At 32.8% G+C, this 144,179-nt stretch overlaps 8 protein-coding genes, 1 long non-coding RNA gene and 1 other non-coding gene across 14 annotated transcripts; 4 read left to right on the plus strand and 6 right to left on the minus strand.

Moving 5' to 3' along the window:
* Positions 1 to 24,114: 24,114 nt before the first annotated feature.
* LOC108463934 (zeaxanthin epoxidase, chloroplastic) lies at positions 24,115 to 28,552 on the minus strand. Of its 2 annotated transcripts, XM_053021932.1 has the most exons (16): positions 28,410 to 28,552; positions 27,740 to 28,261; positions 27,378 to 27,540; positions 27,196 to 27,270; positions 26,901 to 27,001; positions 26,650 to 26,762; positions 26,245 to 26,456; positions 25,943 to 26,034; positions 25,481 to 25,595; positions 25,285 to 25,388; positions 25,167 to 25,212; positions 25,023 to 25,087; positions 24,840 to 24,926; positions 24,602 to 24,742; positions 24,440 to 24,527; positions 24,115 to 24,362 (listed from the first exon to the last, which is right to left on the minus strand). In XM_053021932.1, exons 2-16 carry the CDS (start codon positions 28,258 to 28,260, stop codon positions 24,282 to 24,284), a joined length of 2,004 nt encoding a protein of 667 aa, XP_052877892.1. In that variant the 5' UTR covers position 28,261; positions 28,410 to 28,552; the 3' UTR covers positions 24,115 to 24,281. The 2 variants fall into 2 exon arrangements, with proteins under 2 accessions (XP_052877892.1, XP_017619435.1); XM_017763946.2 differs by having other exon boundaries at positions 27,740 to 28,550.
* A 1,498-nt stretch (positions 28,553 to 30,050) lies between these two features.
* LOC108463935 (heterogeneous nuclear ribonucleoprotein 1-like) lies at positions 30,051 to 34,539 on the minus strand. Of its 3 annotated transcripts, none has more exons than XM_017763948.2 (14): positions 34,243 to 34,539; positions 33,916 to 34,061; positions 33,736 to 33,825; positions 32,916 to 32,981; positions 32,745 to 32,810; positions 32,542 to 32,627; positions 32,366 to 32,411; positions 32,205 to 32,259; positions 31,852 to 31,928; positions 31,504 to 31,639; positions 31,296 to 31,423; positions 31,112 to 31,216; positions 30,429 to 30,563; positions 30,051 to 30,333 (listed from the first exon to the last, which is right to left on the minus strand). In XM_017763948.2, exons 2-14 carry the CDS (start codon positions 33,931 to 33,933, stop codon positions 30,271 to 30,273), a joined length of 1,071 nt encoding a protein of 356 aa, XP_017619437.1. In that variant the 5' UTR covers positions 33,934 to 34,061; positions 34,243 to 34,539; the 3' UTR covers positions 30,051 to 30,270. The 3 variants fall into 3 exon arrangements, 2 of the variants coding, with proteins under 2 accessions (XP_017619437.1, XP_017619436.1); XM_017763947.2 differs by having other exon boundaries at positions 34,238 to 34,531; XR_008274529.1 differs by lacking the exons at positions 30,051 to 30,333; positions 30,429 to 30,563; positions 31,112 to 31,216; ... (6 more) ...; positions 32,745 to 32,810; positions 32,916 to 32,981 and adding an exon at positions 32,989 to 33,244 and having other exon boundaries at positions 33,916 to 34,507.
* Positions 34,540 to 49,353: 14,814 nt separating this feature from the next.
* LOC108462075 (triacylglycerol lipase OBL1) lies at positions 49,354 to 52,625 on the minus strand. Its single transcript, XM_053021152.1, has 5 exons — positions 52,274 to 52,625; positions 50,543 to 50,736; positions 50,421 to 50,454; positions 49,697 to 50,316; positions 49,354 to 49,626 (listed from the first exon to the last, which is right to left on the minus strand). Exons 1-5 carry the CDS (start codon positions 52,578 to 52,580, stop codon positions 49,465 to 49,467), a joined length of 1,317 nt encoding a protein of 438 aa, XP_052877112.1. The 5' UTR covers positions 52,581 to 52,625; the 3' UTR covers positions 49,354 to 49,464.
* Positions 52,626 to 64,798: 12,173 nt separating this feature from the next.
* LOC108463365 (transcription factor HEC2) lies at positions 64,799 to 65,874 on the minus strand. Its single transcript, XM_017763309.2, has one exon. The coding sequence runs from the start codon at positions 65,719 to 65,721 to the stop codon at positions 64,918 to 64,920; it is 804 nt and encodes a 267-aa protein (XP_017618798.1). The 5' UTR covers positions 65,722 to 65,874; the 3' UTR covers positions 64,799 to 64,917.
* Positions 65,875 to 70,202: 4,328 nt separating this feature from the next.
* On the plus strand, positions 70,203 to 71,604 carry LOC108461586 (uncharacterized). Its single transcript, XR_001867787.2, has 2 exons — positions 70,203 to 70,612; positions 70,691 to 71,604. It is a non-coding gene; the product is annotated as an uncharacterized LOC108461586 (long non-coding RNA).
* Positions 71,605 to 76,617: 5,013 nt separating this feature from the next.
* On the plus strand, positions 76,618 to 76,690 carry TRNAR-UCU (transfer RNA arginine (anticodon UCU)). The gene has a single exon. It is a non-coding gene; the product is annotated as a tRNA-Arg (tRNA).
* Positions 76,691 to 76,791: 101 nt separating this feature from the next.
* On the plus strand, positions 76,792 to 77,650 carry LOC108462951 (protein RALF-like 34). Its single transcript, XM_017762869.2, has one exon. The coding sequence runs from the start codon at positions 76,908 to 76,910 to the stop codon at positions 77,310 to 77,312; it is 405 nt and encodes a 134-aa protein (XP_017618358.1). The 5' UTR covers positions 76,792 to 76,907; the 3' UTR covers positions 77,313 to 77,650.
* Positions 77,651 to 103,504: 25,854 nt separating this feature from the next.
* LOC108463329 (mitogen-activated protein kinase kinase kinase 20-like) lies at positions 103,505 to 104,922 on the plus strand. Its single transcript, XM_017763280.2, has one exon. The coding sequence runs from the start codon at positions 103,615 to 103,617 to the stop codon at positions 104,692 to 104,694; it is 1,080 nt and encodes a 359-aa protein (XP_017618769.1). The 5' UTR covers positions 103,505 to 103,614; the 3' UTR covers positions 104,695 to 104,922.
* Positions 104,923 to 108,242: 3,320 nt separating this feature from the next.
* Positions 108,243 to 109,921, minus strand: LOC108461812 (uncharacterized). 2 transcript variants are annotated; one of them, XM_017761756.2, is made up of 4 exons: positions 109,794 to 109,921; positions 109,154 to 109,654; positions 108,901 to 109,086; positions 108,243 to 108,773 (listed from the first exon to the last, which is right to left on the minus strand). In XM_017761756.2, the coding sequence occupies exons 2-4, from the start codon at positions 109,637 to 109,639 to the stop codon at positions 108,489 to 108,491; spliced, it is 957 nt and encodes a 318-aa protein (XP_017617245.1). In that variant the 5' UTR covers positions 109,640 to 109,654; positions 109,794 to 109,921; the 3' UTR covers positions 108,243 to 108,488. The 2 variants fall into 2 exon arrangements, with proteins under 2 accessions (XP_017617245.1, XP_017617244.1); XM_017761755.2 differs by having other exon boundaries at positions 109,154 to 109,884.
* Positions 109,922 to 110,730: 809 nt separating this feature from the next.
* Positions 110,731 to 115,486, minus strand: LOC108462076 (subtilisin-like protease SBT1.9). Its single transcript, XM_017762075.1, has 3 exons — positions 115,372 to 115,486; positions 114,459 to 114,950; positions 110,731 to 113,039 (listed from the first exon to the last, which is right to left on the minus strand). The coding sequence occupies exons 1-3, from the start codon at positions 115,484 to 115,486 to the stop codon at positions 110,731 to 110,733; spliced, it is 2,916 nt and encodes a 971-aa protein (XP_017617564.1).
* Positions 115,487 to 144,179: the final 28,693 nt, after the last annotated feature.

Here is a 144,179-nt window from a genome sequence, read left to right on the forward strand (position 1 = left end):
TAGAAATTAATTATTAGTTTAATCAAGCCTCCTTTGGGTACGATTCTCAGAATACTTACGTATTCTACTGTAACTTATATATTACAACCTGACCTGTATACTTGCAGACACCGTCTAATTCTATACTTTTTGTAGCAATATTTTTCACTCTCGACATTAACATGTTAGGAAGAGGTAATGTATCTAAATCCATTTACTAGGGTTCATCAAGTGAAACAATTTATATGAAATGAGAAATTGAAATAAGATATAATGATATTGATGTTCATATGGAGAAATATTGAATTGAGCTTGAACAATGTATTGTTATATTGACTTTGACATGTATGCAATTGTATCATCCATTGATTGGATAAGTTTTGAGCTTTTTTAATTAAAATACCTTGTTGATGTTTTTATTTGCAATGTTTATCCAAACCAGGCCAAGTTATGATAGCTTATTGTATTTAGATAAAAGATAAGGTATGTAACAGCCCGTTTTCAGTGAAGTCGGAACAGTGGTTTCGGGACCACAAATCTGATACCAAAAAAAATTATTTTAATATTATTTTATGGTCTACTGTATGATAGAAATATCGTATAAAAATTTTGTTAAGAGAATTTTACTGATTACATGATTAATTGAGAAAAGGACCAAATTGAATAAAATGCAAAAGTTGAATTCTAATAGCTAAAGGGATCAAATAACTATGGAATTCAAAATTGGAGGACCTTATATCTCTGATGATCCATCCATGGAAAATTAATTAAAGAAAAGGACTAAATTGGAAAGTAAAAATAATAAATGATGATAAGTAATTAAATAATGAAAATATCATCTTATTCCATTTTAGTAATTTTATATTTCTAATATTGTAATAGCTTAATCTAGCTATCTTGGGGATTAATTTGTAAAGTTATCAAAGTATTAAAGTTTTTCCATGGATGAATATCGTGAATTATGAAATTTATTGTAGAAAATGAAAGGTTGTTGATAGATAAACAACTTTTGTACAGTAAATTTTGATGAAATTGTGATTTAGAGACTAAATTGTAAAGATGTAAAATTTATGAAAAATTTTGAATTTTATGAATTACATGAGCTGCAAATGTTACATGCAAAAATCGGTTAGGCTTGGAATAAGGGTTAAATTGCATGAATTTCATTTTTCCAAACCTAGGGACGAATTCATAATTAAATAAAAGTACAGGGGGAAATTGTAATTTTTCCTAAGATGTGAATTGGATTGAATTGAATATGAATTGTATTAAATTGAGTTAAATTTACTCTTATAGATCTGGTAGACAAAATACGGAATGAGATCGAGGAAAAAGAGAAAGTGTCGGACTAGTAGACAACAAATGAGCGAACATTTGACAAGGTAAGTTTGTGTAACTAAATTATGTATATTGATATGTTTGAATTAAATATTGTATATGTGAATTGTGTAATTTTTATTTATATGAAATTAATTACATAGCCGACAAAGCTCGATAAATGTTAAGTTCCGATTGAATAAATGAAATTTGATGGATACAAGATTCTAGAATTGGTTGTGGTCCTGCATATGTTGCAGACACACTATAGCTCAAAAGAGCATCCCGATATATGTCCTTTTGAGCTTCCTGTTATATGGTTCTTGTGAGCTTCCCGTTAATAGCTCTTCGAAGCATTCCGATTGGTTGTGATCCTACATGTGTTGTGGACACACCGCAGCCCTTATGAGCATCCCGTTATATGGTTCTTCGTAAGCTTCCCGATTAAGGACTCTTTGTGAGCTCTTTAATTAATGGCTCTCCGGAGCTTTCCAATATGGCTCGCTTGAACTTCCCAATATATGGCTATCCGAAGCTTTCTGTTAATGGCTCTTCGAAGCTACCCGTTATTGGCTCACATGAGCTTGCCGATTGTAGCTCTTATGAACTTCTTGTTATACAGCCCGAATAAGTTTCTAGTTACATGGCTCATATGAGCTTCCCGTTATATGGCTCGAGAGAGGGCTTCCCTTTTATGTGCTTTAATGAGCACCCTCAAATATAAATTGGCGAATTTTAGATTCATACACTTCAAATGTACTACCCTTGTATCCAACGATGTTTTAAATAATTCAACGGGTAAAGTTCTGACATGAGATTATATGACTTCGAGATGAATTACTATGAGAAATACTTGAAATACAAAGATATGATATGTATATGTACATGTTCATGGATATTTAAAATGATAAATACATATATGTTGAAATTGAATATTGATGAGCTCATATATGTTTCTTGATATTCATGTAAATTACATGACTAACATGCCTGATAAGGATATGTGTTTAGGCAAGTGGCCAATTTTCTTTGGATGTATTTAGTGTGCTTACCTTAAATGTAAATGAATGGTAAGTTAAATTCCCGTTATACGAACTTACTAAGCTTTAAAGTTTACTCTGTTTTATTTCCTCCATTTTATAGAACTCCGGAAGCTCGTTGGGTTGGAGGCATGGCAGAGATATTTCACATTATCCATCAGCACATTTTGGTATAAATAGTAAATTAAATTTAGGTTTTAAAGGCATGTATAGGCTAAAAGTGGTCATGAATGACATATATGTGTTTGGTCGAAATTAGTCATTGGTATGGCTTGTAATTGGTATGTTTTGGTATCTAAATAATGGCCTTAATATGATGATGTGTGTTTGAAATGGATAAATGATGGAAATCATATAAGCATGTTGAAGATTGGTTTTAAGATAGTATAAATTTGATAAAATATGCCTATATATATGTATGGTGGTTTTGGTAAGTTTGGATAATTGAACATATGAGTTGATATGTCAAGTATAAGACTTGGTTTTAGTTTGATTCAAATGTTTTATATTGGATTGGGAATATGTTTAAGTGTTAATGTAGGTGAAAGACATGTTTGGGTGAGAAATATTGCTTGGAAATAGCCTTATTTTGTCCACACGGGCAGGACACCGGAGTGTGTCTCAACCGTGTGTTACCGTGTATGACACGCGGCCTAGCACACGGCCTAGCACATGGGTGTGTGTTTCGGCCGTGTATCCCTTGCATCTTTAAACTTCAAAATAGAATACTCAAGATTTTTCACATGGCCTAGCACATGGGCGTGTGGCTTTCCCGTGTGACCCCTGCACCTACACATGGCCTAGTACACGGGCGTGTGACTTGGCCGTATGACCTAAGTTAGAGAGTTACACGGGTGTGGACATGGGATAGGACACAGCCGTGTGCCCTATTTTGGATGCCCCCACGGCCTGTGACACGGGTATATCTCTTCGCCAAGTGAACCACACGGTCTATCCACACGGGCGTGTGTATCCTGCATCTAGGAAAATTTTGAACTTTCGTTAAAAATTCTCTGAGTACCCAGTTTAGTCCCTACTTGTTTCTAATGCATATTTTGGGCCTCAAGGGCTAATTTAAGGGATAATATAATTCATTATGAATGAGTTCTGATATGAATGTTAAATGTTATGAAATATCTGTATTTGATTTGTAAATTTTGGTAATGCTCCGTAACCCTGTTCCGGCGACGAATACGGATTAGGGGTGTTACAAAGTAAGTTTTGTTTAATACATATGAACTTACTAAGCATCTTATATGCTTACCTAGTTTATTTTACATTTTCCTTGTAGATTGTCATCTTATGGAACTCATCCAGCCAGATCATTTCAAAGCTCACACTATCCCCAAATCGATAGTTATAAGATCATTTTGAGTTTAGGATTGTGGCATGTATATAAGTGTCTTGTTGTGTATCTTAATGTATAAAAGTATTGGGGAGTTGAAGGTTTATAATGAATATAGCATTTGATGATGGTTGTAAATGTTCGCCATAACATGAAACTTACCTAATGCATGATTTGGTAATGGTTAATGCCTAGTTGAAAAATGATCTATTTGTTGTTATGTTTGGAATATAAGTTGGTGTATGGATGGTTTGGTTCACCTATAAGGTCATGAATCTTTTGATGGTTGAATTGTATATGTGTATGCAAATGTTGAGTTTGAGTAAAATTAGTTGAGATAGTTGGATGGATATTTTGGATCAAATAGGCTTAATTGGTTAATGGTTGAAAAATGTGACTTGTTCTTGATTATTGATATTTTTGTTCAAGGTTTATAATCATTAAGGTTTATGATGTCCATATATGCATGAAATTGGAGTGAAATGGCATGTTTCTTTGTGGTATGGAATAGGTTAAGATTGGTATACGAATGGTTTGAATTTTAAGTTCTAATGACATTGAAAAGTTTATGCTTAATTGATGTTTAAGTGGTGAATGTCTTTATAAGAGGCTGAACATGAAGGTTGAACTTATTTGGTTTGTTTTTGACATTTTTTGAATAAATTAAAGTTATTACTTAATACATATAATGAATGGTTGGTTAGAAACAATTGAAATATGTACCATAATGGTTTATTTTTTCCAAAAATACGGTCTACGTCCCGACGACCATCCTCCCTCATCGCAACGTCGGCTAATAGTAAGTGACATCGCAACGTCGAGTGCCCTAAGGTCTTGATGTGACACACTATTTGGTTGTCACCACGACGTGAAAAAGATGATGTCATGACATCTACCTTAAACTTTTCAAACTTTATAATTTGGTCCTATTTCATGCTCGGGTTGACAAAAGGGCTTTCATAAGCTCATATAAGACCTGATTATGATTGTTTAACAGAATTTGAATAAGATTAACCATTGATTACATGATGAATGTTTTTATACTGCAAAATTAACTATAGTTACTCCGAAAACGAATGTAGTATCTTATAGCTTGAACTTGAGGATTGGGTCGAGTGAGGTGTGTTATAGGACTACATAAATAGTTTATGCTCTTTTATAAAAAAATACAACCAACAAAGGGGTAAAATGAGGTAGCCTAAAAATGGTAAATGTGGCATCAAGGCAAAACGATGCAACCTCTTTAGTAGCTGAGCCTAGAGGTCACCTAAATAGAGCATAGAAAAGGTAAGTAAGGCGTGAGCAAGATAGGGTAGGAATGACTATAGTCTGCTATTCTCTCAAATGACAAAGCAGGCATTGAAGAGAGAAATACACCTTTTGGAAGTATTGGTAAAGTAAGGAGAGGCTTTATTAGTCTAATATGACGATGATCCATTACCTTCCTAAGCTTCTCGAAGCTAGTCTTAGTTTTCTTTAAACCATCAGGAGACATACAAGGGAGCAAAAGATCTAAGGGACAATCTATATTAATATAATAGTTACATGAGGATTATAGGTACCTTTGACACCCTAAAATGCAAGTTGTTTCCCTTGACACTGCTCGAGCATGCTAGAAATTAGTATTTAATAATTCGTGCAAGGTTTATAAGAAACTTTGTTGGACTAGCCCACTAGTTTATATGACAATACTAGGAAAACATCATCATGGCAAAAAAAATGTTGGATTTGGTGTCCTAGGTGTAGTATAATAGTTTTGTATACTTATATTTTTCAAACAAATTGGTTCAACAAAATATTCACTAATTACATTAATACCTCTTGTATATTATCCTCAATGCTTTTGCACGCAAAACAAAATGGAAACAAATATTGGCTCACTAGTTATCTAATGTTTAACTAATACTAAGCGGCACTATGTGGTCGGATCGTAATACGAAAAGATAGCTTGTATTAGTAGATGAACCTAAACATGTCATTAGTTTAAATCAGAAACAAGCAAACCAATTGAAAGTCTAATATGCCGTCCATCAAGTCCAATTAGGGAGATGCTTTCTTGAGCATTAGAGTGGATGACTCCTAGAAGATAGAGACATAGATGTGACTAACTAGAATGACAATACATCAGAAAGACCCAAATAGAATAGATCTTGATCCGATTATGAGTTTATTTACTTGTGACGTTCATAGTGTGACATACCTTAATCCTGAGTGGATGATGGACTATGTATAGGTGACTTGTATACTTTAATGTAAGTAAAAGCATAAGTAAAAATAGATAAGGAGTCGAAAGTTGGTGCGTTAGATATACAACTTTTGCAGTATGTAGCATCATTTAAAATTGTGGAATTCATAAACTAACTAATGGGTAAATGGAATCTTCTCATCTACATTACATGATAAATGAAAAGTAAACATCGTCATGAGTCGTTTGTCTTTGTGATAAACGACTTGATTACTATTTGATAGTAAATGACTTTTCATGATGGAAGATATAATGGGTACCATAAGATAAAATAAGATCATATTGGGAAAAATGATTTTTCCCGAAAAGATAAAGGATATCCTATTAGGGAAATACATTTATGATAAGGTCATTAGACGACCACTTATTAAGTAACTTTCGTAATGGTATGTAATTAGAGAGAGTTTAGTCACGATACTATAGTGGAATGATTTCATGACTAAATAAGCTTATAATTAATAGGCGAAAAGCTAAAACTTAATTATAAAGTATTTAAGCCTTGATTACATATGTCCAATCGGTCCCTCCGCTAGCTTGTTGAAACCAGAATTGAATTGCATGTAAAACCAAATGAACATAAATGAATGTAAATAATAAACTTAGAGAAATGAGTTACGTTCACAGATGAATGTGTTTTCTCATAAGTATAGAAATGACTTGAGAATTAATTTAAGGTTTTCAAATTATTATATAATTAATCATAATTAAATAATTGAAGTTCAAAATGGAATTAAATTAATTAGTTATTATAAACTGTTGAATATGGAAATTAAATATATTTATTGATATATTCATTTACGGTAAAGTCGTCATGACTTTGATGGAATTATAATTAGAATTAGGTTGAGAAAATTATTTAATTAGGAAATTAATTTAGCTAATTTGATTAATTAAATAAAATAATATTTATTTTGAAAAATAGAAAACAAATATTAGTTGGATTAAATTATAAAGTGTTGGGTCAATAATCTAAGAAGCACATGTAATTGGACCCAATATAGAAGAAGCCCAAATCCCCTTAGTTATATGAGAGGGGCGACAACCCTAGCGTTATTATCTAGGGTGTTTTACCCCCTCTCCTAGTTGGACTAGATGAGTGTTTTCTATTAAATAAATATTGTTTGTGTTATTCTTATTCAACTACGATTCTCCAATTTCTCCTTATACAAGGATGAAACTGGTAGATCCATTTAAACACAAGTTTCATATATTGTTATTCTGTCAGAAAGTAGTGAGAATTTATTTACTAAGAATAAATTCTATTTTTTGGGAATTACAATTTCTACTGGTTTCTATTGAGAGAATTACTTCCATTTCCTAATGGAAGTAATAAACTCATTTCTTGTTCTGTGTTTGGTTCGTGCTACTCGAGACCACATTCGACACAATTTGGGGTAGAAGGATAGCGAAAAAGGTCATTCAAGTGAAAGTCGAAAGCGATACAGATTCGTCTCTCACAAAGCACAAGTACTTTTCAGGAAAATTTTTATTGATATAATAAATATCACAAACCGACTTGAATTGTAACACCCCAAACCTAGCCCAGACGTTATGGCCGAATCTGGCGGCGTCACATAAGAGTGCTTTAATAAAAGCTTAGTAAGTCAAAATCATTCAGATTATTACCTTTATTTAAATTGAGAAATCTTTATTCCATTAATTATTTGAAAACAGTTCCTTTACGCGGAAGCTAAAATATCATTAATTCATATAACGATAATTTAACAATTTAAAATCCCAAAATATCTAAATAAAAAAATAGTTCAAGTCCAAAGACATAATGATAATCCCAAAATTTAATATTTAGAATAAAACAGATAAAATAAATGTTACTCAAAATCCATAAAGTGTCCAACAGTGGTCACCATCGAGCCCTCCGTCGCACCGATCCATCTACTGCTGAGGATTACCTGACATAAAATAAATAAAAGGGGTAAGTTTTCGCAAAATCAGTGTGTACATCCCCCCAAACAACATGCATACAAGCAGATAACAGATTACAGATATTCAGCCTTAGCCATACAGATATCGATGCAAATCAGATCAGGTATCAGAGAACAGAAATCAGGCAGATATACATGCTTATTGTAACATGCTTTACATACAACACAGTAATCATTCATAGTATAGGGTCTAAATAACGCTTACCGACCCTACAGACATGTCACAGTCGACTTAGATGACCCGTGCAACCTTACAGAACATTTAAGGAAAATTAGGCTCACACGCCCGTGACCCCTGCCCGTGTGGCCCACATAGCCCAAATTAGCCTTGCCTATGTCGATCACATAGTCTGGCCCAAGACCCACACGCCCGCGCGCCTTATACATCCCAAATGTTCCAACCCATGCCTCGCACACAGCCTCACTAGCCTCACACGCTCGTGTCCGTCGCGCCCGTATAGTGCGCACATAGCCTGGCTCGTCTGTCACACGCCCTTATTTCGCGACGCAAGCTACTACACGGGCAGACTATACGCTCGTGTAGCATCGACAAACTGGTTTTTTGGCTTTCACTGAAACTCAATTTCTATGCAATCGGAGTACACACCTGATTCGTTTTCACTTCTATTCCAACCAAGAGCACTCCAAAGCCCAAGTTTGACAAAACTGAGCCCAAATCAATCACTTAAATCATTTTACCTAAGAATGAACAAATTTCAAAACACAAGATCTACTTACCTTTGACGAAGAACGGTATTTCCTCGTTTTCTAATAACTCGATTACTGATCTACCGAGCCTTGATTAATCCCTAAAAAGAAAGCAAAGACACTCTTAACAATCTCCAATAGAAAACACTTAACTTAATTTAAACACTACTTACCGAATCAACAGAATCGCTTGAACACGCCTAAACTTATCGAAAAAGAAAAGCAAAACGAAGGAGAAGGGAAAGGAAGCAGAAAATTTTTGGCACAAGGGAAATTGGGGAAAAAAGAGAAAAATGGCAGAGAAAGCAACTATTGACAGAAAAGAGGAAAAGAAGAAAACCTTAGGTTTTCCCTTAAGCCCATAACTTAGAATTTACTAAAGCCAATCTCTTGCTGGAACTTGCAGCAAAAATAATCCTATCGCTACTACAGGGAATCGAACCCTTAACCCTAAGGATAATCCCTTGCCACTTAACCACTAAACCAACAGGCCCATTCTGTTAAGTCTTTACCAACAACTCCTTAAAAGACCACTAATCTCAAGTCAGGCTTTATTCCAATAAAACCCAAATTTATCCCAAATTACACCTTGAACTTAGGACCTCCCAAACACACCCTAGAGCTCAAAATTACTTAACTCAACACATATTTAAGCCAGAAATAACATTAACCACCAATTCAAACACTTTCCAAGCCCAAAAATCACAAAAAGCCGAAAATTAAAAATTTGGAGCGTTACAACTCTACCCCCTTAAAGAAAATTTATCCTCGAATTTTACTTGATCAGAAAAGGTGAGGATATTGCTAATGATCGAATCCTCTGGCTCCCAACCTCACGCTATGATTCCGCCACAGCACATTCACTAAGGGAATAGACTTCCTACGCAATACCTTAACGTCGCGATCCAAAATCTGAACCGGCTCCTCCTCAAATGTCAGATCTAGTCTAACCTCAATCTCCTCCACAGGCACAATGTGAGTAGGATCAAAGCGATACTTTATCAACATCGAGATGTGAAACACGTCATGTATACGATCTAACTCTAGAGGTAGCTTCAACTGATATGTGATTGGCCCCACTCGCTTCAGAATCCGATACGGCCCAATAAATCGAGGACTCAGCTTGCCCTTACGACTGAACCTTAGAACCTTCTTCTATGGCGAGACCCTAAGAAAGACCATGTCTCCCACAGAATACTCGATGTCCTTCCTTTTCAAATCCGCATAGGACTTTTGTCTATCAGAAGCCGCTTTCAGTCGATCACGAATCAACTGAACCTTATCAGTCTCTGATACTAACTCTGGACCTAGAACACGTCGCTCACCTAACTCAGTCTAGCATAAGAGAGCGCGACACCTACGACCATAAAGTACCTCATAAGGTGCCATCTGGAAACTAGACTGATAGCTGCTATTGTAAGCGAACTCTGCCAACGGCAAGTACTCCTCCCAACTACCTCAGAAATTCATGACACAACCCCTCAACATATCCTCCAATATCCGAATCACCCTCTCTGACTGACCATCTGTCTAAGGATGAAAAGTAGTACTGAAGTCAAGTCGTGAACCCAAAGCCTCATGAAGCTTCTGCCAAAACTGAGATGTAAAACGAGGATCCCTATCGGAGGTGATCGAAACAGGAACCCCATGCAATCTCATTATCTCAGAAATGTAGAGCTTAACCAACTTTTACAAGGAGAAGCCCGTCCTAACAGGAATGAAGTGTGCAGACTTGGTCAATCGATCCACGACGACCCAAACAGAATCCTTCTTAGTGGGTGTTAGAGGCAACCCATTAACGAAGTCCATCGTTACACGCTCTCATTTCCACATCGGTATCTTTACTGGCTGCAACAAACCTGAAGGTAACTGATGCTCAGCCTTAACCTGCTGACAAGTCAAACAACGAGAAACAAAGTCGGTCACCTCATGTTTCAATCCTGGCCACCAATATAACTCTCGAAGATCATTCTACATTTTGTTCCCACCAGGATGCATAGCATAAGGACTACTATGCGCCTCCCTCAGAATCGACAACCTCAAATCCTCATCATTAGGTACACAGATTCTATCTCGAAAATGTAATATCCCATCACCATCAATCCTAAAATCTATAGTAGTACCAGCCTCAACCTAATGAAATTACAACTCAAGAGACTTATCTCCCAACTGCTTATCCTTAATCTGATCCAACCACGTCGGTCTAACCTGTAACTTGGCCAGAAGACTCTCATCGTCATAAAGACTCAGTCTAGCAAACAACGCCCTCAAATCGATCATAACCCTATGACTTAACGTATCAGCCACCATATTGGCTTTTCCTGGAAGATACTCAATCACACAGTCATAATCCTTAATCAGCTCAACCTGTAACGTCCCCTAACCCTACAAATCACCGAAGCAGGTTACGAGACATTACCAACAAGATGACCCAATTTCGGTCATTAATTAAAATAAATATTCACACATATCCTAGTTTTAAGATGTCGTCCCTTTAATGGGCCCTCGCGGTCCAATATGAACAGTAAATTCAATTCAGGACTAATTTAGAATCACTAAGAATTTTTAGTAAATTTCAAAATTCATACTACACACCGTTGCCAACCATAATTTACTCATTTCATCAATACTTTTACAACCTAAATGACTCTCATTAAACATCTTGGGTACATGCCATTATCAATACTCAACATACTTTACCTTAATGAATTCGGGATCGTCTTGGGATGCTGATTCAACGTACTATCTTTACTTAACTCGCGACGAAACAAACCGACAATGAATATGGTATACTCAATGGTATTTCTATAATCCGAACAATTAATAATATAACAAATACTTAAGATCATAATAACAATTACAATTATTCAATTATTTATTCATAGATAAATTTCAACTACTTACCATATAAATTTTATACAAATCATTTAATAAACACAATAACATAATTGTTCAATTCTTAACTAAATCCATTATTATTTACTCCATTCTTTCACTTACTACTCGGTATAGCTTTCCTTAATTTACTCACAATTCAATATCATTAAACTATATTCAACTATACACTTATCAATCATATTCCATTTTAATTCATTTCAATAACATCAATTTCATTTATATCATATCAACTTACTATCCTCGATAGCTTTCAAGATATACATACGATTCATATATCTCAAATCACATTTCAATTCATCAAGTGGCATCATATATCATCAATTCGAACTCCAATCATTTCATGAACCTTTGGTTCATATTTTCAATTTCATATCTAAATTTTCAATTCTCAATTCAATTTCTCATTTCATTTCAATAGCTTGATCAATCAAATTTATTCGATTTATCTTTCACTTATTTACCCCTATTAACAAACCCGGACTTTGACGGATACACGGATTCCAACCCAAACACACCAGTACGGCATATTGTGCCTAAAACGGTACATAGTACCTAATCAGTATACGACACATAAAGTGCCTAAAATGACACACGAGGTGCCTGATACGACACACGAGGTGCCTAAAATACGACACATAAAGTGCCTGATCGATAAAGCCGGCAAATCCCGTACACTTCCAGATCCTATGGCATGCCAATTATATCCGACTCAAATTTGACTAGTTAATAGGTATTTTATCCACTTTCTCAATTTAATAATTCTTTCATCAATATACCATTCGATAATCACATATATTCACCTATTTTCACAATTCATACAATTTCATTCAATTCAAAAATATATTTCAATTATTCACATTAATTCATAATTCAATACAATTCAATTCACTTTTCAATATCAAATATTCAAATATCACAATCTCATATATTCATATCAATTTCCTCATATTTCTAATCAATATATTTTTCAATATAATATTCATTCAATATTCAAATTTCTACATAAATCATATATATTATATAATTCAATCAATATAAATTCAATCAAAATAATTTCAATCAATATAAATTCAATAAATTCATCGCATACCAAAATCAATCCATTCCAATTGTAAAACATCATAATTCTAACACTAACAATTGCCATATGTATATAAATATAACAAATAATAACTAAGTTCGGATTATAGAAATACAAACCGTAATTTTCGAGCTAACTCCGTTGACTTTGTCTTGTCCTTTCTTAGCCGAGATTTAGGTACCACATTGACTACTGAAATTAATACAATTCATAATCATTAATACATTACTAATTCATATCTTGAGTTACAGAATTCTAAATTAAGATCCGCTAATTTTTCCTGAAAACTAGACTCACAAATCTTCTTACAATAAAATTTTCAGAATTTTTGGTTTAGCCATTAAGTACAGTTTATTCTTTAAATTCACCCCTATTCTGCTTTCTGACAATTTCGTCCCTTCTTCACTAAAAATTAATTATCTCACAGTACAGAACTCGGATAATATTCCCGTTGATTTTTCCTGAAAACAGACTCATTAGGGATTCTAAAAATATAACTTTAAGCCTCTAATTATTTTTCTTCAGTTTTTGGTGATTTTCCAAAGTCAAAATAGGGGAACCCGAATTCATTCTGACCTTGTCTGACAAAATTCATTATATCTCATAATTTACAATTCAATTGCTTATATCGTTTCTTCTATAAGAAACTAGACTCAATAATATTTAATTTCATATTTTATTCATCCTATAATTCAATTTATACAATTTTTGTGATTTTTCAAACTTAGACTGCTCTTTGTCTTTGTCCAAAATAGTCTTAGTACAAAATGTTGATTTACTTTAATTTCAATTTAATTCTAACTAAATTCACTTACTTTTCTATCTTAATTCATACTTTATTTCTACTCAATTTTAACCAAACTTAGACATAATTATCTATTTTTCATCATAAAACCATAATTTCGAAATTCTTTCAATTTAGTCCTTAAAGCATAAAACTTATGAATCACTTTACAATTCAATCCTTGTATCATTTTTAACTTGAATTTCTATCAATTTAGCCCTTAATTCATCATTTTATTTAACATGGACAATATCTAGAAATCTAATAACTATCAAAATATCAACTTAATTTCATCAAAACTTTGTTCTAAAACTTCTAAAACATCAAAATTAAGTAAAAAGGGCTTGATTGACTTAGCTATTAAAGCTTAAAGCTTCAAACCTTCAATTTTCCCTTTTCTCCCCTTCTTTTGTTCTTTTTCTCCCCTGCTCTCTGTTTAGTTTCATTCTGTTTCTATTTCCTTTCATTTGCTTCTTTAGTTTATATATATAATATAATATAATATAATATAATATAATATAATATAATATAATACAATACAATTAAAACATAAAGTATCTTTATTATATAATAATATAATAATATACTAAACATAAAAAAATCTTAGATTTTCTTCACGGTAAACCGCCTCAATTTATACTTTTTGTATAATTGCCCTTTTAGTCCTTTTTATTTTCTTTTAATCTATAATTCAACTTTCACGCTTTATTCAATTTGGTCCTTTTACTTAATTACTCTTAATTAAATTTAAATTCACTTAATTAAACTCTAATTAACCACTCATTTTACTTCGTAAATATTTTTAATAAATATTTACGAATCCATTTTTCAGAAACGGAGACCCGAAAATACACTTTTTCGGTAACGGTAAAATTCGGGTCATTACACAACCCAACGACGCTACCTAAGATTTAACTCCTTCTGAGTGAGGAGATACTTGAGGCTCTTGTGATCAGTGTAGATGATACACTTCTCACTATACAGATAATGCCTATCTTAAGAGCAAAAACCACCGCTGCTAACCCCAAATCGTGCGTCGGATAATTAGCCCCGTGAGTCTTGAGCTGACGAGATGCATATACAACCATTTTAGCATCTTGCATCAAGACGCAACCCAAACCCACATGTGAAGCATCACTGTAAACCATGAAATCCTTGCCAAACTCAGGTTGTATCAGAACTAGAGCCTAAGTCAAGACTGTCTTGAGCTTCTCAAAGCTCTCCTACTGTGAGTCTTTCCAAACAAAGAGAACTCCCTTACGCAGTAACTTACTCAACGGCGCTGTGATCATCGAGAATCCTTCTACAAAACGTCAGTAATATCTTGCCAATCTCAAAAAACTGCAAACCTCTGACATACTCTTAGGCTGTTTCCAATCCAACACAGCCTCAACCTTACGAGAGTCCACTCTAATCCCCTCTGCAGAAACTACATGTCCAAGAAATGTCACTTCTCGAAGCCAGAATTCACACTTACTGAACTTCGCATATAGCTGTTTCTTATGAAGAATCTGCAGAACCACTCGCAGATGCATATCGTGCTCATCCTCAGTCCTAGAGTATACCAAGATGTCGTTAATGAACACTACCACAAACTGATCCAAGTAGGGCTGAAACACACGGTTCATCAGATCCATGAATACCGCTACTACATTAGTCAACCCAAAAGGCATAACTAGGAACTCGTAATGTCCATAACGAGTCCTAAATGCTGTCTCATGCACATCGTCCTCCTTTACTCTTAACTGAAGGTAACCTGACCGCAGATCAATCTTAGAAAACACTGAAGCCCCTCTGAATTGATCGAATAAGTCGTCAATCCTCGGAAGTGGGTACTTATTCTTAATCATCAACTTGCTCAATTGACGGTAGTCGATACACATCCTCATTGTAGCATTCTTCTTCTTTACGAACAGAACAGGTGCTCCCCACGGAGACACACTAGGACGAATAAACCCACGATCCAACAGCTCTTGAATCTGAGCTTTCAGTTCTACCAGCTCCTTCAATGCTATTTGATAATGAGCTATAGACACTGGATTTGTACCAGGAATCAACTCGATCCCAAATTTTACCTCACGGCTCAAAGGCAATCCTGGAAATTCCTCTGGGAAAACATCTAGAAAGTCCCTCACCGTTCGGATGTCCTTAACCGAAGAGTTTCTAGAATCCGAGACACTGATGTAGGCCAAAAATGCCTCACATCCTTTTCTCACTAGCTTCTCTACTACCATCGTAGATATCACATTACTTAGATAATTTCATCATTCTCCAATCACGACTATCTTATTATCCTCCTCGGTTCCTAAAAACACTCTCTTTTCAGCATAATCCAAACTTACACGATGCTTCACCAGCCAGTCCATACCCAGAATTAAATCGAACTCCCCAAACGGAAGTTCCATCAGATCAGCCAGAAATACCATTCCTCGGACTTTCAACGGAAGGTCTCTGAACAGTTTACTAACCCTAACAGACTGCCCTAACGGACTCACCATAGAAATTTCACTAGAAGTGCTCTCGTACTATATTCCCAAAGTCTCAAATACCGAACAAGCAATGTAGGAATGTGTAAAGCCTATGTTTATCAGTGCAACATAAGGTACATTAAGAATTAAGAACATACCCGTGATGACATTCGGAGCATATCCATCCTCACGACGATGTGCAGCATAAGCAAGTGCAGGCTGCCTTGCCTCAGTCGACCCAGCACCTCGGCCCGGTGCTCTCTGTCCTCGACTCATACCGTTACCACCTTTAGCCTGGCCTCAGCCCCTAGGTAGCTGCTGAACTACCCTCGGTAGCTGTGCAATCTTAGTAGCTGGAGCTTGTATCTGGTTACCCCTCAGTGGACAATCCTTAACTCGATGCTCAGTTGACCCACACCTCAAACAAGCTCCAATAAACCTCCAACACTCGCCCAGATGGTGTCTGTTGCAAAGCTGACAAATCGCCACCCCAGCAAGTGCAACAGTAGGCCCAACTCTCACGGGCTCATTAGATCTGGCCTTTTTTCTAGGCCTCATCCCAGTACTAGTAGACTCAGAATCCCTCTTAACCTTTCCTTTCTCATGCTTTTGGCGCTCAGCGCGCTTGACCTCCTCAGCAATCTTGGCCTTCTCAACCAACATGGCAAACTCATATTTCCTCTGCGAAGCTATCAGGACCCTCAAGTTACCCCTAAGGTCGTCCTCAAAACAAACACAGCGCTCATACTCAGTCTCCACCATGCCTCGTGCATAACGGCTCAACCTTAGAAAGTCGCATCATACTCGGCCACTGAACGATCTCCTTGAGTAAGATTTAGAAACTTATGCCTCCTAGCATCGATATAACTAGCCCTCACATACTTGCTCTAGAAGGCAGTCTTAAACAAATCCCATGTCAGACTGTCATGTTGAGTGTCATCCCTGACCATCAGCCACCACTAATACACTTCATTGCGAAGCAACGAAACAGCCCCATTGAGCTTCTGCTCAGCAATAAAATCCAGATCATCCATAATACACTCCGTGGCCTTCATCCAGTACTCAGCCACATTAGGAGCAACTCCAGCGATGCCCCTAAATACCTCAGCCCCATTGGACCAAAGTCGTTCCGTAACCGACCCAAGGCCTTCAGATCCAGCATTAGCCCCAGCAACCCTCTCCAGGATTCGCAACATGGCCTAGGACAATGAATCGTCCCCAGCTGCACGGTCTTGAGACTCAACACCAGTCTCACGAACAGGTGACACCGGTGTCTCGCTAGTGTCCAAATTAGGGATCGTATCAGAAGCGAAGGACTCAACTTGAATCTCTCTACGGCTTCTACCTCGGCCTCTAATACCCCGTCCACGAGTACCAGGTGTGCTCATCATAATTATCGAATTAATTTGTATTTATAAGTTTTATGTACATTAGTTTACAGCTTCGATAATTATTAGCAGATATTTTATGCAAAACAGTATCAGAGTTTCAGAGTCAGTTATCGCGAATAGCAAGTCTCACTATGGTTTCAGGTTACACTACCTAAGGTGTCTCAATAAAATACTACCTACAGTAGTCTCAATATACATGCATAGCATATCAGACAGATACATATAAAACTCAATTTAGGCATGCTTCCAAATAATATACATCAGAGTTTCAGAGAACTTACAAGATCAGCGACAGAGACTCGGTGAACCACTTATTTATCAAAAATAATTTCTAATTATTTTTATTACTGATTTCCAAAACCATTTCTTTTTACCTCCCAGAACCACAGTCAAGTTTTTGTACCCTCGCTTTGATACCACTAAATGTAACACCCCAAACTCGGCCCAGACGTTATGGCTGAATTTGGTGGCGTCACATGAGAGTGCTTTCATAAAAGCTTAGTAAGTCAAAATCATTCAAATTATTACCTTTACTTAAATCGTGAAATCTTTATTCCATTAATTATTTAAAAATAGTTCTTTTACACTTAAGCTAAAACATAATTAATTCATATAACGATAATTTAACAGTTTAAAATCCCAAAATATCTATAAAAAAATAGTTTAAGTCCAAAGACATAATGATAATCCCAAAATTTAATATTTAGAATAAAACATATAAAATAAATGTTACTCAAAATCTATAAAGTATCCAACGGTGGTCACCATCGAGCCCTCCGTTGCACCTATCCATCTACTACTGAGGATTACCTGACATAAAATAAATAAAAGGGGTGAGCTTTCGCAAACTCAGTGTGTACATCTCCCCAAACAGCATGCATACAAGCAGATAACAGATTACAGATATTCGACGTTAGCCATACAAATATCGCATACAGATCAGATTAGGTATCAGAGAATAGAAATCATGCCCACCAACCCTATACGCCATCTCCGTCCAACCCAACACACCATGTAAGGATAAAATTGACCCACCCAGCCCTACACACTAAGTATGGGGATAAAATCGACTCATCTAGCCCTACACACCAAGTGGTACTATAAAACAGTACATAACATATATATGCAGCGTAGCTGCCCGATAATAGGCTATTCGCCTCTCAGAATTCCTTCTCTTCACAACAACCCAACCCAATGCAATGCATCATAAATATCGTGGCATGCTTATATGCAAAAATCAGATCATATCATAGTAGAACAAATATATGAAATTAGGCAGATATACATGCTTATTGTGACATGCTTTACATACAACACAGTTATCGTTCATAGTATGGGGTCTAAATAATGCTTACTGACCCTACAGGTAGGTCACAGTCGACTTAGGTGACCTGTGCAACCTTACAGAATATTTTAATAAAATTTGGCTCACACGTTCGTGTGTCTTGCCTGTGTGGGCCCACACACTCGTGTGGCCAACATATCCCAAATTAGCCTTGCCCGTGTGGGCCCACCGCTCGTGTGGCCTACATAGCTCAAATTAACCTTGCCCGTATAGATCACACGGCCTGGCCCAAGGCCCACATGCCTGTGTGGTTCACTCGTATGACCCACACGACCGTGCGGCCTACACGGCCCAAATGGTCAAGCCCGTGCCTCGCACACGGCCTCACCAGCCTCACACGCCCGTGTTCTTCGCGCCCATGTGGTACGCGCACAGCCTGGCTCATCTGTCACACGTCCGTGTCTCGCGATACAAGCTACCACACGGGCAAACCACACTCTCGTGTGGCATCGATATACTGGTTTTTTAGCTTTCACCAAAACTCGTTTTCTGTTCAATTGGAGTACACACCTGATTCGTTTTCACTACTAATCCAACCACGAGCACTCTAAAGCCTAAGATTGATAAAATCGAGCCCAAATCAATCACTTAAATCATTTTACCTAAGAATGAACAAATCTCAAAACGCGAGATCTACTTACCTTCGACGAAGAACGGTATTTCCTCGTTTGCTAAGAACTCGATTGCTGATCTACTGAGCCTTGATTAATCCCTAAACAACAACCAAAGTCACTCTTAACAATCTCCAACAGAAAACACTTAACTTAATTTAAACGCTACTTACCGAATCGACAGAACCGCTTGAACACGCCTAAGCTTATCGAAAAAGAAAAGCAAAACGAAGGAGAAGGGAAAGAAAGCAAAAAATTTTCGGTACAAGATAAATTGGGAAAAAAAAAGAGAAAAACAACAGAAAAAGCAACTGTTGATAGAAAAGAGGAAAAGAAGAAAACCCTAGGTTTTCCCTTAAGCCCACAACTCAAAATTTACTAAAGCCCATCGTTTACTGGAACTTGCAGCAAAAATAATCCCATCACTACTACAAGGAATCGAACCCCTAACCCTAAGCATAATCCCTTGCCACTTAACCACTAGACCAACAGGCCCATTCTATTAAGTCTTTACTAACAACACCTTAAAAGCCCACTGATCTCAAGTCAGGCTTTATTCCAATAAAACCCAAATTTAGCCTAAATTACAGCTTGAACTTAGGACCTCCCACACACACCCCAGAGCTTAAAATTACTTAACCCAACACATATTTAAGCCAGAAATAACATTAACCACCAATTCAGACACTTTCCAAGCCTAAAAATCGTAAAAAGTCGAAAATCAAAAATTTGGGGCGTTAAATTTTCATTGTGACTAAAACTATTTTCTAAACTAGATTTTTCTAACAAAAACCCTATCATTTTGTTCGATATAAGGTAAAAGAAAGGTTGAATTTTGTGAGAGTATGTTCAATGATTTAACACTGTTACAAAAGGGAATCGATGGCTTAATAGATGAAGGGGCAATCTAGGCCTTCATGGCTAGAATAAACCATGAGCATTTGAGGTACACATTAATAAAAACATCAATGAGAAAAGTTTTATACCTTAAATGAAAATAAACATCGATATGTAGAAACTAAATATTTGAGTGACTTTAGCCAATGATTTACAGTAATGACAAAAAAAAAGGGATCCAGAGTCGATAATAAGGGGAATAGATATATCTCAAAAGGTTCACTTAAAAGGTCAAAGAAGGAACCTTAACCTTAAATTCAATTTGGGAAAGCAACCCTTCTTAGGGAATTTTCAGGCAAGGAAGCAATCGTTGTGGCAAAGCGATGAATTCCACAACAAGAATGATCTCCCATACAATAGATTCCAATGGTATACTCCTCTAAATATTGCTCGAGTACACATCTTAAACCAAGTATCTTGAGAAGGGATATTAAAAGCTCTCATACCAATGAAACCTTTAGACACCTACATGCAATTGAGGGAAAGATACATATTTCCTAGAAAAGTCAGACATAACGCAAAAGAATGCCTGAACTTTATGAATTCCATAGAAAGGGCTAGTAGCTAAGGCTAACTAAAATAGTTGGTAGAGATGCAACCTAACCAGTCGAAGTGTCAAAAGGAAGAGGGATATAGAAGAGGAAAAGCATGTATAAAGAGCAATTGAAAGGGACTATCAACATGATAGTAGGTGCTATGAAGATGTGGGGTATTTGAACATATAGAAAAAGTCCCAAGTCGGAAACAACATGTCTATAGAAGCTCCTATCAAAAAGCCTAAAGGAGAACACAAATGGAGAGTAAACTTTGACGAGAGCAATAATAGGGCAATGGTTGATGAAGATGGTAATAATATTTTGGTAACAAAGGCCACCATTCCCAATCATATGGTGAAAAAGATCTTTATGGACAATGGGAGCGCATAGAAGTGTTGTTGGTGTTGCTAAATATGGTGGTGAAAATAGTAACAAAATAATATATAATTACAAGAATATAATTCTACTACTCGAAAGTATATGAAATCATTGTTGAGTAATAAATTACAAGAATATAATTCTATTGGATGAAGTATTCTAGGAATCGAACTCACGAAGAGATTATAATCACATTGAATAAACCAATAACTAACACAACTTAAGTAATTAAATTTACTAACTGCTAAATATAAAACTAAATAAGATTAACCAAATCAAAGAAGAGAAATTTTTACTAGACTAATTTAATCTAAAGAATCTAACAAAGATAATAATAAAAAATGAAAAGTAATTCTAGAAGAAAATTCGCAAAGATGTAATGGTGAAGAATTATTTTGTTAATGGAACTTAATAATTTATTTCAATAGATCTAAGATTCATAACTAAGATAGTCATCAAGGTGCAGATATCTTGAGTTGGTATATAGCTTACAAGTTTCTAAAGATTTCCTAAGTTAGTGTGTAGCTTATAGGAATTAACTAAATTGTTGGCTATCACTATCATTAATCCCCCATTACCTAAGTTGGATCTTGTAGGTAGCCTCGTAGTTGGTGTATATGTTAGTGAGTTGGGTAACTATCCAATTAGATCACTAATGTTAAGCCAACATCTCATTGCACTCTCCTCTAATTTTTTCCTTAACGTATCTGCTATCTATATTAATTACGAAGAATGATTTGAAAAATTAATTTAGTTACAATATAAAACCATATTTAATCTACTTCAATTACTAATCCATAAACTTACAATATCTTTGCCACTTAGAGCAAATAGCTCATAGTGAAATTGAAATCAACACCAAACATAAATAAGAACATAAGCAAATCAAAGAAAACTATTAAAGAAAAGAGAAAAAAACCTTATTCGATTGAAGTAGGAGTCTATTTAATGATATGATTCAAGAGTTGATTGACTCTTCAAACAAATTTAAGTCAATGAATTATTAAATTTGAGAGAAAATGATGAATTTGAATGTAAATAAATTAATTAAAATTTCATATGAAAATTTTATTAAATTTGAAGTAGATTAATATAATGGTAACTCTATTTTTAGATATTAATTCATATAAATTTAAATAAAATAATATTGTTAATTTAAAAATAAAAGTTTTAGTAATTGAGACACAAAAAGAATGTTGAAATAAATTTGTTAGCAATTGAAGTAGGTGTTTTCCGTTAGGTTTGTCAAACTTTTGTGTTAGAAGGGAGCATCAAAGTTTGGTCCACATTTGAAAGGAAACAGTACATGATTTTGGTTCATTTTTATATCTTAAAAAAAATATATATAAGTAATATGATTTTGACATTTCGATTCCACTGCATCTCATCCCAATATTCTTTTGGATAAAAACACTATGTGGGAGTAAAGAGAAACAGGATGAAGGCTTGGTAGACCAAAACAATGAACACCAAATAATTGCACAGTAAATAACTATGGTTTGGTTTTCATCTTTCATACCACCTTCCTTACATGTGCATCCAATAATTACATCTGACAATAACCCAATTATTATATCCAAAATATGAAACTTACAAGAAACCGTCCATCCCATGTGTTGTGAAGAACACGCCATTTAATGCTCCAACGGTCACTGCAACGCCACCATCCACCACCTGAACCGACCGCCACCACCGCTTTCACGTGAGATAGCAGAAGTGGTGCATGCAATGAGGTGGGAGTGGGACAGCAGGCATGTTGTGGTGGGATTTTAATTTCAGTAAGAGAAATGGATGTTTTGGTGACACTTGGCCTCAATTTATGTCAACACTTCACCTATATACATCATATAAGTATAAGATGAGAGTTGAATTAATTTGTGTATCTGGAGTGGCTCCTACAAGAACAAGTTCTGGGAAGGGTAGTACTGCGTCTTAACCCTTTACGATGACACTATCAACTCATTCAATATTCAACCGTCTTTTATTTTCCATTTAAAGTTATTTTAATATTACTATTGAGAATTGTTGTGAAAAAGTAATGTTAACAAGTGTTTTTAAAAATTTAATTTAAGATTCAAGTGTTTAGTATTATTGTTAAAAAGTATTTTTAAAAATAAAATATTCATTTTAGATATAGTGTTATAAAATAACAAATATACATTTAAATAATATTTAAATTAATTAATATTATGATGTTTTAATAAGAATATAAAAATAATTTATTATAATTTATTGTTAATATTCTAATAAAAATAAAATAAAAAGAAAAAGAATATTTTGACTTTTTGGGTTAAAAAGCGCTTCTAAATTGAAAGATTGTATGTTTGGTATTACTTATAAAATAACGGTAAACTAAAAAGTGGACCCTCCCTAATGCGATAGAAGATAGATTACTAATGGACACAAAACACATGGGGGATTCACTTTCAAGCCTCCAGTTTGTCACAAACAATGAATACCCACCTTACATTCTCATTACTCTATTTGTTGGGTACATCCAACTTTTTAAAATTTTAAAAAAAATTATTTATTTTTTTAATTTTTAAGGGGTGAAGGCTTTGACTCTAGTGCTGCCCTAAGCACTTCATCGTCAATAAATTATGAATTGATAGGTGTAGATACTTTACTAAATAAAAATAAAAATTTGGAAGATAAAAATGGAAAGAGTTGAAAGATTTCTCTAATTTATTACATTTAATGACTTAATGTAATGGATTTTAGATTGAGCCTTGTGTGGGATAACTGAGAAAAGTGTGAAAATTTTAGGGATGTATGATGAAAAATTGAATATATTGATTCAAGAGAAGGAGCGAATGAAGTTATTAGTTGATTGGTTTGAAAATGTAGGTTTTGAATGATATTGCAAACTTTTCATACAGAGGAAACTTAGAAAAGGAAAACAATTAATGGGTTTCTGATGGACTTCAGCCCACATAGTTTAAGTTAGAGTAGGGCCAGGCAATTGGTGTTTTTTTGCTTTTACATATTCATTGCAAAATTAGGGAAATAGTTGGTAGGAGCTGATGGGATTAAAAGCACGTAAAATGAGAGTAAGTACCACATGCCCATTCTTTAACTAAGTCCCATCTCTTTTAGCTTATATTATGTTAAAAGAGAAGGATTGAATTGGTGCCTCAAGACATTAGAGTGTTTTTAACTTTTTACCATTTCAACCAATTGTTTTGTATGTAAATTTTTTATAGATATATTAGGTACATGATTTTTTTTCACCTACATCTAGAGTCTGCCACATTATCAATCCTCAAAATGCTATACAATTGCAATAAATTAGAGAACAAGAACTTCATAAAATCTTCACACAGCCTGAAGAAGTTGACCCTCTTCGTTATAGGCGATCTTTGGAGGCGATCTCATCACCTTTACCCGCAATGCTGCCTGCAAATTTTGCTCCAAACGTGAAACGGGGTTCATGTAGTAGCTTAGAGAATACATATAAATATGTTCTTTATTACCTTCTTATCGGAACCAAACTCAATAACATCCGAGGGTCGAAGTCGAGTAGCAACATTTGAAGGTACCCTAGATCTTCTCCCTTCATGCCTGTATATACAGTTGTTTAGTTTTAGAGAAATTTAACGTTAAATAAAGATGGTTCCTCTCTGCTCATCACTTACTCGATATAGGTCCCATGTTCACTCTGCATGTCAATTAGGAAGAATGCACCTTCTTTATAGATGATTTGAGCATGCGTTTTTGATACCTGAGGTGAACGTATCACCACTGATTTTCCTGGAAAATTCTCATTCTTTTCACTTCTGCAATGACCAAAAGTGTATCAACAGAAATAAATTAGAATGAAAGAAAATATTACAGTAATCAGTGGGATTGATTAATGTGTAACCAAACACATACCCTATCACAAACGATTTGTTCTCATCCCTACTTAAACAAATATGTTGTGAGGCAGCTGCTTCGTCCCCAACTGACAATAAGAACCACCTGAAAACAGACAAGAAAGAGAAGAGATATTATAGTGTTGAAAAAACTTTCAGAAAATATGACGAAATTCACATATTTAAGAACTATCATACGCACTCTCCATTAATAGTCTGCTCGAGTGCGTCATTGTCTTCAAACCATGTCCGCAATTGGTCACTTGCCTGAAGAAATTATAAAAATATGTTTCAAATAATTTCCATAGCCATTTATGCAGAATCAGTAGGATGAAAGGCAGCATACCTTGTCTGAGAGTCTGCAACTTAAGGACCTCCCTTCAAGATTTGAGCTGCAAATGAATCAGTTTGAGTTTGAGAAGGAAGAAGAAAAAGACAGAAGACATGCATTTACAAGGTCTAACCTGTTACCACCTAAGACCCAATTGAGCATTATGGGCATTGCTAAGTTGATAAAAAATCTTCCACCAACTCTTCCTGGATGTGGTATCCGAAATTTTGTCAAAAACTGTAAAGCAGGTCAGACGCCATGGTGAATTGGTGATTATCCGTTCAGTTGTTAACTTCAATCATTTTTGCTTACACAAAACGGATTCTTACCGAGAAGGGACCTAGCCCTACACCTAAATAAGCCTTGTAAGTTGAAGCCATGATTGCAGCCATTCTTGCCATTCCATGGATGATGGCAACTCGCAGTCTTCTAGCTCTCTCATAGCTGTGAAATTGAGTCACATGGTAGAATCAGTTTTAGATTGTAGAAAGTAAATGTAGTGTACCAGTGACATCCACTGCATAGGAAATTCTCAGTTCATGAAAATTTTGATGAGTGAATCCATTGACCTTAATAAATTTCAAGGATACAAAAAGTATTACAGACACCAGAACTAATCCTTAAGTTACTCAGCTAATGGTTTACTTAAAAAAAATCAGGGAATGCTTAGCTCCTATGTACAGTCTGATAGTATTTTCTTGATATATTTTGTTGATTCAATATGTTTTCACATCTTTAAAATTTACCCTTTATGAAGTATCTAGGGAAAAGGGAAAAATTTGATATAATACCTCCTTAAAGAGGAAACAACATCAATAGGAGTCCCTGACTCAACACCTTGTTTCCATGCATTATCAAGTTCCAATGCTAATTGGTAACTGTCCTGCAAAGATGGAGTAAAAAGTGCATAACTCGGCATCCTTCTGATTACAGGGAAAACATGATAACGCTATCCAATTTACATGGTTTTAATTGATATATATATATGTTTATCTTAGGTCTATAAATTGGAACATCGTTTGATCTAGGGCAATGCTTGAAGCCATACCTAAATGGCTTGAACTAGGGACAGGAAAGTGGCTAGAAGTCATACCTCGATGGCCATGCATCCCCCTTGACCCATATTTGGCTGCATTGCATGGATAGAATCCCCAAGCAAGGTTACACGCCCTCTTCCCCAAGTTAGTGAGGGTGTTCGGTCATATATGTCTCGTCGAAGAATTGCATCTTCATCAGTAGCATGTAACAAATCTGTCACATTGTCACACCAATCCCCGAATATGTTAAGTAGCCTCTCCTTTTTACCTGAAAAAGATAAAAAAGAATGTAAAACTTAAATATACTATACCATCTTTGAAATTAACAATCAAGCCTGTATTAGATAGAGAGCATTCAAAAGGAGCATTTCTTTTAGTTGAAAATTTAACAGAAAAATGCATGCATTTAAAACTTAAGCAAAAAAAAAAATAAAACAAAACAAGCATTTGAAGTTATCTACCATGGCTATCCACACCACCAGCTGGTTCCTTGTAAAATGCATACCACTGCATCTTTCCAGCACCAACATCTGAGGAAACAAAGTACTGCTTGTGTCCCAAAAATACACGGTACCTTCACAAGAGAATGTTCCAATTAAATAACTACAAGTAGCAAAGCCCCAAGACAGTCTAATCATATCCCAAGGTTTGACCAAGTGAACACACACTTAACAAATTTAAGTCAATATAGGCAAAAATACATGGAACTTACCCGACAGACTCAATATCAGCAGGCACAAAATCTGCAATACCGGTATAGCAAGTGTAGCCAGAATATACAGCTTCCTTTGGTCCGAACAAGTTCTTCCTCACCTGAAAAGGAACGTTCAACATTTCAAAGGCTGAACAACTAGTTTAGTGAAAGCTTCAAGTTGCATTCAGAAGCTGATTTGATTCGATTACAGAAGATTGAATAAAATAAATTCATGTAGCTAATGAAAGCTCATGCTCTTAACAAACACAGACTATGTCTTGCACATACAATAAATTAAACAAAAAAATGGCACCTTGGACCATATTCCATCAGCTCCAACTAGAAGATCACCATCATAGCGGTTTCCATTTTCCAGTACCACAGTGACCTGAAGAGGCACAAAGGAAAAAACTTACCAAAACCGAACATAAAAGGAAGACTAATAAACTACAAGATTTAAGGGTATAATCTTCATCTATTAGCAACTCATATTACCTTATCTCCATCATCCTGAAAATCAACAACATTGCTCTCATTAATAATTACGTCTTCCCCCACTGCACGAGCCAGGATTTGTTGCAAAGTCATCCTACTAATAACTCTTGTTACTGGAAGCCCCCTTTCTGCCGCAGGTGTGAACGTATCAAACTTGACATACCTGTTTTAAACCATATATATATACCAATACCAATATCAACCTCAACTTTTCTCTTGGAATTCTACCTTTGTTAGTAGAAAGATAACATTCAATTTCAGATTATGCATAAACTGAGTCAAATATATAGGATATAGCAAGCATTAAGCAATTGCAAAGAATAACAGTAGATATTCAAGGCAAACAACAGTAAACAACTCACCAAGTACCGGAAACCCCGTCAACTAATCCATTGATTCTATCACCTGTGACGCACCCTGCTTCCATGACTTCCTCAGCAACTTCCATATCGATAGCCTCTAAAGCAGCCAATGCATTGCTTTGTATCTGAATTGGACCCCTATATTGCCCCTCACCTCTTATAGCACTCAAATCCTTCTCAAACACCACTACATCAAAACCTTTCTTTTTTGCAGCCAATGCAAAAACCAACCCTCCAATACCACCCCCAGCAATCAATATCTTCAGCTTCGTCTTCTTCTCCAACTGGTTTCCATCCAAATCTTTCGTCTCACTTGATTTGGAAACACTCTGGGTTCCAGCTCCCACTGTAGCTTTGACTTGTAAAAGCCCCTTCTTTTGGTTGTTTGCTTTGCTTCTAAAATGGTAATTCAAATGTATACAAGGCGAGGATTCTATTGGAATATCCTTAGAAATGGAAACTGGAAACTGAGTTCCTGTGAAAAGAATTGCTGAAGGCTTTTGAAACAAACTTGCTGCCATTCTGCAACCCAAAAAAAAAGACTTTTCAACTTTTAAGGCCAAAATACCAAGAAATTTGGCTTTGCTTATGTTCAAGGTAAATGGAACAGATAGATACTGGACATGGAGAGATACAGAGGGAAGTGACAGATTATAATCAAATTAGTCACCAATGTTAAGCAGAGAAATTGTGGTGAAGCAGCACCGATCATGGAGATTCCACCACATACCCACCATCGGGGGAAGAAATATCTTACACAAATATTAATTTTTTCTGTGGCTGTCTTTCGGTTCTAAAATTATTAAAATATTTCCACTACATAAAAAATTACGGCTTAATGTCAGATTTGGTACTGAACTTTAACAAATCTTTTAATGTGGTACCTAAATTTTCAAAAATTCGGATTTGGTACCTAAACTTTAAATCTGTTTATAATATGGTACCTTTGAATAACGGTGTTAATTTTAAACTTGTCAGAACTTGTGGCCCAACTGCAATGTGCCACATGTCACCATTTGATAGAAAATTTGAATAGTCATGTTAAGGGACCTGAAAATAATTATAACAAGTATTGATAAAAGTATTATTATTAATATAAGAAATTTATTATTTTCTTTGGAAAAAAATCTATTACTCGAGAAAGCCTCTATTCTTCTGCAGTATACAACCAACTTTCATAATGACAAGAAATGAAACAGATGAACAGAGTTTGCTAGAGCAAAAATGGAAGCTAATAGTAATGTCGGCATCAAACTCATCCAACTTTGGAAGATTGCTTTGAAGCCCTTTGATGTATTGCCACAAACAAGCTGGAACAAACCCATAAGAAAATTCAAACAAAATTATTCTCATGTTCAAATAAACTGGAACAAATCCAGAAGTGTTCATTAGCAAATCTGAGATTGAAGATTAAAGAAAGAAGGGGGGGACCCAGAAATGTTCTTTCCTGCTAAACCCAGAACTTTTCTACCCAAAATGATTACTTAAATCGATTCGTTGTATAAAGGGCTGCTTATAAAATATTACCAAGAATTGTCCAAAAAAAAATTGATGAAATTAGGATTTGAATTAGGCGAAAATAATATAGAAGATGAATTTTAAGAAATTTAAGGAAAAAAAGGATTAACATGATTTATAATGGGAAGAAGAAACATGATTGAGGGCTTCTTGGACGGTGGTTTCTTCAATTTTTGCAACAAAACCATTCAAAGAGGGTATATTTATTATCAGGTCCTTGATGGGATTGAAATGAGGAAATATCTGACATTAACTGCCACGTGTCACTTTCTACTTAGTAAAACGGACTCAAAATTCAGGTACCAAAATCAAATTTTTAAAAGTTTAGGTACCACGATAAAAGATTTGTCAAAATTCAAGCCCCTAGGCCGTTCCCATTTCTAATGATACATACATAACTTCCAAGTTTTGGAAGCAATAAGTCTGTCTCCGCAGAAAATTGGGTGATAGTTTATTATTTAAGAAAAAAATGAATGGTTTAACTTCTTCAGCAACGAGAGTTTTCAAGTAGCAAGAAATAATACGTGGAAGACTATCAACAAATCCCTGTCGCATAATTAGTTATTCCTCAACATTTAATGTAGCATTTGGCATTTTGCAAATGCCATCTCAAATCTCAATGGAGCAAAGCGACCCTTGCCTGAGACGCAAACAAAAAATGGATAATTTTCCTTGCAAGGAATAAATTAACGTGAAAAAGAAAAGAAAATTCAGCTCTCAAAAAAAGTCTAAATGACGACATTTGAGATCATATTCCTTCCTTTTCTAGAATTCAGGTTTATAGGGATCTGTGTTTTACCAGCAGCCAAGTTTCATGCTTTGAGGATGTAAAAAGTTGATACCATAGTTTTAATTGGAGACTTCAACAGGAATATTCCCTACACATTGAAAACTAAGGCTCCACACTATATGATTTATAATCTGAATAAATGATATTGATAATGACATCAGGAAATAATCTTTAGATAATTTAAGTTTTGACAGTGACACTTTTGACTTCCCCACTCCATCTTTTAGTATGGCCTGTACCGCCAATCTGCTCTCGATGGCCTCCCACTCCCAATTGCATAACCCCACTGTTACAAATAAATTACATAAAAGAACAACTTAATGAACCCCGTTTTTGAATAATTGCATGATCACGTACGTATGTATGGATATATATACTCACATCATCATAAGGCAGTCCTCCATACATCCTACCAAAGGGGCGCATTGGACCACCAAAACCTCTAAATGGTCCAGCAGGATTCATCATGAAACTAGGGCCAGCATCATCAACGGGTGTTGCTGAATCTATTGCCACCTGAATACCATATGTAAAATTATAAATCTACATAAGCATTTTATCTGTGTTTTGGAAAATTCGCAGGCGAATATTAAGTTCAAAATAAAAACTTGAATAAAGGAACATCATTGATTGCGGATGAGCAGGCTTCACTATAACTGTAGACCCTGTCTTCAAACCTTACAAAAATGACTTGCACAAGATATCTTGTAACTGGTCATAATGTTTTCGGACTAAAACTTATATGCTATAATCCTTGGTAAGTTACCATATGAATTCACAGCAGTAAAATAATAAAATCGCAGTTTGCCAGTCATTTATGGTAGAAAATCATAATTGAGAGTCCTAAAAATCTGTAGAGCATCACCTATTGGAGTTAATCCTCCTAACCAAAATAATAGTTATTATGGTTGGATAAATAAACATATCATCCAAGAACTTGGCCTTTTTGACATTCTATCAAGCATAAACCCATAACTACGAGGAAAAGGTAATCTATCAAAGATCAACTTCATAAGTAAGACAATCAGGTATGAGGCAAGAATATAAAAGTTTGTTTCTGTTACCTGTTGTCCACAAATCTCGTGAGACCTACGAGATACTCTATCTGCAACTCCATCTTCAGCAAAAGTCACAAAACCAAAACCTCTGTGGCCAGATCTCTTGGGGTCCTACATTAAAGGAGCATTAAAACCTTCAAAAGCTAACTCCAATTCAACTCTCATTTATATACGATATTCATCACATTACCTTAGGAACATAAACATCTATTACACGGCCAAATCTACCAAAATACTGACGCAGATCATCAGCAGTGGCTTCCTGAGGAAGTCTGCCAACAAATATCTTTTTGCCCATCCCTCGGCTGGACTCCCCTCCTACTTCAACATAAAAGGAAAATATAACGACATTAATAAATGATAATTGCATAAATCAAAGTCTCTGCCAAGAAACTTACTTCCATACATGGGGCCAGGATGGTCATACAAGGTAGGAGCACCAAGTGCAGCATACCTAGTGGCAGCAGAAATGTAAGCATTGTATGCACCATACCCCCCCTGTGACATTCTGCCTATTGGCTTGAAGTCATCTTCCTGTCAACAAAATATCAAATTAGTGTCTTTTACAACACATACATTGAGTATGTGAAATTTCCAGGGAAATAGATCACGAAAACTAATTTGTTCTTCATCATGTACTAATAGATCAAATTTGAACTTTAGGAAGGTAAAACAGATGAACTGTTAAAAGCCTAAACACATGAAAATGATGTTTAAAAAAAAAAAAGACACTGATGTCAACTTGCCTTAGGTGTTGCTCGATCAACTACTACTGTAGAACCACCCAGTTCATGAGCATCAGCCATCAGATTCTCCACAGATTCTGTGACAATGAACAGGTTTTAACATTCTTATCACTGTTAGACATAACAAGAATGGAGGATTAGAACCAGCATATAATTATATTCTATCAAATAGCATATGATTCTAAAAACTCGGAATTTCATTGGGAAAATAGGCAAGGATATAACTTCTAGCACTTTTATCTTGTAGTTGTAAACAGCCAAATAAAATAACCCATAGGTCAACGGAAACATTCAAACCATTAGACGCAGAAAATTAGGTCAAAGGTACTAAGCTAGGTGTATGATAAACAAACCTGCACTAGCAAAAGTGATAAAGCCAATTCCACGATGAGCTTTTGAGACTTGATCCTGCAGAACTCATGCTCAATAATCATCTAAGAAAAGTCTACCAAGAAAGCTAATACATGCAACCATATGCAGAACGCACACATGACCAAATATAGAGAGAGATTACCTTCGGCATGTATAAATCTGTTATCTCACCATACTCCTCAAAATGCCTGTGAAGAAGAATATTTGATTGTTAATATCACTCCTGAAATAGCTGACAACCAACTCCATGTTCAAAGAATAAACAGAAAATAGATAAATAAAAGAAGCACTGCCATGATTCATATAGCAGTTACTTACCTCCGAAAGGTTGATTCATCCACTGATGGTGGAATCCTGGCCACAAATATCCTGGTAACTTTCTTTATGGGAGCTCTCATCTCCTCCTGTTAAGTGAAACAAAAAGAAAGTTATGGGTAAGGAATAGAAAAAAGACTAGTAAATTGAATTTTTTTTCCACAGAGAGAGAGAAAAGGCATCCACTAAAGTTTATATAATCAAACCTTTGGAGTAGCTATTTTAACTTCCAGCATTCTCTCACCAAGAAAATGCTCAATTGATAGCACATTCTGTAGAAAATGGAACGCAAAGCAAGATTATTATCACATGGTCTAGAGTTTTAAGCTAAAGAAAGGAAAAAGAAAACATCAGAGAGAAAGCAGGTCAATGTTTACCTTCGCATCATCAGCCGATGCAAACGTTACATAACCAAAACCACGGGATCGACCCGTAGTTCGCTCCTGGACAATAGAAAAACATAATCAATGAACAACATTAAACAAAAAAAGAATCGAATAAAGAAAAGAAAGGAAAGAAAGTTAGGTTATTTAGCAGTTGGTCAAGCTCGCAAACTAGCAATAACACTAGTAGACAAACTTGTATAGAAGAAAGCTTAAAAGAGTTCATGCCCCAGCTTGGGCTATTTAAACATAGAGTGAAGGCTCTAAAAAGCCGATGCAAACGTTACATAACCAAAACCACGGGATTGACCCGTAGTTCGCTCCTAGACAATAGAAAAACATAATCAATGAACAACATAAAATAAAAAAGGAATCGAATAAAGAAAGGAAAGGAAAGAAAGATAGGTTATTTAGCAGTTGGTCAAGCTCGCAAACTAGCAATAACACTAGTAGACAAACTTGTATAGAAGAAAGCTTAAAAGAGTTCATGCCCCAGCTTGGGCTATTTAAACATAAGAGTGAAGGTTGTAAAAGTCCTAGTATCCAGCTCGTCTTTAACACATCAGCCACCACTACTTTGAACAAATAATTAACATAAAAAAGCAATTACTGGTTAACTATGAACCTTTTTTACCATCAAGATTTCAAGAGCCAAACAACCTCACAAGAACCTTAGAACATCAAAATGGTCTATTACTGACAGAAAAAAAAACACATACTATGATACTATTTCGCATTTCTCAGAATTCGTGATATCCAGAAAAATTTATTAAACCTACAAACAAAATAAATGAGGGAAAAAAAAGACGGATACCTTCATGACAATACAATCCTCCAAATCACCATATTTACTCATGTATTCCCTCAAACCTTCAGTATCCACCTCCCAAGGGATTCCCAAAACCTAGGAAAAGACAATTCAACAAAATTAGGAAAAAAGAAAGGACCCTGCAATTAACCAAATAACTCACCAAATTAAGAACAGAAAACTAACCACAAGCTTCCGTTCCATCGAGTAAACAGGATAAATTGAGCTGAGAAATGAAAAGCGTTGAAATCCCTAATTCACTCAAAACAAAAGATCTCACAAATCCTCTCTTAAAAAAATCTCTCACACTCTGTCTCTGGCTCTTTCTCTTCCTGCATACAATAAGCACACGCTCTTTCTCACACATAATCATCACCAAAACCGAAATCAAATTCACCACTTTTTTTTTTGTAAAAAGAAATTTCAATTCTCAAAACAGAAGATCAATTGTGGTAGTTATTAACAGAACGTATAAGAAAATTTTCTCCTCTTTTTGGCGCTCACTGACCTGACCTTCCCAATCCAAAACCCTAAAATTTGCAGACCCTCTAGCGCTCGCTCGCTCGCTCGCTCGCTCCCTCGCTGGCTGGCTGGCTGGCAGGCTGCCGCTTTGAGTCGTTATCACAAATTCGGACATTGGCCTCATTCCCTTCCTATTTTATAGCTACTTGGGCTACAAATTTGGGTGGTACACCGACTGCCATGAGCCAGCTCGGAGTCCACCCACCTGCCTAGCCCTCATGGGTTTTAAAGTACCCAACCCATTATGCAAGTTTAAATAATAATCCCCAATGCCATTACATATACATAAGGTGAATCATAAACTAAAGAAGGAATTTATCATCAGGAACATTAAATTTCTTTTTGTACTTTGCATATATAATGGAACTTATGACATAAATAGTCAAAAATTTTAAAATTACTGATATTAATACATTATTTATTATAAATGAATGAAAATTTTAAAACCTCTAAATCAGAATTTTTTAAATTAAAATATTAAATTATTTATTTTAGTTAAAAATTAGGGTAAACTACACCACTAGTCATACGATAAGTTTTTGTTTTGGTCACTTAACTAAAAAATTATAGTTTGGTTATTAAACTTTTCGAAATTATTTTTGATCACCGACAATCAAGTGACGCTTTTTAGTTATTATAATAATAATTTTAACCCTTATTTTTATATTTTGTCAATTTAATCCTAATTATATATAAAATAATAAAATTGAAATTCTTTTTTAAATTTTAAAAATAGATAAAGTGAGAGAAAATGAGGAAAATTGTTTTGAACCCTCCAAATTTTCTATCTGTATTATCAATATAGAAATATCCAATTCATGTTCTTTGAAAAACATAAAATAAAAAATAAAAACATTAAGTAAATTTATTGATTCTCTATTTTTTTCCCTTTTTGTTTCTTGACATGACTTTTTCATTATAAGAAGAAAAAATTTGAATATAGATTTTTATAATTTGGGTTTTAAGAAAATAATTTAAATTAAAAGAAATTTTGAGTTGAATTTGAAAAAGATAATGTTCTGGCATATTTCGTTTTTATTCTTTTTCTAAAAACAATAGCATTAGAGCTTATTTCACAAGGCTATGTAATATCAGTTCTAAATGTTCTTCGAGGATATGAAGCTCGATTTGAAAAATTACTAATTTGGTTTCCAAAAATTTTGAGGAAACATGCAATGATCTAACTTTGTTTTTGTTCTATTATTAATTTATTATTGGGTTCTATTAGATGGTAATTTTCTTTGTTTCTCATACATATTAATTCTTCAACAACATTATTTTCAAGATTTTATTTTTCTGGAATTTGTATATAGAATTTCTATTTGTTTAAATAATTTTGAGTTTTAATAATTTTTATATAGAACCGAGATAAATTGAAAAAATATAAAATTGAGGACTAACATTATTTTTATACCACTTAAAAAGTACCACTTGATAGTGAAGTGACCAAAAATTAACTTTAAAAAGCTTAATGTCTAAGTTGTAACCCTTTTTTAGTTAAATAATTAAAACAAAAACTTACTTATAGTTTAATGGTTAATGGTGTAAATTACCTTAAATTTTAATATGTTTCTGAAAATTGACAATAAGAACATTGTTTTGACTCATAGCTCTAAGATTACTAGCATGAATAAGCCAGCTTCAACACCACCTAGACTCTTAATCATAGACAGACTTGCACTGACCTCAACATAAAAAAAAGGATGAACCTGGTCTGTCTATTTGTACGCATTGGCTTAACTCACTCCTAACCTTCCTAGACACTGCAAAGAACACATAATGAAAACTGCCTGGTCAAGGCTGTACAAGGGAACGAGAAAGGGGTTTGATAAGAAGGAGTTTGGGAATGTCCCGCTTACATCGAGTTTGGAGTCGGGGCAGCATGGATACGAGACTATTGATTGAAGTGATGTAACGACCTAAATTTCATTGGTGTCAGAATAGTGATGTGAGATCACTAAATCCGACATGTGAGTTTAGATATTAGTAAGAAAAAGTTAAGTGTGATTTTAGAAATGTTTTTGAATTAGTGAAATTGTGAATTAAATGAAATTTTTAGATAAAATGAGATAAAAAAGAGGTATCTAGACCTCTAATTCCTAAACCGAGCCATAAATATTTTTAGAAATATTTATGAAATGTTACTAAGTTAGTATTAAAGTTTTGTTAAGAAATTTTAACATTTTGATAGACAATTGAATAAAAAGGACTAAATTGAATAAGATGTAAAATTGTGGGAAGTGATTAAATAGCTTAAATAATAAATAAGATGGATTTAAAGAGCAATTTGACCCAAAATAAAATGGGCTGGACGGTTAGGTAAATATTAGCTGAGAAATGGTGTGAACTAAGGGTAAATTGGTAATTTAGTTAAAATTGAATAGTTAAAAATTGGATTAAATTAGGAAATCTAGAGTTTTCTTCATTTTCTTCATCCTATCTAGCAAAAACACCATTGAAGGGTTCTTTTAAGTTGGTCTCTTATATTTTTACAACATGTAAGCTCAATTTTTTATTATTTCTTGTAAGTTTTCCACTTGTTTAATTCATTAGTTTTTTATTTCATGGGTAATTTTGATAGTTTCCATGAATAAGTGATGAAATTTTATGATTATTTATCATGGAATTGGGGTTTTAATTTTATTATATGATGATTTTATGAAGAGATTTTTATAGGAATTGATTTTTAGAATCTAATTGTGAAAGTTGTTGGAATTAGGGTTTTGTGTTAAAATTTTGAATGTTTAAGGCTTTGAAGTAGTTTATATTGTCTTGATAAAGTGTTATTTGAGGGGAATTAGCTCAATTGATGAATAAATTGAGCAGGGACTAAATTGTAAAAATTAAAAAGTTTAGGGTAATAGTATAATTTTAAAAATTAAAGGGCATAAATTGTGAAGTAGAATAGAATTGAAATAGATGCTAATGAAGGAATGATTTTATAATTATAGATAAAGAAAACGAAGTGAATCGTGGAAAGGAGAAATTGCAAGAATAGTCCCTAAATTTCTACGACTTTTACAAATTTGCCTAGGTAAGTTCATATGGCTAAATTCAATGTTTTGGTAGGTAAATTTCATACATGTCATAGTATATTATGGAATATGAATGTCATTAAACCATGATAATTATGAAATAATATTTGAGTAAAAGTGCAAATTAAGTGGGACGATGGAATTGGGTACTTTCGTTCTGTGTTCAAGATGAATTGACGGAAAAGACCATGGTTAGACCATGGCAATTATAAGACCATAGCTAGACTATGGCATCAGTGTGATGAGATATGTGCTTCCGTATAAGACTATAGCTAGGCTATGGCATCGGTGAGATTTGATTATTGGCTTCCGTATAAGACTATATCTGAGATATGGCATCGGTGATATATGTGCTTCTGTGTAAGACCATATATGGGATATGGCATCAATGTGATTTGTGATCCGTGTAAGACCATAGCTGGGCTATGGCTTCGGTGTGTGACATGTGACTAAATGCAAGACCATATTTTACTATGACATTGTGATAACGAAGTACTCAATTCCGTAATTATTCCCTAAATTGGATAAGAAAGGTAAGTGATAAATGAGCCCAATAGAATAAAAAATTTTGTTATTATGTGACATTGAATCAAAATAAGTGAACTTATAATTGAATTTGTGATTGACAGGAGGAATTAGTGAATTATATAATATATTATTATTGTTAAATGTTCGGTAAGATTTATTTTCTATACCTATGAGCTTATTAAGCTTCTATAAGCTTACTTGTGTATGTTTATTTATCTTATAAATTACCGTATATACATTCGGAGGATCAGATCTACATCGAGGATCACACTATCTAGATTTACTCTGGCAGATTTTGTTAAACAACATTTTGGTTTATATGGCATGTAAAGAGGTCGATTTGATAATGTAATAGGATGAACGATCAAGTATGCAATGTAGTTTGAATGTGTTAGTTATAATAGATAATGAAATATACATGTTTTGGCTTTAATTGGCTAATTGGTTGGACTTTATTGGAATATAAATGTGTTTTTATGCAGGAGGTTAGTATGAGGGTGAGAAAAGTGGTCTTAAATGGCCTATTTTTGTCCACACGGGTAGGCACACGAGCGTGTGTCTACACACGGCCTACCATATGGGCATATGATAAGGTCATGTGTCCCCTGCAACTTAAAAATGAGAAACAAAATGTCCAGGTTTAGGCACAGGGGCTAGCACACGGGCGTGTGGCTTGGCCGTGTGACGCACATGGGCTTTAACATGACCGTGTGATACGGCCGTGTGAAGTCTGCACCTAAAACTTGAAATTTAATTATCACACGGCCTAGCAACATGGGCGTGTGCTCAGGCCGTGTGACTCAAGTTTCTTCTTAAATGCAAGTCAGATAGCTCCATGGGCTTGGGACACGGGCATGTGTGATTACACGGCCTACCCACACGGGTGTGTCCCTATCCACACGGGCGTGTGACCCTGTTTTATGAAAAAAAACTTTATTAAGTTTTCTCAAAACTCTGAAAGTTCTTGGTTTGGTCCTAAGCTATCTCCAACGTATGTTTTAAGCTTCATAGGCCCGTATAAGGAACTTTAAGCATGTGTTTGAATAATATTTAATTTGGAATGAGTTTTATGATCCGAATTTGTGTATGTTTAATTGTGTTTAAGTCTGGTAATGCCTAGTACCCTATTCCGGAGCTGAATACGGTTAAGGGGCATTACAAGTGAAGTTTGGAATCATTGTGGTTTTCTATCTTCAGATTACCAAATTGGAGAATCACCAAGGCCTTTCAGCGATTTGACGCGCCCCCCTAAGCTAGACGCTTTACTTACCTGACCTCAAAGAGAATAGAATGAGTCGCCCTAGCTCTTACTAAGAGTTTGAATTTTTCTGGAAGCGATGGCTCCTTAGTTGCTAGGTTTGTCTTTTCTTTTTTCGTAATGAAAAATTGGTAATATTTACAATATTATCAAAGGGGAACACTTCTTAATAAGTTCTTCAGAAGAAAAATGGTAAAAAATTTGGTAGTATTTACAATATTAAATAGCAAAGAATTGTTACGTCAACATGTAATGATTTAATTAATGCAAAATTTGATATCCTCTAATCCAAATAGAGTGATCATGGGTTAGGCGGCCTGCCTACCAAGGCCCCCTTAGAAAAATGGGAGGTTTGGGTAAAAATATAGGCGAAAAAATGGGCTTGGGCAAAAACGAGGCCTGTTTAAAAAGCGGGCCGAGCCTCGTAAGAGTTTTTGGCTAGAGCCTGCCCTACCCCAATTATATATTAATATATATTTTTATTTTATTTTTAATTATTTTAAATTTTTAATATAACTATTTTTTATTATATTGTTAATTTGTGTATTGTTTTAAGAATTGTTTTAGTATTATTTTTATTTGTTTTAATATTTATTTTTATGTTTTTAAATATATTTGATTTATTATATTTTTAAATTTTTTTATTTAATGAAATAAGAAAAAAATTAATATGGGCCAGGCTCGGGCTTAGTAATTTTATTTCGGGCCCGACTTGGGCAAAATTTTAGGCCCATATTTCGGGCCGGGCCGGGCCCAGGCCTAGTAGACGGGCCTACAATTTTATTTGGGCCCGGCCCGAACCCGGCCCATGATCACCTCTAAATCCAAATCTAAAGTTTAAATTTAGTTTTTATTTGATTGTGTTAGAATTAAATGACCGAATTCTTATTTAAATAAAATACAGTAGTATAATAAAATAAAAGTAAAATCCATATAGAACTACAATTCTTTTATTTTATTTTAGAATAAGGTTTTTTAAGCCTTATTAAACTCCATCTATTTTATATTGATTAGAATAAGTTGTTTCAATCTTACTAGAATATGGCTTTACAAGCTTATAAATAGACATAGTCTATTCCTCTTGTAATTATTCGAATTCGACATAGTGAATTTTCTTCTCCTCTGCCCGTGGTTTTTTTCTTGAAAGGGTTTCCACGTAAAATCTATGTGTTCTTTATTTTATTTTATTTTCACAAATTGGTATCCGAGTTTCCAGGTAGTTCATCTCGATCACGGTAATGGCGTCTTTGAAGTATGAAATTTCATTGTTGGATCGCAATACCAGATTTGCGTTGTGGCAGATTAAGATGCAAGTAGTTCTTGCACAGATGGATCTAGAGGATATCCTGTTAGGGATAGATAAGATGCCTTCGATTTCGATATTAACAGATGAAGAGAAGAAACGTAAGGATCAAAAGGCGTTAACACAATTACATCTGTATTTGTCCAACGAAATTTTGCAGCTGTGATGAAGGAGAAGACCGTCGCTGCATTATAGAAGAGGCTGGAACAAATATGTATGTCGAAAACTTTAACAAACAAGTTGCATATGAAGCAACCTCTTTATGCTCATCGTTTGGAGAAATGTGCATCTGTACACGAACACTTAACAGTGTTTAAAGAAATTCTCTTAAATTTGGAGGCCATGGAGGTTCAGTATGATAAGGAAGATCTAGAGTTGATTCTACTTTTTCGTTGCCCCCATCTTATTCAACCTTTATAGACACGATTTTATAGCCGCGAGTCTCTCACAATTGATGAGGTTTATGATTCTTTGACCTAGTATGATAAGATAAAGCATCTTGTGGTTAAACCCGACACTCAGGGAGAGGGTCTCATTGTTCGTGAAAGACAAGATCAGAATATTGATGATGATTGTGGAAGGACACAAGAATGGAATCCTCGTAGTAAATCTAAAGATAGATCGAAGTCTTCAAATAGAGGTAAAACTTGTAACTTCTGTAAGAAGAAATGACACATTAAATCTGAGTGTTATAAGCTACAAAACAAGATTAAAAGGGAGGCTGCGAATCAAAAGGGAAAACAACCAAAAAATTCCAGTGAAGCTGATGCTGCCGCAGACTACAGCGATAGTGAACTTCTAGTCGCTTCTGTCAACAAATCTAAAGTGAGCGAGGAATAGATACTTGATTCAGGCTGCACCTTCCACATGAGTCCCAATCGGGATTGGTTTACAACTTATGAAACAGTGTCTGAAGGTGTTGTTTTGATGGGAAATAATGCTTCATATAAAATCGCAGGTGTTGGAACAATTAAAGTTAAGATGTTTGATGGAGTTGTCAGAACACTTAGTAACGTTAGTCATGTTCCAAAATTGAAGAGAAATTTAATTTTTTTGAGTACTCTTGATTCAAAAGGGTACAGATACACAGCAAAAAGTGGAATTTTAAAGATTTCCAAAGGTTCTCTTGTTGTAATGAAAGGGTAGAGAAAGACTACCAAGTTATATGTTTTGCAGGGTTCTACTGTTACTGGTGATGCAGCTGTCGTTTCATCTTCCTTGTCGGATGATGATATTACTAAACTTTGGCATATGCGCCTAGGGCATATGAGTGAGAATAGCATGACAGAATTGAGCAAAAGAGGAATTCTTGATGGGCAAGGAATTTACAAACTAAAGTCCTGTGAGCACAGTGTTTTTGGAAAACAAAAGAGAGTTTGATTCACCAGAGGAATCCATAACACGAAGAGAACGTTAGAGAATATTAATTCTGATCTATAGGGATCATCCAGAGTGCCTTCGAGAGGTGGAGCTAATTATATGCTAACTTTTATTGATGATTTTTTCTAGAAAAGTTTGGGCGTTCTTCCTGAAGTAGAAACACGATGTGTTTTCTGCATTTAAATCTTGAAAAATTATGATTGAAAAATAGACGAGAAAATAAATAAAATACCTCCGTACAGACAATGACTTAGAGTTTTATTCTGATGAGTTTAATAGATTGTGCAAGTCAGAAGGGATCGTGAGACACTTGACAGTTCGTCATACTCCACAGCAAAACGACGTTGCAGAACGAATGAACAAAACGATCATGGAGAAGGTTCAATGTATGCTGTCAAGTGCCAACTTACCAAAGTCATTTTGGGCAGAAGCAGCCTCTACTGCATGTTTTTTTATCAATCGATCTCTATATATTGCCATTGAGAAAAAGACTCTACAAGAGGTATGGTCTGGTAATCTTGCTAATTATTCTGACTTAAAGATTTTTAGGTGTCTTGCGTATGCTCATGTTGATAATAGAAAATTGGAACTGAAATCCATTAAATGTGTTTTTCTTGGTTATAAAGCCGGTGTAAAAGGGTATAAGTTATGGTATTCTGAAAATAGAAAAGTTGTGATTAGTAAAGATATCGTTTTTGATAAAACTGCGATGCTACCTAACTTATCTCTTAAAGACTCTTCCAATAAAGAAAATAAAAAATAAGTGGAGCATCAGATTAATACAGAGTCGACTCTTCAAGCCAGTACAAAAATTGAGAATAGAGTTGTTTCTTCACCACAGTACTCTATTGCAAAAAACAGAACTAGAAGAGAAATTAAACCTCCAAAGAAGTATGCCAAGGCTGATCTAGTTGCTTATGCTTTAAATATGGCTGAAGATATAGATGCAAACCGAGAGCCATCTAATTATTCTGAGGCAGTTAGCTGTGAAGACTTAGAAAAGTGGATGTTTGCTATGCAAGAGAAGATGGAATCGCTCCACAAAAATATAACATGGGATCTTCTGGAACTTCCTAAAGGTACAAAGGTTGTTTGTTGTAAATGAGTGTTTAAAAAAAAAGGGAGTCTAGGAATTGAAAAACCCAGATAGAAAGCAAGGCTTGTTACAAAGGGTTACAGTCAAATTCTAGGAGTAGACTTCACAAATGTGTTCTCTCTAGTTGTGAAGCATAGTTCGATTCGAGCTTTGCTTGGTATTATGGCCATGCATGATTTGGAGCTTGAGCAGGTAGATGTAAAAACTGCATTTTTGCATGGAGAACTTGAGGAGGACATTTACATGCAACAACCAGAGGGTTTTACAGTCTCAGAAAAAGAGGACTATGTTTGCTTGTTGAAAAAGTCCCTTTACGGTTTGAAACAGTCACCAAAACAATGGTACAAGAGGTTTGATTCCTTTATAACTTCTCATGATTTCAAAAAATATAGTTTTGACAGTTGTGTTTACTTTAAAAAAAACAGTGATGGTTCTTTCGTGTATCTACTTCTTTATGTTGATGACATGTTGATAGCAGCAAAAGATAAAGGAGAGATAAGAAAGGTCAAAGCCCAACTAAGTGAAGAATTTGATATAAAAGATTTGGGACCAACAAAGAAGATACTTAGTATGGACATTCTCAGAGATAGAAAAGCAAGTAAATTGTACCTAAGTTAGAAGGGGTACATTGAGAAAATTCTTTGCAGGTTCAATATGCAGAGTGCTAAGCCTGTTAGTACTCCTTTAACAGCCCCTTTCAGACTTTCATCGGCTTTGTATCCACAATCAGATGATGAGATTGAGTACATGTCACATGTTTCATACTCTAGTGCAGTGGGATCCCTTATGTATGCTATGGTTTGTCCATGTCCAGATTTATTATATACAGTCAATGCAGTTAGCAGATACATGGCGAATCCCAGTAAAGAACACTGGAAAGCAGTTCAATGGATTTTAAAATATTTACGAGGTACTACTGATGTCTGCTTACAGTTTGGAAGAACTAGAGATAGAGTCATTGGGTATGTTGATAGTAATTTTACTGGAAACCTTGATAGAATAAGATCTCTCACAGGTTATGTCTTTACAATCGGAGGTTGTGCAATCAGTTGGAAAGCCACTTTGCAAACTACAGTCGCTTTGTCTACCACTGAAGCTGAGTATATGGCGATTACTGAGGCTTGTAAAGAAGCTATTTGGTTGAAGGGACTCTTTAGTGAACTCAATGAAGACCTTCAAATCAGTACAGTATTTTGTGAAAGTCAAAGTGCAATCTTCCTTACAAAAGATCAAATGTTTCATGAGAGAACAAAATATTTTGATGTTCAGTATCATTTTGTTCGTGATATTATTGCTCATGGTGTTGTGAGCAAAATTAGTACTCATGAAAATCCTATAGATATGATGACTAAGTCACTTCCTATAACCAAGTTTGAGCATTACTTAGACTTGGTTAGTGTTCATTGTTGAAGTTAAACCCTTAAGGGGTTTTATGAAAAAGGTAGAGAACTTGTTCGTTGAGAGTTCGCGATGAAAAACTTGTTCATTGAGAATTCCTATCAAGGTGGAGATTATTAGAATTAAATGACTCGAATCCTTATTTAAAAAAAAATACAGTGGTAAAATAAAATAAAAGTAAAATTCTATGTAGAACTGCACTTCTTTTATTTTATTTTAGAATAAGATTTTTTAAACCTTATTAAACTCCATCTATTTTATATTGATTAGAATAAGGTGTTTCAACTTACTAAAATATGGCTTTACAAGCCTAAAAATAGACATAGTCTATTCCTCTTGCAATTATTCGAAATCGACATAGTGAATTTTCGTCTCCTCTGCCCGTGATTTTTTTCCCGAAAGAGTTTCCACGTAAAATCTATGTGTTCTTTATTTTATTTTATTTTCACATATTGGAAGGTGAAATTTAAGCATGCCTTGCGAGGAAGTAATAAGGTAATTGATTGTTTAGCAAATGCGGCAATAGGAAAGCTAAACCAAGTAGTTCTTTTCTCAAATCCACCATAGTATGTTATACGGCTACTTAAAGAATATGCTTATTGTATAAGCCCAAATCTGCCCAGGGCCCAACAACCAGAATAAAACCAAATATTAAACCAAAAATCCATAAAAATAAAAACAAATTAATAGTCCATCAAAGTCCAAACTACATAACCCAAAACCCAAAACATTACAAACCCAAAATTAATACTAACCCTAGCTCAAGACTATACGGCCCAGCATGACCAAAAAAATTAAAACATCAGAAACCTAGGGTTTCTCCCCTTCACGCCGCAGCTAGGCCACCATGCCTCCATACGCTCCAGCGCTTCAGCAGCCACCGAGCTCCTTATGCCCCATGCCGAGTGCCACGTACCCCCACAGCTGGCCCCGTACCTCCGTACCTACAAACCAAAGAAGACAAATGCACAGTGAAACGAAAACAAAAAGAATATTGTATTTTTCTTTTATTTTTTTTCCTTCGGCTATAAGGCCCAAAAAAGAATCATCTGTAAGAGGTTACGCACACTGAGAGAAGCATATTGAAAAGAAAAATTCAAAAGCAATTTAAAAGGTGATTTCTGTTTTGAGTCTCGGGATCTTTTGCGTTTTTTATTTGCTTCTTTCATTGTTTTTATGTGCATTTTCTTTTTTTTATTTGCATTTAAAAACAAAAAAGGGAAGGGGAGTGCTTACCTTCGCGAATAGGCCATCAGAATCTTCATCTCCTTTGTCGAAATCAAAGGTCAAGATGAGATTTCAAGGGCTGAGATTGGTAACCTTTGAACCAAGGTTCTAAGTGTGGTGCGCGCACGTCGGTAACCACCTATTACAGTGGTGGCGATTGATTTGCTCAAAGTTTTGGGGTTAGCCGAATGGGGTAATGGCTTTTAGATTTTTTTTTACTCTATTTTTTAGAAAAGGGAAGGAAATGGTGGCTTTGCTTCATTAGGGTTATTTTTTTTTTTACTTTTTAAAGGACATAAAGTGACAACGTTTTGAGCCAATATTAATGGCTTTGAAATGGCACCATTTGGTCCTTGAGGGTTAATTGTATGGCAAATCCCTCCCTTTACGCTGGTTTCCAATTAACTTTTATTTCTATTTTATTTGTTTTAAATTTTCCCTAAAATTTATGTGTTGTTGCGATTTAGACCACGCCTGAGCACAATGTTTTAAGATCTAGAATATTTCCAAATTTGGTCCTCGTGCATTTGCACGCGTGGCGCATTTGTCCTCAATTTAATTTCAAGAATTTATAAATTTTCCCTTTTATTTTAATTTTATTTCAATTAAGTTCTTTTCATTATTTTTAAAATTCGTTTCACATTCATTTTTTTAAATTTTGGTTTGATAATTTGATATTTTAAGCTACTTGGATAATTGTGTTTTGTTTTAAAGTTATTATTATTTTAATATCTCATTTAAATATTTTTGTATATTCGTACATATATTATTTTGGTGGAGTTTTCTATTTAAAATTTACTTAATACTTTTATGTATATAGGAAGCTATTTTAGAAACTGCATTTTCGTGTTTATAATATTATTATTTCAAGATGCTTCTTTATATTATATTATTCTAATACTTTATAGTATCTCATTTAAATGCTTTTATGTATAATGACACATATATAATTTATAGCAAAATTAATTTAATTTTATACGCATTATTATTCCCAAGCTTTTTTTTTTTACATTTAATTGCTTCTAAATTCGTTTATATATACATATGTTTTTAAATCTATTGTGTGCATAATTATTTTCTAAGATCATATTTTATCATGTATTTTACTATCCTTTTATATTTTGTGTATCATTTAAATTCTCCTCCATTGTGTATATTGTCAATCTTTTGTAAATATATATTTTTTTAATATTTAGCATATTATTTGATTTAAATGTTTTCTTTTGCAACATCAATTTAAAAAATTTATATCGTGTTCCTTATTTTTCTTATAGATTATTTCAAGTCCTAACATGTGTTATTTGCTCATCAATGCATCATTCTTTAGAAGTTGTTTTGTATCATATTAATTTTACGTTGTTTGGTATCTCATGGGTTATTCGTTTTTGTATTATTTCATGTATATTTGTCGTATTGTTGTTCTCCATCCATGCTTAGAAGTTCGATTACATTTGTCTTAGATTAGTTACACTTAATTATTGGTTTTGTTAATTTGTTAATTACTAGTTGGTTAATTGGCATTGTATTTTATGAGTGCATGTTACCCCATGTTTTTTTTATTTTTTCTTTTAGTCTACAAATGTTGCATTATAATTTTCAACTTTTTAAAAAAAAATTAATTATTCCATCTCAGTTCAAGTAAAATTAATACGTTTTGAGCTAGTTCTACAATTGTTTATTTGAAGATTCACTAAAACAAAGGTAATAGTTTATGTTTGGGAACTCGAGGAATCGTGCCCAACCGTGCTGGGTTTCTATTTTCTGTTTGCCCAAATAATTAAATATTCCTTTGAAATTTCATCCGTACTTTGAAAATTCCTTAAAACGAAGGCAATGTTCGATGTTTAGAAATTCGGGGAATCGTGCCCTATCGTGCTGGGTTGCAATTTACCGTTTGTTCGAAATAATCGAATATTCCTTTAGAATTTCACTCATATTTTCTAAATTCTAAAACAAGGCAATGTTCAATGTTTAGGAATTTGAGGAATCGTGCCCTACTGTGTTGGGTTTCAGTTTTTCGTTGGGCTAAATAATTGGACATCCTTTTGTAATTTTCAACATATAAACTTTTGGAAGTCAAAATTTATCGTGTTTTCGAGGGTATAAAGGATCGTGTCCTATCGTGTTGGATGTGATGCTGTATTCCTCTGAAATAAGAGAATTTTAGCAACCAACTTGAGCCATTCAAATGCTTCCAAAGGAACCATATTTCAAAAATAGCTTTAAAACATAGACATAAGGACAGTACTTAATCAATTTGGCACTAATTTTGGGCGTACTGAGGGTGCTAATCCTTCCTCATACGTATCCTGCTCCCAAACCTGTTTTCTCAAATTTAAGTAGGCCAAAATTGATTTAAATGGAATAAAATATTTTATTAGGTGATCTAATCCCACCTAAACAAAAAAAATTGATGGCGACTCCACAATTTGTTTTAAAAAGTCAATCATTCGTTTTTTCAAAAATCAAAAATAAAAATGATTTCGACACTCATAATTCTCTATATGAAGGGATCACTGTTTCTATTCATTCCTAGTTAATAGTCGTATTTTTTTATCTACCAAAAGAAATTAATTTTAATTTTTATACAGATTTATTAAAAATTATTTAATACAAATTTAAACTGCACTACACTATCCTCACTCTCGATATTATATTAAAAGAAATAAAATCTAAAATTTTGCACGACATAGAAATACTAAAATAATTCAGGAATAACAATGTAATACATTTAAACTTACTTAATATAACATGCTTAGTAATTGAAGTAAAGACTTAATTGCTGATCTAGACTACGTTGGGGACTTGCTCTCCATTAAGCATATCTATAATTACAATTAATTTATTATCTACATGCGAAATCGATAATTACAACAAAAAAAAAATTCAATATTTTACAAAATATTTTTTATGTTACATTTGGTTATTAGTGTAATTAAATAAGAAAAAGATTTATTTAATATATATGTTAAAAATTAGACATAGAACAACTAATAATTTGTACAAGTTTAAATTTGATATTAGAAGAATTAATAAAAAATCTTGTAAAAACTAAGATCTCTTCAAAATAAGTAAAAGATATTCATTCTATTTACCACAAACAAGTCAAGTGAATAGTTAAAAGTTACTAATGAAATATGGGCTATGTGGAGACTTGTGGTTGGTTGTCATTGCTGCAATTAGTGAAATTAATGTATGCAGGTCTTGCACTAGTGGCATAATGAAGAAGACTTAAACTTCTTTTATTAATAAGGGCACTTCTCCATCCATTCTCCAACAATTTTAGAAATCTCTCCTACAAATTTATTCTTGAAGTTGCTTTCTTTTCTTTGTTTCTTCTTAGAAGTTTGTTGGCTTGTTTGTAGAGTTTCCTTTAGGTGAGTATTCTACTTCCCTTCTATCTTCTTTATGTTGTGTTTTGTTTGAATCACTTTGATGGTTGGCCAAGGAAAGGGTAAGGGTAAAGATAGTTAGGGAGTTCATAACACTTTTCTTCTGGGAGAGTGTGTGTGTGGGGGAAGGAAGAACATGCCCTTCGATAGTTGACATATATTTGTATACTTAAGTTTGGTTTCCATCTCTTATTACATTCTTTCTTTGTCGAAGTGTTGGATTCATACAATGTTATGTTCAGACAATTAGTAGGGTTGTCAAAATGGGATTAAAATAAACCAACATTGTGAAAATGGGATCAGAAACAAAGGCAGTGATGAGGTTTAGTAGACAATATATGTCACATGATTAAAAACGATTAAGTTCCACTAGTTTGACCATGAGATTTTTATGGTCTAAAATTTCAGAATGACAACCATGCTCCACAATTAATGTTTAAACTAGCATTAAAAGAGAAATAATACGTTGGAAAAAAAAAAAGAAGAAATTTATAAGTCTACATGTCTTCAGGTGGAAGAAAAATTTCGGATGACCCAAGACGAGTAGAGTTAACATAATCTTGAGGTGAATGAGCTGAAACTCCTGGGATCACCAATCAAATCATTCTAGAAACCCTTAAGAACCACCCTTCTTTGTAACCTGGTCCCTTTGAATAATGTATTGTGAAGCTTCTTATCAACTCAAAGACAGAGTTTATCCTCATCGGCACTGCGTGTAGTACCGAGAAATAGTTCTTGTTTGGTAATACATGAACAAACTGCAATAATCAAGTAGTTTTGGATAAGAAAACAATTGTTGTAACCTCAAAAATTAAACATTGTGGTTACCTTTCCATCATAGTGTCTGTTATAATAGAGACAGGTGCCAAAGTGCTTGTACCAATGCTCTTTGTCATCGTAAGGCAGCCTTGGGACCATATCGTTACAGTAAACAAACCTGAAATATGGAATTTTGTGCTCTTCCAGCTTGTTCTCCATGAACTTGCAAAATTCCTCATCTCCAACCCTGGGTTGACCATACGTGTAAACCCCTTCCAATCTCTTCAACAACAATTTCTCATCATGGTATAACAAAATTGCAGGAAATAGAATTGCTAACGCCCCACCCAAACTGTGGCCTGTCATTATATATTTTGTTTTCTCACTTTCGCTCAATAGTGCCTTTAACTTGTCTCTTATGTGATAGTAAGCCAAGGGTTGTTTCCTGGTTTCGTCCTTTTTGCATTCAACTGGCCATCCGTCACCATCCTTTTGCATCCCTAGGGCTTTCATGAAACCGCGATGGACATGTCCAATGTTGGGAACCTTGTGATAAGAGAGATCGATGTCTGTACACCATGCATCAGCATCAAATGGCTCTGTTCCCCTAAAGGTAACAACAACAGTATCGTGGTCATCGCTTTTATCGCGAAGAAAAAAGAGTTCAGTTGTGGCTTTTCCTTGGAAATCTGCCAAAAAAAAAAAAATCACATTAAATCATCAGTTCATTCGATGTCTAAGCATGATTAACATGTTCTTTAAGGGTTGATGAAGATTGATATCTTGGAGTTACCATTCCAGCATTTATAAAATCCCAAGTACTCCATCTGCCAAAAGATTGAAAATTAAGTAATTATATATAATCAGCAAAAGTGTAGGGAACGGAGATGTTGATTCAAATTAGATAATTTGTACCTTCCAATGATCCTTGACAATAGTTTCAATGTAGGCTTTGTTCTCATATGCTACTTTGGAAGCCATCATAGACAGTGCGGAATAATACTTGCATTCGTCTCTAGGTTTGATGTTCCTATCTAGCTCCTTTCTTTTATCTATATGTCCAACGCAAGAGATGAATGCTGCTGAATCTCTATCCGGTATCAAAGTCCCTGTACCAAAACATTACGTTTTCACTAATTTTTACTTTCCAATGCGATATCATAAACCCTAAAAATGATTTTACAATGACTTATTATTATTATTACCTGATACTCGTCACACTAAGTAGCAAGGCAATGTATAATTTTTATGCAAGCCTCACAGAAACAAGTAATTATATCATATGATGAAATGCATGTGCATATATATAACAAAGAGTTAAAGAGGATGGGTAAATAAGGCTCCCGCAAAACTCACGTACGTTTCACTTTTCAGTGTAAACGCACCATACTTTTTGTCTTTGGATAACATAAAATTTATTCAGTCGACTGCAGCACTAATTCTCTACTAGTCAACTGAAAAATTCCCAGTTAATTAGAATTTCTTTCTTTCTTTCTTTAACCCTGTTCAGAGCTTAGATGCATGTGATGATTGAAATCTTAGGTAATAATTTTAATAATAATTTATTATTTAATATAAACATAGTTTAAAATCCAACCATCCCACTAAAGCAATGGTTAAGATTTTAAGTATTAGCACCCACACATTTAGAGTCAAACCCGGTCATAAGCCCACAAAATATTTAAAAAATTCAAGATAAAAAAGTGCTATTACTTGAAGGAGTCATAATCATAAATGAATGCATAAACTTCAATAGGTTAGATTTTAGTATTTGTATTTTTTATTTTGATATCTAAATTTAGTAATTAGATTTATTTTAGTCTTTTATTTTAATTTTTGTTAAAATTTAATGATGTAATCAATATTCTTAAAATATGTCTAAATTGGTCGATCCGACTGATTACCTGAGAACCAATTGGTATACTAATCCAAACAAAGAGATTGAACCGATTAAATAAAAAAATTGCTCAAAATCGATACAAATAAAAAATTATGACAAAAGACAATAGTTGAACAAGTTGACGCAGTTTAATAAATTTTTTTAATTATTTATTTAATTATTGTTAGTTTAGCAATTGAACTGATCAAATCAATTGAATGGGGAACTAGTAGTTTAACTGGTTCAACCACTAGTTAGATTACTATAGCATTGTATTTAACACTCTAAAATTGTACCATATCATCACTTGAAACTTTATAGAATTTTTTTTAAATTTTCAAATTATGATGTAACATAATCATTACTACATCATTAAACTTTTATATCTTTCAAATACATATAAAAAAGTATAGATATTAAAATAGACTTAATTACTAAATTCAGGGACCAATAATTGTATTATCCCTAAACAAATATATTAAATGTACCTAGGAAGCAGGGATGCTCTAGATTCTTGTGTTTAATTTAATTTAATTTTTTTGTTACATGTGTCTCTAATTTAGTTTGGTACTTACATATTAAATGGCTCAACTTGCTATTCAAAAAATAATAATCAATACAGGGTTAATCATTTTATTTATTTATTTATTATTCTTTGGGAGTAAAATGATCATCAAGAAGTCAAAAATCAGATCGGAGGAACACTGATAGTTGCTTTAAAGAGAACATCATACATCAACTACAGCTATATGTGTATGTATACATACCTTTAAGGAGATTGATGATGAAAACAAAAAGGGTGGGATTGTTAGAGAGAAAGTTGAGCCACATCTCGATCAATGCTCCCATCCATGCCATTGGCCTGGAAATGAAGATGAGCAACTTCTGCAACACAACCGAGATGAATATCATCCATCTCCGCCTGAAACTTACATCTCTGTTACCTGAACTCTCCACAAACTCCCTCTTCTCCAAGTTACTTGAAACCAAGACTGAAATGAGGTCCACCACTTTCGCTTCTTCAGGTTTTAATATCATATAACTAGATGAGTAAACCTTGTAATTTTCACCCATTATTATGCTGTACTAACAAGAAAGAAGAAGAAAAACTCAAGGACTATGGCTGAGGGCTGATTGTTTAAACCCCTTTTTATATATAAAAAAAAAAAACCAACTAAACCTACAAATACATTTACAGCACCTTTAGTTCACTGTAATAAAATAGAGACATAATCAATAATTCAATTATATAGTTCAATAAAATGAAATAAAGTTATAATAATATTCTTATATTTAGTTGAATGAAATAGATCTAATAGCATAATGAAAAAATTGAAATGACCAAATTAATCTTAGCAATTTTTTTAAGTAGATGATTATTGTTATTGTTATTAAATTTTAATATAACTATTATTAAATATAATTTAATAAAAATAATATATAATTTAATAATATTCTTAATATAATTATTTTTATATTAAAATAATTTATTTTTAAATTATATTTTATATTACATTAATTTAATATTTTATATTAAAGTATTTCAAATATTTTATTTTTATATTTACTGAATCCAAGTTTTAAAGGACTAATTTGGAAATTAATTTTATTTTGATATTCAAAGTTGGTGATACCAAAAATAGTTATTACATGAGGATAATGAATAGGAAAATAATGGATGGTTATTCCATTAAATGAGTATGACGTTCAACCAAACAAAAGAATGATTTACCATTTAATGAATAATGAGAGGTGTTATTTTATTTCCCAACCAAACATGGTATTAGTGCTCGGACAATAGAGTTAGTTAAACTTCACAACTGAACCTACCAGGTTTTTATCACTTATGCTAAAATACTTAAGGCATAATTATGCTTCAACTTTACCAACATTCTATTTAATTTTTCATTATTTTTAATCCTTGATTTTACATAATTTATCAAATCATCCTAAAATAGATAAAAATTTAACGTTTATGCATTTTGCTAATCACATCAGCAATTAATTTATTTTAAAAATTAAAAATATTTTTCATAATTTTTATATTTTTCATATTTTTAAATTTTTATATTTAAAATTAATTAATTATTAATGTGACATAATGCGAAATCCACATTTACAACACCTTAATAAAATTAATGTATATTGATTTTTTCATCTATTTTAGATTATTTAACAAACAATTCAATATAAAAATTAAAAAATAAAAATTGAAAGATTAAATATTTTTATATAAATTTAGAGGCGAAAATAAATCAATATGTAAAAATCAAATTGAAAAACACATCACAGCATTTTGTACCCATTTATGGAGTTTTTTTTCTTTTCATTTTGGTACATGAATAAATAATGGGAATACCGCCCTAACTCATCATGCTCCAGTACATGCTGAATCCCGACCTAAAATTCCCAATAGTCTGGCATCCTAGGGTGAAATAACCGTATATGGTGATTTTTAATCAAAATTATTGGATTAAGCTACATTTTTTAAAATTTATCAGAATAGTTCAATTTTAAATAGAGTGTGAAAATATATCTAATTGGATATATTTTCAACGGATTTTGCAAGAAAACGCTTTCAGATAGACGTGCTGATCATAGAGGTGAAACTAGAATAATTTTTTAAGGGGGCCAAATAAAATTTTAATTTTTTTATAGTTTATATCTTTATAATTTTTAAAGGATTAAATCGAATTTTTATAATTTTAGGGGTCAAAGTATAATTTTATCTTTACTAATTTAAAATTTTAAAATTTTTAAAGGGCCTAAATAGTATTTTTTTTTCCATTTTAGGAGGGCCAGGGCCCCTCCTGACCCTCTTAAATTCGCCTCTGGCTGAACAAGTTTTCTCAAAATTTTCCCCTAATCGGTTTAGGGTTTTTAGGGTTTTTGATATTCGGGATTTTGTTTTAAGGTTTTTAATTTTAAAATTTTTATATATTTTTAGGATTTTTTTATAGTTTTTATATTTGTTAAAAATTATAAATTTTAGAATTTTATAAATATTTTGAACTTTTAAAATTACTCGTGTAATTTTTCAAAATTTTTGTTGAGAGAGTCAAATTTTTTCATTTTCGAAATTGATAGGAATCAAAAGAGTGTTTACACCAATCTGTTATTTGAATTATTCGAATTGTAAAATTTAACTCGATTCGAACTCAAAACTCGAATTACTTATTGGAGTTATTTTTCGATATTTTCGAATCAAATCAAGTTTTTCTCACCCCTAGAAGAACAAGTAAATATGCTAAAAAACGTGCATATTTCTGAAAATATTATCCCGAGAATCTCGAAATATTTGACCAATTCCATGGTGAGGGGCAATTTTGGGGGGTTAATAATTGAAGAGTTTGGGACTCAGAATTTCGTCCAGCTGAATGCGTTTTCACACACACTTTCCAAAATCAACCTATTCCGACAAATTTAAAAAAGAAATCGACCTAATCCAATAATTTTAATTAAAAATTGATATATATGAGTAATTCACCCGACATCTTAAGGTTATACCAAACAGTTTTGGAGTTAATTAATTCTATTATTAGAGTACATTATAAAAATTCATGAGGTTGGTTAATTATTTATTAGTAATTAAAAATATGATAAAAGTCAAATAAATCATTAATTTGATGGTAAAATACTTTCATTCCTTTTAAATGCTATTTCACAGAATAAATCTTAAAATTACAAATTAAATTTGATTAATTTAAATGTACAATGTTATAAATATATCATGTTATAATAAAATATTTATTTCTCTATTTAGACCATCTATTTCGGCCTTGAACAAGTTTCATTTATATTGTCCACTTGAACGTGGCATATTTAACTAAACTAAAAGTATGGATCCATTAGGGTGTTAACACTTCCAACCAATTTGATTGAGATGATTGGATAAATATGAAAATTTTATTATTAAAATGTTATTTTTTAGATATAAATATCATATTTATTCAAGATAGTTTTGGAGCGGCTAGAATATTGATTTATATAGACTTTTATGAAATAAATATTCAAGATAATTAATGAAATAATTTCAACTTTTAAATAAGAGTTTAAAGCCTATCAAAACACTGTTGATTGACCACTTGAATAGGTTATTTTGTGTCGCACGTCAAAAGTAGTTTTGAAGTGTCTTTGTCGACAGTTTTGTTGTGTTCTTGTGGTTATTTTGTGATACTCTTTATATATTCTTTAGAGAGTTTACTAATTGTATTGTGAGGTATTTGGGTGAGTGATTTGTGGCAATTTGGGTCGATATTGGGGTTGTAATTACTTTTTTGTGTAATGGTAGATTGGACTTAAGCTAATAGGTGATTTTGACTGATTGTAGAATAAAATCACTCACTGGACAAGACTCTACAGACTTAGTACTTGTGTCTAAACTGCATTAACAAAGATTGGTTGTGTCGGTTCTTTTCTGCTCTTATTTTTACATTGTCTATTTTTTTCTAACTGTTGTTACAACAAACGTTAAGTAAAGTTGAATTGTCATATCGACAGAGTAATTATTTTTCAACTATGATCTTTTGTAATTTATACCTAAAATTTTGATTTAATTAAGTTTTCACAAATCATTGACACAATTATCACTATAGTACCATTTTACGTTTAGATATCGCATATGTAAATAATTATATTTATCTAAAATTAAAATAAAGTGATGTATTTATTTTAATATGTACAATTGAATCAAAATTAATGTTTTATGTATACATTAAAATCATAATCAAAATTTAATATGTATTATTACACAAAATCATAATTTATATATAACATCACATATTTCACCATAGTTTAACATATAATTTTGAAGTTTATCCAAATTAATAATAATACCATAACAAATTAGTAATAAAAGCCAAAGAGTTGGTTGTTTCAAGTTGAACATGTAATGAGTAAATTGATATGGAGCAGTCAAATTAAAAAGTTTTCACCTTACATATAGACATAAAAAAGATAAAATAAAAAGTTTAAATCTATTTGTGGATATTTACATTTGTATTTCAACTTAACTTTCAAATAAGTGTCCATTTGAATGTTCCTTTAGCGTCTGTGCGGCACGTTTGAAGTATTTTTCCTCACAACAATTTATTTGGATTGTAACGGTGGAGTGTAGGGTAAATTTAGATAAGCGGTGTGTTTATTTATAATTAATATAAAAATAGTAGTTATAGTAAAATTAAATACTGTACTGTAAGATAAAAATTAAACTAAACACAATGCACTTAATCGCTCATCCAAATTCATCCGCAATAACAAGTTTTATCACACTGGAGACTTTTTTTTTTTTTTTTCTACCGGTGCTCTTTGCTCCAGCTAAAAGTTTCAACATCAAATAATAGATCATTTTACATTTATATCCTGTTTTGTCTTCTTTGCCATTCTTTTCATTTTTTATTGTTTTTTCCTTCACATTCTTTGTTTTTGGTTGCGGCTTCACGTTCTTTTCTTAATTCTTAATTTAAAAAATATTTATTACATAATAAATTAATACATATTATTAACAATACAAATTGTATTTATTATATAAAATAAAATTAAAAATAATTATCATTTTATCTAATAAATAGTTTAAATTATTATATAATTAATTAAATTATTTATAATAAAATATCGGAATATACATTTTAATATATTTAATAATTTTATAAAAGTAAAATAATTTTAAAAAACTTCTATCATATATAGTTTCTAATTTGATGTCTTTAATAGTCACTTTCTATTATCACCTCATTGTTATAGTTGCGTTTGAATCTAAACACACACATTACTGCTGTTTCTAATCTCACTGCTACTGTATCCAATCTCAGCTCTACAGTAACTAATATCAGCGTCACCATTGTTTTTAACCTTACCAGAGGTAAACACACTACCCATCCAAACTAAGCCTAAATTTCTTTTTCTTTTTTCTATACACGTTGGGTTTGGCAATAGTGTGGCCTATGACTCTGTTAAGACGGATAGGGATAATCCTTTGTTATTAGATATCAATTATATTGTAATAGGATTTGGATTATATTTTGTCTTTATTTAATTCAACATCAATTATATTATACTAGGATTTTTATTATATTTTTTCTTTATTTAAAGATGAGTAAAGTCAATTGGGTCTTAGCTCGATTGGCATGGGTATTGTTGTCAATGCAAAGAGATGTAGGTTCGAGTGCACTGAAACATATTATCCTCCTATTTATGGGTTGAGGAGGAAATATGAGTAGTTCTAGACATTGTGTCAGAAAGAGCAGATATGACCAAAACCTGTAATAATATTATTAAATAAAATTAGTATAATTAGAACCAAATCAAGCCCCAGATATGAAAATTATCATAATTCTAGATGGATTTGATTTATATTACATAATTAATATTTTTCAAATGAAAATAGTGGAAGATCAACATTTTCTTTCTATATGATAATAAATTGTACTATTTGAAATATTCTAGTTGAGTCTATGTACTATCAAAATTTATTAAAATTAATTCCTCTTCTTTCCATGAAAAATTAAATTTTGGTATTGTATAAATGCAAGTTAGAAATTATATTAAAATTTCGATATTAAGTATTAAGTGTAATGGTAAGATAAATTATATTTTCAAACAAACATATAAAATTAAATTTTAAAAATAACACTGATGAAAAATAATCACGAATCCCAATTATGAATTTCAATACTGAAGAGTATAATAGGATTAAATCCATATTTTTACTTGGCCAACTTTATATTAAGCGTGTAAATAGTACTAATTAGCACAACCCAGGGCCCAAGGTTACTTTCAAGGCCTGCTATAATACAATTTGTGGGGGCCTTTAGGTTGGAGTGATAGAACTGGTTTTTAAATGGCTTAAATCTACCAAAGACCCCTATATATTTTTAAAATTTAAATTTATTTTTTATTTTTTATTTTTTTGAGACATTGAGTCTTTATAATTTTCTAATTTAAAATATTGGTTCCTCCATCAATTTTTCCATTAGATTTGTTGGTGTGGCTGATAAAAAGGTTAAAATAAATTTTCTAGCCCTCAACATTTATAATTTTTATCAATCTTATCTATCAATTTTGTCATTACTATTTAAAAGTACAAAACAATACCAAAAAAAAATTGTTTTAAAAATTATAAGTTCTTTCATGCTTTCAATAAAAAAAATATAAAAATTTATAAATTTTGTGAAAATTAAAAACTCTTTAAAATTTAAGAATAAAAATAATTTTTAAATATTCATTTTGAATAACTTTTAAAAAGATGAAAAATATAAAAAAAATCCAAAATGTGTTATTTGCTCCATGAATGTTAATGAGGTCTCTCTAAACCTTGAGCTATTCATTTGGTCCATATTAAATCAAATTTGAACAGTTTTTTTTAATGTTAGATTAGATTAATTATATATCTAAAATATTTTTATGTAAATTTAATTATATTTTTTATTTAATATTAGTATAAATTAATTTTTAAATAATGATATAAATTTGGTTCAAAATAAATTTAATATAATTATTAGTTCAAAATACAATATATTAAAAGAATTTTATATAATGCATTTTGAACACAACACTTAATGTAGCAAAAGTACCAAGATTTTTGAATAAAAAGTACAGGGACTCAATGTGTCAAAATTAAAGTATAGGGACTAATTTAAATTTCAAAAGAGAAGAAGGATCTCTAGCATAGTTAAACAAATTTTTATGTAGTTTTAAAGAATAAGGATCAAATTAATATATATATATATATAAACACGAGGGCTAAAAATGTTATTTTACCACTTTTAATTGTTACTAAATAACTTTAATGGTAACACTAAATGGAGGGATTAAGATTTTAATTAAAAAAGTATAAGGACCCAATGTCTCAAGATTAAAGTATGGGGATTAAATTTTAAATTTTAAAAGAATACATAGATCTCTATAAGAAAAAGGATCAAATTAACAAAAATTATAAACGTTGATGGCTAAAGAAATTATTTTACCATTTTTAATTGTTGCACAATTGACTTTAAAGACAAAATTAAATGAAGAAAACAAGATTTTTAAATAAATAAATAAATAAATATATATATATATATATATATATATATATATATATATATATTCAAACAAAAGTAAAAAAAATTTAAATTAAAAAAAAAAAGTGTACAGACATCTTAGCATATTTAATCCTTTTAAATCCACAACATTGCTAATAATTCATATTTTTTAATTTAATGTCTGGAATAACTTAAAATCTCACTCACTTCTAAATATGTTTCAGTGTACTTAAACTAATGTCCTATTTCACTAATAAATTGAATCCAAATAATATTATGTTTGGAAACTATCCAACCCAATCAACCTTTCTATTGTCTTCATCCATTATAAGATGCGGAAACTTAGTTTCTGTCCATTTCTTCATTTACAGCCTTACCTCCCAAATATCCATCGCTCTCTCCCTTCCTTGTATAAAATTCATAAATATATATAACTTCTTAAATATTGATTCATAATGTTTTTTTAAATGACATTGATCTCATTATTTTGGATTGAAATAAAAATAAAGATTTAGAAATGATAATACTATAGCCATAGCTTTTCCAATCCACACTATTGTTATTATAAAATCAAAAAGACATTGCTTAAACACAATTTTTCTCATTTTAACTATAAGTAGGTATTGTGAGTAATAAATATGAATTTATTTCTTAAAAAGCTTTAGAAGAGATAATTATCAATCATTGAAGTAATATGGATGATTAGAAATTAATCAAACCTAGAAGTAACACTAAATATAGCAAGTCATGAATATATGCCATCTTATCTGGTTTAATATGCAATTCATTCCTGCAATTTATCATTGAAATTGATATTCCATTAAAATAAATTTTAATATTTAAAATTTTGCATTTTTTTATTTTTAAATGTAATAAAAACATAAGAACATATGCTAAAGGAAAAGAAGTAGATGGAAGCAATGGATATATATATATATATATATATATAAAGATAGAATGTGTCAGAGGGAGGGATACAATGAACGTCGCTAGGGTGGGGAATTGAGATCTAGGAAAAATGTCCTAAATACTTACCATATTGAATAATCAGAGGCTTTGTTGGGGGGCCTTAGTGGGGGCATCTCACATGGGTCTACTTGATGAGATTATGTTTTGACCATTTCATTTTTTTTCTTCTTTTAAAAGCATTATAAATTCTTATTCTAAAGTGTCCACTATATGGAATTCATTAAGATAAGATGGGGGGAATATGGGTGTGTTAGTGAAGCATGACCCTTTAGACATCAACACTAACACTACTCGACCCTGCCTTGGGAGGCAACCTACCTCCCACCTTCCCCTTATTTAATATTACACCACACACAAAACTAATTTCTTTTTTTTATTTCCTTTAATAAATCAATAAACGTGCCATGCTTGGTAATACAGAGAAGATTATGAAATTTTTTAAGGGAACTGTTTGGAGATGGCATTATTATTTAGGTGTTGAAATTATTCCTAGCAAGAGAGCAGCCCAGCCTCTGCCTTTGTTAAATAAATGAAAATGGGCAGAATAAGCTCATTATTGCATCACACGCTCTATTAGTAGTAATGGAATACATACTCCACAAACCAAACTTATTCGGCCGACCTCCTTTTAGTGAAACCTTATTTCTGCTCCTTCATCAAATATGTATGACAATAGCAGTTTATCTGTCGGCCCATGGCAGATCAAATTTTGCTAATCTCATACACTTACAAATATAGATACATTTGTCTAAGGTTTAAGTCTTTCAACTTTGTAATTATTTATATTTTTTCTTCATTTTGGCACATGAAATCAGACTTCGTTAATCACGTAATATTTTAAGATTGATTATATTATCACTTTAAAATTTTAAATATATATATTTTTAATTTCAAGCAATGACGCTAGATTCACTTTGGTACCTAAATTTAGGAAGGGTCCATTTTGATCTTTGAAGTGAGAAAATATAAAATTTAATGATGTGATATTTTGATGATTGTGTTATATCATCACTTAAAAATTTTAAAATATATATTTTTAATTTCATGACATAATCTCAAATTGTCACTGTCATCAATTTTTTACATTTTCCCACTTAAATGATCAAAATGGACTTTACATCAATTCTATTATAAATTGGGTTATTGAGTATAAGATCACAGATTGAATGACATGAATTTAGTTGGTTAAGATAAATAAAATCTCAAATTTGAAAAACCTAAGAAATAAATGGTATAAATATTATTCAACATAAAACTTTGTTAGTAATGTTGTATTTGTAACATGTGATTAATGTGTGTTTAGATTTGTAAGCTAGGTAAGAGTTAGTTAGTAGTTAGCACATGTAACTATGAGTTAATTGTATTTGTTAAATGTAATTAATATAATCAATTTATTTTACAGAATAGAATTAGCTAATTGAGGAAAGTTAGTTAGAAAATTTATAACCACCAATTGTTCTCAACAGATTCTATTCTCTCAATTGTATAAACTCAGTTCATCTCTTTTGAGATTTTACAGTATTATTAATAAATGAAGTAGCCTTTGTTTTCCCACAACCTTAATTGTTCATGGTAGCAATTTCTTATTTGTTCTTCATTGCCATTTTGTTCTTCTTTCTCATTCTTGAGAACTAAACTTAGTATCATAGCTTAGATAAACCATTAAAGATTATTGATTGATTGTTATTTCTTAATTGATGATCTGCTAGGGAGGAATGATATGAACTTGATCAAAAGTTTTGATAAATTGTTATTTTTTGTATTCTCTAATTGTTGATGGCCCCTCTTCTCTTGATCAATTTCCTTTACAAATTTGAGTTAGCTAGCCTCTATATGGCAACACATTAAGATTCATTAATTGTAATGCCTTAAACTTGGCCAAAAAGTCTAGTCAGATTCAAAGTGTCACTAAGCTTGGTAGAGAATTTTTTTCCTAATTGAAGTGTTTGAGGAGTTGTTGAAGAGAGTTTGACATGAAATTTGGCTTATAAAAAAGTCTAGGAAATTTGCTATTTGATCCTAAAGTTAATGACATGATAAAACCTTCTCTTTTCCTTTTTTATTCACTTTAGTCCTTAAACATGTAATCATGTAGATTTTGTCATTTTTTCCTTCAAATTAGTTTATTACCCATAAATATACTAAAAATCTAAATCACCCTTCTATCTAAATTTTCTAAATAATTTATTTTACTAATATTATAAAAATAATATGGTATTACAATTCAATTGGCCCAAAATTCGATTTTCATGGCATTACAATTTTCCTCTCCTTAAGAAATTCCATTCTCAAAATTTACTCGATTTGTACAAAACCTCAAATAAAAAAGTAAAAGTAAAAATAAAGTTTAATATTTGAAACATTTAATGAATTGTTCAATAGTATCAGTGAAATATTTAAGAGTTCAAAACATCCTGGAAATCTTTAAGAAAATCCTAAATTATGAAATTGTCGCTTATCAAACTTCTCACGTTCACGATATGAAACAAAACTATTAAACATCTCGAATCTATTCAGAAATAAGGAAAAACAATGTTAGAGTCTAGTGCAGTTCGAAAAATCACAGTTCAAAGTTCCTATTTAGCATGTACTCTAGACTCTCTATCTATTTATACTTGATTTAAATACAGGAGTGGCTAAATCTAGGCTCTGATACCAATAATGCAACACCCTAAACTTGATCCAAAAGTTCGATCAAATATGGAGTGTCACAAAAGTCATCAAAGCAAACCCAATAATTCTTTCTTTTAGAGTTATTCAAAGAATATGGTGTATTGAAGCATTTGATGACCAAAACATATACAAATAAATATGATTGAAAACAAGATTAAAATGAGCTTAAAATATCATTTGGGGCTCATTTAGACAAACTGCAAGTTAGGTATTAAGACTTGAATACATATACCCATTATTGTGTACAAGTATCTATACTTGAACACAAGTATCTATACTTTAGTAAATATACCTATACTTGAATAGAAGTATTGATACTTGAAGCAAGGTATGGATGCTTGGCACCAAATTTTGAAAAAGTAAGCTATTGTTTGAGGAGTATGGATACTCCAAGGGTTTGTATTGATAGTCAGAGCTCAAGTATCGATTACTTGGGGGCCATTGTGTCCCCTTTTTCAAAAGCTTGGCTACTAATTTCAATAGTATCATTACTTTAAGTTTGGGTTCTAATACCCAACTTAAAAGGTATCGATACTCATGTTTTAGGTACCAATAGTTGAGCCTAGAATTGCATAAAATAAGCCAAAATATGATACAAACTCATATCTATTCTCTTTTTTCCATAATAATTTCATGTTTTTGAATTTTTGGACTTTATTGAATGAAATGATTTTGTTTTACGGCTTTTGAACATTATTCAGTAAGTTTCAAAGTGTTTTTTTATTCGTAATTTTACACCCTTTCGTGTCTCTTTGTATAATTAATATTTTAATATTTCAACCATCATATTTTATATTTCATTCATACAGATCTTGCATGTCAAATTTGATATAAACTAAAATTTCTAACTATATATTTTATGTAAAAATTTAATCTTTTAATAAATATTAATATATATAATATTTTAGATTGATATTATAAAATACTAAATCAGTTCAAAAATTTACATGTATGACAAATATAATTACATAGATAAATTCAACTATTAAATCGTTAAAATATTAATGATACAAATAAATACTAAACAACGTAACCCAACTTTAATTTTATCTAAGATCCTCCTAAAAATTATATAATATTTTTATTCACTGGAGATTTTATTTTATTATTCATACATGATATAGCATGTAGAAACAATATGATATATTGGTTATCTGCATTTCAGCTGGTAGAAGATATTTTCCAAAATTAAATTGAATCTAAAATGTTGAACTCCAAGAAAATAAAAACTGAAATGGATGCAAATATCACGTAAAGTTCAGAATATGATGGTTAGACATATGCCATTGAAAGCCAGGTATCGCTAAAAAAGGAAAGGAAAATCCATGCATGGATGGAGAAACATTGAGTTTGAAAGTTAAAATGCTAATATATTCTCCCCAATCACCGACATTACCTTATATTAATGTTAAAGTTTCCGATCCCTGGGAAACTGTCAAAGGATGACAATAGTTTCTTTCAATTTGCTAATCAAATTCCTAGTTAATGATTCTTAGACTTATTTCATCATTTTGCAGATAAAATTAAGTTTGAAATGAATTGAAATGATATTTTTCTCGGGGTTGAATGGGGTGGCTGCAATAGAGATATAAAGAATATATTCAGAAGTTTAATCTGATAATGAACGCATAAGTTGAACTTCTCTGTGGCATTAATAGTAACAAGTAAATTTCACACTTTACAAGTAAACCAAAGACATAATCATGGCTACCCATTACAGGAACCAATAAAACTCTGAACTCTATCTTTTATCTAAGCATCTGCATATTGCCCACAGCTTGATGATGGTAATGAGATGGCTGGCAAGCTTTAACCAGGGAATTAGAGTACCCCATGTTAGCCACTGGTGCACTTGGAATCCCAACTCCCATCGGTCTGTTAACGGCAGCTTGTTCCAAAGACTGCACTTGTTTCTTCAAAAATTTGACATAATGAATCGCCTCGTCCAACATTGAAGCTGTATCCATTTTGGTGCCTCCTGGAACAAGCCTCTGCAGAATCCTTATCCTCTCGCTTATCCGTTCTCTTCTATGCCTGGCGGCCACGCTCTGAGGATCCTTTGAGATCTTAACGTTTCTTCTTTTTGGAGGCTTGATGGATTCTGGGTCTATATGGATAGGTTGCATTGCTGCTATACGGAATATCATCTCCCTCATTGCTGCCATAGAGTTCTTCTTATCTACAGAAGAAGGGTATGAATTTCCATTGTTGAAAGGAGTTGGGTATTTGAACTTGCTGTTGCTACTGCATATATTATGGGGTTGAAGAGGTGGAGTCATGGGTTCTTGAACTGGGTTGCTGCCATTGCCAAAAGGCAAGGTCATGAATGTATTAATGGAAGAAACATTGGGGTTGCGGTAAACGGGTAGTGTGGGAAGGATGGTGGTGCTTGAAGTCCCATTGGAGAAGTGGGTTTCAGGTGGCAATAACGTGGGAGAAGTATGGAAAGCAGGCTCACAGAAATCGGGAAGCTTTTCTTCCATTTGCATCATCATTGTCATCACATCCATGTGATCATCTTCTGTTGAGGATTTCACCATGTCAACATCCATTGAATCTACTGAAAGACGGAATGGCAGAGGGATGGGAAGGAGCTGAAGATATATAATGGCTTTTTATAGAATTAGGGTTTTTAATCGGAGATATGTGCAGAGAGATAAGGAGATGAGATTAAAAAGATAGTGTAATAAAAAAGCACCCACCAATGTCCAACAAGGAAGTGGAAAGGCCTTTATATAGCAACTCGTGACCATTTTTTCTTAAAAAAAAGAGTAAAATTTCATGCAAAGATGATATAGGAAACTCCACTCTCGGCCAAACCTCATTTATGATTTGATTATTTGATGTTAGATAGTGACCGCCATTATGTGGGACTAACTCCAATCGCTGACCCTATCAACCATCCGATCTATATAGTGAACCTTAAAGGATCAAAGCTAATAACACGTGTAAAACATCAGAATAGCCACGCGTTTTGGCCCACAAATTCAATGGCTTGGATTGAAGGAATTTTCTCAAATAAGATGCATGAACCACTTTATTTCTATACACTGACCCTTTGAGTACCGAAAGAAAGAGCTTGCTTTGCATGCCTTTTTGCCTTTATTTATTTATTTTTACTTTGTCCAAAGAAGACCATGAAACCCCACAGTCACATGACATTTCTCAGAAGTTGCCCGACTCCGTCACCGGATAAAGATTCCGGTAACTGTGAAGTGGGGTTGAGAGGTCAATATCTCAATTTATATAATATTATATTAGCAGTGGCAGTAGATACAGTTTGGGTCTGTTTGGCACGCTTTTTAAGGTGGATTAGAAGGTGACGGTGATGCAGACCTCCACTGCAAGTACGCAAATTCTCCTTTCGGGTGAAATTTATTTTCTTTTGTTGCTAACTGCTACTGCTTGGCATTCCTCAGCCTGCCCTTTTCAGTTTTCATCCATTCAGGAGAAATAAAATGTCACACGAAGGACACCATATGTGAAGAAAATTTTAAGTGACGTGAAAACATGGTTTGCTTCATACTTTACTCTGAAATTTGCATGTATAAATATAATGTGTCAAGATTAATGTAGTTTAAAATGAGAAGCATGACAAGTAGTGAAATGCACATGTGGGGGGCTCTCAGACCCAACATTTTTCCTCTAACTTTATTCAACATTCGTGGAACCATATCAGAAAATTACCCAGGGACCGAGTTGAAAAGATAATTAAAAAAAAATTGATTTCTAGTAGAAAAACAGTATTTTGATTACAACTTGTTATTCAACAAAAAGTACAGGGCAGATAATCACAATTTTCAGAAAGTGGTCCCATTTTCCTGAGCCTACAGGTTTTTTTTTTGGTTTCATTTCACTGATATTTTTCGATGTTCACCAAAAGATGTCTCTTTTTTACACAGCTTTCTGAAATGAACAAAACAAAAGCCGCAATGGAAATTCAAATTTTATCATATTGTAAAGCTTTGACCTTGGTGGATTGGCATTAACAGTACATGCATCGATCATTCAAGAAAGAGAACCTTCCATCTTTTTAATGCACTCATACAGAAACAAAGGCAACACAAGGGGAACTTTTTAGGTTCCCATTAAATTTGGAGTCGAAGTAGGAAGGGGGGGTCGGTGCCTCCAAATTTCCAGGCTCCTACAAGCACTATAAAACAGTAGTAACCCATTCATAAATGCAGTATTGATTCATCTCTGCCAAAGAGCCAACTCAGGGCCTGGCGGTCCAACTTAATTTACTGAAAACATTAGGTCAAGATTTAATATCACACATCCAAGTAACTCGGATAACCATTTTTGGGTCCAGTCTGTGCTAATTGTTATCCAATTGAAACTGGACTAAAATGGCAAGTTCTTGAGGATTTCTTTATTACTAGCTTAGCTATTCTGTGCATAGCGAAAAGGAATCTAAAGATAAAATGATAATATATATATATATATATAAAAATCGGAAGGACCACAAGAAGAGATAAGATAGTCATGCATGCTCAATGAAATGATTGAGCTTATCGCACCGGTTGTCATGATCTGTTACGTGATTCTTAAGGTGTTGATGAGCTGATATATATTAATGAAGAAGACTCGAGACATATTGCTTTGATGTATATACTGTTCATTTGTATGAGTTTTTCAAACATCTAACATTATACATATAATTGTATTTATTAATCAAAATATAATTTATTTTTAAGTTAATATTTCAAATATTTTAAAAGACTAGAGAAAAAAAAGAAAGTAATCAAAATGAAGAAATTGAAATACTATTATTTAAAATAATATTATACTACTTTTTTTTTAATTTTAAAAATTAAAAAATTTATATATCTAGTTGTCGAAACCATCCCTCTTTCAAAACATTTTAAATATTCATATTTAATGAAAATACGGGGGAATCGATTTTTGAAAAGCAAATAGAGTCGCCACCGATCTTTGTTTTGATGTGATCGGGTCATTTAAGAATTTGGTTACTTTAATAAAATATTTTCGGTTTATTAAAACGACTCTGGTCTACGAAAATTTCAAAAAATGGGCTCGGGAGTCGGTTACGCATGAGAAAGGATTAGCACCCTCACTACGCCCAAAATTGGTACCAAATTGATTAAATACTGTCCTTATGTCTAAAAATATTTTTTTGGAATGTGGCTCTTTTTAATAAAAGTTGAATAACCCGAGTTGATTGTCAAAAATCTTTTTGTTTCGACGTCCAAAAAATTACAATTTGAACTTGACAAAAGGATGCACAACTATTTGGTCCAACGAAAAACCGAAAACCAGTACAGTATGGCACGATTTCTTGAATTTCCGAATATCGAACATTGCCTCACCTTAGAAAATACGAGTGAAATTCCGAAGGGATCTTTGATTGTTCTGAGCAAATGAAAAAGCGCAACCCAGCACGATAGGGCTCGATTCTCAAATTGCCAAACATCGAACGTCGCCTTCGTTTTGAAAAATTTTTAATAAACATGAGTGAAAACCTAAAGGAATATTCGATTGCTTTGAACAAATGAGAAATCACAACCCAGCACGATAGGGCATGATTCCCGAATTATAAAACACCGAGTATCGCCTTTGTTTTAAAAGATTTTTAGAAGACAAGAGTGGAACTTTGAAGTGATATTCGATTATTTTGAGCAAACGCGAAATTGTAACCCAACACGTTAGGGCACGATTCCGTGAGTTGCCAAACATCGAATCTCGTCTTCATTTTGAAGAATTTTTGAATGAATGATTATAAAGCTAACTTAAGACGTATTAATTCAATTTGAAATAAGACGAAATTAATCACGAATTTTGGGTTTTATAGAACCACGTTTCAAGAACTAAGTGAAAAACGATAATATGGGGGCCATATATGCATGAAATACAATCGATTTGCGAACCCTAAAAAATATAACCAACCTAAGGAACATAATCTGATTACAATCACGCATGGGGAACAATTAACATGGCAATAACGAATAAAATGTAACAACAGCATACATGGCATAATAAAATTATTAGAGGCATAAAATAAAATGCGATCCAAAAAAGCAAAATGGTATAAGATTATTGTAAAACAATGACAAACTTAATATACACATGCAACCATTAAGATATATCATAGAATGAATATTTTTAAGACACATAATGTATGAGTTGACAGATTTGCATAAAATAAGAATATATAATGATGGAAATAGATATTATAAAATACAATTTGAATCAAATCATGTGCAAAATATTTAAAACACAAATTTATTCAAAATTGATAATTCACAAGATAATTTAAATAATATATTAAATATGAAAGTATAACAATACATAATAATATACAAAGTCAATTCATGAAACCTTTATATACAAATAAATATTGGGTATAATTATTGAAGAAAGAAATTAAAATTAATAATGTAAAAAATGAAGTAAATATATAAGTTATATAACAAAATATACATATATAAAAATATAAGGATAATATGGAATATAATAAATTATATGATTTAAAAGGGTTCTTCAAAAATATTATACACATAAATAATTTTAAAAGAGGATATACATAGAAAAATATTTACATAAAATTATGTGAAAATAATAACATATACAATTAAAATATGTCATATACATGTGAGAAAATGTTAGAAATAATTATATGTCAAAATATCCTTTGATTAAAATAGGAATTATAAGGTTAACTTAATTTTATTGTAAATTACATACGTAATAAAAATAATTACTGACACGTTTATTAAAATCTATATATAAGAATATCAAAACTTTAATAATAGATGCCAACTAAAGATAAATACAAAATATATGATTTATTAATAAAAATTCCAATAATACAAAATACAAAGAAGTAATAATTCATAGAAAAGTAGTACACATATTAAACATATCTAAAATAACCAATCGTACAAACAAAATACCAAATTAAACTTGCAGTAAAAATAAAGAGGATAATTTGCAAATAAAGCAATTACAAAACAAATCAAATTTCAATGCATACAAATATCAGAGGACTAAAATAGTAATATTTCGCATCCACGATGCAGCAGTAAACCACAGATTTAATTGAAACCACAGACAAACTAGAGGGCTAATTTTAAAACATAAAATGAGTGACTCATGCGAAAATTGCGAATTGTGCGCAAAGGGGAGGGATTCATCGCTAAATTTCCCCATTCACCCCAACCATGCGCATACCCGGCCAACCAAAGCGGGTTGTCGCGCGGGTCCTAGCGCTATGAAAACGGCACCGCACTGATTAGGCCTTCATTTCCCCTTTTTACATTCCAGAACAATACACCCTCATTTAGTTTTGAAATCATAACACAATTCTTGGCTAGGGTTCTTCCTGCAAGCGGCCAAATTACCATCAAATTTGGCATCCAGCAACGTGCAGAACCACTCCCGATTCTGCTACTACAAGTACTCAACCATCTATTGAAGAATTTGGTAAGTCTCTTTCTCTTCTTCTTCTTTATTTTTTTTTTCTAAAACCCAGATGACAAACAAAAATCTTGTTCTGTGAAGTTCTCATCGCGTAGCCACTAACCTTCATCAATTGGATGGCTAATGGCGCGGATGATGGTCGGGTTTTACCAACAGAGGCCTCAATTCTTAAAAACTGGTAATACTGCTTCTTTTTCCCCTTTTTCTCTTAAAAAAACGAATCCTATGATATTGTTTCAAGAAAAACGAAGTAGAACAAAACAAAACTTATGATATTCTTTAAAAAAACGAAATAACTTTCAAAGCTTGAAACATGATTTAGTATCACTCGATCCTCGCCCCATCTACGCATGTTTGTGATATTGGGCTATCATCGGTATCGAGGCTTTTCTCTTGGTACTTAATCTTAAAATTAATTAAAGGAGAAATGAAGAAAAGAAAAAAACTGAAGAATCACCTTTCAAAACTTTTTGCTTGATTCAATATGATGCGAATGTATAGTATGCGTACAGTATCCTCTGTATGTGTGTGTGTAATCTCCTTGTTGTATTCTCCCTCCCTTTTTACAATCGAAAATCAAAGGCTTTATAGCCGAATGACTAAAAAAACAACAATTTTTGTCTTCTGCTTTTTTGTATTGGCTGGTTGCTGCTTTTGTTTGTTTTCTTTTGCAGGTACCGAGCACGGGGCTGTGCGTTGGCGCTCGGGTATGGGTTCAGAGACTGGGGCGACGTGAGGCCGTGTGTTGGCCCTTGGCACGAGGGTATGGGGCGATGGCACGAGGGTATGGGGCGATGGCACGAGGGTATGGGGCGATGGCAGACAGTATGGGCGATTGAACTTGGGGGCTGAGAAGTTTTAGGACTAGTTGGGCTAAGGTTTAGTTTTGGGCTTGGGTATATTGGGCTGTTATATTTGTTTATGGGCCCGGACAATATTGGGTCTGTACACTAGTTATCTTAAATTTAAAATAAATAATACATACTTGATGATAATTTTAAATTTAATAATCAAATAATTAAAATAAAATTATAATGATTTTTTATGATAAGAAATTTAAATATTAAGATAAAAAGTATCTTTATGATAATTAAATAATATTTATATTTATGATAAGGTTAAAATGTGTTTGTAGTACTCCTTGCATTTTTCAAAAATTAAGAATTTAGTCTCTCTATTTTTCAGATTTCAAAACTCAGATCTAACTGTTAACACTGTTAATTTTTTTTTGTGACATTTGAAAATAAAAAAACTACTCACTTGGTAATTGGTAGCCATGTAATTAAAAAAAGATGTTGTAATCAACCTAAATTTAACAAAAAGTAATTAATAGTATTAATAATTGGATTTAAATTTTGAAATCTAAAAAGTAGATGGAGTAAATTTCTGGAAATACAAGTACAGGGACTAAATTCCTAATTTTTGAAAAGTACAAGGACTATATGAATATTTTAACCTTATGACAAATATTAAATTTAATATTATTAATCCTTAGGATATTTTTTTATATTTTATTTTATTTCTGAATTTTAAACATTAAACTATATTTTTAAGGATAAATAAAATATATAAATTAATTTTTCTATGAAAAATTTAACATCTTTTTTTTAAAATTAACTATTATATCTTCAATAATTAAATTATAATGATATTTTTCAAAAAAAAAAAGTAAACTAATGAATACATTCATGTATAATTTTATACATGCATCTATAAACTATATTATATTTAATGTACAAAAACGCTACAATGTTTTTTTATTTTATTTTACAATGAGATTTATACACTTTAACATATTCATAGAAATATTCTTTTCTATAAAAAATCTAAAAGCTCTTCAAACCCTACCGCCTCCTTTTGTCATCCATCTAAACACATTGGAGTGAAGTTTGTTTCCGACTCAAACATCACCTTTGTTTTGCTAGAATCTAACTTCAACTCCAACAACACCAAGGTAACTACATGCGAGAAGATAAACATATTGAAATCATAGGTTGAACCATAGAATAAGGTAGATCGGAGAAGTTTAATTTGGGTTTTCAGTTGAAGATCTGAAGTTTTCATATCGTTTTATAGAGATCCTAGCTATAAGATGAGAAAAGGATGAGAAGGGGCTTCGATCTGGTGTTCGGAATAACTAAATAAGGCCATGGATAGTAGTGACTTACAATAGTAGCTAGGGTTGTGAAAAGAAAGAAAAGAAGAGAAATAGAATACATTTTTATAATTTAAATGCAACCCCGGCCCTAGGGGTCATTTAGAGGTGTGGTCGCCCACGGCGTAAAGCTGAAAAGGATCCAAAAGATTGTTTTTCAATTTTCATGGGGCCCAAATAAAATTTCACTTTTAAAAGTCAAATAAAAAATTTACCAATTTTTAAAGGCCCTCCAAAAAAACTTTTAACTTTCAAGGGCCCAAAATTTTTTTACTAATTTTTAGGGAACTTAAAAAAAATTTTCTCCAACTTTTAAGAAACTTAAAACTCCATTTTATTGTTTTGCCTAAGCCCCAAAAATGTTAAGAACAGCCTTATTTAAATGGAATCATTTAATCACAACAAATGAAGTCTTTATAATTGATTTATAACTTTAATTAGGAATTAAATGCATATAATAAAAAATTAGGTAATTTTAAATTTGTCAATTTAAATTTTGTGAAATTATATCACAAATAATTATCAATTTTTATTTTTATATTTTAAGAAAGAAAAAAGATGATGATAAATGACGAGCTTTAAAGTTTTTGGAATGAAAAAATAAGGAAGAAGAAACATGATGTAAGCAATAACAAATGGAGAAAACTAATAACTTATAGGAAAAATAAGATATCAATATTGTTGGGTAAGAATGTAACAGCCCTTACACATTCCGACTCATTCCGATAATTGATATGGATTGGAGATGTCACTAGAGCACCATTAAAGTGATAATCTTAAAAATATTTAAGATTTAAAACTTTGAAAATTTTTAATAAAATTGTACAAATAAAATAAATTTAAATCAATTTAAATGTTTGAACACCAAGTCCAAATTATTTAGGAACAATTAATGGGTGATTGGAGGTGTTTGAGACCCAAAACAAGGTTTGACGAGTTCAAAATTTCCAAAACAGTGCAGGGGCACTATCTATGGGCTAAGTATCAATACTAATACCTAGGATCCATGTTCCAATACCTTTAGGCAGGGTATTGGTACATAGATGCCAACTATCGGCACTTGGGCCAAAGTACTGTAGTTTTTTAGCTATTTACTTTCTAAGGTTCGATACTTAAATAAGTGTATCTGAACCTGGATCCCTGAGATTAATTTTTTTGCCACTAACTTGCAATGTTCCAATACATAAAGTAAAGGCACCAAACCCATAATGCAGAGGACCCAAAATTCACATAGAAAACACCTCAAACACACTCCAAATCACTCTTAACCAATACGAACATAAAATTTCCACAAAAGATCAAATCAAGGCATATATTACCAACCATAATCACATCCTAACTTACTCTAATTCCATGGTCATTGAAGACAATTAAAAAAATCATGTCAAGTCTTCCCAAAATGAATATCATATACTTCCACAAGAGGCTAAAATCAATTTAATTAAGTGTATGTATGCTTGATAAATATTTCATACAACTCAAAATTAAAAGTTTACTAAATGAGCCTCCAACTCAAGAATTCAATTCCCAATATTTCAAAATACTAAGTAGCTTATGAAACTAGTATATATACATGTTGACACCCTAAGTACATGCTACAAGACATGTATACACTAATTTCATACTCTCAAGAGTCTTGCGATAGTATGAATAGGTCATACGCATAAGCATAAATTCTTAGTAATTTCAAATGGAAAACATTGTACTAACCTTGTCATAAGGATAACCAATTAATATAACCTTACATAATTACCAACTGATTAAAAGGATTAACATGGATAAGTCAAAATGTAACAAGAGAATGGGGGTAAGGAAGTCTTTATCAAAGCTATTTTGCTGGCTATCCCAACTTACTCGATGTCATTTTTTTGCTCATGATTCTCTTTGTTTGGAGATGGAGCATATAATTAGTAAATTTTGGTGGCAGAAGCATCATGGTAAGCGTGGGATTCATTCGTGTGAATAGACTCGATTATGTGATCTTAAAGAGAATGGTAGCATGGGTTTTAGGTGTTTGTCAAAATTTAATTTGGCATTACTTGCTAAGCAAGGGTGGCGACTACTTTGTTATCTGAATTCTTTATTGTCTCGTACATTGAAAGCTAAGTATTACCCGAATTCAAATTTCTTATGAGCAAGTTTAGGATATCACCCTTCACATACTTGGAAAAGTATTTGGGCTACAAATGGGCACCTTCAAGCTGTTAAGTGTTGACGAGTTGGAACAAGGACTCAAATCTTGGTCAAGGCTGATGCTTGGGTGCCAGGGTCTACAGATTTGAGGATCCAAAATAATGTTAGTAACTCATACATACGATTGGTTACTGGTCTAATTTACTCAAATACAAGACTTCGGAAAGAGGGTTTGATTAATAATACCTTTCGTGCTGATGAAGCAGAAAGAATTATATGCATTCCCTTACATGAGTTCCACATGATGATAAACTTGTATGATGAGGCAAAGCTTCGAGTGAGTATTCTGTGCAAAGTGGATACAAACTACTTTTACAAGGTTTTCACACATTTATGCCTAATTACAACCAAAATACTTATACACTTTTTTACAAAAAAACTTTGGCTTCTTAATCTACCAGCTAAAATAAAGATTACAAATTGGAGAGTTTTCCAGAATTTCCTTCCTGCTTTTAATAACTTACACTACATAAGATTGGTTGGTTTAGCTAATTGTCTCAGATACTCTAATGGAGTTGAAAACTTAGAGCATGTTTTCCGTGATTACTCCACTGTAAAGGAAATATGGCAGATGTTAAATATCATTTGGCCCCAAGCAGTATCCGAGTTAGAATACAAGGAATAGTTGGCATATATTTTCTTGAATAATTCCATTTACCAGTGTAGGATAGTGGCTTGTGCAATTTAGATTATTTGGACAACTAGGATTAAAGTAATTCATAAAGGAGATAGACAAACGCCTTTCGACACAGCCCACTTTATCATTACATATGTGCAGGAGTTATGTGAAGATTAATTTTGATGTTGCTTTCCAAAATCATTCCAAGAGGTTATGCACGGTAATTGTGATTAAAAATTCAAATGGTGTGGTGTTGGGTTCCAGAATGATAATGAATGACCACATATTTTTGGCATTCGCCGCGGGGGCTCTTGCGCATTTTCAGGCGGTTCAGATGGACCTGGCATTGGGATTTTTGGAGGTGGAGATTGAGGGGGACGCGCTTACTGTAGTGAAAAAGCTTCATGCAATCAGGGAAGACAAATATGAAATCAGTGCGTACACAAGGAACTTAATATCGCTCAGTGAAAGTTATCAAAGTTGTTTTTTCGGATATGGACCGAAACAGGGGAACAGAGTAGCACATCTATTAGCTATAGAGGGCATAAAGAGAGGAGTATCGACTTATCACAAGGGGTGCCTTTGTCCACTGCTATTGCGGTGGAAAAGGACTAGTGGTGGATGGATCTGCCAGATTAGGTCGTGCAGCTCGCCGGTTATCTACAGGAAGTCTCTGAAATTTGTTCATCTTCAAGGGACAATAGTGATTCATATAGGCTTCTCTCTTTTTTTTTTAGATGGTTTGAAAGTAGGTTTCATGTCATTTGTTTTGGTTGGGTTGCTTTTATTTAGCATTAAAACGTTTCAGTTTTTTAATGTACTTTACAGCTTTCCTTTATTATTTGGAAACTGTCTTTTTTTTTTTTAATAATAATAAAATTCGGTTGTTCCGTTTAAAAAAAAGAAATTAAACATGTTACAGAATAATATTATGTAATAATAAAAATCAAACATTTATAAATGAATTAATTGGTCAATAGACTCAAGTTTGATTGACAAGTTATTAATTTATAAAGTAAAACTTCCAAATGAAATTCAAGAGCACCCATGGCCTAATGGATAAGGCGCTTGACTTCTAATCAAGCGATTGTGGGTTCGAGTCCCACTGGGTGTGTTCATTATCTTTTTTTCCCAGTTCTCTCTCTTTCTTTTCGGTGCGACCAAGATGGTGGCAGAGCTTTAAATGGTGTGCATTGATGACGCACAGCTAGAACCAAATCACCTCTCTGCTCCACGTGACCCCCTTGTCCCATTAACCTACTTTTTCATTACCAGACTTAAAAAGTTTGAAAGCTGCTTCACCTTTGCAACTTGTTAGCTGTTTACCAACAATGGCTTCTTCTTCGGTTCTCAGCAAGCTTCTTTTGCCCCTTTTCCTCACTCATATTGCCGTCTCGATCTCGAAAACCGAAGCTCAAGTTGAAGACACAATGTCGAAGCTGGTGAGAGATGCTTTCGAATGGCCACTTTCAATGTCGTTTCAGGGTGACTTACACGACAATGAAGAAGGCGATGAGGAGGTAGATGATGAAGTTGAAAATGGGTATAGTGGTAGATCTTTGTTGTGGTGGAAGAGAATGAGGTATTACATTTCGTATGGGGCGCTTTCGGCTAACAGAATCCCATGTCCACCAAGGTCAGGCAGGTCTTATTATACTCACAACTGTTTCAAGGCTCATGGCCCTGTTCATCCTTATACCAGGGGATGTTCCAGGATCACTCGCTGCAGGAGATGAGATTTTTCGAAATGTGGAAGATTTGAGTGTTTTGGGATCTGGGGCTTCTTTTTGCCCTTCTTTTAGTGTTTGAAGAGCATCATGTGTCATAAGGTTAAACTACTTTATGGTTATGGTAGTTATTATATATAGTTTTGGTCTGGAAGGGCGGGGGTGTTCATTGGCAGTCGCTATTTTATATCATATATGTGATCTCATCAACTTACATGTAAATGCTTGTAAGACCTGAATCCTGCTGTTGCGTGCTGCAACAGACGCCGCAGCTTGAAAAGGTAATCTAGTCACCAAGATTTTCTGCCTTAATTATTAAATAATTTGAAAATTTTTATTATTTAAAATCGCTGTTATATGCTTTTTCTTTAAATTTTCATCTTCTTTCTCTTTTTAATATTTAATTAATATTGATGTTTAGATCAACTTAGATTTAAGATATATTCTTTTACTTATTGATGAGTACTGATTTACTGTTCTTAGAGTCTCTTTTAAAAAATACTTAACATCTTTTTAATAGTTTAACAACTTTTAAATAGTTAAATAATTATTTTATAACTTTCAAATTAAAATATAAATTTATTAATAATTTAATAATTACTCAAAAGGAAAGCAACGACATAGATGAAAACTTTTTTTACTCTTCAATGTGGTAGGATAATAATAAGATAATAAGTAGCCGAAGCAGTCCCAGCCACTTTCCAACAACTTACTGAGACAAATTTAAGTGCCATCCATGGGCATGGGGCTTGGACGGATCTCGAGGGGATGAGAATTGGCGAAGGTGTTTAAAGTTTGCTAAAAGAAAGGAGGGTGAGGAAATTTCCATTGATCAAATCAAGTAAGGAAGTTGAAACTTGAGAATGGTATTTGCTTCAATATGTTTTTATCACTTAAACCCAATTAAGTATATAGTAAAAAATGGGTGATAAACCCATTGCGGAGCGAGGATGTTAATATTAATTAAATGTGTTACATAACAATTAATTTAAATATTTAAACAACCAATTTTTAAGAAGGCTATAGTATATGTACAAAGAAGAAAATTGTAGAAAATATTAAACTTTAGGGGGACTTATTTATATTTTTAGGAGAACTATAATATATCAACAAAGAACTAAATTGTAAAAGAATTTAAACCTTGGGACCATGACCCTCTGGCCTCTACTAGGCTCCACCATTGGTATACTGATAGGGATAGCATTTGTTTGTGAGATTATTCGGCATCAACCCATCAACTAAAGGACATCAAGTCAAAAGAATGAACTAAGGCCCACTCTAGGAGTAGGATACATATTGGTTTTGGGCCTCATAAAAATGATATCTTAAACAATATTATTAAGTATTTTAACCCTAGCCTCAAAATTGAAGAAAAAATTATTTATTATCTATGTATTGTAATAGTTAGATATAAAATAAATAATAATTAGTACAACCTTAGATTTAAAATTAGAATAATGAGTAAAAACTATTGTAAAAATTAAGACATCTCCAAAATAAACAAAACATATTTTTCTCTTTTCTAAAAATAAGTCATGATCGCAACTGGATATTGCCAATTGAATTGGTTTATTTCCATTTTATATACTAAAACATGCAATAAAATAACAATCTTACCAAACGTAGCAAACTAGTGTCTTGTTTTAAGGAGAAAAAAGGTGTGGTGTGGAATACATTTCTCAATATTTTTTAAAGTGCAACAGGTACATTACAAGTACAAATATAAGTTCGGGTAACCCCAAAGTATTAAACTATTACAAACAAATTGTCCAAATAATCACCAAGTAAAATCAAACTATTATAGCACAAACACATTAAGAATTACTACAAATTAGACTAAAACCAACAACTGGAACTAACTAGACTAAAACTCTTAAACAAGATAGGATTCAGAAATTTACACATATAATTGTGCATGATAGGTCTTAAATTTGAGTACTCAAGACTTGAGTCCTCCACCTTTACCAAATAAACCAAGGCCTCATTGGCACATGTGATGATGTTTTTTTTAATGTAAAAAAAAAAAGTAATTATTTAAATGAAATTACTAACTATATGGAATTTTATATTAACTGAAAATTTGCTGTTATGGATTTTACTTTGAATATTTTCAGACTTTTAAAAATAATTATATTGTTGATATTTGATTTCATTTGTTTATACAACAATTATCAAATACTACACATTGGTGCATGTTGATACAATATAATTTTTAAAACTACATTCCTAAACTTTTAAGTACATTAGTAATAATAAAAGTAATATTAAAAGTACGAATATTTGGTACATTAGTAATGTAATTTTTTTATTATTAATTTTAAAATTGACATGTGTTTTTTATTTATTTAGATATTTTACTATATCCCTGTAAGTATACTTGTCAACTCCTAACTTTACTTGTTAAATTTAAAAATTTCATTAACAGTATATTAAATAATCAAAGAAAAATATTTATTCGTTAAATCTAAAAATTCTACTAACAATATATTAAATAATCTAATAAAATCTTTATTAGAAAAAACTAGGTTTGTTAAAAGATAGAAGGTATTTATATGTTGTTTAAAAGTTTTTAGAACTAAAAATATAAAAGTGAGTATCAAAATATGCCAAAGAAAACACTTTAAAAATACAGTCAAATGCATGCAATAATAATTCTGCTTTGAAGAAAATAATTTGGATGACGAAATAAAAATTCAATTTTATATTTTTGAATTTTAGAAAACCAAAAATTTTAGATGCTTCATGGGGTTTTCTATCCCTCCCAATTCCTTCTTAATATCACAACACAATGATAGCATAATAAGAGATTTGAGTATTTCAGTTTCCTTTTCTTCAAAAATAATTTCACAAATTCGTATTTAATTTATACTCTCTCTCTCTCTCTCTCTCTTTTGTAACAAAAAAAAACTTAAACTCATAAATTGATTACTAAACTATGTCATTTTTCCCATTTTGGCACCTAAATATTTGTTTGGTCACAAGTGGATAGGGGTGAGCAAAACTCAATTCAATTCTAAAAAAAATAAAATAAAATTGAATTTTGAGTTATTCGAATTATTCAAGTCAACTCAAGTAACTCGGTTCAAGTTTCGAGTGCAAGTCGAGTTGAATTTCACAATTCAAATTGTCAAAACTATTTTTTTGAAACCGAATTTTTATTTTAAAATGAAAATGGGAGTAGTCACCAATCTTTTTTTTTTATAAGGTCTGAATGGATCACCTCGTAAATTGATCGTTTTTAATAATTGACTAGATTTACAAAAACAACAGTTTTGGTCCACGAAAATTCAAGAAATAGGTTCGGGAGTCGATTACGTATGGGAAAGGATTAGTACCCTCGTAACGCCTAAAATTGGTACCTAATTGATTAATTAATGTCTTAGTGTCAAAAGTTGAAAATTTGAGAAGATTTGAAATACAATCCTTTATTAAAACATTACTTAACTGAATTAATGGCTTATTTCGAGTTAATCGAAAAGAATGGATTATATGCCATAAGTTAGGACATAATGCCTTAAATCTCCAAAAACAATAACAAACACTAAAATTTTATTTATTTTAAAAGATATTTAAATCATCTCGGTTTTAGAAAGAAGTCGTATTCCGTTAGTTAGGCACGCGACTTTTCTTAATTCCCAAAAATATTTTAATTAAAATTTCACACTTTAAAAAGGTTGTTCGGTTATTTGAATTTAACGAGAAAGTCAAAGCCCCATAAGTTAGGGAACTACTTTTCGGATTTTCAAATGCGAAACATTGCCTATTTTTAATTTTTTTTTGTAGTGATAACAATATAATATGCTTGATAAAATAAAAAAGAAAGTAATAATAAATCACGGTACTAATATGTATAACGAAATAATAATGAATGCGATAATATAAATAACGATAATAACGAAAAAAATAAAAATAAGATAAATAAAAAATAAAATAAGCCAATTAAATAAAAAGCAATAATAAATAAATAAACAAATAAAAACTAAAAGAGGTTCAATTAAAAAAAGTAAGAGTAAGTAAACAAACAAATAAATAAAGCAATATTGGGTAAAACAGTTTAAAAAATAATGATAAAAATAATAATGATAAAAATAATAGTAATAATATTATAAAATATAATAATAAATAAGTAAATAAAACACACACGCATAAGACTAAATTTAATGATTCTAAAAGTAAAAGAAATAAAAAATAAATTAGTAAAAGAAATATTAAAATTTAGTTATAAAAAGATAAATAATGGATATAAAAATAAAAATAATATTAACTAAAAATGAAGAATAATTAGATAAATTAATAAACAAATAATAAAATAAATTAATCAAAGGACTATATTGAAATCGAATAAAATTAGAGGCAAAAATCGTAATAAATTTAATGATAAAATCGAAATAGGATTGATAATTAATGCGCTTAAAGAAGGAGGGGTCATTGGGGAAGTTATTCCCTTTCCCAAAACAGCGCCGTTCACTTTGGGACCAAAATGAAGCACAAATAGAACTATGTGACAAAATTAAAAGGAAAGAAAAAATCAAAAAAAGACTAAACTAAAACAACCCAAAAATGCGAAAAGACCAGGAGTATAAATAACCCAGAAAATGAAAACACGCGGATTCCCCTAGAGCGGGTCGGGTCACGCACGGGTTGACTCTAGTCGTTTTGGCATCTGCGTCCCTAGCTCAAAATGGCATCGTTTTGCATCTTTATTTAAATCAATTTTTTTTCACAACTCATTTTTACTCTTCTTTCTAAAAAAAAACTCTCTCAACTCTTTTACCCTCTCCCCACTTCGGCCATCCTTCGGTCGTGGCCACCGTGGCGGCCGCCGGTCGTCGACGACGATGCCACCGTCTACGGTGGTCGAAAAAATAAAAAGCCTTTTTTTCGCTTTTCGAGTACCCGAGTCCAGAAGACGTCATTTTTCATCGGAACTAACAAACCTCGGCAGCATACGGCAGCGCAAATGCAAAAAATAGATAAGATTCGACTCTCTTCTTTTATTTTTTTGTTTATTTTCTTTAAAATGAAAACAAATATAAGGTGAAAAGAAAAAAAATAAAAACAACAATAGAAAGGCAACCTTTTTTCTTTTTTTGACTAATTCTTTTTTGTATTTGATTTCTTTTTTTGTGTTCGTAAAAAATGAGGAAGAAACATAGATGTTGTTGTGGCTCTTTTATAGCCGAAATTACAACTTTTAGTTTCTTTTTTTTTTTTTTACTATTTGTTTCTTCTACTTCTTGTGTTTTGCTGTTGCGTGTTGCAGGTGATGGCAGAGAATGCGTGTGAGGAGGCTGGCATGCATGGGAGGAGCGACGACGGCTTTTAGGCTAGGGTTTCTGCCTCTCTTTTTTTTGTGCTGAAAGTTAAGGTTGTGGGTTTGTATATTCGGCTGTAGGATTAGGTTAATTTTAGGTTTTTTTTTTTATTTTGTATTTTGGGCTTTGTAAAAAAAACTGGATTGTTTAATTTTAGTTTTATTTTAGTCTTCGGCCGGGCAAATTGGGCCTACTACGCAAATAACTCGAATAATTCGAATAACAGATTAATATAGATACCCTTTTGCTCCCTATCAATTTTGAAAATAAGCAAATTGGTCTCTCTCAACAAAAAATACAAAAAAAAAAACTCAAAATAATTTTCAAAATTTAAAACAATTTTTAATTTCAAAGTATTTATAAAAATTGAAAATTTATATTTTTAAAAATTATTAAAATTCTAAAATATATATAAAAAGTTAAAATTTTAAAAATTTCTAAAATCATAATTTTGGACCTAACTAATGCTTCTAATAGATAATACTCAAGTATCTTATTTTTATTATTTTAAAAAAATCAAATATATATGATTCCAAATTTATATTCTCTAACATGTAATTAGTTATATAACAATATTTTATTTGACATGTTTAATTTTTTAATTTAAATTGATTTGACTCGACTCGATTCGATTCGAAAAAATTTTAAATTGAGTTAGGATGATAAAATAGGACTCGTGAACTCGAAAATTTTCACTCGATTCGACTCAATTCGATTGAATGCTCACCCCTACAAGTGGAATCTAAACTAATTTTTCCCCAGATAAGTACCTCTATTGTTAGTCAAACCATTAAATTTCTTTTTTTTTAAATAACCAATTAAAAATTGTCATGTAGCAAAAAAAATTAAGTTTATTCTTTATATATATTTAAAAAATCATAAAAATTAAAAAATAGAGGTAATTAGTTTAGTGGGCTCAACCAATTTTTTTTAGCTCGGTTGAACTGATTTGTATTGGCTCGTGAGTCAACCGGTTCAACTCCTATCTTTTGACTGATTTTTGATCCAACTAATCGCTCTAATCTGGTTTTGAAAACACTACTTTTGATCAATGAAGAAACTTTTTTAATCCTATTAGGTTAAGCAAGTAGACAGTGAAGCTCAAAAACAAATTTAGTTGCCAACATTTCGACCTTGCGTGGGCCAAATTCAAACATTGGTAACATTGGCAAACATTATAAAAGAATAAGAAAGAAAATTAGAAAAAAAAAATAAAGAAAGAGAAATAATGTCAAGGAGAAAAAAAAATTAAAAATTATTTTTTAAAGGTTATATGACAGGTCAATCTATTATTGGTTGGTATTTTTTTAACAAATATAACATTTTGGTGTAAAATGGGTATCGAAAAAATAGTTTAGGTACCACTTAAGACAAAAAAAAAAGTTGAGGTACCAACTTGGAAAAAAGAGTATTGTTTAGGTACAAATTTGTGGGTTAAGCTTTTTTTTTTAAAAAAAAATACTTAATGGTTTGACTAATTAGAATATCAATTTAGGGAAAAAAAGTAATTTAGGGTTCGTTTGTTTGCCAGGAAAATATTTTAGAAAAATGTTTTCCTAATTTTATGGTGTTTGTTTGATTGAAAATAAATTACATTTGGAAAACATTTTCTAAAACAGGGGTAAAATGAAATGGGTTTTAGGGAAAATGTCTTACCGATTTTATTTCTGTAAGACACTTTCCATCTTCCAAAACTCTCACCAATTTTTTTCCTCCTTCCGTTCTTAATCTTCCTTCTCCTTCTTCATCTAGGTAACTTTTTTATGCTTCTTAATTTGTATTTCATGTTTGTCGCTTCTCTCACTCAAATCTTCTTCTTCCTTTTTTTTTTTTGTTGAAGAATCTGTTTGGATTTTGCATCTATTTGTTTAATCTGTTTGGATTTTGCATCTTTCAACTGCTTCTTTCTTTATTTTCTCCAACTGGAAGAACGAGAAAGATTTAGTTACCTAAAAGTTAGATTGTAGACCTATCAATAGAAATGCATAGTTACCTTGTCATAATACCCACTGTCATTCGCTTGATTAGGGTGAAACTTTCCCCGATTTTGTACATCAGTTCTAATGGGGGAACTGGGAGTGAGGTAGCAGCTGAAAATCCTATCAAGTACACTTGATTCTTTTTAATTAGAATGAGTTTTCTTTTTTATTGAAACAGCTGCGTTGTATTTATTTAAATTTTCTCTTAATTGCAGTTGTTTTGATTGCCATGATTGAAATTTGCGAGTTTTATTTTAGTCTGTGCTACTTAAAAAGATGATTGCGTCTGAATTTAGATCCAAGTAGAGATTGTTAGCTTTTCTCGTTTCATGCTTTGGTTCCTTTATCTACTTTTGCCTTTTTTTTGTGATTGGGCTTTGAATCAGTTACATGCAACTATGGATGAAAATGTCGAAGTCCCTAATTTGTTTTCTGTTAGCTTTATCTTCCTTTTTCATTAGTATTTAAAATATTAAATAATACACCAAATAGCATTAGTTCCAGAGGTAACATTTTCTAGAAAGGAAACCCCAATGTACCACCAGTCTGGTAATGAAACCTTACTTTCTCTACTACGACATTATAGCTATATGGTTTTTTTTAAGGATGATAAATATAAAGGTTATGCAACATGTTTTAGAACACAGATATTACATCCAACCATTAAACTCCAATTAACTAAGGGAATGGAGAAAGTGATATAAAATATATAAAGTAACTGTCCAAAGCAGTCATGTGCTCAGGTGTCCAATTTGATATGGTTACCAGAGACAATTTGAATAGCCTGGTTACATGATTGTATCTATAATTTTTGTGGCCGTATGTTCAAACTGATTTGTAGAATTTATCACACTTTCAGTAAACAATTGTAAATTGAACTCCATTCCCTTTTACTTTTCCTAAATGAGATTGCTTGGTGACTATAGAAGGTTTCTGTGCCTATTGCAATGGAACCGAATAGTTGTATTTGTCCCTATAGGGATTTAGGATGATAAAAAAAATCTAAGATAGAAAAAGAATCTAGTCTAAATGGTAACATCCAAACCTTGTTATGGGAATTCTCTGTAAGTTCTTTGAATTAGATTTTTTGTGGATCGTAAAACCAAGATAAAAGATATATTCAACTTAGGAGTGTATGTGGCAAGCTCAAACAAAACAAAAATCCAAGTTTATATCTTTGAAACCACCAATTACTAATTCAGTATGTGTGCCAAGAAAATCAAATATCGTCATGAGCTACTAGTGTATTAGACTAATGACTAGTCAACCTATTATTGTCTATTTTTAATCAAAACTCAATTAATATAGTTACTTAATATAGTTTTTTGTTGAATCTACCTATTACATTGGTAACCTTCTTGATATGCATATCTCAATTCACTAGTAGCTCCTTTTGTTAAGTAGGTGATCTTGTCTTTAGCATGCTTGTCTTTAGCAATTTAATTATCTTATCATTGCTTGAGAAACTGTAAAAGATTTTTGTCCCATTATTAATCTGACATGACTTGTCTGATTGTCTCTTTACAAAAACAATGAAGATTTTTAGCAATTATTATCTTATCATTGCTTGAAAAACTTTCATATATGTATGTATGCACTTTAGTCATGGTAACTTTAGTCATATATGTGATCTTATGAAAAGCTTGCATCTTTTTTGTAGTGATCAAATATTTGTGTGGCATTGTTTTGTGTAGATGGATCGTAATCAAGATTAAAATGCAATTGTCGTAGTCGTAGCTTCAGTTTTAGCTTTTGGGGCTCTTTGGATTAAAAAAATTAAAAACTAGGAAGGAAATTACTTCTCACCCTCGTGTGAATCGAGATTATGAAAGAGAAAATTATATTAATAGTATTTTATATAGTGGTGACCAACATTGTATTGATGTGATAAGGATGAAACCGATTGCCTTTTTTAATTTGTGTGATATTCTTAGTAGAAATAATTTGTTACAATAAACTACATCGGTGAATATTAGGGAGCAAGTAGTAATATTTTTACATATAATTGATCATAATGTAAGGTTTCGAGTGATTGGATCTAGATATTATAGATCAATTGAGACAATTTACCGTTACTTTAGGGTTGTATTGAAAGCTATTTTGAAATTGTATAAACTAGTTATTAGATTACCTGATGTCAACTCCTAGTGAAATCAGAAAGAATTCAAGGTTTTATCTTTATTTTAAAGATTGTATTGGAGCATTAGATGGAACTCATGTTCGTGCATCCGTTTCACTTAGCATTCAAGGAAGATTTCGTAGTCGTAAAGGGGGGATGACATAAAATTTATTGGCTGCCATTACATTTGATTTAAAATTTTCCTATGTTCTAGCTGGTTGGGAAGGTAGTGCACATGATTCTCATGTTTTAAGTGATGCACTTTCACGCCTAAGAGGATTAAGAATCCCGAAAGGTAAGAATTAACATTATAAATACCAAATAGTTCTAGTAAGCTCATACTTTATTAGTAATAATTATGTTTTGTAAAATTGTAGGTAAATATTATCTTGCTGATGCTGGATATGGCATCCGAAAGGGATATATTACCCCATATCGTGATATCCGATATCATTTAAAAAAGTTTAGTGCTCAAGGGCCTGAAAATGCAAAGGAACTCTTTAATCTTCGTCATTCATCATTGTGAATCACCATTGAACGTGTTTTGGGGATTTTGAAGAAACAGTTTCGTGAATTAAATGTTGAACCATTTTGGAATTTTCAAACTCAAGTAGATATAGTTTTGGCTTGTTGTATCGTTCATAATCATATAATGGGAGTTCATCCTAGTGATTTACTTAATCATGGATTATACGAGGAGCCTGAGTCTTATTTGATAATACCAACTCTTACGGAGTGAGAAGAAAGAGAAGAAGCTAGAGAATGGTCTGCTAAGAGAGACAAAATTGCATAAACTATGTGGACTGATTATATAGCTAGAAATATCAGGTAGGTTTAGGGCTTAGGGTTATTATTTTTATGTTATGTATATTTTAGTATTAAAATTGTTTTTTTGTTTGTTAATGTTGGTTGGATAATGATATTGAAATTTTAGTTTGTTGGATTTTGAAATTATCATGTCTTGAATTTGTTAGATATTGAATTTATTATGTTTTAAGCTTGTTGGATATTGAAATCATTGACAATGACAATTATTAATGTAGAATGGGTAAGGGCAACAAAGAAGGGACCTTCAAGTAATTCAGGTGGACAAAACCGATGGAACATCTTTTTTTTGAAATTCTAGCAGAGGAGGCCCAGAAAGGAAATAAGTCTTCTAACACTTTCAAAGCAGTTTCTATTAATCGAGTTGCCGTAGCTATTTCTGAAAGATTTCAAATCCAATGTGATGTGAAGCATGTGGAAAATAATTTGAGGACTGTAAAAAACCAATGGCAGATTATATGCACAATTCGGGCTGAAAGTGATTTTGGATGGGATGATAACATGAAAATGAGTACATGTGAAATAGCGGCATATGATGCAACAATGATGGTAATATATGTATATATATGTTAAGTATATTTCAATTGTTTTTTACTTGTTATTCTAATTGTGTATTATATCCAACAGGCACACAAGAAGTATGAACCATTTTTGAATAAAAGCATTGATCATTATGATGAAATGGCTTTGGTTGTTGACAAAGATATAGCAACAAGGAGTTTTGCCAGAACATTTGCTGACATAGATTTGGATGATGGTAACCAAGATTCAGTGCTTATAGACTGCGACGATGAAGAGACTGAGGAGGTAAGAACAAAAGTATCTTCATTTGGCACATCCAAACGTAAAAGAAAAAATACTCAAGAAAATGTCATTGATGAACAAATTAAATTTGTGCGTGAACAACTTGGCAAAATTGCTAATGCTTTGGAACAATTTATTGCGGATAAGACACCGCATCTTTACGAAGAAGTGATATCAATGGAGGTAGAAGGATTTGATGATGACTTCTTGTGTACTGTGTTTGATTATCTAGTGAGTCATGAATTTGATGCTAAAGCTTTTTTAGTTAAAAGTAAAAAACATAGAAAAATTTGGCTTCAAAAATTTTCTCAAGGTTGAAGATATTGATACTTTAATGTAGTGTAATATTAGTTATGCACTTGAACAATGTTGTTGTTATCATGTGGTGTACTACTAATTATGCATTTGGATAATATTATTAATTTCTAGTATTAATTGTGGTTTAGAAGCTAATTTATAATTATTTAATCTTTGTTTTTATTTTTTTAAAACACAATTAGAAATAATTTATTTGACTTTGGTTGTTTTCAATTTATGATGGTTAGTATTCTAGCTTAATAATTGAGTATTATTATATATTTAATTTGATTTATTTATTTATAAATAAATCATTGCAATATATGTAAAAACAATTTAAAATATAAATTTATTAATATATATATAATAAACTCAATTAAACAATGAAAAGATAATAAATTCTTAAATATATATTTTGTTTAATTTAAAACACTTTTATGAAATATTTTTAGGAAATCACCAAACAATAGAAAATATTTTACACAAATACATCCAAACACCGTAAAAGTAAATCATTTCTAAAAAGTAAATCATTTTCCGAAAATATTTTACTAGCAAATAAACGGAGCCTTAAATATCACTTGTGGTAAAAAAAAGTATCAAGATGGAAAAAAAAAAACATAATTTAACTATAATTTGTCTATTAATCCTATTTAAAAATGATCTTCATTTATTATATATTTTTGAAAGAATGAAAAAAGGGGAAGACAAACTATGGGGCAAGTGAGAACGAAGAAAAGAAAATAATATTGAGATGAAAGAAAATAAAAAGTAAAAATAATAAATATAATAATTTTTATATTGACGTCTAAAGTAATCTTATTATAGTGATATTCCTTTTTAAATAATGAAAAAATAAAAATAGACCTGAGGAGATGGGTAGAGGAGTTCATGGGTCGGGTTACTTGTGCCCGGCTCGAAGGCCCGCCTGAAATGTGAGAGGGTTTGGGTAAAAATATAGGCTTGAAAAATGGGCTTGGACAAAAAAAGAAGAACCGTTTAAAAAATGGGTCGGGCCTTGGATAAGGTATTTTTAGCTTGGGCTAGGCTTGGCCTGAATTCACTAAAAGACAATTTTTTTTTTGCATTTTTTATTTATTTTTGAATGTTATTTTCTTGTTGTTTTCTTCCTATTTTACTACCATTATGTTGCTACTATTTTATTCTTATTGTTTGGATACTGTATAAAACTTATTTTCTTGTTCATTTTGTTATTATTTTAAAGGCATTTGTTAATTTTTTATTATTATTTTAGAGGCATTTACTTGTTAAGTTGCATCTATCTTAGTCTTATTTAAATCTATATATTTTTAAAATTTATTTTCAATTTATTTAGAAATATTTATTTTGATATTTTTAATATTTTTGATGTATTATATATATTTAAAAATAATATAAAAAATTAATACGGGCGGGCCAGGCCGGGCCAGAATTTTAATATTTTTATCTGGGTTGGGCTTGGGTAAAAATTTTAGATCCATTTTTTCAGGGCATGATTTTTTAGTTAAGTCCAGCCAAAACCCAACTCGGCCCAACCCATAAACACCTCTAGATGCGGGTAGCCTTTTGCTAATTTTTATTTCGGATTATTTTCATAGTCAGTCATAAATTCATTTTAAGCTTAAATAACTTGATAATTAGATGGCTAATGAAAAACAATGGAGGGTTAATTCCATTTATGGGTCCTTGTAATTTAATCCAATTTAGTGATTATTCTTGTTTCATTTTTGGGTTGTCGCAACATGACCTCCTATGGAAGGAGTTATACGCCGACTTCCTCTGCCTATATTCTGGTGATTCACCAGGTTAGTTTAGCATTTTTTTTTTAAAGAAGTATCATTTTAAGAAGTATGATGCTTTTAAATTTTTCAAAAGTACTTTTACGATAAAAAAAAATATTTTATAAAAAGACTTTTTTTTTTAGCGAAAAGTAGAATTTCAACTTTTGCTTAAAAAAGTGTCTTTATTTTCATTTGCTTGTGGGTTTAGAGTTTGTTGGGAGTGGGCTTTTGGGCTTTTACTACGCATCTTTTCTCCTCCATTTATGAATGGTAGATATTGAAAAATATCATCTGGCCACCAAAAGACAACAACGACCCAGTAATCATAATTAAAAACCAATTTGGTGAAGTAACTGAAAAGTAGGAAAATTGCAGTTCACGTTGGTGTACTGTCTGTCTTTCCATGAAAATGTAATTTATGTCCAAACCGGTTTTGACAATTAGTTCATCCATAATGCCTGGTTGGTGGACTCCTTCACCACTTTCTCTTTCCACCCAACAATTTGTAAATTTGGTGTCCATTTGGGATTGTACTAATTTATTTTTGCATCCACTCAACCTTAATATTTGACTTCCACCAATTTTTCTTTATCCAGCCACACATCTTAACCCCAAAAACTCAGTATTTTATAATACCAACCGTCTAATTATAGTAAATAAAATATTTATAGCTTTAATTCCATGCAATAAAATAATCAATTTTTAGAAATGAAACTTGACTAATTAATACATGCAGCTAGTGTCCAAAGCATTTACATTTTAAATACATATGGCATTTTGACTAACAAAATTATGTATTAGGAGAGTTGAATAAGATATACATTATTTAAGTAATCATTTTTTATAAAATAAGAGTGAATTGATATATTAATAATTTGTTGACATGACAATGGCATCATTTGAAATACAACCAATTTTATGAAAAATGCATTTTTTAAATAATTACATTTACGACCTAAGTTGTCTAAAATAGGTAATGTCGTAGTGTGGTGAAATTAATCGTTTTAATTATTTTTTTAATTTTAACCAAATAAAAATAATGAATTGATAAATATTTTAATAAAATAAATGAACAAAATTAGAAGCTAAATTAAAAGGGTAAACTATATTAATAGTCATTTAACTATGAATTTTTTTTTTGTTACTCAAGTATGTAAAATTATAAAATGATCTCAATTATTTAATTTTGTCTTCTTCTTTTTATCACTGAACTATATTGACTTTTTAAATGTTTCTATTTTTACGTTAGTTAATTGATAATAAAAATAAAAGATTAAATAATTAGATAATAATTTTGTAATTTTCAAAAAAATTATAAATGACTTGTACTACCCAAATAAAAATAAAAAAGCATTGGACATAAAACGGCGACCAAACTTAGTGGGCACTTACGAAAGAATGGTGGCAAGTAAACTTGAATGGTTAAACTAATGTCACTTACCTCAACAGTGAACTTTCAACGAACCTAAGCTTCTTTTTAAAATAATTAAAAAAAAAAAAAAAAAGAAAAAGAAAAAGTTATCGTCCAACTTCAGCGAATTGAGCTTGACTGGTCCAAAGCCTTTTTAAACGTGGGGAATTTTGAACCTGTCTTGTTCTTTCGCTCATCTGAATAGTTTTTACTTGCCCATTTGAGTTGAAGTCTAAGCCAGTAATGACCTTGCAACTTGCAATTAGTTTAAAACCCAACTTGATTTTCTTACATATATCTCAAGGGACAAGAATCCCCATGACTGGTGGATCAAATTCCCTTATTTGGGTTCAATAACATCAACATAAGTGAGGGAGGCACTTGACTATACAAGTTACCAAGGAGACTAAAGAAGTAATGGTTAGATGATGACAGGAAGGAGTAAGTAGTGAAGCTATTGGTCCGTTTTTAAATATCTCAAAACTTAAGAAAGCAGCCGGAGGTTACCCCAGGAGGGTCAAAAGTAAAGAAAGCAGCCTTGAATGTCCTCTGGGCAGCTAGGGAAGCCAAGATTCCATGAACAATTAAGGGTTGGAATTGCTTGAGCTGAGTTAGGTGGGGTCCCCACTATAAGAGGCTGCACATTTAATTGATGGATTGACTGATTGGTAGAACACTTAAAACCGCACTTGGTGCATTGCACGGGTGCAATTTGTTTTTGTTGCTTTGCCCCTGGTCCTGGTGGACTATAATTTAGTCCTTCGTTTTTTGGACCGTCGAGGTTGATTAGGCGCACTCGCACCGTCCGTCCTCTTCAGCTACGGCTCGATGTATGTTTTGGACTAATCTAACAACCCGACAAAATCTAACGATTTCACCATTTTTCTTCTGTTTCTACTTCCCAAGAAAAAATTGACGTTTCGGCGGCGTCTCAGATATTTTTTTGGTGGGGAGGGGTTTAGATTTGTTGATTAATTTGACGTTAATTTTGAGCCGCTAAACCATTTCTCATGCCTAAAGTGGATTATGTTGTTCTAAAATAAGCAAGTTATACATAAATATTTGTAAATATTTTATTCCTTCTTTGTAAACTAGAAAGTGAAGTTAAAGGTTAGATTAACAACACTTTAAGTCTAATCATTAAAGTTTCGGCACCAAGTTTAACCACTTTTCTATAAATTTAAATATTCAAGGTAAATATAAGACGAGGCATAATTAGGTGAAGTGAGCTTCGGCTCTCAGCACAATTCTTTTTGGCAAACTCAATTATAATTATTCAATGTAATTATTTTGTAATTATTCAATGTAATTATTTTGTCTTTTTGTTGAGTAATATTTTTCTCATATTGTATTAAGGGAAATGCAAGAGATATTTATACATGTTCCTATGCTACTGTTGTACCTCACAATATGACCCACTATTTTGTCTCGATCTTGAGGCCAATGGCACTGACATTTCTTGTCTCTGGTGCTGACATTCACTTGGCATCCTCTAGCTTATTGGACGCGTGTCTGCGGAGCACGCGGTCTTTTTTTATCTTGGGACTGACACCTCCAATGAGTCCCATACCCATTGGATACGAGCGAGGGTCCCTTGCGAGCTCTCCCCGCGAGCTATCTTTGCGAACATCTAGCATCCTAGTGGGGTCCCCAGCAAACTATCTTTACGGCGAACATTTTTCTTCTAGGTCTGGACTATCCTGGTCGGAAACTCAGATCCCATTAGGTTATTTAGGCTGGCGGTTACTGAATCCTAACAATCCAATCCTCCTCTTAGTGGGCCTAAGAAGCGTTATAAAGTGGCGGACCTTAGGTCCATTTCGAACACAGCTTGTTGGGTACGCCGTGAGCCATGGTGCATAACAGCTGCTTTGCCACGTGTGAACTCAGGTATTTGACTGTTGAGAGACAAATCATTTCTTCTTGCTCGCATCTAGGTCGTTGATTTGTTTTTGGCCATCTGAACGATTTAAGAAACTTCTATTTAAAAGGGGGTCTCCGTAGGGTTAGGTTTCTTCATTGTTTGGTATTTTCTGCAAGTTGGAATTGAGGCAATTCTCACAAATATTTTATGCTTCTTAGTTTCTATTTCTATTTTTTTTCTCAAATCATGGTGAGGATGAGAGGAGCCCACAACCAAATCTTCTCGGTTAGTCCAGTTCTAGTCATTGTAATTGAAAAGTCTTATGTCTGCACCACCAAACTAGAGGAAATAGAACGGGCTTTGGTTGTGCGAGGAATAAAGCTCCCCCATTTTGCCTATGAATTTTCCATCCTTTTAGGGTCGTCCCAGGTGTGCGAGGCAATGGAAGATAGTTTCCTTCTTCTGTTACATGCCCTAGAGGCAAGTTTCCACCTTCCCTTGTATCCTTTTTTCTGTAGCCTCCTCAATTACTATCGCCTGTTCCTGGCCAACTCTTCGATTTTTCCTAGTGTCTAGTCATGATGTATTTTCTTAATAGATACCAACGTGGCGAAATGTCGATACTATCTGTCTATTAGCATTTGTACCAGTTGAAAGGGAGTGATGTGGGGGAGTCAACGGGGTTCTACTACTTTTCCCTTCACTAGAAGGTACGAACGATTATACGAAATCAGTGCAAGAACTTTTGGCTGAAATGGGGAAAGTATATCCAAGTCCACAACATCTTTGGCGAGGACTTTGGGTTCCCCACTAAGTGGTCTTCCCTTAATGAAGATATGCGCACCTTCCAAAGGATTTTACCACTAATGAAGTTATCACGAAATTTCAGAGGTTGAGTGTTGGTCGTGTGTTGGCCCTAGAGGCGGTCCTAATTGTGAGGAATGTCTTCAGGTTCTGCTTGAAGGATTTTAAACCAAACGATTGGAGGGCTGGCAACAACCAAGAGGTTACACAGTCAGTTGATGAGCTAGTAGTGAATAGTACTTTGCCTCGTAATTTCCTCGATCAAGTGGGCATGATATTAACAGGGCGTTTGAAGGATCCTGCGAATTTCTTCTACCATTACTTTGGAATGACGTTTCATCCCTTCCATTTTCTTGAGTTCGTGCAATGAGAGAGGGCTAGAGGAGGTACTGACTTATTAATTGCTTCTACTGATCCTAGGGTTATTGATGGTGCAGGGGGTAATTGGGGATACGAGGATAATTCTATTGAGACTGATTGCATCTTGCACGAGCTTAATGAAGGTATTGATATTGATGCTTTGATAGGCAGTGGCCGCAAGAAGCGTAAGACTTCTGCTAGGGCCATACATATCAACCTTTCTAAAGAGGAAAGTAGTGCTCAACTAGAGCAACACCGAAAAAGGAAAGCAGATCGTAGTGGCCATATTGCTGCGGTCACCCCAATCCATTCTTCTCCTATTGAAAGTTTTTCAAATATTGCCCACGCGAGCTCATCGATTACCATCAATGAGGATACCCCCTCCCCTTGCTCTTGAGAACTCCTCTGTAGCTCCTTCTATTGAAAGAGTACCAGCTGAGACTGGGGATGATTTATCTTTGTCTTTACGCCTCTTGTTATCTGAAGCTAGTGCTCTCGAAAAGAGGTATACACGCCCATGTGGTTCAAAGGACACACCCGTGCTAGAGGTCGTGTTCGACCCCATGTAACTCTCTAACTTGTGCACATGGTCATGCCACACATTCGTGTGCTAGACCGTGTGGTTAATTAATTCAATTCAAAAATAGGTGTAGGTTTCACACGGCTAAGACACACGTCTATGTTCTAGGCCGTGTAGCACACACGACTGAGACACACGCCCGTGTCTTTGCCTGTGTGCTTAATTCTAAGCATTTTGTTTCTCAAAATTAAAGTGCAGGGGACACACAGTCTAACCACATGCTCGTGTTACAAGTTCGTGTGTCACACATAGTCTAGACACACAGGCGTGTGTCTGCCCGTGTGGACAAAATAAAATCATTTCCTAGCTTTATTTATCACCCAAATTTTCCATTTTCTTGCACTAAAACATACCAAACACATTCCAACCATTTTAAGCATTCAAATTAAGCAATTTCTATCATTCATCATGGCATACCATTACATGCATACATGCTCACAATCTTACCTTAATTCAATCCATATATTAGACATAATTTGATCAACTACTTAACATATATTTGGCTACCATAACATGACATTACAAGTAGATCAAAACAACCATTACTAGCCATTCTAATGGCTAGATTACAAGCATCATTATCAAGCCACTGATGGTCAATTTGTCTTATACATGCCATTATACCAAAATGATTTTACTAAGTATACCCAAAATAAGCTAGATGATAGTATGACAGTGCTCCAATAATCTCTAGTCCAAGCACTATAAAACAGGGGAAAAATAAAATGGAATAAGCATTACATGCTTAGTAAGTTCGTATAACGGAAACTAAACTTACCAATCCCGTTTATTAAATCTAAGCATATAATAACATGTTTTTCATCCATTTGGAAAAATTGCCTAAACACATGCATCCAATCAAACATGTTAGTCACAAAGTTTACATATACATCAAGTAAGGATAGATGAGTTCATTATACAATACTTTTTCAAGACATTATCATTTCATCTCATAATTCTCATGCCTTGTCAAGAGTTTTATGTCCGTTGAATCATTGAAATTCCACTGGATACTCAAGTAGTACACTTAGGGTGTACAATTCAATAATTCAAAATTACCATTTTGCCTTTAACTTTTTTATAAATTTTCATTTTGTCCCTAAGCTCGAAAAATGAAACTTGTGCAATTTAATCCCTATTCCAAGCCTAACAAAATTCCCATTACAAAATTTATAGCACATGTATTCATAAAAATTCATAATTTTTTGTCAAATTTCACTACTTTACATTTTAGTCCCTAAATCATCTTTTCATCAAAAATTACTTTGTAAAAGCTGTTTATCTATCAACAACCTTTCATTTTCTACCATAAATTTCTAATTTTCAGGATATTCATCCATGACCCAAATTTCATACCTTGATAACTTTTCAAATTAATCCTCCAATTAGATAGATTAAACTATCCCGGTTTCAAAATTATCAAAATTACTAAAAACGAGACAAGGAGACTTACCCAATTAAGCCTTAAAAGTTTCTTCTTTCTCTCATAGGGTTTCCATATAATTTTGATGAAGAAGATGAGAAAATTAAGATGATATTTCTTTTTATCATCTTTTAATTAATTAAATTATTTCAATTCCAATTTAGTCCTTGCCCTTTTCTAATTTTTTCATGGATGAGTCACCAAAAATCTACATACTTTTCTTTAATGGTCTAATTACTATATAGGGACCTCTAGTTTTGAATTCCATAACTATTTAATCCTTATAGCTACTAGAATTTAACTTTCGCATTTTATGCAATTTAGTCCTTCTCGTAATTAAACACTTAATCAATAAAATTTTCGTATAAAAAAAGTTTCATACGACATTCTATCATAATTAATAAAATAAAAAATAAATTTTATTTTTGGGTCGAATTTGTGGTCCCAAAACCACTGTTCCAATTTCACTAAAAAATAGGCTGTTACAGAAGATGTAGGCTCGCGTGGCATTCAGCAAGGTGTAAGCCTTGAACCTGCCTTGGGGGGATAAAGCCTTACGTGTTCCTATTGAGGCCTTTGAGGGTGTCTAAGTGTGTCGCCTTGGGCTAAGCTCATGTGCGGTCTGTTGATCTTGACCCGTAGGGATTGGTTGATGGGAGATTGGCTATTATGCTGTCCCTCTCTACTTTTAGGTTGTTAGTTCTTCATTTGAAAATTAACCTTCGACGCTCTCTTAATTTCTTCTACCTCTGCGAACTTATGGGCTTGATCGTACAGGTCGACTAGGCTCTACGGCCTATTTTCTGTGAATGAGTACTGTAAAGTCATTCTGCACTCCCATAATAAAGGCGTCTATCGCCCAGTTGTCTTCGAGGTTTTTTTTGTTGAGTGTAGTCACATAGAACCTCTTTATGTAGTCTTAAAGGGACTCATCCTTCTGCTACTTTATTGACATCAACCACATGGGTATGTTCATGGTCGTTCGATGAGCCCTAAACCTACCCAAGAACATTTGCCCTAATTGTGAGAAGTTGCGAACCGAGCCTTGTGGGAGGGAGAGGTACCAGTCCTTCACGTTTGCTTTCAACGTTGTAGAGAATGCCTTGCATTTAGTTGTGTCAGACGCTCTCAACACGTTCGTAGTCATTATACTGCATCAGGTAGGCTTGTGGGCCTCTTCTTCCTTCAAACATATCTTTAAGGATCTTGAAATTGTAGTGCAAGCCTACTGCTACGATTTTGGGGATTATTGGAGTAGAATAACCAATCCATATCTTGTGACTCTGGGTGCAAGGCTTGCACGTCGTGATAAAGGTCGTCCATCTCATTCAATCACTCTTTCACTTGGGTACTTGGGGCTTCATCTTGGGTGTTGGCGTTTCCCTAGGACCCAGAGTTGTCTACATGTGCTTTTCCGCGCAGTTCCTCGTTCTGCCTTAGTAACTTTTGCTGGAAGGCTTGCTGTTCCACAAATCGTGCTTCTTGTGTGATCATTTATTCCCTCATGAACTTCATCTACTTCTAGAGGGCCAGGAATTGTTGTGAGGTTGGTTCCTGGTTGAGAAAAGAGGGCATTCCCTTACTCGAGGAGAGATTACGGTCCAACGAAGGGGAATGCCCTCGATAGATCGCATTGTTGAGGTTTTCAGGTCTATCGGTGAACCAAGCAGTGAACAATTCTGTCTCATTGTGCCAGGGGCAGGAACCTGACACTCCGACTTGACCGAAAAATGAGATAAAAAGAAAAGTCTCGCTTGGGTGAGTCATTTTATTTTTAGGATTGAAGAGAACTGAATCAAAATGGAGAAAATTTGCCAGATAGAAGTAGTTCCATGCTCACCGTACTGGCTATTGAGTAATATTTTTCTCATATAGTATTAAAGGAAACGTATAGGGTATTTATACATGTTCCTACTGCTATTGTTACAGCTCACAATAGGGCCCATTATCTTGTCTCGGTATTAAGGCCGATCGCACTGACATTCCCTGGGCATCCCTTGCTTATTAGATGCGTGTCTGCAGAGCACACTGTCCTTTCTAATCCTGGGACTAACACCTCTAGTGAGCCTCGTACCCGCTGGTCACAAGCGGAGGTTTCCTGCGAGCTCTCCCCTCAAGCTATCTTTGCGAACATCCAGAATCCCAACGAATTATCTTTGCGAGGTCCCCAGCGAACTTTCTTTACAATGAACATTCTTATTCTGGGTCGAGTCTATCCTAGTTGAAAACCTAGACCCTATTAGGTTATTTAGGCTAGTAGTTACTAAATCCTAACAAATTTTTTTTTAATGAAAAAGTTAACTTCTTTCAATTAAATTATTTTAAAATAATTTTTTTTTTAACTTTGATCTCTCATTTTCTTTAAAAATTTTATATCAATCCCTTATTATCTAACTTCCAACTTTACCCCTGAATATAAGTATTAATGTTCGGCTATTTATTATTTAAATCCATAGCATATATATATATATATATAGATATAGATATATATGAAAAACGATCTATCTTGGTCATTTAAATTTTATGAAAAAATTATAAAGTTCATGATTATATTTAAAGCTTACTTCACACTTTTCATAAATAAAAATAATATCAACAAATGTTAGTGTAATAATAGTAAAGCTTAAGGAGAAAATATCAATTCGAATATTAAAATAATATTATTAAGAGAACCAATAAAAATTATGATGATGAATAATAAAATAAATAATTGTGAACAATTTTAGCAGCTTTAACGAAAAAGATGTGAATGGCTATAAGACAAGTTGTGCATGAAAATCACCAATTTAACTCATAATTAATTACATTTATCTTATTGACTTTCATGAATATAACATCTAAACAAAAACACTTTAATGATATCCAATCCATGACCAAAAACCTAATGTATTTGTGTGATTTCAGAACTTATATTTTATGGAGTATCACTTTTCTTCATTGTGGGTCGAAATATTTTTTTTATTTTTTTATTTTTTTATATCACTTTCATGTAAATTGCACGCTTCCTAAAACAAACAATAAATGATGAAAATGCACAAAAACGAGAGCTCAAGCGGAAACAAAACCAATCATTTCCACCAATCTACCCTCTCTAAATTTTTTTCTTCTTTACCCTCTCAATTTAAATTTTATTCTTCAAATCTTTATATTAACATTTTGATTATGTTTTGTGTTATCTCTACTTAAAACAGAGATTAAATTAGTTTTTTTTGTTAAAATTTAATTTAATCTTAATTACATTAAGAACTAATTTAATTTGGCTCCAAATATATTCTAATATTTAATTCAATTTGATTCTTATTTTAAATGGTTTTTATAATTATATTTAATTTATTGTAACTTGAGAAAAAGAAATATGGTACCACATTCATGTTAAATATTTAACAAACTAAATCAAATCAAATATATATTTGGTAAGGACTGATGGGACTAAAAAATTGTCTATCTTTTTCTCATTGTGAATTGTATAAATGTGACACATTTAAGACTTGAAGCAAAATCATCATCTAGAAGATAATTAAATTAATGAAATGAATGTCTTCAAAGGATTTCTGCTTATGAGAGGTTAAAACCATGTGACTTACCGTTTATTTCGCTCTTATACTAACTCTCTATCCATTCACAAAATTATTTTTACCACCATAGTTCCAAGTTTTATGGTATAAAAATTTATTTTACTTTTAATAAAAAAAATATCCAAAACTAAATAATAATTTTAACCTTTAAAACGAAAAGAGACTCAATCTAAATTGATTTAACTTATAAATAGGTTCTGATCATATCTGTGTTTTGTCATCTAAAACTATTAATATCTCCTCCCCAATTCATAAACAGAAAGATAATGTATTTCAGCATATTCAAACTTTCGTTCTCTTACACTGACAACAATAAATCTCCTTTAAATCAATAAAAAACATTAACTAATTTGAAAAAAAAATTAATAAATCCGGAATACCAGCATTTACTTCCACTTCTCTTAGCCGATCTACTGCCCATTTTAAAACAAACAAATAAAACAGAGGAAAACAGGGTGGAGTAAGTGATATATATGATTGGAGGGTTATAGAAGGTGGGAACATGTGATGGCTAAGGTTTGCGGACCCCAAAACTTAGAACAGTTTTTCTCTTTCTTTGTGCACTCAGTGCTTGCTACTGATTGAATCTTGGTTCAAACAAGTTGGCCAATGTGATACTTGTTGTAATTATTGATTAGGCAATGCAGATACTGAGGATATGATCCCGAACCCACACCTCCGTCTCATGCCAGTTATGGTATATTAATTTTTCTCCATTTGCCACCTTCATTTTCCTTGTTTTATAATTTATAATTTATTTTTTAAAAGGAGAATGCTCCAAAAATAAATTAATAAATCAACACCTTTTATTTAAATGAATCATAATTCTAAAAGAGGAATCCAAATATTACTAGAAATATTATTATAAGAATCTACTTATAATAATAATATAGTTGAAATATTACTAGAAAAATATATCGAATAACACATTAATTTAGTTCATTAGTTTTTATTATTATTTTATATTGATATAAGTAAAATGAATCAAAGTCATTAAAAATAAGAGTAAAATTGTAAAAAAAATCACGAGGTGATATGAGATTACCCTTAAGGTTGTAAATGAGTTCGATGAACAGTTCAATTTTTGTTCATTTATGTTTGTTTATTAAGTTAAATAAATAAACATGAACAAAATTTTGAGGCTCATTTATTAAATAAATCACAAAGCTTGTTTAGTTCATTTATGTTTGTGAATAAATTTATTTATTTTTTTGTTTGTTTAAAGCTCATTTATTTATTTTATTAGTATATATTAATAAAATTAATATGATTCGTATGCTTTCTTTTATTATTCATGAATATGTTGATTTAACTTAAACGAACAAATAAAACAAAGATTGGTTTATTTAAACTTAATTCATTTACAACCTTAATTACTTTTATATCCTGAAAAATAGTACCATTGAAAATGTAATTACCAATTTAAAAATGGAATAAAATCCAAACAAAAAAAAAAAACAACAACATTATTTTAGAATTTTATATTACTCCCGAAAATATAAATTACTTGAAGGAAAGGGTAGCATAAAATGTAATAGAGCAAGGGCCATACATTGTGAGGTGGGTAATGTGGTCACACAGGCAAGATTGGGGAAACCAAGGTGTTTACAATCTCACCTCACATGCATCATTGATGGCTATAAATAAAATTTTAAAAGAAAAAACTCCTCAGAATCAAAGATGCGCAATCTTATTGTTTTTGTCTTTTATAAATGTTAAAACTCCACAACGCTTTAAAAACTTATATCGACACATTTAAGTTGTGCCAACTCTACAGAGGTAGGCAAGGCAAGGTACTCCCCAAAAGAAATGAATATAGTTTTGCTACATTCTTTTTCTTCATGTCAATTATAGAATTCTGTACCTTTCCTTCTAATATTTATTTTTAAAATAATATATATTTATTACATATTTGACATCAACAGATTAAACTAAATATTCAGTATTTTTTTAGTTATAAATATTTCTAAATGTTTTGTAATAAAAGATAGCTCAATTGTTGTTGTTATTGTTGACACCAGTAAATACAATGGTAGATAGAGGCCTTGGTCTCTCAAAAACAAAAAATCATCTTTTAACCTATTTATAAATGATGAAATTAAAAGTTTATATATATATATATATGATAAAATTACATTTTGCTCCAAAATGAAGAGATCTCTATTTAGTCCCTTAAAAATGATGAAATCATCAGTTAATACATCATAAGATTACACTTTGATGTCTTGAAAATTTTATAATTAAATTCTGTCCTCTTAAAATTTCCTAAATTAGCCCTTACTTGTTGCAACAATAAAGAGCATATAGGTTTGAGCTTACTTAAGCATGCATTATCCTCCAATTGAGGATTCGAAAGAGGTTATGAGTTACATAGAAATTATATAGAAATTGTATTTTAATTTTAAGTAAAAAAGTTATTTTTAAAAGTGTAAATTTAGTGATTATCAATTTCTCCAAATTTTTTTAAATATACATGTTATAAACTTAAGAAAAATAAATAAATTTTAGTGTGAAAGATATAATAAGTTATATAACTTATTTATAATAGAAGTTAGATATAGAAATAAAGAAAGATATGATATGATATTGTGCTAATTAATTAGATATAATATGATATGTCTAATAATGCTAAGATATTCACTTTTAACAATATATATTCAAGATTTATAGCTATATATCTTAATAATGTTGGAATGAAATATAAAATAGAAATAGAAATTTTGGTTATAACTAGTTACATTGAATTAGAGTCTATTGGTTTATTGAAAATGAAGAGAAATTGGTAATTGTTAACTAAAAACTCTTGTAGCTTGAATGTGTGGAGAAATATGGGAATCCATGTGGTTTAAAAATGTGTAGAGATGGGCCACAAAGATCTACCACGTTTTAAAAATTAGGGTGATATTCAAATTTGGAAAATCAAATACAAAATATACTTACCTATCACGTGCATTTTAGAGGAGAAAGTTCATACAACAAAATTGAACGCCTACCATATAAATAAATAAATAAATAAATAAATAAAATCTTTCGCCTATATAAAAGGACTTTCCGCCACTACAACGCCCTCTCACCCCTCTTTTGCTTTCTTTTCTTGTCGCTCAAACAAACAAGCAAAACGAAAGCTTCCTTTTTTCTTCCAAAACCCAAATTGAACCGAGTGTTGAATCTAGAATGGAGTGGGTTCGAGGGGATAGGATTGGGTGTGGAAGTTTCGGCACTGTTAATTTGGTGGCATCTAAGGAGTTTTCAAAATCTCCTTCAATGGCGGTAAAATCTTGTGAAGCTATGTGTTCCGTTTCCCTCAGGAAGGAGAAAAAAGTGCTTGATCAACTTGGGATTTGTCCGCAAGTTATCCGCTGTTTTGGCGATGATTATTCGGTTGAGAAGGGTGACAAGTTGTATAATTTGTTCTTGGAGTATGCTAATAAAGGAAGCCTGGCTGATCATGTTAAGAAAAGCGGCGGAAACTTGATTGAATCCGATGTTAGAAGATATGCAAGATCGATACTTAAAGGGCTAAGCTTTGTTCATGCTAAAGGGTTTGCTCACTGTGATATTAAACTTCAAAATATTCTTTTGTTTGATAATGGTGATGTCAAGATAGCTGATTTTGGATTGGCAAAGAGAAACGGTGAAAAACAGAGGACGATGGAAATTAGGGGAACTCCTCTGAATATTGCACCGGAGTCTGTTAACCGAAACGAGTATGATTCACCGGTCGATATCTGGGCACTTGGGTGTGCTATTGTTGAGATGATTACCGGGAAACCAGCATGGAATTTCAAACCAGGAACAAACGTGACGGCTTTGTTGATTAAAGTTGGGGCTAGTGATGAATTGCCTGAAATTCCTGTCGAGCTATCGGAGGAAGGAAAAGATTTTCTCAGAAAGTGCTTCGTTAAAGATCCAAAGAACCGATGGACTGCTGACATGCTCTTGGATCATCCTTTTATGGTTGGTAAAGACGACGCCATTGCAGTGAATCGATGTGAGGATGGAGAAGCGTCTCCGTCGACGTCTCCAAGATGGTCGTTTGAAGAATTTTCAGAGTCACCGAGATGTCCTTTCCAGTTTCCAGACTGGGTTTCAACTCAGTCGACAGCTTCATCGCAATCAATTTATCAAGAGAATTCAAGCTTTGCTTCTTCGTTTTCGAGTTACGTTTCATCGCCATTGGAAAGGGTTCGTCAATTGGCTTGCGAGCAGGCTCCCGACTGGTCCATCTCCCGGGACTGGATCACCCTGAGGTAGAAGAAAGAGAAAGAAATAGTTTGATTGCTTTGATCAAATTTGACGGCTCTGATCCAATTGGTTTTCGTGTTTTCATGTGGCAATTGGTGATGAAATTTTTTTGGATTGTAAATGATTAGGAAAAGTTCTGATTGGCTACACAGGTAGCCACATAGTTTACACTGTACAGGCAATTCTTTCCTTTAATTTTTTTTTTGGGATAAATTTTCCATCTCTTTTCCCAACAAATATCGAAACTTGGCATTTCCTGGAAAATAAATTAAAACAGGGCAGTTCAGAATTTGTTGGACAGCTTCAGTTCAAGTTCCAATTTCACCTAATCATTAATCTTTTACAATTACAGTGGTGGGTAATTGTTCATCTTAAAGTCAGAATTCAGCCATTCAGTCCACCAATCCATTTGTTGTATTCTGAGAACGCCATGGTTGAAATTACTACATGACATTTTAAGGAATGTTCTAAAGTAGGGTAAGCTTTTTGGTTGTGTTTTTATTGAATCAAACGTTTAAGCTGTTTTGTTGATGGGGGTATTGAGCCTTTGATTCTTGTTTAGATTCAAGACTTGGCCTGATGTCTATTTCAGTGCTATTTCTAGAATTGCAAAGTGGAGGAGTTGTTGTTCTGATGATTGTTTTTGTAATCCCACGCTTCATCCTTAGAATCCACAACAAATATTCTAATCCTCATCTGCAATGCTTGTTTCTTAATGAAAATTTCATTGAAAAAGAAGACATGATAATGATTTCTAAAGCAAAGAATATAGGCAGATTGCAAGCTGCCGACATCTTACCCTTTTTGCAAAATAGTCCGTCGGTGGATAAAAAATCATTCGGATGGAAACACCCTTCAACCATTTCCTATTCATATTCACCAAACTCTTTTTCCTTTCACTCCAATTCCAACGCCAAATTAATAATGCTATTCAAATATCTCCATCATTATATCATACTTTTTTTTTTATATATAATGATACAATTACTCATAATTTTTCCTTGATTTTTAAATAGGAGGATATTTGAATCCACGTATCCATGTATTGATAACAGTATCGATGTCAAATGAGAGCTAATACTCAATCAACATATGATACTCATTTTTTAATATGTGATTATCCTTACTTTCCCTTTTTCTTTATTGCTTGTGAGATACAAAAAATGTTGTGAATTGGGTTGCTAGATTGGAAAGCTACCTTAATGAGTGATTGATCTATTCACCACACGAGCTTCAAACTCTCCTCTTTTAAAATGGCGGGTTTGGGGGAATTGATCAAAGGCTCATTAATAATAGATCCAATGCTATGCATATGATCGACAACATGTGATATATCAAAACAAGCAACAATATCCTATAAATAAACATCCCAATGTCATTGCTTCATATATTTCTAAAGTTATAATTGAAAACTCTTCAAGATTTCTTCACCTAATCATGATTCTGCTTCAATATTGAGTAATTTTTGCAGAACTTCATTTCATATTTGGCTAGCTTTCCTTGATGCACAAGTGATGCGCATTAGACATTAGTCTTTCCCAAAAACCACACTTTGGCTTAACTGATAGAGTGAAAATAATAATAAGAAAAAAGTATGATGGAATTAAGAGCTAGTTTTAAAACTTTAATTGTGGTTAAAGTAATATGGAACTCTCCCCTCTGAAAATTGAAAATGGATGATGCTATTTTTCTTAGTTAACTATGATGACTTTGAACATTGAAGCCAAAGGCTAAATTTAAGGCATGGCTTGTTGGTTACTTGAAAGAGCTTTGCCCCACTCCCATAATTTGGCATATTCGTTATTCTCAACTCAAACATGCTTTGATTTCCTTTTCAACCCAAGAAAATGGGAAAAATGAATATACAATTACATTGCCATGGGTGGGAAATTTTGGGCATTTTTAAAATGTGTTATTTTGTTGGGATAAAAAGTTAGAAGAAAATTTAGGTTATTGAAATTTCATGATTAAGCAAATACTTATAAATTAAATAGAAATAAAATAAAAATATTCAATAAGGATATCTTTGACTAGATTTATAAAAATATATAAATATGTTTACTAATATTACATATAAAAATATATTAGATCTAAATGTAAAAAAAAGACGAAGAAGAAGAAGATATTTTGAAGTTTTATAGTGATTAGCTATGAGTAATTTTGAAAGGAAAAACCATCTGCTAGCCCAAGAACTCAAATAGTAATTTTCATAATTAAATTCATTTTTATTCTCAAATAGTAATTTTATAATATTCAGTATTATTCAATTAAAATAATCGTTTTCATGTTAAAACATTTTTAAAATTAATCACTTTTTATATAAAAAATATAATTAGCAATCATCAAATAACATAGATTTAGTAAAAATACATGCTTTATATAATGAAAATATAACTTGGGCCAAGCTAAGTGGCAGCCCCAACAATCCTTATCTGAGCTTAACCCAAGTTTATCAGGCTTCTCTCTATACCTACGAGAGGGTTCATTAAATTTATGAAATTTCTTTTAATCAACATTTAACTCCACTCACAACCTTTAGTTTAAAATTAGTTTAAATTATATCCAATATGGCTAAATTATTAGTAATTTTATTTTTGTCATTTAATTTTAAAATATTATAAAATGATCACTGAATTATTTGAAAGTTTTCATTTAAGTCACTAAATTATTCGAAATTTTTTATTTAAGTCGTTGGACTATTAAGTGTTTTTTTTTTTAGTTTAGCTAGCGAGCTCCAAGTGGCAATTCAACGATCAGTATAGTGGATTAGTACCCATCGATGAATAGAAAAGTATACCTTAGATTCAAGTCAATTTGACGGTCAATACCGGAGATTGAAGATAAAAGTTGTTTGGATTTCAGTTTGCAAATTTATTTTGTTTAAAGTTGTTTTATGAAATAAAAAATTGAAATGTAGAATAGAAAGGGAATAAGAGCTTTTGATTGGTGCAAGTGGGTGCGACAAAGAATGCCATGCTATAGCAATTTTAACAGTCCAATAATTTAAATAAAAACTTTCAAATAATTTAATAATTAATTTATAATTTTTTTAAAATTAAATTTAATTACCCCTACATATAACCAGCTCAAGTAGAAAAAAAAAATGGTGAAAGCTCTCAAATCGATGGTTTATCCAGTGGGTGTGATCTAAAGCTCAAATTATATTCGCACACCTTCCAAGAAAAGGATTGAATTCAAGGCTGAAAATTGTAATTTTTACTTGAATTTCAATTTTTATACATAAAAAATATTATAGTTTGATTTTATAAGTTGTGATTATTAAAATTTATGTTTATTGAGTTGAGTGGTGAGAAAGTACAAAATTTTAAGTTTCAATATTGTAAATAGAAAACCTTTAAATTAAAAGTTTAATTCGATTTAACTCTTAATTTAATCAAAATTTAATATAATTATTAAATATACAAAACTAAAATTTAAATGCAAAATAAAATAAAATAAAATAAATGTAATAAATAAAAGCGATTATATCGAAATAATCTTAATTACAAGTATAAGCAAGGTAAAAAAGGTAAATCATTGATGAAAAAGTGTAAATATTTGGAGCAAAGCATCAAAACTCGTTTATATAACTTACGAAAGTGCAAGCAAATATTAGAGTTGGAGGGCCAAAAACTATGAAGTAAAAAAACCACCGACCACTACTAGGTTTCCAATGCCATTGGGTCTTCCCACAGGAGGGATTAATCCAATCTAAATTTGCGTGGCCACCCATATTTTTCTATCACAATTATTCCAAGCCGTCAAATCAACACAACTGATACAAGTACAGGTCTATTGAATTATTAGCTGTAAATGCACTTGTTTTTCAGTGAAATAGCCCAACTCATCTTCATTGGGTTCATGGTGACTGAACATTCAATCCTCTTGTAGAACTTGGGCTTCACCAACTTACCTAAAACATAAGCCCTGGAACGAACAATGAAGTTTAGTGTCAATGGCACCGGCTGAGTCGGTTCACCGTTCAGGCTACCCAAGCTAGCCCCTCCTCCATACAATGGAATTTGACTACCTAACATCACTACAGTTAATGCCCTTTGGCTCTTTCTTGATTGGTAAAACTTCCGCATCTGCAAAATCCCCCATATGCGTATAAGATATTTTTGCTTTGGGAAGAATAAATAAATGAATCGAATGAAGACAAAGTGCATCAAACATTTTAATATTATGATAGAGATGGGGTCGTTGCTGGTTTACCGTTCCGGTGGCAACAGTGAGCTGAGAGTAAGAGAGATCTAAAGGTGTTGATGTTACATGAACCCCAAAAAATGTGGCTGTGTTACGGTACGTGAGCTTCACTGTGCAGTTCATCGTCACCATTTCGGTGCTCACTCCCGAGGAATCCGTACCTGCGTGAACCCTGAATTCGTTGAACGATATGCTCTGCCAAAAAAATCAATCCATAAATAAATGCATGTCAAATCTTGAAATAATATTATAAAGTTCTCACCTTCATGGTGATTTTAGGTTTTTGAGGTCTACTAGCACCCCAAAGGATCAAAGAAAACGTAGTGAAAAGCACAAAGAAGCCGACCACAAATGCGAGGAAATAGCAACGACGACGATGGAAGTCCTGGTGGGCGCCATCACCATCAAGTAAGCCTTCTTCTTCAATGGCATCGAACTCTTTCCATGGCTTGCGACCCTTGCGAGATCCGTCGTGCTTACGCTGTGGTTTCATGGATCCAGACAAGCGGGTTGAAGAAGACTCACGGGAGGAATGAGGGCCTAATGAAGAGTTGGAGTGAGAGTGAGGAGGTGAGCCCATGGGGCTGAGCACCGGTGTGGAGTGGAATGAGTTAGTGGTCTTTTCACCATCATGAGAGTCCCTGGATGGACTCTGCACATAGTAGACTTGGCGACGATCCGATCTTGCCGGTGAAGATTGACTTAGGCTGCTCACCTCTGAGTCTGTCTTGGAGAGATGAGCTGACATTTTCTCCAGTTCTAGCTGTTGTTTTGTAAGTCGAAGACCCAATGTTAGTGATGAAGGAGGAGGAGGAGAAGAAGAAATAGCAAGAGAGAGTATGAAAATGGGGTTTACTTGAGAATTAAATGTTTAGTAAAATTGTAGGATCTCTGGAACGTACCTTTTGCTGTCTGCACGTAGCAATTTAGTTTTGTTTATTATTATCGATGTGAAAAAGTAATTAATGAGAGCAGGTGGGGAGAGAGAGACAGAGCAATGGCAGTTGTCCAGTGAAATAGGTCATTGTTTGTATTCATATATGAAATTGTCAACTTTAACTATTTTTTACACTCAACCAGTTTCACTGCAGATCTACATCTAGCCTGTGTGTCAACACAAAGATTGGCTCTACTGTGTGAGTGAAATCAAGATCAAAGTAACATCAAGGGAACTGTGTTGAAAGCACTGAGACAAGATCAACCTGGAAGGATTTGGAGTGGGCCTCAAAATATCACTGCATCTTACATTCTAAATTGTAAACCAAAGGGGATGGATGAACTGTGGAGCAAAAACCATTAAAGCTCCCCCCCTGTAGGGATGGATGGTTCATAAATTGTTCTATCATGTGCCTAATGATGCAAATTAGGTTGACTTGAGGGCGCTAATCAATGCACGTTTCCTTCAATATAATTGTCTTCAGTTTTGTCAAAAGAAATACAGAGTCTACCAGAATTTTCGTTTGGCATGTTAATGTATGGCTTGGACTATGGTGCATAAACTCTGCGGGTCTTATGCCTGAAAAAACACCACTAACAACCGACAAAACTAGATGACAATCTATCTCATATGTTGACACCAAAGTTTGAATGTTTAACCATTGTTCTTAGAAATTACTTGCCAACTTTTTGCCCAAAGATGCACCATTCTAGTATAATACAATTGGATGGACCTAACAATTTGTATTATTTTGTATCATAATCATATTTAAGGTATTATGATTTTTATATAAATTTAATAGTTTGAGTTATGTAGATTTGATATGTGACCTCATAATAGAGTACAGGGATTTCTTGGGATTGACTCATCTTCTGGCTTTTAGCTATGAATTTTGGCAAACTTTACTCTTTTAAGTCATATAATGTACAGAGAAACCATATAAATAAAGTAGCAGAATAAAAGAAAATGGAATGGGAAATAATACAGTAACGCAGGGGCTTAATTGACATCATATTGGATAAGGCCCAATCAGAGCATTTAACTATGGGTTTCTGTGATGTGATGGTTGTAGCCATAATTGGACTTGTTACCATGTATTTACCAGCATCATCCCTCCAACTCAAAGCACCAAACATCACATCTTTCTTCAATAATTTTGGGCCCTCCAACCTGAGCTTGTAGCTTTGTTTCTCATATTTCTGCTTGAAAACCAACTTCGGAGGCTCCACCATCACCTTTATACCATCCATGCCTGTCACCTTTGCCGTATAAGCCATTCCTCCTTTGCCCACATTTGTTACCGTCCTCTGAAATTCTTGTTCAAACTTATCAGCTGAAGTTGAAAGCCCATCATCATTGAAGAAAGCTATGAAAGCAGGGTAATTAAGATCCAAGGACCGGTTCATGCAGTCGTGACTTAGCTTCGTAAACATTCGGATTTTCTTTGATGTGTAGTTCATTGCACACAGCAGCTTCATGTAGTCTTGTGGTTTTGCATCGTACACAAGCCCGGGATCAAGAGCCTTGATGGGATTGATGTGGCCAGCTCCAATGTCTAGAGGACTAGCGGGCTGGTTAAAATTTGAGACATCTTTAATGGGGCTTAAATTGTTGTCAAATGGATTGGCAGTGGTCATAATGGCAGAGCGAATGGCTGCAGGGCTCCAGTCAGGGTGCGCTCTCTTTACAAGTGCTGCCACGCCTGCAGCATGGGGTGCAGCCATAGAGGTTCCTGATAAGATATTGAATTTGCTAAACGAAGGATGTGATCCGACTTTAGTAACTTCACTGACTGGAGACCATGATGCTAACACTAAAGAACCAGGAGCCAATATATCAGGCTTTAGGACATTGGGACAGCTTAAAAATGGCCCTCTGGAACTATAAGCATCTACCTTTGGTGCTGGTTTTGTGCCAATCCTTGTTTTCCGAAATTGAAACCTTCCCCTGGGATCACTGTTCTGCTTTATGTAGTCTATCACAGTTTGACCATCATCAAGGCCAATAAATGCTGCTGGGAATGAGCTTCTAGTGTAAAGTTCAGATAAAAAAGAATAATTGGATATGAAAACAGCTGCAGATACCATTGCAGACTCTGCATTTTCGACTTGATCGTTTATACTTAGATGGTCCTTGCAAACGATTATGTTGTTTCGTACTTGCCTTAGTTCCTCCACGCTTGCACATTCATCCATAACAACGAGAGGCATTTGGTTTCGAGAAAAATTACCTGGATACAAGGATTCAAAGGTGATTTGCACTCCATTTCCCAAAGTCAAAATTCCATCAAATTCACGATCTATAGAACCAGCAGCCACGGTTAACATCCATGGTGCTCCATTGACTAAAGACCAATATAAAGGCCCATCGTTTCCGGCCGATGCTGCTATGAAAATACCCTTTTCCATCGCTGCGAAAGTGGCTACTGCTATCGGATCATCATCCAAGACATTGTTATCCACGCTTAACCCCAAAGATAAGGACAATATATCAACTCCATCTTGAATTGCCTGGTCAATTGCAGCAAGTACATCGGATGTGTATGTTCCATATCTCCAAACTACTTTGTACATTGCTATATGAGCCCGTGGAGCCATGCCATTAGCTGTTCCTGAAGCATAGCCAAAATAGGAAGCTCCTTTTGCAGAGTTACCCGCAGCAATTGATGATGTGTGAGTTCCATGTCCATTGATATCCCTAGGGGAATTCATTGGAATAGTTAACTTAGGATGGCTAGAAAGCAACCCTTTGTTGTAAAACCGAGCCCCGATGAGTTTCTTGTTGCAAAAGGAAGAACTGAAATTGGTGCCTGACTCGCATTTTCCTTTCCATCTGGTGGGAACTTGAGCCATCCCCTCATCACTATAACTCTCACTCTCAGGCCAAATTCCAGAGTCCACTATACCAATAATGACATCTTCACCATAATTTGGAGCTGTCCATGCACCTGAAACTGAGTTTAAACCAAGAAATTGAGAAGTATGAGTTGTATGGACAGTGAGAGGACGATCTCGAGTGAATGAAAGGTAACCAAAGGATTTCTTTAGGGATTCAAGCTTCGATAAGGTGAGAGTAGCACTGAATCCATTTATAGAATGAGTGTAAGTGTATAAATGTTTGGAAGTAACGGTGGAAGAGGCTGAAGCTGCTTCAGAGGTGTCTGATATGGAAGAAAGCATTGAGAAATACCAGCTACCATGCGTGCTTGTTCCTGCATTGAGAAATACCAAGCATGCATGGTAGTGGGAGACAGATTATAAGTAAAACATAATATCAAGTTTAAAAAAAAAATTAAAAATTTTAATATTGTTTTTTATGTAAAGATTAATTAAAAAAAATTAAAGTTCAACCTAGTGGAGGGTGTGGAAACTTTAACTCTTGTTTTCTAAGTGCTTGCAAAAAAAAAATCTATTGTCATGTGCTGTTCCTTCCCAACCAGGAAATGCAAAAATAAAGCACATGTTGAAGTCACAAACTGCCATAATATTTTGAGTTGGTTCACCTTTCCATCCGATATAAGGTATTTGACAAGAAGGCGAAATGCATGCTTTTATGTGTGTTCCATCTATGGCCCCAATACAATCCTTTAAAATAAATACAAGTAATGAGATAAAAGTTAGAAATAATTTATATTTTAAAAATATAAAGATTGTGTAAATTTTACCTTAAAGTGAGGCCAATATCTTGTATCATGTCGAATATGGTTCGGTACTTCATCGAATTGACCTTCAGTGGGTTTAATCGTGTCCATTCCCATTCGAGCAAATATATGTAACATATCAGTAAAAATTCGACTAACAGTTTTCCCAGATCGTTGAAGTCGCTCTGCTGCATTTGAATTTGATTATCTGTTTCCAAGAATATACAATGATAATGCTAACTTCTCCATCGCAGATACATTCCCATGCTTTAAGCCATAATTGGTTTGCAAATCATGCAACAAGCTGTGAAATATATTTTTTGGCATCCTAAAACTATTCATGCAACGACCATCATGCCCATTTAATACTTCGTCCACCCACATTTGACTTGTATAATTTGAATCCATACACGGTTGCTTAGTGAAATAAGTTTCATGGTGTAGCAATACACTGCTTAACAATTGTTCTTCCTCTTCATGATAATTTTTGTGCTCAACTTGTGTAACAATTGTGGCTTTTCTTCGTTGAGCTTCTTCACTTAATTCAGGGGTATCATAATTCATATAAAACTATTATACATATTGTTAAATTCATCCATAACCTGAAAAAGTAATCAAATGAAAATAAATTAATAACTTGTGACATTCTATACAACATAAAAATTGAATAAAAGCATAGCTAAAATACCAAACATAAAAATATCATACATTAGGTTTACATATAAAAAGTAGATCATACATTAGTTTTGCATATAAAAAGTAGATTATACATTAGGTTCACATATAAAAAAGTAGATCATACATTAGTTTTGCATATGAAAAAGTAGATCATACATTAGTTTTACATATAAAAAAGTAGCATAGTTATATTACAATAATAATTCTAAGGAGCTTATGGTGGAGGTGATGGATGGTACGGTTGGAAGGGAAATGAGGATGTTGCTACCAAGGATGAAAATGATGTAATTGGATTTTGTTCAGCATACTCACGTTGAAGCCACCAAACCCTAACATCTAGATGTAAGTTCCAAAACACTTCTCGTTTCACCGGTATTTGGGACATTTTGATGGCAAAATAGTACAATTCATCTTTTTTTGGAATTTCATCTCCCAAATTACGCAAAGCATCCATTGCATTTGAAATAGTATATTCAGAGTGAGGAAAAACAATTTCATTCACTGACTTCCTTGGACTAGCTATACTCTCACACAGTTTCTTAATATGAGTAGCCAATGAATCTCTTGATGATTTTCTACTTGAACTTGATTTTTTTTCTTTACCGTGTACAACCCCAAGTGTTTCCTTTCTTTGATTAGGAGTTTCACGAGGAGGGTTTGATGGTACCTCATTAGGAGGGATACTTTCATTCTCATTACTATTTTCATCTGAATCACCAAATCCCTCATTAGGTGTATCATCTCCCATAAGAACCCCACTTGGAAGAACACCAGACGAAGGTGCCCATGCATTCTCTCCAGTGGCTACAATGCCACCAAACATTTGCCACATTAAATCATTCAATCGTGGTTCAATTCCTTTCTTCTTAAATCCTTTAAAATTAGGATTTTCCTACATAACATGTTAAATGTTATACTCAGATATTTATATTTGTAAATTATTAATTTCACTAAACTTTATGCATTAAAATAATGATAAAGTTAACACTAACTTGTATTTTTTCAGCCCACCATTCTTCGATAGCATCGACCGTCTTTTTAGATGGACACTATCCAATACCTGTAGATTCCTTAAGCAACTCCCTCCATAACCTTCATTCCTTTTTTAATGTATCCCACTTGTTTTTCAATTGAGGTTTTTCATAATTTTTTTGAGTTTTTGCTTGAAAAAGAGCAATGACATTTTCCCATCCTTTTGAGTTTAGATGAGTTGTTGGTCTATTACCAGCATTGACTTCATTCACGCAAAGCTCACAAAATATCAATGTCAGCTCATCATCCCAAACAGCTTTTGTTGCTAAGGTACTATCTCCCTCCACAAATTTTCGTGTCTTTACCATCTATTATCATTATTTTGATTTTAAATGTCAATCGACATAAAACCATAAATATATAATTAGATATAATAATATAGTTTCATAAAAATTAAGAATAACACATCGAAAAAGATGAAAGCCATAAGATGAACAAGAAAGAAAAAATTCTCAAAGATCCGTGGTAAACAATAACGAGGATATAGAAAGGATAATTGATTATGACTATCTTTTCAAAGTGTAAGCAAACTTGAGCGTTTGGTTTTCTTAGCAACACTAGTCATCAAATTTTACATTAATCTAAAAAAAAGCACACATTTAATCACTCAAGGTTATGGCATCAATCTCATAGTATAACTAATTATTTATGATTATTTGCTTTTAAAATTTTAATAATAAGCTATTATTTATTAAAAATATAAGAAATAGGTACGATTTTGAAACAATTTAAAATAATTAAAAGGAAATTTAATTTAATGATCAAAATAAATTTAAATTTTAATAATTAAAAATATTTATTATTTAATTTATTTAAAGTTTTAAAATTACATTAATTTTAAATAGATCGCAAACTAAGAAAAGAAAAACAATGAGAAAAAGAAAAAGAAAGGGTTGGAAGGGAAAAAAGGAGGTGACTTTTTTAAATAGACTTCAGATAGATTTTTTGAATAGACTCTTAAACATTAAATATTCAATACACGATTAATATCATTGAATTAAACAAATTGATAAATTGATATGGATTTATACTAATTTACCTTTATTTTAAAGAATAATTTTAAAATTTATATATTTATTGTAATACAAAATCATAATTTTAAAAATTAAATATTTATATTAGTTTGTTATTATTTTCTAAATATTATTATTGTTGAAATGCTATAAAATGTAATTGAATCATTAAAAATTGTCTTAGTTGCATATAAATTATTTTAGTAAATTATTAGTTTTTAGTAAAAAGATATTAGTTTTAATATCATTTATTTAAATTAATATCATAAAACTTAAAATTTAAATTATTTACCATTCGAAAAATCAACTTATTATTAAATAATTGATTTAAAATTGAAAGTATATTAGTTAAATATTTAAGAGGTTAAAAATAATGTAAGAATTTAGTAAAAAATTGAAAGTATCTCTCGGACTCATCTATTAGAAAGATTGGTAAAAAATTGAAAGTATCTCTTGGACTCATCTATTATTTTAGTAAATTGAAAGTATGCATTCAATATTGCTAATTAACTTTAGAGGCAGTAATTCACTAAAGATGCATTCCGACAACAATTCTGGCGATAACAGAGTAGCTAAGAATTATATCAATGCCATATAGGTGATCAATTACTTACAATTCCAAACACAACACCGTCGAAGGCAGTATGATACTCAAAATTTGGAGTTGGAAACTCAAGAGTGGGATAAGCAAAAGTAAGAGGAAGCTCAGGGCAGCCCAAAAAGATGTACATACAACAGAAAAGTAAGCATAAACAATATAGAAAAAAATGTATTATGTTTCAACATTAAAAAATTTAACTAGTACCAGAAGCATAATTATGTCTCAAGCATTAAGATTACCAATCATATTTAAATTTATTTACGTTTGACCCTGAAAATATCGCCCTCCAAGTTAGACTTCTATGGTTGTTGGTCGGTAGTTTCTGTTGGATATGTTCTACAGTTTTCTCTTCACTTCAAAACAAAATTATTGTTTAGTTAAGTAAAAAACGCTGTTGGTAGGTACAACTCAAAGACCAAACTGCTGCAGTAAGTCTCTTTCAATATATTTACTAATTTTTCTCTTCATTGAATCACTAGTTTTTTAATAAACAATTATTTGTAGATGATATTTGAATTTACTGCGAAGCACATGCTTAGTTACGAACCAGAAAAATCGTCAGATACTATAGCCCTAAACTTATCCAACTTCTTGGAGGGATGATGGCATTTCCTATAAGTGTCCCTCGTACGACTTTCTGAGATGTAAAAGGTAAGCCATTCAAGAAAACTAGAATTCCCAAAACGGAATTAAAATTTTTATATATAAACATTGCAGAGGCAGCAAAAAGTAATACAAGTAATAAGTAAATTAGTGGAAGAGAGAATGAATTCGGGAGAAGGTGGACGAATTAGCAAAACAGATTTTCTCGACCAAATTATGGAAGACATGAGGACAGAATCATTCTTGACAAAGGAATTTGCCACTCATGTTCTCTTTGGAATCCTCCTGGCTAGCTTTGAGATTGTTTCTTCCACTATTGCCTTAGCCATCAAGTATTTATCCGACCATCCTTCTTTACTACAACAACTTACGATACCAAGATATATAATTATTTAATATTTTCTTTCTTTTTTCTTATATATATATACTTGTATAATTCATTATCTGTAAATTTATATATATTTTTTAACTCTTGACAAGGAGGAGCATGAGCAGATTCTTAATAAGAAAATAAGAGATTGTAATTCTGGACTTGAAGATGGACTTGAATGGGAGGATTACAAATCCATGTATTTTACTTATAACGTTAGTCATATATATCATCTCTCTCCCTTTATATACAGTCAATGAGACTAGTGTAAATGATTCGACTGTTAAATCTATTGATATAATTATATATATATCATGCATATAAAATTTTTAATCGATACAATATTTTTATTATATAGATCTAAAATATATATTCAATAGTTGAAGTTTCTTTCATAAAATAAATAGTTTAAATTTACTTAGCCCACTTCAAAACAAAGAAGTGATTGATAATTTCAGTGAAGCTAATATATTAGGGAAATGTGGATTTGGGATTGTTTATAAAGGTGTATTGCATGATGGGACACAAATTGCAGTCAAAAGGATGGAATGTGTTGGTGAAGGTACTAAAGGAATGGCTGAGTTCCAAGCTGAAATTGCAGTGCTTTCAAAGGTTAGGCATTTGGTTGCTCTTTAGGTTATTGTATCAATGGTAATGAGAGGCTTTTGGTTTATGAGTACATGCCTCATGGTACCCTTTGTATCCGGGTTAAGCATCAGGATCTTATACATATTATTTAGGGCTACATCTGTAGTGCAAGAGTTGTCATAAAATCTACATCAGACATCTCAATGATCAAAATAACAAATATGGTTTCAATAATAAGAATCTACTTTTTAGACAGAAATAATAAGATATCATGTGTCTTATTTGCATCTCATATGGGTAAATTTTGAGCATAACAAAGCTCAAGAAAACTAAAATATTAAACTTAAAATGATTGGTAATAGTAGTAAAAATCTGGCCTATATTCCTATGAGCTAAAATGAGCTACAAACAAAATGTAGAATAAAGGAACGTTTAACTTCTAATTCAAGGTCTAATATGGGAGGAAGATCGTATTAAACTGACATTCAATACTATAAAGGCTCTTACTAGACATTGGGACTTTGAAAGGCATCTGACTATGCAATCTCTGGATACTATAACAATGTTATCAATCTGAACAAAGAGTCTAGAACGCTCTTACTATGCATTGGGAATTTGGGACATCGGAAGTACTAAAAGTGACATAAGGAAACCATCTAACTATGCAATCTCTGGATACTTTAACCATGTTAACAATTTCAGAAAAAGAGACCACAAAGCTCTTACTTGGAAATTTGCGACATATAGAAGCACTAATATAAAAATCTCTCAAAAACTAAAGTTTTGAAATTCCCCACTCTAACGAAGCCAATTATAAAACTAATGCACCATTAAGGTTTAGCAGTACCGGAAGCACCTTTACCAGTTTTCTCACCCCTAACTTGATTTCCTTAAAAGACTGTAACGAAGGCACATATTGTTTAGTAAACATTTTACCACCTTGAGTCATTTGTTTGATAAAATGCATGGACATATCTCATCCTTAAAGCACGGTTCATAAGATCTAAAAATAGAATTTGAGGAACCCCAGCATCATAACATCTTATTTTGGATAACATAAGCCCAATCATCAATTCTGCTCTATTTAGTTCCAAGTTCATGGCTACAACACAAATGTTAAACCATATTTCCCTAAATTTAATGATGCATTTCCTAAAAATGCTAAAAACATGTTACACAGAGAGAAGGAAGATAAAGAATAAAGTTTTATGACCTCCTCTGCCTATTTTACTTCTAAAGGGGGCAAATCAACAGCTGCAGAAACAACCATTTAAGAGAGTGTCCATCTAATTTACAAAAACCCAATCCGTAGCTCCAAAGGTTGAACCGCATACAAGGAAGTTTTTGTTCACAAAAAAGGCCAAAGTCACAGAAATCGGTCTAGTGAACTTCATTTACATACTTTTGGGTGCCTACCAAACATTTGGGTGCCTATCAAAGGTTAAACCGCAAACATTTGGGTGCCTACCATTTACATACAGAGGATCCATTTACAAACTGTGAATATGGTAGCAAGAAGAAACAGAGAATATGGGAATGAAAAGAAATTACTTACAAGAAGAAACAGATAGACTTTGTGCTTCACAGGCTTGTCAGTCGTCAGAGGAGTTGAAGAGCTTCACAGAGAATTTGGTTGTTTTCTTCACAAATCTGAAAACAAATAAGGTTCGGAAAGGAATTAGGCCAAAATTTCAAGGATAAAATGGTAAAAAAATAAATAAAAGTACACCTATTTTCCCAGTTTCCTTTAATTGCTGCTGAAAGCTTCAGTCCCGTTTCAGCACCAGTAGTGAGATTGAAATGAAATTTAACTGCACTGGACTGGTGAACCAAGCAGCAGTTCAGTGAGGTTGGGTAACCCAACTAAAACTCATTGGTGAAAAAAGCGATACCAAAGGCAGCCCTAGTCTTATTTTTATACCCAGCAAGGGTGCTATTATCCCTGAATTTGTCCCATAGTTGTTTAGCATCTTGCCTTTGTTGCCGGAAATTTTTTTAGTTCCAGCTTTTGGTTTTTATATTTCATTTTGATGGCTGCTTCCGATAGTCAATTTCTAGTGTCCTACTTTAACACAGTTTTAACAGCAGAAATCCTACAAATTTGCAATCTTTCCAAAACAAGTCAAGACCATGACTTTTAAGTTTGTCTTTTCCTTGCTCCAGATCTTGAGACCAAGGATGGATGAATTCATCTATTCAATTACCAATATGGCATGCACTTCTCTCAGTGTGAAAAAAAATTTAATGCAAAATTTGAAGTTAAATGTTGATGGATTTTCTAACTCTTTCTGGAGAAGTTTTTAAAGTGTAAACACATTCAACGAGTGCTTAAGGTTATTTAAAGAGGTGACAAATTCAACAGAATAAAAGTACCTTGTTGGAATGGACAATGTGTGGTGCATAGTCACTATCAAGGAAATGTAAACATTTTGTGCTTGATAACCTAGCACCATTGTCATGCCCCAAACCGAGACCTAACATATACCGCATATTCTAGTCTTCAAGTAAGTAAATGAACTAAAAAAAAAAGTTTAAACACATTTTTTTCTATAAAAATATCCAATTACAATTTATAAATATTAATAGAGTTTGAGAATCTGAAAGTAAATTTCGAGATAAACAAAGTAAACTAAAAGAGTTCAAATCAAAAGTTAAAACTTAAGTAGCAATATCCATTAGCCTTGAAAATCTAACAAGTACTATCATCTAGAAACTTTTTAAGACAATGCATTTTAAGAATGTCACTCCCCAGATATTTTATGTTCATAATTAAAATTTGAACCTGTAAAATAGGAAAAGGTGTAATAGCTCGTTTTTCAGTGATGTCGGAAATAGTGGTTTCAGGACTATAATTTCGACGAATGAGTTCGTAAATATTATTATTTAATATTTATGAGTCAAATACAATGTTATAGTGAATTTTGATTTGATAAATTTTGTTAATTTGATAGTTAATTAAAACCCTAAAGTCAGTGGTTTTGAAAAATGAGGTATCAAGACTTCTTTTTCATAAACCGAGCCCATAAATATTTTTATTAAATATTTACGGAGTTATCATATAGGTGTATTTAATTGTGGTCCAAAAATTTTAGTGAGTGAATGATTAATTAAGGTATAAGTATTAAATCGCAACAACTACAAAAGTTAATCATTATTGATTTTTATTAACTAAATGCCATAATCTATATATGTAGGCTTAATGGTGTAAAAAGCCCTCAAACTTTTTCAAAAAAAGTAATTAAACCCTCTCTTTTTTTCACACTCAATTGAGCACTTGAACTTTCAAAATGCATCAAAAAGACCCTCAAACTTCTTTGAAAAAAGCTATTAAGCCCCTACCTTTTTTTTTCACTAAATTGGGTACTTGAAATTTTAAAATGTATCAAAAAGATCCTCAAACTTCTTCGACAAAAGCAATTAAGCCCCTGCTTTTTTTTTTCACTTAATTGGGTACTTGAACTTTCAAAATGCATAAAAAAGACCCTCAAAATTTTTCAAAAAAGCAATTAAGCCCCTACTGTTATTAAAAAGTAGAAAAAATTAAATTTTAGAAATTTATTAAATTTTAATAAAATATAAAATTTTAAGTTTTATTAAAAATCAGAATTTTTTATAAAAATCTTAAAAAAACAAAAAAAATTGTAAATTTTTATAAAAATCATAAAAAAATTAAATGACCCTAGCTTTTTCAATTAAAGTCTTCACTTGTCGCAACACAACAGTGACATGTGGCAAAAATCATAAAAATAAAAATCAATAAATGTTATAGAAAAATTATAAAATTATTCTTTTGGTACGACAATTTTATAATTTTTTTACAAAATTTATATTTCTTTACATTTTGTATAATTTTCTTACGACTTTATAAAATTATATATTTTTTATGATTTTTATAAAATTTTACAATCTTTTATATTTTTTACAATTTTATATTTTTTCTAATTTTAATACATTTTTAATATTTGATTTTTATTAAAATTTAATCATATTTATAGGTTTTATTGATTTTAAATTTTTCTAATTTTTAATAAAAGCATGGGCTTAATTTTAAAAAAAAAAAGTTTGAGGGTCTTTTTGATGCATTTTGAAAGTTCAATTACCAAATTGAGTGAAAAAAAAAAAGAGTAGAGGCTTAATTGCTTTGTTTGAAAAGGTTTGAGGGCCTTTTTGATATATTTTAAAAATTCAAGTGCTCAAATAAGTGCAAAAAAAAAACAAGGGTTTAAATTTTTTTTAAAAAAAGTTTGAGTATTTTTTACACCCTTGAGCCTATATATGTACTACGATTAGTGCATGTTTTCAACACATGTTTTGTTAAATTAAAAAATAAAAAAGTTAATATTTAGTTAAAAAGAAGATAAAAAGAGGTGAGTGGAAAGAGAGTGTTGTCTTCATTCTCATCTTCCACCGTTCGAAGCCATTGAAGGGGAATTTGGAAGGTCCAAAATTCTTCCAAGCTTTTGGCCTTTGCATGTAGTGTAATTGAGTTTTGTTTTTCGTAATTTTTATATTTTTGAGATCGTTATAGTTTAACTTAACTAGTTCGAGTAATAAATCATAAAATTGTTAAAATTTTGAAAAGTTACCACTGTTGAATTTTGAGGTTTTTAATCTTATATGGTTGAGTTTAAAGCTTTGATGAAAAATAAGACTATGTAAAGTGATTTTTGTTAGTTTTGAGTTTAGGGACTAAAATTAGAATATGTTGAAATTGACATGAAATCTTTATAAATATAGATGTTGGAGAGATGTATAAGGATGTGTTTGAAGCTGGATTTAAAGTTTGGGGATTAAAAATGAATTATATGCTTATTTCAGTTTTAAGAACTAAATTGAATAAAAAGTAAAACTTTAGAGAAATTGTGAAAAATGAATAAAAGATGTCATATTTATGAAAAGAGATGATTTAAACTATTTGAAACTAATAATTGGAAACACATTAATGTATAGATCAAGAATCGATAGATATTCGAGGAAAAGGTAAAATTGTATATTAGTCCCTGACACATATGCTTTTACTGTTTGTCCGTGGTAAGTTTATACAGTTTTAATCATTATATATGTTAATTAATTGTGTTATAAATACTTATATATACTTAATAAATCTTGAATGAAATGACATTGATATAGAAGTTGAGTTTGGACTTAAATGAAAGGTATTTAGATATGTATTGTAATACCCCTACCCGTATTCATTGCCGGAATAGGGTACGAGGCATTACCGGAGTTTACGAATTAATTTTTTTTTTAATTCAACATATTTTCATGATAGATTCATGCATTTATATAAGATAACGTCATCACATATCTATAACCAGGTTTGTTAACCATACTAATGGCTAACTTTACATTCATTTCACGTTAACATTTACTTTGTTAGCTTATACATGCCATTGATTTCCAAAATAAAGTTTCTTTATATACCGAAATCCACGAGGTTGATAGTGTGATGTGTCTCCCACCAAATTTGACCTCCGAGCTCTTAACACTACAAAACAGGGAAAAGGAAGCGGGTAAGCACTTTGTGCTTAGTAAGCTCATGTAACAAGAATTATACTTACCTAATACTTTCAATACAATATAATAAACATTCATATATCCATTCAATGCATTATTACCCTAACATGCACAAACTCAACATTCAAGTTAGTACAATAATTTCCATGTATCAATAATATATATATATATATATATACCATAATTGATGTACTCATCAATACCATGATTTTCATTCCTTATTATTTTTCATATTTATCCCGTTGAATTTATCGAATTTCGATGGATTTTCAGAGGTACACTTTAGTGTACAATTCGAGTCCGTCAATTCATATTCATGTGCGCACATTTCCATTTCAGAGAGCACACTCATGAACCTCAACCTTGCGGGATTACCACCAAAGCTAAATCCTCGCAATATAAACTCATAGAGTATTGTCGGGATTACCGGTCAAGGCTAAATCCTCTGCAACGACAATTACTCTAATGAGCTTGGATTTGAATTACCAGTCAAAGCTAAATTCAGACCCTAATTCGGATTACCCGTCCGGCTAAATCCATTTTACACATATTCTTGGAGGGCTATATCAGATAGGATCACCCGTTCGGCTAGATCCTTTTACCGTCAATTCCTTTTCGAGATCCATCGAATTTTCCTTTAATTCAAACGGGATTTCTTCCCATTTTATCAAATATATCAATGTTTCATAAATTTCATATAATGAACATTCAAATCATATTCAGATCAAAAACATGCATTTCAAGCATTTAAGAATATAATTCAAGTTACACGAACTTACCTTGATACTTGATTGTAAACAAGAAAATCTATTAATCCCGAACTTTTTCCTTTCCTCGATCTAGCTTCGTATTTGAATCTTCTGGATCTAAATAAATAAATTTAATTATCAATTTAATACATTTCATGTTCATATGCAACATTCTCTATAATTCAACTATTATTTATAGTTCATTCAAAGCTGTCTACTTGAGTCATAGTCACTAAATTATTTATAACTTGAGCTACGGAACTCCAAATTAAGATCCGTTAATTTTCCTGAAACTAGACTCATATATATTTTTACCATAAAATTTTCAGAATTTTTGGTTTATCCAATCAGTACAGTTTATTCTTCAAAGTCACCCCTGTTCTGTTGTCTAATAGTTCTGACCCTTCTTCACTAAAATAAATTATCTCTTTATACAGAATTCAAATGATGTTCTTGTTTGTTTCTATTAAAATAGACTCATTCAGAATTCTAGACATATAAATTTAAGTCCCTAATTATTTTTATTCAATTTTTATAATTTCTCAAAGTCAGAACAGGGGAACCCGAATTCATTCTGACCTTGTCTCACAAAATTCATTATATCTCAAAATTTACAAATCCATTGCTTGCAATATTTCTTCTATGAGAAACTAGACTCAATAAGCTTTAATTCCATATTTTTTTCATCTTCTAATTCGATTCCTAAAATTTTTGGTGATTTTTCAAAGTTAGTCTACTGCTGCTGTCCAAACTGTTTTAGTGCAACCTGTTTATTACCATTTTTCCCCTAAGCTTTTAATAAATGATAATTTCGTCCCTACTCAATTAGCCTCTCAATTGAGCTGATTTTTCTCAATTAACATTTTATTCTATCACCTTAAACTAGTTTACAACCTTTAGGAATCAGAATTTCAGCAATAGACTTTAATTCCAAACATTTTCACAATTAGGTCCCAAAAATCAATTTCCATTGAAATTGGCTAATAAAATCATCTCATAAACAAATTAAAGCTTTAATTTCATTCTATTTCATCATAAACTTACAGCACTCAACCATGGTGACTTTAAATTTCATCCATGAAATCAAAAACTAATGAATTTAATAGTAGGATCTAGTTGTAAAAGTCTTAGAAACACAAAATTACAAGAAAAGGCAAGGATTAACTCACTTGGTGCAAAACTTATGAAATACCAGCTTATAGAACCCTCCTATGGCGTTTTTAGCTGCTGGAATTGAAGAGAAATGAAGAGAAATCTAGATATTTCCTATTTAGTCCTAGTTTTATTTAGTTAATTTTGCAATATTCCAATTTTACCCTTAATTTATCAATTTTTCTGCTGATTGCATACCCTTGCCGGCCAGCCCAAATAACTTTTGGGTCTAATTACCTTTTAAATCCTTTCTCATTAGACTAATAAGCTATTTAATCACTCTAGCAACTTTTACACCTATTACAATTCAGTCCTTTTCATTTAATTGACTACCCAAACATTAAAATTTCCTAACGAAATTTTAATACCACATTAATAACATTTCATAAATATTTATAAAATTATTTTTGACTCGGTTTTACGAGATAGAGGTCCCGATACCTTATTTTACCCAATTTCTTCAATAATTTCTTTTTCGAACTAATCACTAAATCGATAAAATTTTCCTATCAATATTTTCATACGATTTTTCTATCATATAAATTTTCAAGCAAAAATATTAAAATAAATTTTTCTTTAAATCGGATCTATGGTTACTGAAACCATTGTTCGATAACCTTGAATTTAGGCCATTACAACTCTCCCCCTTTTAAGGATTTTCGTCCTCGAAAATCTTACCAGTAAAGAGGTTTGGGTATTGTTTCCTCATTGCCTCCTCCGGTTCCCATGTTGCTTCCTCAATCCCATGCTTTTGCCACAATACTTTCACCAAATTTATCTTTTATTTCTAAGCTCTTTTGTCTCCGTACAATATCTTGTGGGTTCTTCACCGTAAGTCATATCCGGTTGAATCTCTACTCGTCAAGAAATAACATGTGAAGGATCCGATCGATATCGTCGTAACATAGATACATGAAAAACATTATGGATTCTATCAAGTTCGGTGGTAATGCCAATCGATAAGTTTACCGGTCCAATTCTTTCTATGATTTCATAGGGCCCGATAAATTTTGGACTCAATTTACCCTTTCGACCGAATCGAAGAACTTTCTTCCAAAGAGACACTTTCAGAAATACCTTGTCACCGACTTAAAATTTAATCTCTTTTCACTTAAGGTCGGCGTATGATTTTTGACGATCGGAAGCTACTTTTAGACTATCTCGAATAACCTTTACTTTTTCTTCTGTTTCCCGGATCAAATCAACCTCATGTATCTTCCTTTCACTGAGCTCTGTCCAATATAACGGTGTTCTACATTTTCTACCATACAAAGCTTCATACGGAGCCATTTTAATACTAGACTGATAACTGTTATTGTAAGCAAATTCAATCAAAAGTAGATACCTCTCCCAATTACCTTTAAACTCTAGTATACAATATCGAGCATATCTTCCAATACTTGAATTACACGCCAGATTGACCATCTGTCGAGGATGAAATGCGATCTTTGAAATACAACCGAGTACCCAAGGCTTCTTGCAATTTGTCCTTAAACGAGACGTAAATCGGGGATCTCTATCTCGATATAATGGAGACAGCACTCCATATAACCCGACAATCTCGAGATATGACAGTTCAGCTAGTTTATCTAAAGAATAATCCATACGTACCGGAATAAAGTGAGTTGACTTTGTCAATCGGTCTACAATCACCCAAATAGCATCTTTTTCCTGAGACAAAGGTAGCCCCGATACAAAATCTATAGTGATTCTTTCCCATTTCCATTCCGGTATAGTAATTGGTCAAGTAACCTCAAGGTACCGATGTTCAACTTTAACTTGTTGACATATTAAACACCTTGATACAAACTCGAGATATCACGTTTCATTCCGACCACCAAGACATCTTTTTCGGTCATTATACATTTTATTACTCCCGGATGTACGTACATAGTACTACTGTGGGCCTCGCGAGAATCTTACAGATGAGCTCAATTCGAGGTACACATACCCTACCTCTGAATAATAAACAATCATCGAACCAATCAAATTCGTAATCATTACCCGACTCACTTGTGCCCGCTTAACTCAGTAACTTCTCATCATTCTTCCGAGCTTCACATATTTGTTGTAAAATGTCGGTTTAGCTCTCAATTCAGCTAGATTGAACCATCATCACCAATGATAACCGGGTATTCATAGCTCGTAAAGCAAACAGAGATTTTCTACTCAAAGCATCAGCTACAACATTAGCCTTACCCGGATGGTAATCAATAATCAAATCATAGTCCTTTATCAGTTCAAGCCACCTGCGCTGTCTCAAATTCAAATCTTTCTGTGTCATCAAATATTTCAAGCTTTTATGATCAGTATAAATATGACATTTCTCACCGTACAAGTAATGCCGCCATATCTTCAGAATAAATACAATAGCAGCTAATTCAAGATCATGTACTGGGTAATTTCTTTCATGTGGTTTAAGTTGTCTTGAAGCATAGGCTATTACTTTACCTTCTTGCATCAAAACACAACCTAAACCATTTAATGAGGCATCACTGTAAATAACAAATTCCTTACCCGGTTCAGCCGCACTAATACAGTGCTTTCGTTAATAGGTCTTTCAATCGGTTGAAACTTTGTTGACATTCATCACCCATTCGAACTTTACATCTTTCGCAATAATCGAGTCATTGGAGAAGCTATCATAGAGAATCCTGTACAAATCTCCGATAATAACCAACTAAACCCAAGAAACTTCTAACTTCGTGATACATTCTTGGTGGACTCAATTGACAATAATGAGATTTTACTTGGATCTACCCCGATGCCTTGGGCAGATACAATGTGTCCAAGAAAACTCACTTTCAAGCCAAAATTCACATTTCTTGAATTTAGCATACAACCGCTTCTCTCGTAGAATTTGCAACACAATTCTCAAATGTTCGCATGTTCTTCTTCATCCCGAGAATAAACCAAAATATCATCAATGAATACTACTACAAATCTGTCTAAGTACGGTCTAAATATCCGGTTCATCAAATCCATGAATATCGCAGTGCATTAGTTAGCCCAAACGGCATAACTAGAAACTCATAATGCCCGCACACGGTTCTAAAGGTCGATAATAACCTCGATCGAAGATCAATCTTTGAAAACATAGTAGCACCTTTCACTGATCAAATAAATCATCAATCCGGTAACGGATACTTATTCTTTATGGTTACTTTATTAAGTCGCCGGTAGTCGATACACAATCTCAAAGACCCATCTTTCTTTTTCACAAACAGTAACCGGAGCACCCAAGGTGAATGACTCGATCGAACAAAACCCCATCAACAAGCTCTTGCAATTGTGTCTTTAACTCTTTTAGTTCTATAGGAGCCATCCGATGACGGAGCTATGGAGATGGGAGTAGTTCAAATCAAATCTATAGAAAATTCCACTTCTCTTTCGTGGCAATCCGGTAATTCTTCCGAAACACATCGAAAATTCACATACCATCGAATCGCCTCGTATCTTTGACTCGAGATACCTTGGTGTCGAGTACATAAGCCAAGTAAGCATCATACCCCTTTTGACATACCTACATCGCCATTATCAAATCATATCGATAACCCTCCGTTCGATCGATTTCACCCGAGCAACTCACCATTCGACATTTTAACACAATATATTTTTGTTTACAATTTACTACCGCATCATCTTTGGGTTAACCAATCCATACCCAATATCACGTCAAATTCATCAAATGGCAGAACATCAAATCACCGGAAACAATAACCTCTTACCATCAATGGACAATTTTACAAATTTTATCCACTAACACAGATCGCCCTGGGGTTTGAGACTTTAACCACAAATTCAAGAGGTTCAACAGATAAATTTTAACAATTGCAAGTTTAACACATATATATGAATGCGTAGAACCGGGATCAATCAATGCAGAATATCGAGATCAAGTTAAAGAAAATGTACCAAGAATAACATCGGTGTGAAGCATCTTCTCTCGCACGAATGGCATATGTCCTAGCAGTGCTCGTACCTCGAGCCTACCTATAGTATCTTTTGTAGCTCCTCGACTACCACCGACATTACGGATGGTCGAGGTGGTCTCCCTCGAAATTAGATTACTTGGCTTCGATATATGTTCAACTTCTTTTCAACCCTTTCGGACAATCTCGAGGAAATGGTCAAAAGAACCACATCGTAACAAGCCCCACTCTTAAATCGTCATTCACCAAAATGAGCTTTATTACAAGATCGCATCTCGGTTTAGGAGTGCCAACACCGCCAACACCGTCATTGATGGAGTAGAAGGCCTTAGATTAGTGCGTTGAGAACCTCGCTCTTTGCTCGAATACCCAATGGTCAAGTAGAACGATCTCGATATTTCTTCAATTTCTTTGAAGCAAAACCGGATTTTCCCATCGGTCTTTTACTAAAAATTGAGCTTCCCTCTCACTGTTTCTTTTCTTTGCTCAATTCTTCGCTTTATAAGCTCTCTCGCCAATGTAGCAAACTCTCAATTTCAAGAATTCGATCAAGAATTTAATGTCTTCATTCAACCCTTCTTCAATCGTTTGCACATTTCAACTTCTGACTGTATCCATTCTCGAGCATATTTACTCAATCGAACAAATTCTCTTTCATATTCAAATACTGATCTATTGCCCTGTTTTAGCTCAAGAAATTCTTTTCTTTTCTGGTCAAGGAACCTCTGGTCGATATATTTTTTTCGAACTCGATTCGAAAGAATTCCCATGTAATTTCTTCTTCAAACAATCGAAGCTTTAGTATTCCACCAATGGTAAACTGTATCTTTTAGCAAAGTGAGACGCACATTTCGAGACATTCTTCCGGTGTACAAGATAATTCTTCCGAACCCGAGTAGTATTTTCTAACCGAATTCAGCCTGTTCGAATCATCATCAATCGCCGCTCGAAATTCTTATTTATATTTTCAATTTTATCTCTGGAGCTTTCCTTTTCTCGATGATTCAAGACTGCACCTTGTGGGATCTCGGGAACCGTGAAGGAGCAGGAGGGAAGCTTGAACTTGCTGCACTACAGGTTAGTTCTTAAGTATTGATTAAACCATTCATTCATCATTTGAAAGAAGGTCGTTTTTGCCTCCTCCCTCGACCCTTTGTCTCGGCCTTCTCGCTAGTTTCTTCTCTTTGTCTTGAAGCGGAGCATGACTCCTACTTCCTCAGATTGAGCTCGGTCGGATGACATTACTATAAGAAAAATACATTTTAAATGGTCGGAGATATCACACTATCAATAATAATTTAAATGGCATGTATAGCTAATCCGTGTTTGCTACATCGGTCCTAGAACCGCTAAACCGTAGCTCGATACCAATAAATGTAATACCCTACCCGTATTCATTGCGGAATAAGGTACGAGGCATTACCGAGTTTCTTAATTAATTTTTTTTAATTCAACATATTTTCATGATAGATTCATGCATTTATATAAGATAACTTCATCACATATCTATAACCGTGTTTGTTAACCATACTAATGGCTAACACATACCCTACCTCGAATAATAAACAATCATCGAACCAATGAAATTCGTAATCATTACGACTCACACTGTGTCCGCTTAACTCAGTAACTTCTCATCATTCTTCCGAGCTTCACATATTTGTTGTAAAAATGTCGGTTTAGCTCTCAATTCACTAGGATTGAACCATCATCATCAATGATAACCGGGTATTCATAGCTCGTAAAGCAAACAGAGATTTTGGCTCAAAGCATCACTACAACATTAGCCTTACCGGATGGTAATCAATAATCAAATCATAGTCCTTTATTAGTTCAAGCCACTGCATGCTGTCTCAAATTCAAATCTTTCGTGTCATCAAATATTTCAAGCTTTTATGATCAAGATAAATATGACATTTCTCACCGTACAAGTAATGCCGCCATATCTTCAATATAAATACAATAGCAGCTAATTCAAGATCATGTCTTTGGGTAATTTCTTTCATGTGGTTTAAGTTGTCTTGAAGCATAGGCTATTACTTTACCTTCTTGCATCAAAACACAACCTAAACCATTTAATGAGGCATCACTGTAAATAACAAATTCCTTACCGGTTCAGGCTGCACTAATACAGGTGCTTTCGTTAATAGGTCTTTCAATCGGTTGAAACTTTGTTGACATTCATCAGTCCATTCGAACTTTACATCTTTCTGCAATAATCGAGTCATTGGAGAAGCTATCATAGAGAATCCCTGTACAAATCTCCGATAATAACCACTAAACCCAAGAAACTTCTAACTTCGGATACATTCTTGGTGGACTCCAATTGACAATAATGAGATTTTACTTGGATCTACCCGATGCCTTTGGCAGATACAATGTGTCCAAGAAAACTCACTTCTCGAAGCCAAAATTCACATTTCATGAATTTAGCATACAACCGCTTCTCTCGTAGAATTTGCAACACAATTCTCAAATGTTTCGCATGTTCTTCTTCATCCCGAGAATAAACCAAAATATCATCAATGAATACTACTACAAATCTGTCTAAGTACGGTCTAAATATCCGGTTCATCAAATCCATGAATCTGCGGTGCATTAGTTAGCCCAAACGGCATAACTAGAAACTCATAATGCCCGTACACGGTTCTAAAGGTCGATAATAACCGATCGAAGATCAATCTTTGAAAACATAGTAGCACCTTTCACTGATCAAATAAATCATCAATCCGGGTAGCGGATACTTATTCTTTATGGTTACTTTATTAAGTCTGCGGTAGTCGATACACAATCTCAAAGACCCATCTTTCTTTTTCACAAACAGAACCGGAGCACCCAAGGTGAATGACTCGATCGAACAAAACCCCTGTCAACAAGCTCTTGCAATTGTGTCTTTAACTCTTTTAGTTCTATAGGAGCCATCCGGTACGGAGCTATGGAGATGGGAGTAGTTCCCGAAATCAAATCTATAGAAAATTCCACTTCTCTTTCTGGTGGCAATCCTGGTAATTCTTCTGGAAACACATCAGAAAATTCACATACCACTGGAACTGCCTGTATCTTTGACTCAGATACCTTGGTGTCGAGTACATAAGCCAAGTAAGCATCATACCCCTTTTTGACATACCTCTGTGCTGCCATTACTGAAATCATATCAGATAACCCCTCTGTCTGATCAGATTTCACCCGGAGCAACTCACCATTCTGACATTTTAACACAATATATTTTTGTTTACAATTTACTACCGCATCATGCTGGGTTAACCAATCCATACCCAATATCACGTCAAATTCATCAAATGGCAGTAACATCAAATCGGTAGGAAACAATAACCTCTTACCATCGGTGGACAATTTTTACAAATTTTATCCACTAACACAGATGGCCAGGGGTTTGAGACTTTAACCACAAATTCATGAGGTTCAACAGATAAATTTTAACAATTGCAAGTTTAACACATATATATGAATCGTAGAACCAGGATCAATCAATGCGATAATATCGAGTATCAAGTTAAAGAAAATGTACCGATAATAACATCGGTCTTTGAAGCATCTTCTCGCACGAATGGCATATGTCCTAGCAGTGCTCGTACCTCGGGCCTACCTATAGTATCTTTTGTAGCTCCTCGACTACCACCGACATTCTGGGATGGTCGAGGTGGTACGCCTCGAAATTAGATTACTTGGCTTCGATATATGTTCAACTTCTTTTCAACCCTTCGGACAATCTCTGAGGAAATGGTCAAAAGAACCACATCGGTAACAAGCCCCACTCTTAAATCGTCATTCACCAAAATGAGCTTTATTACAGTACTGGCATCTCGGTTTAGGAGTGCCAACACTGCCAACACTGGTCACTGATGGAGTAGAAGGCCTTAGATTAGTGCGTTGAGAACCTCGCTCTTTGCCCGAATACCCAATGGCTGAAGTAGAACGATCCTGATATTTCTTCAATTTCTTTGAAGCAGAAAACTGGGATTTTCCCATCGGTCTTTTACTAAAAATTCGAGCTTCCCTCTCAGCCTGTTTCTTTTCTTTGCTCAATTCTTCTGCTTTATAAGCTCTCTCTGCCAATGTAGCAAACTCTCGAATTTCAAGAATTCCGATCAGTAACTTAATGTCTTCATTCAACCCTTCTTCGAATCGTTTGCACATTTCAACTTCTGACTGTACCCATTCTCGAGCATATTTACTCAATCGAACAAATTCTCTTTCATATTCAGATACTGATCTATTGCCCTGTTTTAGCTCAAGAAATTCTTTTCTTTTCTGGTCAAGGAACCTCTGGCTGATATATTTTTTTCTGAACTCGGTCTGAAAGAATTCCCATGTAATTTCTTCTTCAAACAAGCTGAAGCTTTAGTATTCCACCAATGGTAAATCGTATCTTTTAGCGGTGAGACGGCACATTTCGACATTCTTACGGTGTACAAGATAATTCTTCAGAACCCCAGTAGTATTTTCTAACCGAATTCAGCCCGTTCGAATCATCATCAATCGCTGCTCGAAATTCTTATTTATATTTTAATTTTATCTCTGGAGCTTTCCCTTTTACGATGATTCAAGACTGTACCTTGTGGGATCTCGGGAACCGGTGAAGGAGCAGGAGGAAGCTTGAACTTCTTTGCACTACGAGGTTAGTTCTTAAGTATTGATTAAACCATTCATTCATCATTTGAAAGAAGGTTGTTTTGCCTCCTCCTCGACCCTTTGTCTCGGGCCTTCTATCGCTAGTTTCTTCTCTTTGTCTTGAAGCCGGAGCATGACTCCACTTCCTCAGATTGAGCTCGGTCGGATGACATTACTATAAGAAAAATACATTTTAAATGGTGGGAGATATCACACTATCAATAATAATTTAAATGGCATGTATAGCTAATCCCGTGTTTGCTACATCAGTCCTAGAACCGGCTAAACCGTAGCTCTGATACCAATAAATGTAATACCCCTACCCGTATTCATTGCCGGAATAAGGTACGAGGCATTACCAGAGTTTACGAATTAATTTTTTTTTTAATTCAACATATTTTCATGATAGATTCATGCATTTATATAAGATAACTTCATCACATATCTATAACCAGGTTTGTTAACCATACTAATGGCTAACTTTACATTCATTTCACGTTAACATTTACTTTGTTAGCTTATACATGCCATTGATTTCCAAAATAAAGTTTCTTTATATACCGAAATCCCGAGGTTGATGCGTGATGTGTCTCCAGACCAAATCGACCTCCGAGCTCTTAACACTACAAAACAGGGAAAAAGGAAACGGGGTAAGCACTTTGTGCTTAGTAAGCTCATGTAACAAGAATTATACTTACCTAATACTTTCAATACAATATAATAAACATTCATATATCCATTCAATGCATTATTACCCTAACATGCACAAACTCAACATTCAAGTTAGTACAATAATTTCCATGTATCAATAATATATATATATATATATATATATACCATAATTGATGTACTCATCAATACCATGATTTTCATTCCCTTATTATTTTTCATATTTATCCCGTTGAATTTATCGGAATTTCGATGGATTTTCAGAGGTACACTTTTAGTGTACAATTCCGAGTCCGTCAATTCATATTCATAAATGCGACATTTCCATTTCAGAGAGCACACTCCGCGAACCTCAACCTTGCGGCGGGATTACAGTCGAGCTAAATCACGCAATATAAACTCATAGAGTATTGTCGGGATTACCAGTCCAGGCTAAATCCCCTGCAACGACAATTACTCTAATGAGCTTGATTTGAATTACCATCCGAGCTAAATTCAGACCCTAATTCGGATTACCCGTCCGGGCTAAATCCATTTTACACATATTCTTCGGGAGGGCTATATCAGGATAGGATCACCCGTTCGGGCTAGATCCTTTTTACCGTCAATTCCTTTTCAGAGATCCATCGAATTTTCCTTTAATTCAAACGGGATTTCTTCCCATTTTATCAAATATATCAATGTTTCATAAATTTCCATATAATGAACATTCAAATCATATTCAGATCAAAAACATGCATTTCAAGCATTTAAGAATATAATTCAAGTTACACGAACTTACCTTGATACTTGATTGTAAGCGGTAAAATCTATTAATCCCGAACTTTTCCTTTCCTCGATCTAGCTTCGTATTTGAATCTTCTGGATCTAAATAAATAAATTTAATTATCAATTTAATACATTTCATGTTCATATGCAACATTCTCTATAATTCAACTATTATTTATAGTTCATTCAAAGCTGTCTACTTGAGTCATAGTCACTAAATTATTTATAACTTGAGCTACGGAACTCCAAATTAAGATCCGTTAATTTTCCTGAAACTAGACTCATATATATTTTACCATAAAATTTTCAGAATTTTTGGTTTAGCCAATCAGTACAGTTTATTCTTCAAAGTCACCCCTGTTCTGTTGTCTAACAGTTCTGACCCTTCTTCACCAAAAATAAATTATCTCTTTATACAGAATTCAAATGCTGTTCTTGTTTGTTTCTATTAAAAATAGACTCATTCAGAATTCTAGACATATAAATTTAAGTCCCTAATTATTTTTATTCAATTTTTTATAATTTCTCAAAGTCAGAACAGGGGAACCCGAATTCATTCTGACCTTGTCTCACAAAATTCATTATATCTCAAAATTTACAAATCCATTGCTTGCAATATTTCTTCTATGAGAAACTAGACTCAATAAGCTTTAATTCCATAATTTTTTCATCTTCTAATTCGATTCCTAAAATTTTTGGTGATTTTTCAAAGTTAGTCTACTGCTGCTGTCCAAACTGTTTTAGTGCAAGCTGTTTATTACCATTTTTCCCCTAAGCTTTTAATAAATGATAATTTCGTCCCTACTCAATTAGCCTCTCAATTGAGCTGATTTTCTCAATTAACATTTTATTCTATCACCTTAAACTAGTTTACAACCTTTAGGAATCAGAATTTCAGCAATAGACTTTAATTCCAAACATTTTCACAATTAGGTCCCAAAATCAATTTCCATTGAAATTGGCTAATAAAATCATCTCATAAACAAATTAAAGCTTTAATTTCATTCTATTTCATCATAAACTTACAGAACTCAACCATGGTGACTTTAAATTTCATCCATGAAATCAAAACTAATGAATTTAATAGTAGGATCTAGTTGTAAAAGTCTTAGAAACACAAAATTACAAGAAAAGGCAAGGATTAACTCACTTGGTGCAAAATTATGAAATACCAGCTTAGAGAACCCTCCTATGGCGTTTTTAGCTGCTGGAGTTGAAGAGAAATGAAGAGAAATCTAGATATTTCCTATTTAGTCCTAGTTTTATTTAGTTAATTTTGCAATATTCCAATTTTACCCTTAATTTATCAATTTTTCTGCTGATTGCATACCCTTGCCGCCAGCCCAAATAACTTTTCGGTCTAATTACCTTTTAAATCCTTTCTCATTAGACTAATAAGCTATTTAATCACTCTAGCAACTTTTACACCTATTACAATTCAATCCTTTTCATTTAATTGACTACCCAAACATTAAAATTTCCTAACAAAATTTTAATACCACATTAATAACATTTCATAAATATTTATAAAATTATTTTTGACTCGGTTTACGAGATAGAGGTCCCGATACCTTATTTTACCCAATTTCTTCAATAATTTCTTTTTCGAACTAATCACTAAATCGATAAAATTTTCCTATCAATATTTTCATACGATTTTCCTATCATATAAATTTTCAAGCAAAAATATTAAAATAAATTTTTCTTTAAATCGGATCTATGGTTACGAAACCATTGTTCCGATAACCTTGAATTTAGGCCATTACATGTATGAGATAATTAAACTTTATGTAGAGTATTGCACGACATTGAGATGAATTTAATACATGTTTTAGCATTGGAAGAGTTGTGATAACATGAATGTCCTAAATCCTGAATAAATGCTCTTAATAGTACTTTTGTACTCCTTATAGCACATTCGTGCTTCTGTTAGCATTGCAGTGCTCCTGATCGCACATCCGTGCTCTTGTTAACACTACAGTGCTCTTGATAGCATATTCATTTTCCTATTTTCATTATGATGCCCTGACTACACATTTGTACCCAGTTATGCACTCCAGTGCCCTGTTTGTACTTTGGTGCTCCTGTATGCACTTTCGTATTCTGTTTATCACCCCTGTGTATCATAATATTGTAACCCATGTATCTGAACTCCTTTACTATTGTTCTTCGAGCTTCTTGATTAATAAAAGAAGTGAATAACTTGACGACTTGAATATGTATTGAATACTTGGATTAATTTGATTAAAATATGTTATTAATTATCCTATTACATGAGTATATGAAAGACTCACATGTTTCTTGTGAAATGAAATATTAGGATTGAAAATGTCATATATACATAGTTATATAACTATATTTTTGGTTAATAAGGTAAGTTAATGTACATGTTATTATATGAACTTACTAAGCTTTCGTAAAACTTACTCAGTTTTGTTTCTTGATTCTTGTGGTTGACATTTTGCTGAATAAGGCTATCGGATCAACTCCAGAGCTCACACTATCAAGCTTCAGTCTCTGTATATTTTGGGATGGTTTTTATTTCGGTTCTTTGGCATGTGTATAGGCTTGGTTGCGATCATATGTTTTGAGTTCAAGTGATGATGTTACAAAGGTTAAGAAATGGTTATTATGTAAATGTTGGTTTTGAAAGTGCATATGGTATACTTGGTTGAAATAAATGATGTATGTATGTCTAGTGGTTGTTGTAGATGGTGTTAGTATATTTATTTGATATATGTTCAATCTTGAATCAAGTATAACTTTCGCAATTGGTAACGTTTGGATGATAGCTTGAAACATAGGTGCTAAATGATAGTTGAAATGTTTGGATCTATTAGGTCAAGTTGGTTTTGTGATATGGTAAGTTTTTGTAATGGCCTAAATTCAAGGTTATCGGAACAGTGGTTTCATAACCACAAATTCGATTTAAAGAGAAAATTTATTTTAATATTTTTTCATGAATATTTATATAATAGGAAAATCGTATGAAAATATCGATAATTTTTTTTTACTGATTTAGTGGATAGTTAGAAAAAAAGGAATTATTGAAGGAATTATTGAAGGAATTGGGTAAAAACAAAGTATCGAGACCTTGATCTCGTAAAAATGAGTAGGAAATATTTTTATAAATATTTATAAAATGTTAGTGATGTGGTATTAAAATTTCGTTAGAAAATTTTAATGTTTGGGTAGGTAATTAAATGAAAAGGACTAAATTGGAAAAGGTGTAAAAGTTGCTAGAATGATTAAATAGCTTAAGTGTCTAATGATAAAGCATTTAAAAGGCAATTAGACCCAAAATTTATTTGGGCTAGACGGAAAGGGCATGAAATCAATAGGAAAATTGATGATTTAAGGGCAAAATTGGAATATTGCATAATTAACTAAATAAAGATAGGACTAAATAGGAAATATCTAGATTTCTCTTCATTTTTCTTCATTCTCATCAGCCAAAACGCCATAGGAGGAGTTCTCTAAGCTGGTATTTCATAGTTTTTGCACCAAGTGAGTTAATCCTTTCCTTTTTCTTGTAATTTTTGTGTTTCTATGACTTTTACAACTAGGTCCTACTGTTAAATTCATTAGTTTTTGATTTCATGGATAAAATTGAAAGTCGCCATGGTTGAGTGCTGTAATTTTATGATTAAATTGAATGAAATTGAAGCTTTAATTTGTTTATGAGATGATTTTATTAGGTAATTTCAATAGAAATTGATTTTTAGGACCTAATTGTGAAAATGTTTGGAATTAAAGTCTATTGCTGAAATTCTGATTCCTAAAGGATATAAAGTAGTTTAAAGTGATGGAATAATTTGTTAATTGAGAAAAATAAGCTCAATTGAGAGGCTAATTGAGTAGGGACGAAATTATTATTTATTAAAAGCTTAGGGGAAAAATGGTAATAAATAGCTTGCACTAAAACAGTTTTAAACAGCAGCAGTAGACTAACTTTGAAAAATCACCATAAATTTTAGGAATCGAATTAGAAGATGAAAAGAATATGAAACTAAAGCTTATTGAGTCTAGTTTCTCATAGAAGAAACGATGTAAGCAATGGATCTGTAAATCATGAGATATAATGAATTTTTTGGGACAAGGTCAAAATGAATTCGAATTCCCCTGTTCTGACTTTGAAAAATCATCAAAAAATGGAGAAAAATAATTAGGGAATTAAATTTATATGCTTAGAATTGTGAATGATTCTATTTTTAAGCGAAATAAAAGGGAAAATTATTTTAATTCTGTATAAGGAGATAATTAATTTTTAGTGAAGAAGGGTTGGAAATATCAAACAGCAAAACAGGGGTGACTTTAATGAATAAACTGTACTCATTGGCTAAACCAAAAATTCTGAAAATTTTATGGTAAGAATATATTTGAGTCTAGTTTCAGAAAAAAAAATTATGGATCTTAATTTGGAGTTTTTTATCTCAAGATGTAAATAATTTAGTGACTATAACTCAAGTAGACAGCTTTGAATGAACTATAAATAATAATGAAATTATAGAGAATGCTGCATATGAACATGAAATGTATTAAATTGATAATTAAATTTATTTATTTAGATCCAGAAGATTCAAATACGAAGCTAGATCGGGGAAAGGAAAAAGTTCGGGATTAATAGATTTTTGTAAACGAACAAGTATCAAGTAAGTTCATGTAACTTGAATTATATTCTTAAATACTTGAAATGTATGTTATTGATGTGAATATAATTTGAATGTTCATTGTATGAAAATTGATGAAACATTGATATATTTGATAAAAAGGGGAAGAAATCCCGGTTGAATGAAAGGAAATTTCGATGGTTCTCTGAAAAGGAATTGACGATAAAATAAAAGGATCTAGCCCAGACGGGTGATCCTATCCTGATATAACCCTTCCGAAGAATATGTGTAAAATGGATTTAGCCCGGACGGGTAATCCGAATTAGGGTCTGAATTTAGCCTGGACTGGTAATTCAGATCCAAGCTCATTAGAGTAATTGTCGCTGAGGATTTAGCTCGACCGTAATCCCATCAGAAGGATGAGGTTCATGGAGTGTGCTCTCCTAAATGGAAATGTGCGTACATGAATATGATTTGACGGACCCGGAATTGTACACTAAAAGTGTACCTCTAAAATATCCATCGAAATTTCGATAAATTCAACAGGATAAATATGGAAAAATAATAAGGGAATGGAAATCATGGTATATATATTATTGATACATGGAAATTATTGTACTAACTTGAATGTTGAGTTTGTGCAAGTTAGGGTAATAATGCATTGAATGGATACATGAATGTTTATTGTATTGTATTGAAAATATTAGGTAAGTATAATTCTTGTTACATGAGCTTACTAAGCACAAAGTGCTTACCCTGTTTCATTTTCCCCTATTTTGTAGTGTTAAGAGCTCGGAGGTTAGTTTTGATCGGAGACACATCACACTATCAACCTCAGGATTGCGGTATATAAAGAAACTTTATTTTGGAAATCAATGGCATGTATAAGCTAATAAAGTAAATGATTCTGTGAAATGAATGTAAGGGCAGCCAATGGTATGGCTAACAAATCTTGGTTTTGATGTGTGATGAAGTTATCTTATAAATATGCATGAATCTATTTTAAAAATATGTTGAATTGGATTGGTTGATTTGGATGAGTCTCAGTTTAAAATTGCGGGGGAATGTTAGATATCTATAAAGAGGTTATATTGAGTTTTAAAAAAAAATTTAAATTAATTTGTAAACTCTGGCAATGCCTCGTACCGTATTCCGGCAATGAATACGGGTAGGGGGTGTTACATTTGTTGGTATTAGAGCTACGGTTTAGTCGATTCTAGGATCGATGTAGCAAATACGGGATTAGCTATACATGCCATTTAAATTATTATTGATAGTGTAATATCTCCTAACCATTTTAAATGTATTTTTCTTATAGTAATGTCATCCGACCGAGCTCAACCTGACGAAGCTGGGAGCCATGCTCCGGCTTCAGTACAAAGAGAAAAAACTAGCAGTAGAAGGCCCGAGACAGAGGGTCGAGGGGAGGAAGCAAAAACAACCTTCTTTCAAATGATGAATGAATGGTTTAATCAATATTTAAGAACTAACCCTGTAGTGCAGCAAGTTCAAGCTCCCCCTCCTACTCCTCCACCGGTTCCCGAGATCCCACAAGGTACAGGTACTGAATCTATCAGAAAAGAGAAAGCTCCAGTAGATAAAATACGAAAATATGGGGCCGAAGAATTTCAAGCAGCAGTTGATGATGATTTCGAACGGGCTGAATTCTGGTTAGAAAACACTACTCGAGTTTTGGAGGAATTATCTTGTACGTTAGAAGAATGTCTGAAATGTACCGTCTCACTGCTAAAAGACACAGCTTACCATTGGTGGAATACTAAAGCTTCAGTTGTTCTGAAAGAAGAAATTATATGGGAGTTCTTTCAGAACGAATTTAAAAAGAAATATATTAGCCAGAGGTTCCTTGATCATAAAAGAAAAGAATTTCTTGAGCTGAAACAGAGTAACAGATCAGTATCTGAGTATAAAAGAGAATTTGTTCGGTTGAGTAAATATGCTCGGGAATGGGTACAGTCAGAAGCCGAAATGTGCAAACGATTTGGAAGAAGGGTTGAATGAAGACATTAAGTTGCTGATTGGAATTCTTGAAATTCGATAGTTTGCTACATTGGCAGAGAGAGCTTATAAAGCAGAAGAATTGAGCAACAGGCTGAGAGGGAAGCTCAAATTTTTAGTAAAAGACCGATGGGAAAATTCCAATTTTCTGCTTCAAAGAAATTGAAGAAATACCAGGATCGTTCTATCTCAACCACTGGGAATTCGGGTAGAGAGCGAGGTTCTCAACACACTAATCCAAGACCTTCCACACCATCAGTTATCGGTGTTGGCAGTGTTGGTACCCCTAAGCCGATATGCCAGTATTGTAATAAAATCTATTTTGGTGAATGCCGATTTAAGAGTGGGGCTTGTTACCGATGTGGTTCTCTCGACCATTTTCTTAGAGATTATCCAAAAAGGGGTGAAAAAGAAGCCGAACAGATATCGAAGCTAAGTAATCCAATTTCGAGGGGTAGACCACCTTGACCATCTGGTAATGTTAATGGTAGACGAGGAGCTACGAAAGATATTGCAGGTAGGTCTGAAGCACGAGCACCTGCTAGGACATATGCCATCCGTGCTAGAGAAGATGCCTCAGCACCTGATGCTATTACTGGTACATTTTCTTTACTTGATACTGATATTTCTGCATTGATTGATCATGGTTCTACGCATTCATATATATGTGTTAAACTTGCAATTGTTAAAAATTTATCTGTTGAACCTACTGAATTTGTAGTTAAAGTCTCGAACCCCCTGGGCCAGTCTGTGTTAGTGGATAAAATTTGTAAAAATTGTCCACTGATAGTAAGAGGTTATTGTTTCCTGGCTGATTTGATGTTATTGCCATTTGATGAATTTGACGTGATATTGGGCATGGATTGGCTAACCCAGCATGATGCAGTAGTAAATTGTAGAAAGAAATATATTATGTTAAAATGTCAGAATGGTGAGTTGCTTCGGGTTAAATCTGATCAGATAGAGGGGTTATCTGATATGATTTCAGTAATGGCAGCACAGAGGTATGTTAAAAAAGGGTATGATGCTTATTTGGCTTATGTACTCGATACCAAGGTATCTGAGTCAAAGATACAGGCAGTTCTAGTGGTATGTGAATTTTCCGATGTGTTTCCAAAGGAATTACCCGGATTGCCACCAGAAAGAGAAGTGGAATTTTCTATAGATTTGATTCTGAGAACTACTTCGATCTCCATAGCTCCGTATCGTATGACTCCTACAGAATTAAAGGAGTTAAAGACACAGATGTAAGAACTTGTTGACAGGGGTTTTGTCCGACCGAGTCATTCACCTTGGGGTGCTCCGGTTCTGTTTGTGAAAAAGAAAGACGGGTCTTTGAGATTGTGTATCGACTACCGGCAGCTTAATAAAGTAACCATAAAGAATAAGTACTCATTACCCCAGATTGATGATTTATTTGATCAACTGAAAGGTGCTATTGTGTTTTCAAAGATTGATCTTTGATCGGATTATTATCAGCTACGGGTAAAGGAGTTAGATGTGCCAAAAATAGCCTTTAGAACCAGGTACGGACATTATGAGTTTCTGGTTATGCCGTTTGGGTTAACTAATGCACCTGCAGTATTCATAGATTTGATGAACTGGATATTCAGACCGTACTTAGACAGATTTATGGTAGTAATCATTGATGATATTTTGGTTTATTCTCGAGATGAAGAAGAACATGCAGAACATTTGAGAATTGTGTTGCAAATTCTGCGAGAGAAGCAGTTATATGCTAAATTCAGTAAATGTGAATTTTGGCTTCGAGAAGTGGGTTT

Source organism: Gossypium arboreum, chromosome 11 (genome assembly GCF_025698485.1).
Source record: "Gossypium arboreum isolate Shixiya-1 chromosome 11, ASM2569848v2, whole genome shotgun sequence".
Classification (NCBI taxonomy): Eukaryota; Viridiplantae; Streptophyta; class Magnoliopsida; order Malvales; family Malvaceae; genus Gossypium; species Gossypium arboreum.

What these genes read in the sequence shown, in the direction of transcription:
- LOC108463934 (XM_053021932.1), bottom strand. Translation starts at nt 28,260, where the DNA reads ATGGCAGCAAGTTTGTTTCAAAAGCCTTCAGCAATTCTTTTCACAGGA. An exon ending in GACGGGGTTTCCGGTACTTG is followed by an intron (nt 27,541 to 27,739) that starts GTGAGTTGTTTA and finishes GGTTTAAAACAG; the next exon opens with GTATGTCAAGTTTGATACGT. An exon ending in GCTGATATTGAGTCTGTCGG is followed by an intron (nt 26,763 to 26,900) that starts GTAAGTTCCATG and finishes TCTCTTGTGAAG; the next exon opens with GTACCGTGTATTTTTGGGAC.
- LOC108463935 (XM_017763948.2), bottom strand. An exon ending in GATGAATCAACCTTTCGGAG is followed by an intron (nt 32,412 to 32,541) that starts GTAAGTAACTGC and finishes TCTTCTTCACAG; the next exon opens with GCATTTTGAGGAGTATGGTG. An exon ending in TATCACTTTTGCTAGTGCAG is followed by an intron (nt 31,929 to 32,204) that starts GTTTGTTTATCA and finishes TCATTGTCACAG; the next exon opens with AATCTGTGGAGAATCTGATG.
- LOC108462075 (XM_053021152.1), bottom strand. Translation starts at nt 52,580, where the DNA reads ATGGGTGAAAATTACAAGGTTTACTCATCTAGTTATATGATATTAAAA. An exon ending in CATCATCAATCTCCTTAAAG is followed by an intron (nt 50,737 to 52,273) that starts GTATGTATACAT and finishes GTTTTGGTACAG; the next exon opens with GGACTTTGATACCGGATAGA. An exon ending in ACAGACACTATGATGGAAAG is followed by an intron (nt 49,627 to 49,696) that starts GTAACCACAATG and finishes TGATTATTGCAG; the next exon opens with TTTGTTCATGTATTACCAAA.
- LOC108463365 (XM_017763309.2), bottom strand. Translation starts at nt 65,721, where the DNA reads ATGGATGTTGACATGGTGAAATCCTCAACAGAAGATGATCACATGGAT.
- LOC108462951 (XM_017762869.2), top strand. Translation starts at nt 76,908, where the DNA reads ATGGCTTCTTCTTCGGTTCTCAGCAAGCTTCTTTTGCCCCTTTTCCTC.
- LOC108463329 (XM_017763280.2), top strand. Translation starts at nt 103,615, where the DNA reads ATGGAGTGGGTTCGAGGGGATAGGATTGGGTGTGGAAGTTTCGGCACT.
- LOC108461812 (XM_017761756.2), bottom strand. Translation starts at nt 109,639, where the DNA reads ATGTCAGCTCATCTCTCCAAGACAGACTCAGAGGTGAGCAGCCTAAGT. An exon ending in AACCTAAAATCACCATGAAG is followed by an intron (nt 109,087 to 109,153) that starts GTGAGAACTTTA and finishes TTTTTTTGGCAG; the next exon opens with AGCATATCGTTCAACGAATT. An exon ending in TCACTGTTGCCACCGGAACG is followed by an intron (nt 108,774 to 108,900) that starts GTAAACCAGCAA and finishes GGGATTTTGCAG; the next exon opens with ATGCGGAAGTTTTACCAATC.
- LOC108462076 (XM_017762075.1), bottom strand. Translation starts at nt 115,486, where the DNA reads ATGGTAAAGACACGAAAATTTGTGGAGGGAGATAGTACCTTAGCAACA. An exon ending in CGTGAATGAAGTCAATGCTG is followed by an intron (nt 114,951 to 115,371) that starts GTAATAGACCAA and finishes GTGGCATTGTAG; the next exon opens with CCACTGGAGAGAATGCATGG. An exon ending in TAGGGTTTGGTGGCTTCAAC is followed by an intron (nt 113,040 to 114,458) that starts GTGAGTATGCTG and finishes TTCTCAATGCAG; the next exon opens with GAACAAGCACGCATGGTAGC.